The sequence below is a fragment of the Medicago sativa genome, chromosome 1 (assembly GCF_051527215.1).
Source record: "Medicago sativa cultivar Bolivia chromosome 1, Bolivia_mono, whole genome shotgun sequence".
Taxonomy (NCBI): Eukaryota; Viridiplantae; Streptophyta; class Magnoliopsida; order Fabales; family Fabaceae; genus Medicago; species Medicago sativa.
In genome coordinates this window covers 14,659,983-14,804,161 of record NC_140749.1, presented here as the reverse complement: position 1 = coordinate 14,804,161, position 144,179 = coordinate 14,659,983, and the positions used below count along the sequence as shown (strand labels likewise).

Here is a 144,179-nt window from a genome sequence, read left to right as displayed (position 1 = left end):
CTTTTGAATTAGTAAAGGACAATGTCTGTTACTTTTGAATTAGTAAAGACGTGCAAGAAGTAGATTTGTCAATTACTTTTGAATTAGTAAAGGACAATGTCTGTTACTTTTGAATTAGTAAAGACGTGCAAGAAATAGATTTGTCAATTACTTTTGAATTAGTAAAGGACAATGTCTGTTACTTTTGAATTAGTAAAGACGTGCAAGAAATAGATTTGTCAATTACTTTTGAATTAGTAAAGGACAATGTCTGTTACTTTTGAATTAGTAAAGACGTGCAAGAAATAGATTTGTCAATTACTTTTGAATTAGTAAAGGACAATGTCTGTTACTTTTGAATTAGTAAAGACGTGCAAGAAATAGATTTGTCAATTACTTTTGAATTAGTAAAGGACAATGTCTGTTACTTTTGAATTAGTAAAGACGTGCCAGAAATAGATTTGTCAATTACTTTTGAATTAGTAAAGGCCAATGTCTGTTACTTTTGAATTAGTAAAGACGTGCAAGAAGTAGATTTGTCAATTACTTTTGAATTAGTAAAGGACAATGTCTGTTACTTTTGAATTAGTAAAGACGTGCCAGAAATAGATTTGTCAATTACTTTTGAATTAGTAAAGGCCAATGTCTGTTACTTTTGAATTAGTAAAGACGTGCAAGAAGTAGATTTGTCAATTACTTTTGAATTATTAAAGGACAATGTCTGTTACTTTTGAATTAGTAAAGACGTGCAAGAAATAGATTTGTCAATTACTTTTGAATTAGTAAAGGACAATGTCTGTTACTTTTGAATTAGTAAAGACGTGCAAGAAGTAGATTTGTCAATTACTTTTGAATTAGTAAAGGACAATGTCTGTTACTTTTGAATTAGTAAAGACGTGCAAGAAGTAGATTTGTCAATTACTTTTGAATTAGTAAAGGACAATGATTGTTACTTTTGAATTTGTAAAGACGTGCAAGAAATAGATTTGTCAATTACTTTTGAATTAGTAAAGGACAATGTCTGTTACTTTTGAATTAGTAAAGACGTGCAAGAAATAGATTTGTCAATTACTTTTGAATTAGTAAAGGACAATGTCTGTTACTTTTGAATTAGTAAAGACGTGCAAGAAATAGATTTGTCAATTACTTTTGAATTAGTAAAGGACAATGTCTGTTACTTTTGAATTAGTAAAGACGTGCCAGAAATAGATTTGTCAATTACTTTTGAATTAGTAAAGGCCAATGTCTGTTACTTTTGAATTAGTAAAGACGTGCAAGAAGTAGATTTGTCAATTACTTTTGAATTAGTAAAGGACAATGTCTGTTACTTTTGAATTAGTAAAGACGTGCAAGAAATAGATTTGTCAATTACTTTTGAATTAGTAAAGGACAATGTCTGTCACCGTGAATTAGGTGAAGACCCACAATGCAGGAGAGAAACTATCTATTACTTTTGAAGTAGTAAAGACGTGTCTATTACCTTTGAAATGGCAAAGACGAACATAATGAGAAATGAAACCGTCTATTACTTTTGAATTAGTAAAGACGTGTGTGTTTAACAAAAGACACTTGAGATAAGGTTTGAACAATTACTGGGGAGATTTGGATAGACATTGGTAAAGATGAATATTTGGTGGGACCTGCCACTTGAAACAAATTTGATTGGTGACGCTCTTTGAATCAGTCCTATTGGGGATGACACTATTGAAATTGAATTGTGATTCCAAACTGTTCATTAGTTGGAACTGGCCGTTTGAAGCATGATGAAAGTAAACCTGATCGGTCCGTTGGTGGACTTGGTGACTTGAAACGAGATAAAAAGGTAAACCCAAGCGTCCGTTGGTGAACTTTGTGACTTGAAACAAAAAGTAAACTCAAGCGTTCGTTGGTGAACTGACAGCTTGACGTGATTGATATGTGAAGTGTTAATCTTTGTTCATTACCATGAGGTGATTTATCTGTGTGTACCGTTCGAGCCTTCCAGCGTCTAAATAAACGGTTATATTCCCCTTTTTAACGGTCATGAATAGTGAAAAGTAACCCCTTTTTCTTTCCCCCTAACGGCTACATTCCTCCCTCCTTCTATAAATACTTCACATTCATCTCTTATTTTTTCACAACCTCCATCCTCATTCTTTCTTAAAATGACTATATTCCTTCTCATTGTCATCACTCTCCTTGCATTCGTTCTTCTACTCATCGACATCTTCCATTATGAAGAAATAGATGAAGAAATGGCGTTTCTAAGAGAGATTGAAGTCGCAATAGCGGTATTGCTTGGTTTACCGTTACTGATCCTGGCTTGGACTATGGAGATTTGTTCTCGTAGAAATCGCGGTTAGAATAATAATCTCTGCTATGAAATGTATTTTTTCCTTTTTTTTTTTCTTTTTTTTTTTTTTGTGTGGCTGCTGGAATTTGCGAGAATCCACCCAGCTTGGTAAGAGTTCGCCGGAATCCAACGGGCTCATAACGAGTGACATCTCTGGACCAGACACACTGGGGATGACACTTTTGATGACAAGAAGGTAAATGCAAGATGTTCATTTATAGAAACTTGCGGCTTGACACCATGATAAGTAAAGTCCGGACTGAGGAGACACGACCGAAATGAGATTCTAGGTGACTGATGTAGTTATGTATGAATGATGTTGTATACGTGTTATGTATGCATGAATAAATGAAATGTGAAAATATTAATGTATGAATATATGATTGTTATGAATGTATGAATGTATGCATGTATGAACTGTATATGACAGGTGACTCGGTGAAACGAGACAAGACAAGTAAGATGGGAGGTGGACTGACGACGCAGTACAAACACTCGGCAAACTTCCTTGAAGATGATACTATTGTGAGCAAATAGAGCCGTTGACGGTGTAAAATCTGGCACAAAGTAGCAACTGATGCCTTTTGGGGATAAAGCCCATTGCTGACGAGAAGTCTGGAAGAAGTTGTCATTTGTAGACCAGCGCAGAGTGTTCCTTCATTGGCATGCTTCAGCAGTCATGCTTTTTGCTTTGAAAATCCCTAACTTTTGCCTGGATCGCCCTTTCAGGTTTTCAATCCACCGGGATGCTCATTTTTGCCTAAGTCGCCTTTTCAGGTTTTCGACTCAGCGAGCTCTCTCTTTTTTGATTCTTTTTTTCTCTTTTTTTTTTTTTTTTTTTTGACAGAGGCATCATCCAACATTTGGTCAGACTTGCAGAGTTTAAATGTCCTTGAGATGGATGTTGATGTATGTTTCCTCTACTCATAAGTTCAAAGAAACCGTACAAGTTGCTTATGCATTCCAAAAGACATGAAAAAGTTTAAAATTTTTTTGCTTTAAGTATTCATATCAAAAAATAGAAGAAAACTTTTGCACACCAAATAAACGAGAATTTCAAATAAATAGGCATAGGCTCAAATTAATGTAATGGAGTGGTAGCATGCCAAAGGCGTGGCTCCACAGATTTTTAAAAAATTTGGAAAATGGTAATTATAAAGGGAAAGGCACGTTGAACACAATAACCGTTATACTCCCTGACAACTTTGAATTCCACTGTTCCGAGTCATTGATTTGTAGATGCTTCATAGCGGAGATCCTTTTGACAGTTGAAAATGCCCCAAATGAACCATGTCTGATTTGATGCAGTTACCTTGCCATAAATTGGAGGACTTTTTACGACTGAAATGCCCCAAGCTTCGAATTGGATGTTCTTTGATAGCAGGCATGCCCCAAGCGGATTGTTATTGATTGGATGTAGTTACTTTGTCATTTGATCCTTAATTTTTGCATAGATCGCCTTTTTAGGTTTTCAATCTATCAGGATAATCATTTTTGTTTATGTCTCTAATTTTTGCCTGGACTGCCCTTTCAGGTTTTCAATCCACCGAGACGCTCATTTTTGCCTGAGTCGCTTTATCATGTTTGTGACTCATCGAGCTTTCATTTTTTGACAAAGTATTTCTTGACTGCATCTGGACATACAAGTTTGCTACCATGGATTGTAATTTGGCATCCATTTGCCCCCGGAATTGGGTAAAACACTTTTGAGCACAAAGTCACTTTTTGACATTCGCGGGGACGAACTTTATTTGTCGCATACTTATCCTTTTGACATAACTGTCCAAGACATACAGTGGCAATACTTTTATATCACTGGAACTTCTGTTGACGGGACTTTTACTTCCACGAGAAGCACTGCCTTTACGTTGTATATTGAGGGATAGAGGGGGATTGCCCCTGTTGAAGTGTGTACTGAAGTACAATGCCCATGTGAGGCAAATTGTGTCAGTCTTTGTACATGAATGTCCTCTTCTGGACAAATCTTTCTTGATAATTGCGGCTTCGACGACCAAAATGCCCCAGTATGCGAGAAATCTCATTGGAAATTTTTTCATCATCCTCCTCTTCAGTCTTGGATATAAGGAACTCAAAGTCGAGAGAGAGTACAGGGTTTAAGTGTTCAACGGGTTTAATAATGCATGATTTGATTATTGATATAAACATTATGATTATGCAGATATGTGGAGATGATTAAAGGAAAATATTTTTTGGTTTTTTGTATTACCATTTTTTCCAGAAAAGCACAAAAATAAAACAAAGTCGGGATCGAAGCGACTTTTTACTAATGATGAAAATACATAAAGCAGAAAGCCCTAAACAAGTTCACTTCCGTTTCGGGTGGGACGGGAGGATTTTTTTTTGTTTTGAAAAAACATAAAGCAACAAACAAACATATTATTTGAACAAATGAGTAGTAGAAATAAACATCAACAAAAACCCAATTGCAGCTAATGCATCAACATCAGGTTCCAAGATCCGATAGCGGATTAACTTGCACATTCCAATTCAAACTCTTCAAAAGGTATGAGATCGTCTTCAATCAACTTTCGGACTTCTTCCTTCAAAGGATAGCACTGCTCAGTGTCGTGACCTAGTCCCCCTTGATGAAAGGCACAACAGAGGTCAGGTCTCCATCGAGCTGGCAATTTCTTTGGTTTTAGAGGAAGTGGCCTTGTCCGAACAAGGTTCCTCTCAAGCAAATACGGAAGCAACTTGGCGTACTTCATAGGGATCAGGTCATATTGCGGAGCTTTCTGAGCCTGTTGCCGAGGCTGTTGTTGATGTCGTTGAAACTGGGGCTGATGACCCAGATTTTGAACAGCATCCATGGTGGGCCTAACAGCGGCAATAGAGTGAGGAGCCAGATGATGTGGTTGAAGTAGTACTTTTATATCTGGGTCCTCAAAGGACCATGATTCATCTTTGATTAACTTCTGCACTTCATCCCTCAAAGCATAGCACTGTTCCGTGTCATGACCCGGCGCCCCCTGATGGAAAATACATGTGTGGTCAACGCGATACCATGATGGTAAGGGGTTTGGCACACGAGGCGGTAACCTGGTTTGAACAAGTCTCTTCTTAAGCAAGATAGGAAGCAAAATCGCATACTTGATAGGAATTGGGTTGAATTGCGATACTCCCTGAGCCTGATTCTGAGAAGTAACCGACTGAGGGGCCGGACTCGGAGGAGTGCGCTGATGCAAAGCCTGTTGTCGAGGCTGTTGTATGCACATTGGTTGATAGGGTGGCTGAAGCCTTTGTTTGACAAACGGTGATTGCTTTGTAGCCATCAATGAAGATACTAGGCTAGTTAATTTCTCCACCTCAACCCGAAGTGTCGTTACCTTTCCACGAAGTTCATGGACTTCTTGCTCCAGCTGATCAAGTTGATGTGTTTGCATATGCGAGCCGAATTTGGAGGAAGACATCGGACCACTTTTGACCTTTTGGACAAGAAAATTTGGTGAGACTCGAGTTTTGAATTTATGAAATGCAAGATGATGCATGATATGTTTATGCAAAAACAGATATGCTATTTTTTTTGTTTTGTTTATCGAAGGACTTATAACAGCAATTTCCGTAAACATCATGATTCAAAAATTTCATTGAAATAAACACAAGGTAATTTCCTTTTAACAAAACCGAGCCAAGGATAGACTCCAAAGTACATGATGGAAAGCTTGAAAGAAAAGAGAACAAATGGGAAATTCTTGAACCCCTGAAGCATATTACTCCTCAAAGTCTGGGTGTGCCCCTGCGAAGAGATCCATGCGTCTCTTTTTTCTCCCAGGACAAATCTTGTCCAGCAAATCCTGGTCTTCTTGGATAAAGGCTTTCAATCTAGCATTTTCATCTTTTTCCTTGTGATTAGCCCGAATCTGCTGATCTAATAGATTCTTCACAGTATCTAATTCTCGATCCCTCTCGCGGTATTTCCCTTCCCACATGGACTTCTCACGTCTTTCGATGTCCAACTGCTTCTGATACCCATCCAAGGACTCGAGAGGTAAAGGTAAAGGTATAGCTGAAATGGTTGAGGTCACCAATCTCTGTCGAGGGTAAGGTATCTTCAGTTTATTGGCTCGATCAATGACCCACTGGACATAATCTTCATGAGTAATAAACGACCTCCTTCCTAACTGATTTCTATCTTTTCTGACAATGGAATACCAGGCTTTCTCAAACTGCGTTCTTTGATTTACTTCATCCTTTTTGTAGAGGAAGAAGTCATTGTCGAGGATGAGGTACACGGGGTTCATCTCCATATAATACCCAAACTGTCGTCTAGCAAGAACTGGGCTATAACTAATTCCACCGCGCGTACCAAGAAGAGGTACGTTGTTGAAGTCCCCGCAACTGTTGATGATGAATTCTGGGTCACATGCTGGGTTAAACCAAACTATGTCTTTTGGGGTCCAGGTCATGAGTTTTTGGGACCAAGAGATTCGTTCTGGTCGAAGTTTAGGACGGGGTAAGTGTGAGGTAATCCAACAGTGGAGTAAAGGTGTGCAGCAAATGATGGTCCCTTTTCCCTTACGAGTGCGTTCATGAATAGAAATATAGGTGTCAGCGAGCAAAACAGGAACCGGGTTTCGGGTTAAGAAGATCCGAATGGCATTCATGTCAACAAAATTGTCAACATTTGGGAAGAGGATTATACCATAGATAAGCAGGGCAATGATAGACTCAAAAGCATTGGTTTTGGATTTCTCAAAGCAAATGGCGGCTTTTTGGTGAAGGAAATTGTAGGATAGGCACTGGAGGCCATCTTTAAGGGTGAATTCGTCTTTTATATCGGCTACCTCAAGGTGAAGGGCTTTTGCGATGGTACGGATATTAGGAGTGAGTCCAAAGGACTGGAAGGGTACTTTGTTGAGCACGGGTAAACCAACAAAATGAGAGTACTCCTCTAAGGTAGGGACAAGCTGAAAATCTGGGAATGTGAAGCAATGATAGATCGGATCGTAGAACTGAACCAAAGTATTGAGGAGCACCACATCCACTTTTGTCCTGAGGACATCGAGTAAATTACCATACTGCTTCTGAAAATAATCTGGGTCCTTCACCATCTTTGTCAAGCTCTTTAAACTTTCTGTATCCGGACTTTTGAATTTATACCCATGAGTTCTCCTTCCAACACTTTCCATGTCCTATGATGTTTATAAAAAACTTATATAAGTTCTTCGATATTTTAATGGATGGAAAAAAAATATTTATGGATGAATGCATGTATGTATGTTTATGCAACACAAACGGTGAAAACATGGTGAGGTTTAGTTCCACAATGTTGGAGTTTATAGTAACAACGCCATTTGGTAAGGACTATGGTTTAATTTGCAATCGTCACAAAGGTTCTACCAAGTTCCCAAAGTCCAACCCCCTCCGAATTTTATTGGATACCGAGAAAACACCCGGTCCAACAACGTTCGTAGGAAAGTCTCGTTCGAGTGTAGTATCGCGTGTCGACTAATTCCGAGAAAACACCCGGTTAGCCACCGCACTACGTCCTAAAAAGCCAAGATGGGTTAAGGGTTACTAAAGGTCCTTAGCGTGCAAACGGAAACTTAAGAGCAATAAAGTCTAAACGTGAAAACACACGCCGACAAATATCACTTCAAGCTCCTCCGCTAAGTGTGATCATCTCACATGTGCCAAGACACGAGTATACTCTCGGTATGCCACTATGAGTTCACCACGCCTATCTTATATTTCCCTCAAGTCCGGGTGTAGGACTTATTTTCTCACCACTCATGTTTAAGAAATGATAAAGAAGAAAAGAGAACAAATATACACGTAATATAAAAATTTTTAGCAAGTTTATCGCACAAATTTTTAATAAGGCCAAGTTAGGCTTACCCCTCTTACTTTTAATCCCCAGTGAAGTCGCCATTTCTGTCGCGTCATTTTTCGGACTGGTCGAAAGACCTTTTTGATTGGCGTTCGTTCCGCTAAATTGTTTTCACGACTGAACATTTAATTCTTTTCAAAAAGAAAGTGGAAAAAGGTTCAAATACCACGTTTTTAGGGATTAAGGGTTCGGGGGTTGGTTATATTTAGGGAAGGTGTTAAGCACCCTAAATATTCGTAGTACTCTACGAGAACCTCTTGATTTTATTTAACTTTTGTGCTATAAACTTGCTTGCTTAAAAAATGGAATTAGCAATGATAAAATAAAATTAGAGACCTAAATTATCTATGTTTTTATTGATTTGGAAGGACACATGTCCTTTGCCTACGTACCCGTGAGGGATCAAAACCTCGTAGTTCGGGGTAGAAATTGACGTTTGATTTGTTTTGTGTTTTTTTTATAGTTTTTGAAAAAGGTTTTAAAATGAAAAGCCAAATGGCAAATGAGAATTTGTTTGTGTTTTTTTTAATTGAAAGAAAAATAGACTCGAAATAGAATTAGAATTGATTGATGATTTGATTAAGAAAGTAATAAAATGAACGATCACTTGATTTAAGATCAAGGTTTGTTTATGAAAATATTTTTGTGATTTTGACATGTTTGCATGTTTTTGTTGTTTTTGAAGATTAATTGAAAATTAGACTTAACGGAGCAATAAAAATAAAAGCGGGTGGATTTGTAGTGACGTTGGATCACTACATAGTCCCTAACCTAATCTTTTTGCATTTTTTTTAATATGTAAAGCTGTAAAGAAATAAAAGACCCACACACGCACGCTATTTTTCGTTTATGTTTACATTGGCCCTAATTACATGTTAAATTTTGCAATAAAATAAATAACAATAATTTAAATGCATGCGATAAAAAATAAAAATAAATAAGATGAGATGAGATACGAACAAGAAATAAAATAGAAATGCATGAGAACGAAAATAAAAATGCTAGAGAAATTAAAATGCGTGAAAGAAAATAGATTTAGGACCAGAGCACTCTGGATTAATTTAATTAACAAGGACCAGATTGTTCTGGAGAATGAAATAATATTAATAGTTAAATTAGGACCAGAGCATTCTGGATTGATTTATATTTAATGACAAAATTTAAATATGCATATGAATGTAATGCGAAAATAAAATAAAAATGAATGCGAAAATAAAATGGACCAGAGCACTCTGGATTGATTTGTATTTAATGACAAAATTTAAATATGCATATGATGTAATGCGAAAATAAAATAAAAATGAATGCGAAAATAAAATGGACCAGAGCACTCTGGATTGATTTGTATTTAATGACAAAATTTAAATATGCATATGATAACAGTAAACGTAAGAATGTGATGCAAAAAATAATAAAAATGCAAAGGAAATTAAAAATGCATGAAAGAAGTTAAACGAATTTAAAAATGCATGAGAAAGAAAATAAAAGAGCTTAAACGTTATTAAAAATGCATGAGAGAAAAATAAAAGAGGTTAAACGAATAAAAAAAATGCATGAGAAGAAAATAAAAGAGGTTAAACGGAGTTGAAATGCACGAATATAATAAAATGCAATGCAGGGAGGGGGTGCAAGCAGTAAAGTGAGAGGTGCAGGAATTAAGCAGAAATGAAATGGGCCTAGAGGTAAGTGAACTGGGTCAGTGCAGACGGGTTATGGGTCAACCCGGTTCAGGGGAGTATAAATGGGTTTAGACCCATTTCCCTTTCATTTTACCAAAATTTCTTCTCTCTTCAAGCAATTCTCTAACCGGTCTCTCTCTTCTCTCTCCTATTCCAATCTTCTTCTTCTCCAAAACTCCGGTGGAGTGGGTGGTTGCCGGCGGTGGCCGGTGCGGCGGTTAGCCGCCTCCGACGGCGGCGCCGCCGCGGTTAACCCTTTTTTATTTTTTATTTTTTTGCTCTTTCCAACTCTTTTTTTCTCCTCTTTCCAATTCTTCCCTCAAAATCTCCAAACACAACTTACAAAGCCCTAGATCTAGAAAACAAAACGAATCACACTACCTTTGTTCTTTTGAAACGAAAACGGCTGTGGTTCAGTACGTGTGTGTGTCGGTTCGTGGTGGTTTTGGATTTGTAGGTTATGTGATGGCTGTTTTTGAGGCTTGTGTCGTTTGTTAATTTCGACCTTGTGTAAGGTTCATGGTGCCTTGTTCGATTCTGGACGTGATGAATTCGTGTTTGAGAATTGTTACGGCTGATTTGAGTTGGTGTTTGTGTGATGTTGTGATTTGGTTTGGTTGAAGTGAGTTTGCTGGAAAATTGTTGTTGTGATTGCAGGTTCGAAAAAAAAAGAATGAAAGAACTGTTTTTTCTGTGTATTTTGTTGCTGGAAAAATTCCTCCTTTTCTTGGGTGCTAATCGGTTCTACTTATAGAGAGGGTTTGAGACATCCAGTATGTTGAAGGAGCGACAGAAGTCTGCCTTGGCTTGGTACAAGGGGACAGGACAGGCTGTCTTGTGGTGGATTTGGATATTTTATCGGACAAAAATTGAAAATAAACAATAATAATAATAGTAATAATAAAAATAGAAGGACTAAAATAATAAAAATAAAAATAACAATTTAAAATGAATTAACAGGAATTTAAATAAAAGATTAAATAAAAAATAAAAATTGAGAGAAGAGGGCCCGACTCGGAACCAAATATGAGGTATTTTAAAATACCTCTCTGCCGAATTTTTCGCTGAAAAGTCTAAGACTTGATCAGGGTTCGAGGACACGTGTCTGTAATATCTTGGGTCAAAAATTGGGGTATGACAAGCACCACATGAAGATGGATTTTTATAAGGCCCCCACAAGTCACAGTGAACTAACTCAAATGCACTAGCTGCTTTATGATTACTTAAAGGAAAGCTATCTCTAGTTTGCTTAGCTCTTTGGCAAACATCACATGCCTTATTTCCATAGTCATTATTCCTACTACTAATATTTGAAACTAACTCAGTAATCTTCAAAGAAGGATGCCCCATTCGCCTATGCCAAATATCAAGTGACAGTCCACAATCAACTTTGAAAGCTTTCTCATGTTGTATCCTTCTGAAGTAGTAGAGCCCATCTATTCGTTCACCCCATCCAATCAGCATCCTCGAAGTGCGGTCCTGCATCACACACATACAGTTAGTAAATTGCACTACACAGTTTGTCTCATCTATTAATTGGGTTACAGATATCAAGCTACAATTCAGTTTAGGCGCATATAACACATTGCTTAATTTCAGTCCTCCATCAAGAGTTGTTGTTCCTTCCTTTGTTGCAACAGTTTTCTGCCCGTCTGGCAATCCTACAGGACATCCATGTACATCCTTCAATTCTTGAAGCAATCTTAAATTTCCTGTCATGTGATTTGAAGCCCCTATATCAATAATCCAAGCTTCTTTACCTGTCATTCTTTCACTGGAATTTCCCTTATGACTGTCCAGCATATTCACAAGAGTTTGCCACTGTTCTGTGCTCAATCCGGCCAACCCTCCCTTGTCAACTTCTGTCGCTGCCTCTGCTGTTCTTCCAATAATTGCTTGGGCAGCATTTGCTCGTACACCCATGCCTCTGCCTCATCCAGAATTTGCAATATGTCCCTGTTGTTGCCCTTTCATTTGAGCAACTGCTTTTGTTTCATGGCGTGGCCTATCCCCCCACCAATCTGGATATCCGACAATTTGAAAACAACCCATGCTATCATGCCCTGTCCGATTGCAGTTTGAACAGACTATGCCTTTGTCTTTTGCGTCTCCGCGTCCTCTTGCCCTTCCACCGGTCTGCACAGCAAGACCAACAATCTCTGTTCTTTCTTCCTTGGTCCTAGATATAGCCTTCACGCGCTCTTATTGTACCAAAGTGACATATACTCGATTCAACGATGGTAGCGGATCAGTTGCATGAAGGCTAGAGCGAGTCGTTCCATATAACACATCATCTAATCCCATCAAGAACTGATGCACTTTCTCTTCTTCCCTTTGTTTCTCTAACTTTGCCTTGATGTTGCATTTGCACCCTTCACATGTGCACGTTGGTATCTATTGGTAATTTCCCAGTTCATCCCACAACACCTTGAGTTTTCCATAGTAGTTCACCATGGACATTCCTCCTTGTTTACATTCAGCAAGTTCTGATTTCAGTTGTTGAATCCTTGGCCCGTTCGCAACTGAGAATCGCTCTTTAATGTCGTCCCAAAGTTCCTTTGTGCTCTCCAAATAGGAAATAGTAGAACGCAGAGAAGCTTCAATGGTGTTTAAGATCCAAGACACCACCATCGATTGGACAGTCCACCAATCCTCCATTTCTGGTGAGTTTTCATCTAGCTTCTTTATGGTTCCTTCGACGAACCCCCATTTATGTTGTACACGTAAAGAGGTCCTCATAGCTTTTGCCCATTCATCATAATTTTCACCCCGAAGTTGGACTTGGGTGATTATGCTTCCTGGGTTGTCATTCGAATTCAGATCATACGGAGATGGCGTCTTTTTTACCACCTCCTGTTTTTCCACAGATTCTTTCTCACCAGAACCTAGCTCTGATGCCATAATAAATTATGGAATGATTCTCTTTATTTCACATAGAAGAATGGCTAATATATACACAGTCCCACTTCACTGTCATATCAGAGTCTTTAAACAATTGCCTAATTTATCTCCTTAAACTATGCCTACATTAAGATGGTCAAAGGTACAACTAATCATCTAATCAATATACAATATGATAGCTAGCAATATACATAATGAAACATATTCTGTTTCCTATTAGAAATGATACATGAGTGTTCCTATATATAGAGTTTAGTTATGTAACTAACTCTTAGCCAAAACTTCTCAAACACTCTAACTAACTATATTCTAATACTAATGGTACATAAAAACAAGTGTACTTCTCTAGATATGTTAGATTCTACCAAATTACAATATGTGCAGTGTCAAGAAATATTCTCTACTAACCACTAGAACTAATGAAGTCACTCGACATCGAATATTGGTTTGAGTATGTTGTTTCATCTCTCGAAATTACTTCACTTGGATACATGGTTGGCTCAGGAGGCATTTCAAGGTTTTCAATATCTCCTTCAAGCATCTCCACTACTTTACTCATTGATGGACGATTATTTGGCTTCAATTGTATACACCAAAGAGTGACAATGATAATCTTCTTTACTATTTTCATTTCCTGCTCTGTGACATCTTCTATTTCTATTTCTCTCTCTTTTTCAAGTTGATCATAAATCCAAAAGGGAAAATAAATCTGGCTTGAATCCTCTGCATTGGAATTAAGGTTTTTCCTCTTGCTTGCCATCTCCATCAAAAGCATAACAAAACTATAAACATCAGCTTTATACGACACTCAGCCAATATTTTTGTAGAACAACTCTGGAGCCATATAATTGTACCTCTTGCTGCGGTCATTGTGACGATGCTCTTCTCTACCGGATGTAGCTTTGCCAATCCAAAGTCAGATATTTTAGGGATAAAGTTCTCATCAAGAAGGATATTGTGTGGCTTGATATCAAAATGTAAAATCTTCATTTCACATCCGTGGTGGAGATAAGCAATCCCACGAGCTATTCCAATTGAAATATCATAAATTTGATTGTAGCTTAAGTTTATACTCCCTTCTCCAGGGAAAATAAATTTATCAAGTGAACCATTTGGCATGAACTCGTAAATAAGAGCATGTTTTGATCCTTCAATGCAAAGTCCAAGTAATTGTACTACATTCAAATGATGTATTCGTCCAATAGTTGTAACTTCATTTATAAAATCTTGCCCGTTACCTTTTGACTTACCCAACATCTTGATTGCCACACAAGGGCCGCTGCGAAGGTTACTCTTGAACACAGTGCCAAAACCTCCTTCACCCAATTTGTCTTTGAAACCTTTAGCCATTTTCTTAATTTCTTTGTATGAATATCCAATAGGCATGGAATTGTTTTGTTGTTGTAGATATAGTTCAATACATTCATACATTGACCAATGCCTTTTTCGCCATTTGTATATCAGTAGTGCAATGAAAAATGTTATCCCAAATAGAAGTCTAGTAGCTAATAATGATGGTAGTATGTAATGTCCTATTGCCAAGCCTACATCATAGAATGAATAAACGTCTTTCCTTGAGTTAATTTGTCCTTTTGATACTTCAAAGAAACCTGTAATGTTATACCAACAAGATAAATATAGATACTTCAGCAAATTTGGCCATATTTTATCAAGGGTTAAGGCTGTTCTTGAATATTATACAAACAAAAAAAGTCGTATTTCTAAAGAAAATGTATCTTTTTTATGAAATAAAAAGGAACAAGAATGGTGCAGTCCATTTTCTGAACCAAATATTTTTATTTGATATGAGGTAAGTCAAAATATTTGGTTCAGAAATAAAAAAATCTGAAACAAACGGGCCCAAAATTTTTATTTTTTTATTTTTGGAGCAAAATTTTATCTTTATTGTTTATATTAGACCTTTTAGCCTCTTTGTACGGCAAGTTTTGACACGTCAAGTTTAAAAGCATGGCTCTCAATAATCAACTGATCAATAAACAACAAAAATTTAACCTAAAATAGCTTTCACACTCAATGTGTGTGTTATTCGAAAATTGATTGTAATTTGTCATCAATGCGGTAGCCTTTGGTTGAGTCTTGTCTTTATTGGTGTTTATGGTGTGTGGTGTATGAATTTTCTTTTGGTTGTTTTGTCTATTTACGACACCCTTTCCTATGTAGTTTTTGTCTTATCGGTCTGTGTTCGTCTTGCGTAGAGATTTAGTTATTAATAAATTTTTCCGTTCAAAAAAAATTAATATTAATTATAAATTTGTATGGACAATTCTCCTCGTTAGTTGCACAGGTGTGAATACTAATACTAATATTAAACATTCACATATCAAATGTCAATAACAATGTCAAATATACTCAGCATAATAAGAAATATTTTGGAATGATTAAATCATGCTTGTTAATTTTTTTTTCACAGTATAATGGTTAAAGAAGTAAAGAACTCACCTATTTTGATTGCGATGATAGTATCAGCAACAACAAATTTTACTTGAGTCAATAAATTGATGATATTACCAAAAACAATTTATAGAGAGATGCAATTTATGATGAAAGTTTTAATGTTTTTAGCCATAGATCACTAGATACAAATTATAGCATATCATCAATAACAAAGAAAGAACAAGAGATTGTGTACCTTTGAATTATGTTGATGAAGGATAACCGTAGACAACGCCGACAACTATGAGAGGGGTAACTACCCTCATTCCGTCTAGCTCTAGGTTTTCACCAATATTCAGAATAATTAACCGTCTAATGGGATGACGTTTAAATAGCTAAACGGCTGAGGGCAGGGACCTCTCATTGGGCTTATCTAAATGGTCCAACCCATCACGGTCCATTTAGTAACAAAAGCCCAATCACTAAAATTCATCATATAATTAGTGCTTAACACAATAGACCATAATTTATATTATGACATCAACTTATAATAATTGATTATTGTCAATCCATAATTGATTAATTAAATAATTAATCCAACAATCTCCTACTTGGATGACAATACTCAATTACTGAAAAAATAAAAATTCACTTGTCATAAAGAATTTAAAAATTTAAAATTACATGTATGGTCAAAGCACTAATCATTCAAAAGAGAAGTAAGCTTTGATGTTGCAGAAATTGAATCCGATAGGGAAAACAAATCATACAGATCAAAAACTCACTTTTCGAACAAATGATGAATCTATAGTGACACGTTTGAATTAAAAAGAATATGTCACTAAAGAATAGCCCAAGCATTTTAAAAAATGTTATAACAAACTCCCACTAACCCAAAATAACATAGACTTAATCAAATCATTATGAGTTACAATACTCATATATAAGTATGTGGTTAGTGGTTCTGCCAATGAGTTTTCAATTCCATAAAAGTCATATATCCACATAGGTATAAGAGTAGTAATTACTTATAGGGATAGCCTATTAAGAGAATGTAATTACATTTAGTCAAAAAATCAATAAATGTTCTACGACATTCAATTAATCCAAGTTTTATAAAAAATGTGACTATGAAAATCCATAAAAGCAAAATAGGAAATTCAATAATCCCAAAAATGGATTAACATAGACACTTAGTTTAAAGAAAAAGATGTGGATTAATGTGGCCACTAGAATGTCAATAACAAAAGAACATTTATGATTATCTCAAATTATAAGTACCACAAGAACACAATATCATACTCGATAGGAGTATTGATATTATACATTGTACTTACTATTTATGACTTCAAAAATGTGGAATGTTGGTAAAACAGAAGCACAATGTATATTTGCATGCCAAGAAGTTATTGTGCATATTCCAACAAAATTGACTTAAACATCCAATTATGATGCTCATTGAGATCGATAGAATTTTAACATATATCTCAATATAATAGAATGAGACTAAAGTTTAAAGTCTCTTAAGCTATGCCATATTTTATAGTGTGCACAAGAGTATATGGCGATAACGACAATAATTGTGTACACATTTCTCTTGATCTCACATATATATATAAACAAGAGTGAGATTTCTCATTTGAGCTCGTAATATATAATATTGTGTACACACTCCCACTGATCCCACATATATATAAACAAGAGTAAGTGAGATTCTCATTAGTGATCACTGATACAAAATATTATAATAATGTAATATTCAACAGTGGGATACTCAATTACTAGTGCAAGATTATCAACATAAGTGGTTATATAATTTTAACCAATAGAGTTTCATGAACTCAACCACATATTTTGCACATAAGCATAGCAGAATTATTAACACAAGTGGTAACTCAAGGATAATATGAAACCCCCATAAATACATATTTTATCAATGACAGATATTATCAAGAATTGGGTTTCGTAGTTAACCACATATTCTGCATTTAGAATTAAGGAGAACGTAAATTTTCATTTAAGAATTTTGTAACACAAGATCTCCTTTTCACAATTAAAATTCCACAGAATTTTATAAACATAGTAACCGTTATATGACAGAGTATGATGATTATATAAAAAATTTATCATCATACGAGTGTGATGAGTCTCTAAAAATAGGATATAAGACTCTGTTCACAATTTTAATAACTCACTCAAAACTCAAATGCTACAATTTATACTTCAACAAATTTGAGAAACAATTAGGTTACAAGCAGCGGAAATACACAAGACTTTTATTTTATTATTATTGAGGATATAAGAGAAAATAGTCATAAGCTTCCATAAGTATTAAAGAATAGCAATAGCATAACTAATATCCTCAATATAAGTCTCTACAAAAAATTTCATATCTAAAATATGAAAAAACAAATAAATATATTTGTTTATGAGATATAGTTAGTTGACATGTAGAATTTTTCTCACTTGTTGAAGAATGATATTTTCTCCACTTGGTGGAGAATGATAGTTAAACTATCTTACCCACAAGGATGATTATGTTAAGTAATGTCATACCGATAGGGTATGTCCATCACGTTACACAATACATAGCAATGATTCTCCCACTTGATAGAGAATAGACAATGATAGTTGAATTAAAAAGTCTGAAAGATATTTTAAATAAAATATTCAACTATTTCTCTATCACAAAATGATATGTTAAGTAACGTCACACCGATAGGGTATGTCCGTCACTCACATAACAAAGGGATAGTAGCAATCCAAAATATTTATATATAAAAAAAAATCACATTTAGGTAGAAATTTAATTCAAAATGTAATAATATTGGATTGCAAAAATTTATACAATTTTCTACATGTCTTTAATAGGGTAACTTACTTATTGTAATCTCATTCAAGAACCTTAAGGATAATAATAAGTAAGAACTATATCATCACAATGTACAATTCTTATGTCTCAAAATTTAAACATTGATAGAGTATTATAATTGACATAAGTATAAACATTTTAGGTACATTGAATAATAACAATTATATTAATAACAACACACCGATAGGGTATGACTGTTACCAATATAATGCTAATCTATTTAACAAAAATTCGCATAATTGTACCCACGATGGGTGAGATTACAATTATACAAATAAATAATGTTTATGCTTAAGAGATGCATAAACAATTATACTTAAATTTACTCAACTTCGGTCATATTCAAATGATAGAAAAATGTGCTTAACAATATTTTAAATTAGCACATCATAAATATGACTTTAGAATTTCTTTTATATGAAGTAGTATAATAACAAAAGTTATTATTTGGAATAGAAGTGTGTCAAATAGTTTTCTAATTTATCCAGAATAGAACTCTTAGAATAAAATTTTCAATACTCCCACTATAAATTAGAAAGAACATAAATAAAAAATGGAGCATTATAGTAAGAAAATAGTATATAACAACAAAGTTATGTTTAGAATATTCTGAAAAAGGATTTCACTTCTATATAGGATATCATAATTGCTCAACACAAGAGAAGAAAGACTAAATTTCTTCATATATGCAATAATAAGCAATAAGTCACAAGAGGATAAAATAATTAAATCACAACATACCTCGGAGAGTGTGACATTCATCCTTATATTTAGAGCCAATGACTGTTGATGACTTAACGAGAATATCTTATAATATAGTCATCTCAAAATATTCATCAATGGAGAATAAGCAATTGTAAAAAAACATATGTGAGACTCTAATTATAAATCAATATGATTTATATAAGAATTCAGATGTAAGGATGATAAATATTTTCAAAATTGCCTCAATTCTTAATAAGTTGTTCTGATAATAGTTAACAGATAAACAACAAAGAGGCTTACAAATTTCAATTCATCATTAGAATTTTAGCATAAAAAAAAATGCAACCACGCCTCATTCATAGTTCAACATAATTGTGATCCAAATATTTAATTGCGACAAGACACATAATTAGATAGTTAATGGTGTTTGTCACAAAATTTAGAGTAATAAATTAAGGGTCTAGATTAGAGTGTATAGCAGAAAACATAATGTATATTAAAGATAAATATGTCAATTTTAGATTCAATTAATATAAATGACATATATAATATACAACTTACTATACTCCTTTTGAAAACAAAATATTATTAAGACGCTTTAAATCAATTTGTGACAAGAATCAGGCACAAGTGTCTAAGTTCAAATATGTCGCCAAAAGAATGATCAATTAGTGAACTTTGGATTTTTATGCTAAGACAATATGAATTAAAGAATATATTAAATTCAATATATTTGGCATTAGAATTAATAAAATTGAACCTTCTAAAAATTCACAATAGTTTAAGCTCAAATATTGAGAATACATGATTCGAAATAAATTATTCTCAATTTAATTGCTATCTAATCCTTACAAGATTTGACAAAATTTTGAGATTCATGCATCAAAAATACAATATCAACAATTCTCAAAATATATTAGTTTATACAAGATATTTGAGACAAGAATATAAGACTGAGTCTAAAGATTCTTCACAATACTAACACTTTAAAAGAATAATTTACATAAGTGTTATATTTTAGACTTAAATCTAAAGAATGCATGATTTAAAAGAACATATGATTCTCATATTAATATACATCAAATATTTAGACATCTCATAAACTAATTTAAATCCCAATTTTTTTATGAGTACAAAATAAATCAAATCTTCTTACGAATATTTTAGGCTCGGAATTGATCGAATAAGATTTTCCCTCTTTCAATTTCACGAATTATTAATCCAATCGAGAGAAATTAGATTATTGGGGTTTTGCGGAATCTGGACAAATAAGGCTGAGTTCTTATATACGGTTCATGGGATGTAGGTTTCGGCAAAAGATTGTATCAACAATCAACTTTTGTTCAACATATATAATAAAACCCTAGATCAAACTTGAAATAGACCCTTTGATTCACTATTAAATTGGTCTAATAAGAATAGAGTTCGTCGATTTAAGAGTACCATATTCACTAAACATATTCATTGTATTGAAACAAACATATGGCATCAAGAGATAATGTTGAAAGTCATACAGTACACGTTCACGTATTTTGCCACTTTCATGAATCATACAAATTAACAATTATTCCTACGATTAACAGAGTGATAGCCATAAATGTATCTATTTGGCTCTGATACCAATTGATGAAAGTTTTAATGTTTTTAGCCATAGATCACTAGATACAAATTATAGCATATCATCAATAACAAAGAAAGAACAAGAGATTGTGTACCTTTGAATTATGTTGATGAAGGATAACCGTAGACAACGCCGACAACTATGAGAGGGGTAACTACCCTCATTCCGTCTAGCTCTAGGTTTTCACCAATATTCAGAATAATTAACCGTCTAATGGGATGACGTTTAAATAGCTAAACGGCTGAGGGCAGGGACCTCTCATTGGGCTTATCTAAATGGTCCAACCCATCACGGTCCATTTAGTAACAAAAGCCCAATCACTAAAATTCATCATATAATTAGTGCTTAACACAATAGACCATAATTTATATTATGACATCAACTTATAATAATTGATTATTGTCAATCCATAATTGATTAATTAAATAATTAATCCAACAATTTATTGTGAAATGGGCTTCACAATTCTTTATGAATTTCACGATTTTTCATCAAATAGTATAAAAATAAGTCTCATAATTCAAAGAGCTCTTGTTACAGAGATACTGTTTCAAATCAATTAAGAAAGTTGCAGTAAAAAAAAAGTCAATTAACAAAGTTTTTACATTGAAATCCAGATTTAAACTCACATTTGTGATATAATAGAAGAAAAATATTTAGCAAATAAAGGAGAGAAATTAAAGTGATAAATTCTTACTTTTTATATATAAAGTTAGGTGGTACCATATCCCTGCATCACCAAAAAATTATTATTCATGAGAAACAAAGTTGTAATCTGGATGAAAATTAGTTGTAATTGGTAACGATGTTTGCATTACCACAACCAGAGGTCCCATATCCAGCAAAAGCAATGCAAGAGGGTAGAGAACATTGAAGCACTACGTGGCCGGAAGCGTTAAAGTAGCATGCTCTTAGTGTTTGATCTCCACAAAGATTATTACAAGCAAGACGCAACCATGAAACCTCAAATCCGTAGACTAACGCTTTATGAATTACATCATATGAAAGTACTTGATTTCTTTGCAAACCCGACCAAGAAGTGAGAGTAACCAACTTCACATGGCAACCAACTTGCATGTCCTCAGCATATAAATCACCAGCCATAGCATAAATATACCCTTCCGAGTGCCAATCGACACAGGGAGAAGTATTCACATATTCGTGATTGTTAGTCACTGAATGGGTACAGTTCAAGTAAACTATATAATTAAAAAGAAGCTCATATGGATCTGGGTTGAGCTTTCTCAATCGTATTTGATCGGTAATTGCCTGGTATGGGTCATTGCAATTATCATCGTAAAAATTATAGGTCTCACAGAAATTAGATTGAGACAAGAAATTGATAGGAGGGGAAGAGCAATTATGTTTTTGAACACCAGGGTCTACCAATCGGATTGTGAAATTGTTGTAGTTGATGGACTGGACATGATATTTCGCAGAGTATAGATATAAAATTGTTACATTATTTTCACAAACTAGTTCGTACCTGTTGTCTCCACAGTGTTTTGGGTCATTTTTCAATCGAAATGGGTAACTTATATTTGATATTTTTCCACAAGATGAAGGTGGACAAACATGCTCTTCCTTATTTGTTGTAGTGCTGCTTCAACCTTGGTGGAATAAAAGAGAAAACGGCAATAAGAGCACCAGCATCACTCTCACCCACCACATAGCAGCGAAGGTGTTTTTGATTGAAAGCCTGCAAAGGTCAAAAATTTGGATCTGATATTGTGAAAAGAAAAACGTTTGATGGTCAGGATATGATAGAGGCAGGATATGATATAAAGCTGGATAGAGATGGGATATGATAAAGACATGATAAACATTAATCCTATCATGTGTTTGATGCGCACATGATAACAAACATGATATCATTATAATTAAATGAAAAAATTGCTCTCATAATTAATTAAATATTATAAAAATGGAATGTTATTAATTATAGTAGAAAATACATGCTATCATTATTTTAAAAATGACAATATTTTAAAAATGGCAGAATATCAGGATAATAAATAAGGAATGATCTTCTAATCCCATCAGGATAATTTCTAACCCAGCCTATACTCAGGATAAAAATTACAAAGGAAAGTCAGGATAGGATAGGAAAATGGTTTATTTTATCCTATCCCTTTGGTGCATCAAACATTAGATTTAAGCAGGATATGATTAATGTATCATATCCTGTCTCCCTATCCTGACCATCAAACGCACGTATTATAAAATTTAGAAATAAAGTCGGTTTACAAAATTGACCCTAAATCACCCATCGTCGATAGATAAAAAAAAATGTGACCGTTAAAATTTGGGAAGGAGAGAAGAGAGATATGTGTGTTTGATGGTCAAGATAGGGAGACAGGATATGATACATTAATCATATCCTGCTTAAATTTCATGTTTGATGCACCAAAGGGATAAGATAAAATAAACCATTTTCCTATCCTATCCTGACTTTCCTTTGTAATTTCTATCCTAAGTATAGGCTGGGTTAGAAATTATCCTGATGGGATTAGAAGATCATTTCTTATTTATTATCCTGATATTCTGCCTTTTTTAAAATATTGTCATTTTTAAAATAATGATAGCATGTATTTTCTATTATAATTAATAACATGCCATTTTTATAATATTTAATTAATTATGAGAGCAATTTTTTCATTTAATTATAATGATATCATGTTTGTTATCATGTGCGCATCAAACAAATGATAGGATTAATGTTGATCATGTCCTTATCATATCCTATCTCTATCCAACTTTATATCATATCCTGCCTCTATCCTATCCTGACCGTCAAACGGAGTCAATAGTTAAGTGGTCATTTAACAAAAAGATCTTATATTTTTTTAAAATTGTAGTAGTTAAATATTTAGATAAATGCGTTTTGAATAAGGGGTTTTTGGTAAGGTTGGAACTGCTTATCAAATAAACTATAGGACATATTTTAATAATTTATACATACTTTTTTGCTTGATTTGTGGTTGGATGGGGTCGGTTTGTGTGAAAGATGTAGCAGGCCAAAACGCATAATAGAAAATGAAATTCATAATACAAAATGGGCAAAAAATGCATAGCCGCCAAATGCCAAAATGTCTCATGCACTCGACGGACAGACTAAAGCATTCTGCACTTCTGTGCGAAAAAATAGGGTTAACCCTTAGGCTTTGCGTGCGAGGTTGGAGGGGAAGGGAGCAGGGACGGATCCAGACATTTATTATACGTGGAGCTAAAATTTTGAAGAAACAATAATGCAAATTATATTAAAAATAAGAAGAGTTCTTTCTACCATATACAAATTTGCACATGTTAAGAAATTTAAAATGGTAAGTTTGTCTTATAACTTGTGTATTTTATATTAAATATATAACTTTTTAATAAACAATTGGTGTTTTTCAATGGAAGTTATTTCCTTTGTGCATGCGGTGCATCCATATCAGGCACATCAATATCATGCTTATTGCAAATTTTAATAACTTTAGATATAAATTCTTCTCATCCCTCATTCCTCATTTCTTATAATTATTTTTTGGTATCATTAACAAGTGACAAAGCATTCAAAAGATCTTATTTTTAACATGTATTTTATTTATTAAAAAAAAGGAAAATTTCATGTGGAGCTTTAGCTCCACATTGCTCTCAAATGGATCCGCCCCTGGAAGGGAGGGGGAGGATTTGGAAAGAAAAAAAAAACGAATAAGTGGAAGAAATATAGGACATTGGGAGGAGGGGCTTTGGGGGGACTTATTTTTCTTCAAAATATAAAATCCTCTTCATTCGAGAGAACTAAAAAATCATATTGGATGAGGGTTTTGGGAGGTTTGAGAGGGTTTATATGAATTCTTCAAATTTAATATATGTTGTTATAATATTTTTAAAATTAAAAATATATTAATCATAAACATTAATTTATCACTCTTTAAAAATTACTTTTTTAAAAAATGTGAAAGATTTCTCAATTTTCCCCAACATTTCTCTCTGACCAAAGTCCTTCATCTCCCTCCCCTCCAAACTCCCAAACAAAGCCTTAGGAAACACTTAAGATACCTCGAGGAAACATTGAGCACATTTTCGAGGTTTGGAAATTGAAGATTTCAACCTTAGAAACAAGAAGTAAAGATTCAATTCATCCTTGTCATGTGTATTTTTATATTTTCCATTGTTGTTCTTTGCAAAACCCATGAAGACCTAATTTTTTTTTATAGATTAGGATTGTAAGTGCATGTTCTCTCCACTAGTTAGTCTAGCTTGGTTTTGATTAGATGCCAAAATTAAGATCAAGTAGAATTGAATGTAGAAGAGTATCCCGCATGTTTCTATCATCTCACCCTAAGCTATCCTTCAAATAATTATGCTTTACGTTTTCTGCACTTAGTAAACAACACTATGGTAATTATGAATCTATTCACTTCTTTGAAAAAACCTATTTTTTTTCCTTCAGGTGTTGGTAAATTAATTAACTGAATCGATTAAGTTTTTCAAAAATGCTTTTAAAAACATCTGTGCCAAGAGTAAATCGATTCATATTCATTTTATTATAATTTTTTTCAAGAAGCGAAACTAGCCTACTGAAATATGTATAAAAGAAAATCGAACTTGAGACCTGGTGAATCGATTCATTGCTTTCAAAATCACTTTTATGTATATTTATGCATCATGTGAATCAATTCATAATGTTTAATAAGAATTGATTCACTTTGTTAAAACGGTATTTTTAATAAGCTGACTGATTCTATTATTTTCAAAGTATATATAAATCTTAACACACCCACTTTTTAAATAATTATACTTTATCACTTTCTTTTCTCAAAATACAATACTAGGGCTCTAGGAAAATACAATCTAATGTTGACTCTGTTGTCAAATACAATCTGATGTACTTTTTTTTTTGTGGTGGCCGGGGTTTGAACCCCGGACCCTGCATATTTTATGCATTGTCCATAACAACTGAGCTAAGCTCACGAGGACACAATCTGATGTACTTGATGCACCATCAAACTTGACGTAGACAGAAGCGAAGACTAGCAATCGCAAAACCTAGATTAAAAAGAAACAAGTTTGTAAGCGACAAACTTGTGAAGATAGGGTTCCAAAATCCACCATAATTTGAGAAAACTCTCTGAAATTTTATTGAATGAATAAATTGTCTCTCTCGCTACAACTTAAGTGTTTAAATACGAAGGAAACCCTAATGGACCGAAAATCCAAAACAAAATAAAACAAAAATTATTAAAATTAGTTTGAAATAATAATATTAAGGATTCTCTCTTACATTAGTCTCCTCCACCTCTGAAGAACTCAACCCCGAGTTCTCATTTTGATTAAGAGCTTTATGTGCGTGATATTCATAGATGTCTTCTACATTGAAAATTTTAACTCTCTGCCATTTTGATAAAGAGCTTCATCTGCGTTGTCCATCTGACATTTATCCCTCATGGGAGGAAAACCGTTTGGTAATTCACATGTGATAAACTTTTTGAAATCTCCTAGGATTTCTAGAACTTCTTCTCGAATTGACACTTCCACTTTAACAACATTAATCAGTCATTTTCTCGCCACTGGACAAAGGGACGTTTCTTTAACAGCTTCGTCAAGTTCCTTTTCATTCTGTGTCATTACCAAGAAACTAGATTTCTTTTATCTTGGGCTCCTAAAAGGGTAAAACTGGAATCATAGAAATATTGTGTGTACCCCATGTAAACCTTATCACATTATCATGTCCCAGATAAGTAATATCATTATCAAACTGCCACGGTTTACCAAGTTAATTATGACAAACATCCATATCAAGAACATCACAAAATACTTCTTCTCTATAATGTTAATGGAGATAGAAACTCTGCATGATATAGTGTTACTCGAACCTGAAATCCCTTGATCACCTAACCTAGTGTGTATGGCTTCTCACAAAGTTACGTGGATAACTTAAAAGAATCTACTCATTTATAAGACATTAGATTCTCCGCTCTGCCACTATCAACGTTCACGTTACACACTTTGTTCTTAACTGAAAAATGTGTTTTGAACAAGTTCTTGTGCTGCCCTTCATCATTGGATGATGGTAAGTGGTAACATCCTCTACAACGCAAAAGTTACCCTCTCATCAGATTCCTCCTCAATAAACTCAACTCCTGCATACTCAGCATCCTCGATAGTAGGTTTCTCTCTTTCTTCCTCTCCTTCCTTTTCTATCCCAACCACAACGACTCTCCTTGATGGACTAACATTTGATCTTTGATCTTTTCCATTAGATCGATAACAAGTAGAGCTAATGAAGTCACTCGACATGGAATATTGGTTTGATATGTTGTTTAATCTCTCAAAATTACTTCACCTGGATACATGGTAGGCTCAGAAGGCATTTCAAGCTTTTCAATATCTCCTTCAAGCATCTCCACTACTTTAGTCATCGATGGACAATCATTTGGCTTCAATTGTATACACCAAAGAGCGACAATGGTCATCTTCTTTACGATTTTCATATCCTCCTCTGTGACATCTTCTTTTTCAAGTTGATCATAAATCCAAAAGGGAAAATAAATCTGGTCTGAATCCTCTGCATTGGAATTAAGGTTTTTCCTCTTGCTTGCCATCTCCATCAAAAGCATACCAAAACTATAAACATCAGCCTTATACGACAACTCCGCCAATATTATTGTAGAACAACTCTGGAGCCATATATCCAATTGTACCTCTTGCTGTGGTCATTGTGACGATGCTATTCTCTACCGGATGTAGCTTTGCCAATCCAAAGTCAAATATTTTAGGGATAAAATTCTCATCAAGTAGGATATTGTGGGGCTTGATATCAAAATGTAACATCTTCATTCAACATCCATGGTGGAGATAAGCAATCCCACGAGCTATTCCAATTGAAATATCATAAATTTAATTGTAGCTTAAGTTTATACTCCCTTCTCCAGAGAAAATAAATTTATGAAGAGAACCATATCGCATGAACACATGGATAAGAGCATGTTTTGATCCATCAATACAAAATCCAAGTAATTAATTGCACCACATTCAAATGATGTGTCCTTCCAATGGTTGCTACTTCATTTATAAAATCTTGCCCATTACCTTTTGCTTTTCCCAACATCTTGATTGCCACACAAGGGCCGCTACGTAGGTTCCCTTTAAACACAGTGCCCATGACTCCTTCTCCCAAATTTTCTTTGAAACCTTTTGCCATTTTCTTAATTTCTTTGTACGAGTATCTAATTTGGCATCAAGTTGTTTTCTTGTTGTAAATATATTTCAATACATTTTAAAGTTGCAATGATTTCTAAGCCATTGCTTGTAAGTTCAAGTAAAACAATTCAATATTTCAATACATTTTTTTTTTGCTTTCGCACCGGTTTTCGACGCACCAAAGGTGGACGACTAATCCGACTCGTGCGTAGAGGCATGCGCACTGGCCAAGCGTTGTTACCCCAGGAATCGAACCCGGTATTCCCCGGGTACGACCTTGGAAGGAGCTCCTTGCCACTGGAGCCCAAACAACTTGGTTAATATTACGTTGGTTTAAATAGAACTAGACTCGAATACATTACCAGGACTTATTGAATTACATACATGACTTAAAAAACATGGTTGAGAGGAGAGACCTCAATAACATGACTTAAAAACAGTACCAGGACTTATTGAATTACATACATGTAATGGGTATTATGAAATCAAAATTACAAAATTTACGGGTCAATCGTACACAATATAAAATCTGATTACAAATCATTTCAAAATCAATCAAACAAAAATAGAAGTACACATATTTCAACATGTCATGTCACAATCATCTTCCATCATCCATGGCAATCAAAGGATGAGCTTTTAAGCTATCATACCCAGTATATCCAAGGTTATAGCTATCACCAATTTCATTATAAATGCTACAAGATGCCTCATGAAGTAAGCGTTGACTCTCCTCAAAATTCAGGTCTGTATCATTCCAAGGATGCTTCTCCATTAACCTTATACCATCCAACTCCATTGCCACTTCCTTCATACTAGGTCTTTCCTCACCTTGAAGTCTCAAACACTTTGCTGCAAGAATAGCAACCTCCTTAATCTCTTTCTTGTTTTCATCGTTCAAGATACCAGCTTGAATAGCTTCAAAAATTCGATCTTGTTTTAAACAAGACAGAAAGTTCATAGCAAGACTTGTTTTCTCTTCAGGCCTATTGAAAGAAATAGGTTTGTCCCCTGTTAAGAGCTCTGCAAGAACTACACCAAAACTATAAACATCACTTTTCTCAGTTAATTTATGTGTTTGCATATACTCCGGATCTAAATATCCAAGAGTTCCTTGTACCACTGTTGCTATCTCGGTTTGATCAAGTGGAACCAGTCTTGAAGCTCCAAAATCGGAAACTTTTGCAGTGTAATTGTCATCCAAGAGAATATTGGTGCTCTTAACATCTCTATGGATAATTGGAATTGATGCAGATGAATGTAGATACGATAAAGCTCCAGCTGTCTCTGCTGCTATCCTTAAACGTGTTTCCCATGTTGGATTATTTATTTTATTCTTAGTATTTTGTATGAAATCGAAAAGTGTACCGTGGCTAACGAATTCATAGACCAAGGAAGGAACTTCTGTTTCTAAACAACACCCTAAAAGTTTGACAACATTCCTATGATTTATTTGGGACAGAACAACTACCTCATTAATGAATTGCTCGATCTGATTTGCGTCTATTATTTTGGATTTTTTGACAGCGATGATTTTTTTATCGGGTAAAACTCCTTTGAAAACTGTACCGAAACCTCCTCTTCCAATGATTAAGCTTTCGTCGTAGTTGTTGGTAGCTTTTTTAAGTTCCTTTTCTGTGAATATCTGGGCTGATTGAGATGTGTCTTCTCTTGTAGAGAGTTGTTGTAGCAAAATGAAACCACCATTTTGTTGGAAAAATTTTTGCTTTAGTTTCATGAGTTTTCTTTTTTGGTATATCAAGCATAGAGATGAAATCGCCACAAATAGAATAATAATTCCAGCACTTGATCCTGCATTTCAAATGTATCAAAGTCAATTCTGAAACACTTCTGCAAATTAAATATCAAAAGCTAACTGGTTTAACACATTTATCTCGCAACCCTTAAATTCTTCAGAGAAAATAAATTCTGATAATTAGAAGTTCGACTTTAAGTTAAGAAAATTTGACCAAAAATTATACTGGTGTCGGTCATGAAACTCTACATTAATTCAACTTAATTTAAAACAAGTGATATATATATATATATATATATATATATATATATATATATATATATATATATATATTTTGAATTGAAAGCAAATTTGGGATATCCTTAGAGGCTTACCTATGACAACCTTGGTAACTACATCTTGTGTATGACACCCTCCTTCCCTTGTTCCATTTCCGGATTTCCCCTTCGGACAAAAACATTTGTAATATCCATCAATGTTGTGACAATGATCTTTATTTATGCATGTGTTATTCCCTGTCTTACATTCGTCAATGTCTGCAAGTGTACATAACAGAAAAAATCAATGTATTATCCAAAATAGATATAGTAAGAAATTAGGTGGGACACTACATTATCCCATGAGATTAACTCAATTAGTTGGGACAATAAATGAGTTCGAACCCAGACAACCTCTTATTCAGCTTTAAGAAAAGGTAAATTTTTAACCACTATAGACAATTTGACCCAAAAAAAAAAAGTAAAAAATGAAGAGATTATTTGCTGTTTACGAAGATATAAAAAGAGATATATTGAAATGTCAAGTAACCGTGTACCATCAGACAAAAAAAAAAGTAACCGTGTACCACAAGGTTGACGAGTTATCTTACAATCAAGTGACCTCACGAGAAACAGGCTGAAGAATTAATTTAAAAAATGAAATCACTTAATTTTAACAAATTAAAGAAAAGTCATCTACACTGTTAACCAACTAGAGTATGATGTGTCGTAATTATGGATTCTAACTGTATATTAGTGTAACTGAATTTTCTTTAATCTGATGTGTCAAAATTATGGATTCTAAAAATAAAACTCTATAAAATATGTGTGGTTCGTTTCCATATTTAAAACTCTTAAATATATTCTAGTCTTCACAAGAGAGAAAATTTATTTTTTTATTTTATAGTCACAGTAATATTTTCTGAAATTATAGTATTATAATATGCAAATCATGATGTTTGATTTTTTCTTATGAAATAGAGACCATGTAAACTAGTTCTAAGATGTAACCAAAAAAAACTAGTTCTAAGATAAACTTCCCAATGTTTAACGAATTAGCAATCATCGTCTGAAGCTCGACACACAATTGTGAGGTCCAGTTCAAACATGGGTAAAGATATATATAACAATATCGGTTGAGTTGAACTTCTTGGACAAAAATATATATGTATAATTTCTGGGACCATAAAAGTCTGTTTTAAACTATATAGATTAATTTTCAGATAATGATTTTTGTCAAAAAAATAATTATATGTAGATGATGAATTAAATTACCTTTGCAGCCATCTGGATGATACGGATTTCCTTCAAAACCATCCTTACATTTGCATCGGTAACCAAAATCAATGTCCTTATCATCACAATCACTATTCTTATTGCAAGCATAATCATCTTCACCCTTTGAAGCATTACAATTTTTACTTCCAACACTCCAATCAAGAATCATTGGAAGCATCTTAAAAGGAAAATTGTCCAAATGAGAAACATTAAATTTATAATATCCATTTTTAACAACAAAAGAATAGCTACATCCCAAAGATTCCGTGGAATTAAGAAAATCATATGATTGTATACTTATATTCCTCATCATGGGAGGAATATCAACTTGACAACAACCAATACCAGAACATGTTCCATTTTCAATTCTGTTTCGCTTACCGTAACATCTTGTTAAGCAACCGGTGGAGTATATTTCGTTGTCAAAAATGTCGTTGAGATAACTGTAACTATCACAACCAACTGTTAAAAACTTGTTTTCTTTGCGTGATATGCTGAACCCAGCAGTGTCTAAATATGAGTCATTATAATTTTTGCTACCACAATAGCGGGAGACAAAAAACGACACTTCAATTTGTCCTTCGACGATGCTTATGTTGGAAACTTCTAAATTACCCAAAACTAATTTTTTGTTGTTTTCACATGTGAGATTAAATTTGGGCTCTAGAAAACAGGTTCCTTGATTTGGTATTGATGAATTGGATATTCCAAATGGAAATGGAATTTTGACATCTCCACATGTGTTTTTACAACCGGGTAGGGATGAAGAAAAGGATTCATTGGATGCAAATACTGTTACAATGGTTATTATTACTATTAAAATTTGGCATAGTTGTGTGAGCTTTGTGTTTTGTTTCATTGTGTTTGTTTCAATTGACTAGTTCCTTGCATTGTTTTGTAGTTTTGTTGCTTATTTATATGTGATATTTAAAATATATTATATTGTTTCTTTGTGACTTTGGTTGTTAATGAAGTTTCCTTAACATGGAAAAATATTTTAAATGACCCATGTGGTCAAAAAAAGATCAACCCACCATACTTACAGTCAAAAGAAGAGCACTCCACTTTGTGACTGTGCCGTGTGTAATGATTAACCATTGCATATTTTAAGTGAATATGTGTGTGAAGTCATATGACACCCTTTCAAAAAGTATTGTTTGTAGAGGCCAAACATATATTGTGAGGTTTAATACACTTTAGGTTCCCTTTTTAAAAAGAAAAATAAGTTTTGATCCTCCATTTTAAAGTCATTGTTTCTAATTATGTGGTCTTTTCATGTAGTAACACTTATTGGAACGCAGTTAATGGCCAAGGGGCGGATGGGAATTTAAATTTGGCCATCTAATTTGTCTCGTATCATCCTACTTTATGTGATTTATACGCAAGGCATAACAAAATTAAGCGAACTTGTCCGCTTTGTCATCGCTATACTAACATATTATCGATCGAAAAAGTGTTTATATATGAAGGAAATATTTTTTTGGTTTTCTTACAGGTTCTGTTTGAGGAAATAATATTTGAGACCTATCAGACATTATATATTGTTGTTCTTGCAAAAAGCATTTCAGGGTCACCTTCTCGACGATGTGTCAGGTACAAGGTCATAGAGTTAAGTGTGTGTGTGTGTGTAGGATCAAGGATCCTCACTTTTGCTTGTTGGGGACTCAATCATGGTCTTCCTTCTTGGAGGACCATTCCACGGTCTCTCATGTTTATTTGATCCAAATGGATCATTTTCTAAGTTAGTAGACACATGTTCTCTCTTTTTTTGGCTTTCATTACTCGGCGACGATGTGGTCCTATTTGGTAATTGGTCCTTTATTACGGCTATAGGCCAATGGATATCATGTCATAAGCCGATCAAGTATGTTATGAATATGGAAGTACATAAGCCTCCAAGCACAATGTTTTTTGGATATTATCCGGGTTACCAAATCAGTGTGATCTTTCTCGACGGTAATTCTGTTTTTATTTAGGCCCCTCAAAACTGTATATTGTGGAGAAATGTGTTGTCGAAAGCCTTTCTAACATGGATAAAATTATGTCGAGTAAGAAATTAATGACATCTGCTGAAGTGGAGGCTATCCAAAACGTCTTTACTTTATGTGTTTGGTGTAAGGGTGAATTGTCCATTGTCATCAACACCCTTGCATATCACCGATTTTCCTCTACAAAATTTCACCTTTACGCATTTGGATCCTCCTAGTGTTGTCTTACTCATTTGTGTTGTTCCTTAATACATAAACTGATAGAATATTCTTGTCATTAATCAATAGTATTATTGTAATTATTTATAATTAATTCTATTTATGTATAGGTTTGACTAAACCTATTATTATTGTATATATATGTACCTTACAAAACATTAATGAGACAAGAAAGCAATTTTACAATATCACGTTACTATTCATCCTCTTTCATGGTATCACGAGCTCGTCCATTTCCAGCGTGACCACTTGCCGCCGCCTGTTCTTCCATAACACAAGCCGCACAAGCCACAATCAGGCTCACTGCCGCGCTGCCCACTGCCGCGCCGCCCACCGCTTGCCGGATTCCGGTCAACCCCTTTTCTGTTCTGTTTGCACAAATCCGGCCCTTCCTTTGTTTTGTGCGATTCCAGTTTCTCTGTTGTGATTCAATTTAGAGTTTCTGTCACTGCACTCTTGTGGCTGCATCGGATTTTGTTTCATTTACAATTTCAGATTCTGTTTCAATTGTGTGCAGTCGCTGCACTTCGCCTCACCACTGTTAACATGTCTTCCGCTTCTGCCATGTCATCCGCCGCCGCTTCAACGCTCTCTGCTACTGCTCCGGCAAAATCAGATTTTCATCCGGCCCTTGCCGTCACCAACATCAAAACTAGCATTCATTTTGTGCTCGAATTGGAGAAGGATCACTACACCATGTGGGTTGAATTGTTTGAGGTTCATGCTCGTGCCCACAAGGTTATCGACCACATCATTCCTCAACCCGGGAAAGAGAAACCTGCTTGCACTGATGCTACTTTTGAAATGTGGACAATTCTTGATTCAACTGTTCTTCAATGGATCTATTCCACCATCTCTTTTGATCTTCTTACCACCATAATGGAAAAAGGATCCACCGCCATGGCTGCCTGGAAACGTTTGCCTGATATCTTTGAGGACAATCAAAACTCCCGTGTTGTTTCCCTTAAACAAGATTTTTCATCCACTCGCATGGAGGATTTCCCTAATGTTTCTGCATATTTTAAGCAACTTTCTAATCAGTTGAAGAACGTTGGAGCACCAGTCAGCAGTCACCGATTGGTCCTTCAACTCGTGTCCAGAATGTCTGAGCCGTACCGTGGGGTTGCCACTTTGATTCGCCAGAGTAACCCTTTGCCATCATTTTTTTCAGGCTTGCTCCGTGCTCACCTTAGAAGAATCCGGCTTGGCAAAAATGCACAACACTAGTTCTCCCACTGCATTGCACAATGCCGTTCCACGAGACTCAGATGATTCCCCCCAGCAGTGCTCCAATCGTTCTCAGAACAACCGCTCTAGTTCCGGCCGCAACCGCAACAATCAGACTCGCACCGGAGGACGTGGACAGTGCGGTGGTTCCCAGTCTAATGGTCCTTCCTGGACGCCTCAGCCATGGCAGCAGCCTCAGTACCCCCTGGTCTCCTTCGGGTTGGACCCCACCTCCTTGGAGTGTGCCTCCATGCCCTTATCCTACATCTCAGTGGAATCGCCCCATCGGTCCTTCGAGGCAACCAAGCATCCTAGGCCAGCGTCCTCAGGCTCACACTACCACGGCTTCACCAACTCCCACTGATATTGCAGCAGCTATGCACACCATGTCCCTCACTCCTCCAAACAACACATGGTACATGGACACTGGAGCTTCGTCCCATACAGCGGCATCCCAAGGTAATCTCTCGTCTTATTGTAATTTGAGTCATTTAAATCAGAAACTGGTTGTTGGCAATGGACAAGGTATTCCAATTAAAGGGTCTGGTCACCCAACCATACCTACATCTCACAAACACAAAACCTTAGACCTTAACCATGTCTTACACACACCACATATTATTAAAAATTTGATTTCTGTGCGACAACTCACTACTGACAATAATGTTTCTGTTTCTTTTGATCCATTTGGTTTCTCGGTATTTGATTTTCAGACGGGGATTCCTCTCATGAGATGTAATAGCCTTGGTGATCTATACCCAATCACCTCTCCCTCTCATTTTGCTGGTCTTGCTTCTAGTCTCTGGCACAGACGTCTTGGCCATCCTAGTTCTTCCACTTTGCAGTCTCTTCATAGAAATAAGTTCATTAGTAGTGAACATTTGAATTCTAAAACTATTTGTAATTCATGTGCGTTTGGCAAACAGATTAAGTTGCCCTTTGATTCTTCCAAAAATGTTACTTTATTGCCCTTTGATATTTTACACAGTGATTTATGGACATCATCGATTTTAAGCACCTCTGGTCATCAGTATTATGTTTTATTTTTGGATGATTATTCTAATTTTTTGTGGACGTTCCCTATAAGTCACAAATCTCAAGTTTTTGAAATGTTCACTACACTTTCTAATCAAATTCGCACACAATTTTCCCAAACTGTCAAATGTTTTCAATGTGATAATAGGCGTGAATACAACAATACACTGTTTCATAAATATTGTGCTGATAATGGTCTTATTTTCCGTTTCTCTTGTCCTCACATTTCATCTCAAAATGGCAAAGCAAAACGTAAAATCACTACAAAAAAATGCGTGTTTTCCGGCGGCTAAAAAATGTATGTTCCGGCGGTTTTAGCCGCCACTATGTACAATTGTGGCATTTTAAAAAATGCCGAAATTTTGTCTGCCACAATGTTTAAAGCGGCAGTTTTTACGTAGCCGCCATGTTGTCCGCCGTTTTATACTTGGTTTAAAGTGGCGGTTATTTAATTGTATATAACGGCAATTTCAAACGCCATTATTTACATTATTGTGACAAAGCCAATAGGTGTTTCTGGCATTTTTGACTGCCGCAACTTGCAGAAAGTACCGGCGGTTTTAACCGCCAGAAATTACTCCCGAGACCTTTGCACGTAGCGGCATGTCCAACTGCCAGAATTTACTTCTGATATTTAATCATTTAGCTGCCACAATTGACAAAAAATGCCACAATGCTCAGAAAATTGAAATTATTTTATTTATAATATTATTATTTCATAGGAATATATAATTGTACATTTCTATATTTTGAACAAAATTAAAGGACAGACAAATTTTGAACATTGTCATTGATATAGTTATAATTCAACTCAAGTGGAGTTTGATACAAATTCCCATTCTCAAAATAAACAAGTCTCAAAATAAACAAGTCTCCAAACATAAAGTTACACAAACCATTGCTACCATCTTTAGCTATTCTCAAAATAACAAGTTTCAAAACATGAAAATGACTACACTACTGCTGTCACTAAAATTAGGACTCTCATGCGCATTGCTTTCATCTGATGATCTAGATATGTCATAGGTGTTTGAGATTCACTTCCTAAGTTTGATGCCTGCAAAAAAATATTATAATTGTTAACTCATATTAAGCAAGATATTATTGCCAATTCAACCACCTAAGCAAAGTAAAAGTTATTATCAAAGTAAAAGCTTGAAAGACAGTATTATCCAAAATCAATTTTTCATAATTGATGAATATAAAGATTGATGATGAAAAACTTAAAGAAATGCATTTAATTGATAAAAAAAGAATTAGCAGTATTTATTTCATTAGCCCAATAGCATTCAGATCCATTTTGTAAAATATCATCAAATAATATCAATGCTTCCAAAGCTTAATGTAGCGCCGGTACTACTCCAGAAAGACACATGCACAAAATCATAAATGCATTGAGTAGTTGTTATACCTGTTGTGTATCACTGGGAAATAAGGCAGCAACTAACTCTGGAGGCAGTGAACCACCTTCCTTCGCTTTAATGTAGCCAACAAGTGCTGTCATTTGAGCCTCCATAGTTGCAACCACATTTTGAACACGGACACTTAATTGTAAGTACATCAACAGGTTGATGTTCAAATGCAAAATTCAAAAAGTGAATTATCCCAATTTCATATTCAGGTGTGCCTAGTGGTTTGCAAATCCATGATTTATCAATTGACATGACTACAAAAAAAAAAATTAAATCATTGCATCTTAAGATTTATAACTACCAAATTTTAATAATCATTGATGATGAATTAAGATATAGCATGATAGTGTAAAGGTACAAGGAACGCATCTCATACCTCCTGCACAGTTTTGTGATTTCAGACGGCAATTTTGGTGCAGCGGCAATTAATGTGCTGACAGTTATAGCAGTTCTATGAGACAAACAGAAAATAAAGTGTTACAAGTATAGTACAGAACTAAGTGAAGTATATTAGAATCACAAGGAAACTAAAATCAACCTGACCAGGGAAATCAGAACAGTGGAAAGAAAGGCAAAACAATAACCAGAACATTATGATGCGAATTTTATTTTCCTAACTTCTGTCAGTAAAATTTCCAAACTCATGTTGACCATCATGAGTTGTTAACCTAAAGATCCTTTCCAAAAAACCTCTAGGAATAGTACTGTTATGAGCACCATGAAAAAATAGAGGGCAATGGACAAATATGACAATGTGGTGGATCACATGTCCCCCACCGTTGGGCAGAATATGATTGAAATTATAGACCTGACTTACAAACATCATGCATCTCCCATATCAAGAATTAAATTGTATGCATGATCCTCTATACTCTCATCACAATTTAAAAAGGCAATCACCTTCAAGATTAGATCATAAAGCGATTGAAAAAACTAACTCTCACAAAAGGTTGAAAAAAAACAGCAAGAAACTAAGAGCTTGTGGAAACCTTAGGAGAGAAAAAAAAGTTAAACACGTTGAGGTTGATATATTCAAATTAATACAATCTTTGTGTTATAGAAACCACTTACAACAGAAGCATGCTTCATTATTTTTTGAAAACTTAGTGATTGAAAATAAATCCAGAATAATGGTTTACACATTCCAAATTACATCATTACCAGGATGCTACAATATTTTCAAAGCAAAGTGTGTGATCGTCAAAAATATGAAATAAAACACCATTTCGTGTAAAACACTTCCATTTTATATTGAACGATAGTAATAAAAAAAATGAGGTAAAAAACATCAGTAAATGCCAACCTTGTAACCAAAAATACATAACCAGAACAGGGATATCATATCCATTAAGACCAACAATTGTGAAACCAATACAATGCAGAAAAGAAAGGCAAATCAATTCACAAAGTGTGTTTTTTTTTTTTTGAAATGGCAAATATTATTCTCGACAAGTCCGTGCAAGAAGCACTAAAAGACTCGCGGTAAAAGGGAAAAATACAATAAGATGCCGCGATTAAACGGGACACCAAAACAAAGAATAAAACCCCAAGAAAAACCACGGAAACATGTTGTGAGGCCGACGTATACAAGCCATAAAATGCCAGCATACTCCTGCGTCACACCCGAACCGGCCACCAAGAACCACACCAGCTAACCAACAAAGTGTTGTAACAACAGAAGCTGTCAGTTCAGCACAGAAACTAGCTCAGCAAAAACTCCCTAAGAGGCAGAACCGAAGGCAGCAGGGAAAAAAAAGGGACTCAGCTGAAGGCCTCACAAATAGCCAGCACAGACCGCTATACCACCAAGAAAACAGCAGCTAACAGCGGCCCAAACTACCAAAAAACTACCACCGCGTCACTTCCCTACGAAGGCACAATTGGGGGTTCCAGCACCATTCACAAAGTGTGTGTTGCTTGCTAGGTAATATATATACAATAATATCCCAATCCATGAAATCCAATTCCATGAAACACAACTACAGGTTCTAGAATCATGTCATCTTTGTTTAATAATACTGAGAGCTTTGAAACTTCAAATAATTAATTTATTAAACTAATTGCTATCTATGTTTTGTGTACTAGCAATTTCGCAGCAAACCTTCTCACATAACAATAGTTCAAGGTAAATCCATCATTTTTTTAAGAAATAAATCCATCATATTATTAAAACTTGTATTAAAAAAATTTATAGGTGCTAAATGGTACGGAATTCTGTTTTACGAAATTTGACGAACTTCCTATACGCACAGCATATCTTCTCATTTATTTTACTAAAAAATGGGAGATTAACCTAAACAAATATTAACACTAGATTAAAAATAATAATAAAAATACAGCACCCTTTTGTAGAAATAATAATAATAATAGTGATCATGTCCCTTAAATAAATTATAATATAGTGATCATGTCTCATACCATGGACAATAAAGGCCACTGGATTTACAATAAAAGGTCTTAAGAGATCAAACAACTCAAACAACTCATATCCATACCATTCAACATTATTAAAAAAAAAAAAAACTCATTCAACATTATTAAAAAAATAATTCATTATTCCTGATTTGGTTTTTAAGAAACAACTCAAACAAAACAAGAAATTTAAATAACTCATATCCTCATCAAATAACAGTGATGGGTCGCAGCTCTAGATCTTCCTGATTTGACAGCAAACCTCCTCAAATAACAGCAGTTTCACAAACCTCAGTTTTTCTACCAGTAAAACAAAAACAAAAAAAATCAAAAACGAAAACGAAAACAAATTCACAACAGCAGTAAATCTTCAATCATATAATCAAAACTGAAATCAAATCAAGAATAATACAAAGATGAGGGTTTGGGTATTTCAGATTAAGCAAACTTCATACTCACCAAGTTGAGAGAAGAGTTCGACAGGTACCACAGATGGAATCGATTTGCTGGAATTGATGGGTTTGGGTGTTTGAGGGTTTTGAAATCGGTTGAAGATTAGGAATCTACAGGTTTGAGGGAATCGAACGGGTTTGGGTGTTTGAGGGTTTTGGAATCAATTGAAAAAGATGGTTTGAAGATTCAGGAAGGAATCGAAGATTGATGGAAGGAATTGAAGGGATTGAAGGTTTGAAGATTAGGATGAGGTGAAAAGCATGGTGTTTTCAATTTTGGTAGTGATGGAAAAGGTTAGGTTTGGAATCGGTGAGAAAGTTTTTATGTTTTGTTATAAAATATTTTATTTTATGTTAAGAAGAAAAATATGGAGGGATTTTGTAAAAAATTGGGGAAAAAAAAAAAGGGAAGTTAGTGCGCCAATGATGTGGAGCTGAAAAATTAAAAAGGCTAATAGCGGCAGTCTAAAATGCCTCAATATACAATGTAAACTGTGCCATTATATTTTGTTACTGGCAGTTAAAGCCGCCGTAATGTACTGTATAAAGCGGCGGCTAGAAAAACTGCCGCAATACACCGGATATAGTGGCAGTTTACAGGGACCCCCGGTACAAAACCGCCAGAATTAACGCGTTTTTTTGTAGTGAATACGCACCATTAACAACATGATTCGCACTCTTCTCGCTCATTCGTTCGTTCCTCCCTCATTTTGTCATCATGCCCTTCAAATGGATACTTATCTTCTTAATATCCTTCCTCGAAAGAATTTGTCAAATCATTCTCCTACTCAACTTTTGTATCATCGTGATCCCACCTACACACATCTTCGTGTCTTTGGTTGTCTTTGTTATCCCTTGCTTCCATCCACTATCATTAACAAACTGCAACCACGTTCGACCCCATGTGTCTTCTTAGGGTATCCCACTAATCAAAGAGGTTACAAATGTTTTGATTTGTCGCACAGAAAGATCATCGTTTCCCGACACGTCATATTTGATGAGACACAGTTTCCCTTTGCCCACATGCCTTCCCTACCTCTTATCTCCTATGACTGTTTTACTGATGACCTACACCCATCTATTATCCATCAATGGAGCAATCCCACCTTGAAACCTCTTCCCAATGACCTTCCCAGTCCGCCACCTCCTATACCTGACCCTCCTTCTACCTCACCGACCGGACCGCATACACCTGATACCTCCCCATCGCTTACACCATTAGCCCAACCTGCACCTCCCACTTGAACAATGGCCACCCGTAGCATGCGGGGTATCTACAAACCTAGAAAGCTTTTTAACCTTTCTGTTACCATTGATGATCCGACCATCTCCCCTCTTCCCAAAAATCCCAAACTAGCCCTATCTGACCCTAATTGGAAATCCGCAATGCAGTCTGAATTTAATGCTCTTATTAGAAATAATACGTGGGATTTGGTTCCATGACCTTGTGATGTTAATATTATTCGCTGTATGTGGATTTTCATCATAAAAAGAAATCTAATGGTTGTTTTGAGCGTTACAAAGCTCGTCTTGTAGGTGATGGCTGGTCTTAAATTGCAGGTGTGGATTGTGATGAGACATTCAGTCCTGTTGTAAAACCGGCGACCATTCGCACCGTTGTCACCATTGCTCTATCCAAATCATGGCCCATTCATTAGCTAGATGTCTAGAATGCATTTCTACATGGTGACCTTCATGAGACAGTTTACATGTATCAGCCACTTGGTTTCCGTGATCCTGATCGCCCAGATTATGTGTATCGCTTGCGAAAATCACTCTATGGTGTAAAATAAGCGCCTCGTGCCTGGTACCAACGGTTTGCTGACTTTGTCTCCACCATTGGATTTCAGCATAGCACTTCAGATCACTCCATTTTCATCTTTCAACGTGGCTCTGATTTGCCTTACATCTTGTTATATGTTGATGACATCATCCTTTTCACCTCCTCCCATGATCTTCGAAAATCTATCATGGCACTCATTGCCTCTAAGTTTGCTATGAAGGATTTGGGTCCATTGAGTTAATTTTTGGGCATTGCCGTGACCAGACACGCCGGTGGACTATTCCTTAGTCAGAGTACCTATGCTGGTGAGATTCTTGCCCGAGCAGGCATGGCCTCGTGGCAACCTTCCACTACTCCAGTTGACACCAAACAGAAGCTCAGTACCTCCGCCGGCACTCCATACGACGATCCCACCTTGTATCGGAGTCTTGCAGGATCCTTGCAGTATCTTACTTTCACCCATCCCGACATCTCTTATGCTGTCCAACAGGTCTGTCTTCACATGCAGGCCCCTTGCACAGACCACATGCTTGCTCTCAAACGCATCTTGCGTTATGTTCAGGGCACCCTACATTATGGTTTGCATCTCTATCCATCTCCTATTGAAAAACTCATCTCATATACTGATGCTGATTGGGGTGGATGTCCTGACACCCGTCGTTCTACCTCCGACTATTGTGTGTTTCTTGGTGACAACCTCATTTCCTGGTCTTCCAAGAGACAACCCACACTTTCTCGGTCTAGTGCAGAAGCTGAGTACAGGGGTGTTGCTAATGTGGTATCTGAATCTTGTTGGATTCGCAACCTTCTCTTGGAGCTTCATTTCCCACTCTCTCAGGCTACCTTGGTGTATTGTGATAATGTTAGTGCCATCTATCTTTCTGGATTAGGTAATCCAGTACAACATCAACGCACTAAACATATTGAGATGGACATTCACTTTGTTCGAGAAAAGGTCGCTCGTGGCCAGGCACGTGTCCTTCATGTTCCTTCTCGTCACCAGATTGATGACGTCTTCACCAAAGGTCTACCTCGTGTTCTTTTCGATGATTTCCGGACCAGTCTAAACGTCCGTGAACCTCCCGCTTCGACTGCGGGGGTGTGATAGAATATTCTTGTCATTAATCAATAATATTATTGTAATTATTTATAATTAATTCTATTTATGTATAGGTTTGACTAAACCTATTATTATTGTATATATATGTACCTTACAAAACATGAATGAGACAAGAAAGCAATTTTACAATATCACGTTACTATTCATCCTCTTTCATAAACATTTTAAATAGTATTCTAGGGTATTGTTGTTCTCCCCCTTGTTTAATTTTCTTTTATCATTTTTGAAAAAATCGTTATAATTCGAGAACTAGAATACGATAAGGATGGAGGTTTAAAGCATTCTACTTTAAATTGCTCCTACTGTTTGAAAAAGTTACTTCCACTTCAAAAGACCAGATAGGAGTGTTAATTGTTCGGGTCATTTTAAGGAAGTATTAAGGTTTTCTAGAGATTCTAGTAACTCTAACTCTTCTAGTGCAAAAATAACTGTGTGGTAAAGTTATTCCTTTTTTGCAGGGTGTTTGCTGGATCCTTCTAGGTCACTACGGTTACTTCTGAGGTCATAATATCTGTGTGTATGGGTGGGTGGGTGTGGGGTTGGTACTACAGTTCTTGTACCAATACCAGCTCAAGAGATCACTTGATACATCTTGTAAAAATTAAAGTATAGCACGACCACAAAGTTGTTTGGTTTGGACGAATTGTCATGGTTCCATGATCCTTGCTTTAATTTATAACAAATGAATGCAAAACAGCACCTAACATAAGCTAAATGCACGATATGACTAATTATCATCAGGTTAAGTCGCCTTTGAGGTTGGACAACTCGTTTGAAGTCTTCTTTAAGCTCGATCTTGCGAATGCAAAAGGCGGAACTTATGTCTTTCAGATCAGATATATGCTCCACGCCATTGCACTCTTGTTCTCTTTCATTATTTTCAAAATCTGGTTCATACCTTTTGCCACAAGATGAAGGTGGATTAGCCTGCAGGAACCTTGATGGAGTAGAAGCAAAAATGGCAACAGTCAATATCACTATATATAAGTCTTACCCACCACTTAAAGGCGAATATCTTTTGTAAAAATCAGTCTTAGGAAATAGGAATTATTCGTAACATAAAGCACACCTCTTTCAGTAAATCATTCTACATAATCCCATTTTTTTTTTGTGAGCATCTACATAATAGCATTGTATTAATGGCTAATAAACTTAATAAAATATTTGCTATTAATTAACACACATAAACAAAATACCATATAGTATTAATGAAGTATTTTTATTTAAGGGATCAATGAACCTTCAAATATATGCTTGGCCTGTACACATTATATTTTGAAACAGGGTCAGTTCACATACCTACTCAATCAAAAAAGATAGAATAAAATATACTAAGCTTGATCAGTGTACACAGCACACGCGCAAAGCTGGAGTGCCACTCTTTTTGACTGTATGCTCACACACATATTCAGTTTATGATTATTATTATTTCATACAATATATTCTTGATTTGTAAGCGTGGTTGGGTAATCTTTTTTTGACGTCGTCGATTATATATTCTTGATCAATATATAGTCTTGATCACTGTTCACACATGCATCCCTTTATCAACCCTGTGTTTTTCTGTCTTTATCCATCTGTAAAGATTAGATTGTATATCTTTTACTTTTGAAAATAATTTAAACTATAAGGTCATTTTATATATTTTTTATATTCACACGGACCACAAGCTCAACATATATTTCTTATAACTTTCCTTTGTTGAACATTCTAAGCGTCACTTTGTTTTGGATCTTTTTAAAATTTATTTTGATTTAAAAAATTGATGATTATTCTCTAGAGATTTTTTGGAAAAACATAAACCATAAATTCAGTAAATCATTTCTAACTACTGATGTAGAAAATCTATATAGAAAATTAAAGATTACTGTTACATAAAATCAAGTGTACTGATGTTCTAGTTAATATTCAAACAAATATATTTTCTGCAGTGTCAAGAAATAGTCTCTACTAGAGGATTAGTTGTGATTTCTCCATAACCACTAGAACTTATGAAGCTCGACATTGATTGGTCTGAGTTTGTTGTTTCATCTCTTGAAATTACTTCATCTGGATACATGGTTGGCTCTGGAGGCATTTCAAGATTGTCAATATCACCTTCAAGCATCTCCACTACTTTACTCATTGTAGGACGATCATTTGGCTTCAATTGTATACACCAAAGTGCGACCATGATCATTTTCTTTACTATTTTCATATCCTCTTCTGTGACATTTTCTATTTCTATTTCTCCTTCTTTTCCAAGTTGATCATAGATCCAAAAGGGAAAATAAAGTTGGCTTGAATGCTCTGCCTTGGTGTTCAGGTTTTTCCTCTTACTTGCCATCTCCATCAAAAGCATCCCAAAACTATAAACATCAGCCTTATACGACACTCCCCCTATATTTTTGTAGAATAACTCAGGAGCCATATATCCAATCGTACCTCTTGCAGCAGTCATTGAAATGATGCTATTCTCTATCGGATGTAGTTTTGCCAATCCAAAGTCAGATATTTTAGGGATAAAGTTCTCATCAAGCAAGATATTGTGGGGCTTGATATCAAAATGTAAAATCTTCATTTCACATCCATGATGTAGATAAGCAATCCCACGAGCTATTCCAATTGCTATATCGTAAATTTTGTTGTAGCTTAAACTTATGCTCCCTTCTTTGGAGAAAATAAATTTATCAAGAGATCCATTAGGCATGAATTCATAAACAAGAGCACGTTTTGATCCCTCAATACAAAATCCAAGTAATTGTACCACATTTAAATGATGTATTCTTCCAATAGTTGTGACTTCATTGACAAAGTCTTGCCCATTACCTTTTGCGTTACCCAACATCTTGATTGCCACACAAGGCCCACTACGTAGGTTTCCCTTAAAAACAATGCCAAATCCTCCTTTACCCAATTCATCTTTGAAACCTCTAGCCATTTTCTTAATTTGTTTATATGAATATCCAATGGGCATGAGGTTATTTTGTTGTAGATATATTTCAATACATTCATACACTGACCAATGTCTTTTTCGCCATCTGTATATCAGTAGTGAGATAAAAAATAATATCCCAAATAGAAATCTTGCCAACAGAATTGATGGTACAACATAATGTCCAATGGCCCATACCACTTCATAGTAGATAGAATTTGGTTCTTCTCCTATGTCAACATTTCCTCCTATAATTTCGTACCAACAAGACAAAATATATAAATATCATCAACATTTGGGCACGTTCTACAATGACTTAAAAGTTTGTTTCTCTTTTTGAAGCAATTAAGGTTGCTATTGTTAAGACAAAACAGTATTCACATACGTAAATAGAAATGTTGCATATATTAACATTATAAGAAGATATTCTGAAAAAGATCAAATTAAACTATTTGAATGTTTAGTATTTATTAAGAAGTTAAATAAACTCACCATTCCTGTAAACTTGTTTCTCTTTTTGCTTAAGCCCATTCCAGAAAACTTTGATGATATCTGCAAACAAAAATTGACTTATATGAATAAGTTGGTGACAATAGAATGACTTAATCAATAAAATCAGTTGTAATTTAAATAGAAATGTTATTAAGTAATGTCTCTAAAACCTTTTTAGTATATTGGATACTAATATTTTAGTGTGAATTTTTTAGTGTGTAAATATTTACACGGTTCTTCAAAATATAATTAAAAAAATAAGCATTGATTTTAATGATCACTTACCCTGGTTTCAATTGCTCAATCTAGATACTTAGAAAAAGCAACAATTCATAATTGTATTCTTACTAAGAAAAGCAACATTCATAATTTTTTTATTTTTATTATTTTGGTAAGACATTCATAATTTTAACTAACTAAATAATTGAACATAATGGACGACAAATATATTGTATAGAAGAAGATAGCTAAATTAAGGTGATCAAATTCTTACCTTTAGCTGATAAAACAATCAGAGACCATTTCCCTGCATCACATAGAAAAATAAACATCATTTGAGCATACACATAAATGAAAAAAAGAAGTGAGGAGGAAAGAGTTAGATAATATGTATTTTTAAATAATTAAATAAAGTTATTTTGTATGATTGTCACTAACTAGTATTTATTTGTAGTTGTAACCATACAACTATTTTTCAATATAATTATTTTTGTCATAAAGCTTATGATTATATACGATCAAAAAATAATTTATACACGGGGCTAGTCATCGTTATAGAAGTTAATTTTGAAAAGGTTGAGTTATGTCTAACTATACATATCAAATGAAGGTTGAGTAGTCAAAATTCACAGAAGAAGACTAAAAATTTGTAATGAGATAAAAAAAAAGTTCAAATGGTGGATCTTTACCACAATTATCACTCTCCGAAAATCCCATAAGAGTGGAGCAATAGTGCACATTGCATCCAAGTTTCTCTGTGGTTGCGTCGAAATAACAGAGATGTGACTTTTCACAATGATACTGACAGGGAAGATTCAACCATGAAATCTCAAATCCATAAACTAACGCCTTGTGTATTTCATCATATGATATTACTTGATTTCCTTGCAAACCCAACATAAAAGTATCAATTTGATTTCTTTTGAAACCTGACCAAGAAGTGGAAGTAACAAATTTCACATGACAACCATCTTGTAAATCTTCAGCAGTTAAATGACCAGCTATAGCATAAATATAATAGCCTTTGGATTTGGAGTTCCATTTGTTACAGGAAGAAGTATTCACTAACTTAGGATTGTCACTTACTGGATGGCTACAGTTAAGGTATACAATATGCTCAAAAAGCTGGTCTCCAGCAGTGTAAAATCGGTCACTGGAACCAGCATGATATGGATCTGTACAAATTTCGTTGCTGTTATAGGTATTTTCGTTGTTGTGGTAGGTATCACAGAAATTAGATCGAGACAACGAATAGCGAGGAAGTGAAGAGCAGTTTGATTCCATGACTCCAGGATCAGCAACTCGGATTGTGAAATTGTTGTAGTTGATTGATTGCACATGATATTTTCCCGAATACAAATATAAAGTTGCCACATTATTTTCACAAGATAGTTCATACCTGCTATCTCCGCAGTGTTTTGGGTCATCGTTTAATCTAAATGGGTAACTTATGTTTGATATTTTGCTGCAAGATGAAGGTGGACAAACATGGTTTTGTTCATTTGTTGTAGTGCTGCTGCTACCATGTTGGAGTAGAAGCATAAACGGCAACAATAGTACCAATATCACTCTCATCAACAACATAGTAACGAAGCTGGTTTTGATTGAAAGAGGGTAAATGTCAAAAACTTAGGACTTTGATGTTCAGATTTGGAATGTCGTATAAGCAACAAAGATTGTTTTATTTTACATGTGGTATTAAGAAAATGTTTTTTTTTCTTCTGACAAACAAACATTGCACGAAGCTCACACGAAGCAGAGTGGTGTGTATTATTTGTTAAATACGTCTTCTTATTTGTTAAATACGTCTTCATAATTTTTTATTTTTATTAACAACTAAAGTTAGGGTCGGTGAATAAATTTAATAAAGCCTGTGCTACACTACTTGTGTTGAGCGAGACTACGTTTTATGTGTGATGCAACTGATGGAGTTTGATGAAAATAGATAGATTGAATTATAGGATAGTTCTATAGTAATATATTGTTTTAGCCCATCTCACTTGAATTCGAACAAATAATCACACAAATAAAATTTAGAGGTGCGAAGCAAAGGAAGCCTTAATCAATGAGCAATGTAGTCTCAAGCAGCAAGAGCAACAAACAGACATAGATCTAAGTGATCAGATGCAACACGGCATGCATATTCAAAGCAACACCACATCAATAAATAACCTATTTTGAGGGAGAGAAACTCTCTGATCCACTATGATAAGAATGATACAAAAAAGTTACAAGAATTTAGGTTAAGAACTAACAAAGAACAAACCCGAATTTCTACTATTTTTCAAGTCACCGACACTCACAATAAATCCTAATAGAAAATATTAAAGAAAACTTTTTAATTCTTCCTCCAATGAGATCTCACTACCCAATGTGTTCATAAATGTTTCACAACCCAAGGAATAAACTCTTCCCAAAGACATTCAACCCTAAAGTTTTCTCCTTTGGTTTCTCAAATTTCTCTCTCTTGAAACTCTAACAAAAAAATGAAGAAAGAAGTCTTAAATAGTGCACAGGTTTTCCCTTCCATTGTGCCACAATTTGTGAGTTCATAAATAGTTAAAAAATTTATAAATTTCTGTATTTATTTTCCTATGTTCCGTATTAGGCCAAGATCCAAATTTATGAAGAATTAGTGTACAAAAATTCAGATGAATCATTTGTCAAAATCGCGACTTAAGTCCTAAAATCCATGATTTTGCGACTTTACTTAGCTTAAATGACTCAAATCTACAGCAGAATCTGAAAAACATGCAAAATCTTATCAAAATCGCACAAAATCTCACAAAATCGTGAAATTCGTTCAAATTATTAGCTGTGTCCGCGTGTCAGTGTCCGTGTCGTGTCCGGTGTCCGTGTCCGTATCCGTGCTTCATAGGATTTTGCTAATCTCTTTCAACCTGAAGTAAAATCCCGATTTTGACAACCTTGAGATGAATACTCGTGATCAAACCAATTCCCTTTGTTGAAAATCATACACTAATCTGCAAATCCAAATCGTATGGAGATCTAATCACCTGCATAATCATCTGAAACCTAACGATCACGAGTCCTTGGTGAAAAGACATTCTTTATTCTCAAAAATTTGAACTTGGGGTTCTGATTTCCATGTGGTAGGTGGGATATAAGAACGTAGTGTGATTGGAAAACACAAGTCAATATTTAGTGGAAACTCGTGAACAGTATACTTACATAAATAATGCCAAGTGGAAAAAGACTATTCTTAACAATAAAATTATAAGCACACGTTTTTCGAAAGGGTATAATACTTGAATAAATTATATGCTTGATCTGTACACACACAAACAACAATCGAAAAGTGGAGTTATCTATTTTTGACTGCAAGGGCTATTGTGACTTTTAAAAAAATATATATGTATACACACCAACACACTCAGTTTAGGATAATTTAATAAAAAGATTAATTAGAATAGACTGTCAGAGTATATATACTTTACAACGTCAACCAGTTAAAATTAATATTTTTGACACATCATCACATATGAATTAAAATGAAAAAAAACCCAAATCAAATATCTAATAACCGCTTTTGTTCACACATTCCTTTGTTTTCGGTATTGATTGATAGCTTCTCCCTCATGATTTTGTTCTTCGCCATCAAATTATATTTTTGGTGAAATTTCTTCAATTAGTGAAAAATTTCTGCATCATTGTTATTCAATATGCAAGTTAATTAAGAAATTATTAATCTTGCTTACACTTTCATGTGTGCACGTGGATAACGTTATGGTGGGATGAAGTTATTCAAACACAGAACAAAATTATGGGAGGATGAAGTTGTCCAAACTGCAAATAACAAAATCAAAGACGACAATAGTTATTTTTTTAGGGAGGATGACAATAGTTATTAACTTATTGTCAATCAATTCCAAAAACAAAGGAAGGTCTGACAAAATGGTTATTAAAGATTTGATTTAAATTTTTCTATTTTAATTAACTTGTACTGATGTGTCAAAAATATTGATTTTAATTGGTTGACGTTGTAAAATAGATATACTCTGACAGTCTATTCTAATTAATCTCTTTTAATAAAATATATGCTTTGATCTGTAAAGAATATTCAGCATGTTGGTGTTCTTTTATTGACTTAATTGATTATTCTTAAATTTATAAAATAAAATATATTCTTGATCATTGTACACACATGCAGCCCATTAGCAACTCTGAATCTTTCTGTCTTTATCAATCAGTATATTATTAGTATTTGCATTATTGATATGGTCCAATTTGGACCATATGGTAAATTTTCATATTATTAGTATTCTAATTTTCATATACACCGATCACAAGCACAATATATTTTAAAAAAGGTACACAAAGTTTGTTCTTCCTAATCACACTTTTCATTCCTAAACAACTTAAACTTTGCATAATTTGGATGGCAGAAGCACATACTACTTTGATCATGCAACTTTTTATGATCTTCTTGCTTATCAAAAGTGGCAATGCTCATGACCAGTGCAGAGAAATATCTTGTGGACCTAACCAACCTCCTATTAAATTTCCCTTCCAACTCGTCGAGGAATCATCACAATATCAATTTGCTTATCCTAAAGAGTTCTCCCTATATTGTACTGAAAATAAGAAAACCATGATAGTGCTCTCTACCACTTCAGGTCCAATCAAATTTCTTGTCAATTACATTGACTACGAATCACACTTGATGTCAATATCAGACCCAGACAATTGCATTCCAGAAAAGTTTTTGATACTCAACAATTCATCATTTCTACCTTACCGGTTTGATTCAGAACCGGATACCAAAATTTTCTTCTTCAACTGCTCTTCAGTTTGGAAACGACACCTGAGAAACCAATATCAGACATCCCAAGAGTCGCAAGATATGATAACTTGTCCAATTTATGTTGCTGATTCGGACGAAGATATTGTCGATTTGGACCTTGTATCTTGTACCAGGATGTTCTACATCAACGCATCTATGATGGGATCAGACCTGAAGTCTAATTTTCTCAGTTTGAGTTGGCCGAAACAAAATTGTGCAGAGTGCAAAGATAAAGGCATGAAATGCAAATGGAAGAGCAACAACACCAAGCATGGCATTGAATGTACTGATTGCAACCTCAAACCAAAAGTAATCCTATCTCCAAAACCTCTTATTTTTTCAGCTATAGGTGAGTCTACTTTATGCTTCAACTTCAAAGTACTATTTGTCTTTTCTTAATTATTCTATTTATTTATGTTGGGGAGGAAAATGTAATGTCGTACTGCAGGTTCAATTATACTGGGATTGTTCACCGTTACATTTATTAAGATTTATCTACATTTCAGAGAAAAAGAAGAAGATCAAGTCAGAATTGATAAGTTCTTAGAGGACTATAGAGCACAAAAGCCTGCCAGATTTTCATACTCGGATATAAAAAGAATTACAAGTGGGTTTAAGGAAAAGTTAGGAGAAGGAGCTCATGGAACGGTGTTTAAAGGAAAACTCTCTAGTCAGATTCTAGTGGCGGTGAAGATTCTCAACAATACACAGGGAGATGGGAAAGAGTTCATCACTGAAGTGGAAATTATGGGCAAAATTCATCATATCAATGTCGTTCGTTTGCTTGGCTTCTGCGCAGAAGGAATTCACCGCGCTCTTGTATACAATTTGTTTCCAAAAGGTTCGCTACAAAGCTTCATATTTTCACCGGATAACACGGATCATTTCTTGGGGTGGGAGAAGCTACAACAAATTAGTATTGGTATAGCAAAAGGAATTGAGTATCTTCATGAGGGTTGTAGCCATCCAATTCTTCACTTTGATATCAACCCCCACAATGTTTTGCTAGATGACTCCTTTACTCCAAAAATTTCTGACTTTGGGCTCGCCAAATTATGTGCCAAGAATCTTAGTGTAGTGTCCATGACAGCTGCTAGGGGAACCTTGGGATATATGGCGCCTGAAGTTGTGTCTCGAAATTTTGGAAATGTTTCTCTGAAGTCTGATATATACAGTTATGGAATGTTGTTGCTAGAAATGGTTGGTGGAAGAAAGAATGTAGATTCTTCATCCGCGGAAAATCTCCATATTTTATATCCAGAATGGATTCATAATTTATTGGAAGGAGACATACATATAAATATTGAAGATGAAGCTGGCAATGTTAAAATTGCAAAGAAACTCGCAGTTGTTGGACTTTGGTGCATTCAGTGGCAGCCGATGAATCGTCCTTCCATTAAAACTGTCATACAAATGTTGGAAACAGAAGATGAGAGCCAATTAACATTTCCGCCTAATCCATTTCATTCCATTAATTCCAGTACCCCTAGGGAAGGATCTTTGCCTAGACGTCCTCTCAAAATGGAAGTGATTCAAGAATAAGATCAGTTTAGATTCATTTGATTTAATCCCTTATTGGGTCAAAAATTAACCATTTCGTTTGTAAAAAAGTAGAATGTATTTTGAATTGTTTGTAGTATGCTGAAATATTGTTTTTAAAATATTTTTAAGCATTTTAAGAAAGATTTATGTTGCATACTTTCTCACTACATGTTTATTCTAGTACTCTCTTTTATGAATTTATCTTTCTTTTCTTGTTTCGTCATAAAATAAACTAAATTCACTATCTACTAATTGTTTTGATAATGTTGATTATAATAATAATGATACGGGTTATGAACATACACTTACTGCTTTGCAAGCAGATTCGTGGCACTATATATGTAAAATATAATACAAGAAAATAATAAAAAATATGGTGAGGGATTGGGAACACGTAAGCCCCTGTTAGACTATTTTGTTTAGGAATTATTTGTAACATATAGCTCACAAACTCCAACTCACCTAAACTTTATTCATCCAAAAAAAAGAACAAAAGGATTAAAAATCTTTGCAGTTGAATTGTTTTACAGAGCCGAAAAGGATGAATAAAATACCAATTTTTTTCTTCACTAGTAGTACTCTCATTCATTAAGCCCCGCTATACTTCTGCATTTGCACGAGTATTTTTTTCGCAACATTTGAAGTGAGAACAAAGTAATTTTCCCATACATTATTGTTACAAACCAATTAAAAAAAATATTTTTATTGGGTGAGAGAGAGAGAGAGAGAGAAGCAACTTACTCTTTCTCTCTATCACAAATCTCTTGTACCAATTAAAATTGTATGAGTCACATCAAATTCATATGAAATCCATATAATTTAGTGGAATACATTTTTTATTGAAGAGATTCATTAGAATTTTAATTTATATAGAAGAGAATATAGTAAAAAGATTATTTATTGCAGGAAAGGGGTTGAGACGGGGCAATCCCCTATCACCATTTTTGTTGCTAACTCTTGCGGAAGGTCTGGGGTCATTGATGAGCATATTAGTTGAAATTGGGAAATTCAAAGAATATAGATTCGGGAGTTAAAGTGTTTGTATTGCTCATCTCGAATTTGCGGTTTGGGAGTCAGAGTTGGAAGAACATTTTGGCTATTAAAGTTTGCTTGCATTTGTTTGAAGTGGTGTCAGGTCTAAAAGTAAACTTTCAAAAAGAGTCTGTTAAAATACTTAAAAAAAAAAAAAAAAAGTCTGTTAAAAGAAATCAATGTATCAAATGAGTGGCTAATAGAAGCTACATATGTCGTTAATTGTTGAATTCGAGATATTTTTGTTTATATATTTTGGGCTTCTGGTTGAAGCTAATCTTGTGTGAAAGGATGTGAGAGTCAATGGTGGATAAGGTGAGAAGAAAACTCACTAGGTGGAAAAGTGTAGGAATATGTCTAAATTACTAAAATAGTCTTTTGTCCACCAAACATCGCGTATAAAACAAACAAAAAATGTTCAATATCATAAAAGTTTGTTATGTGTTGTTCTGCTTTATGTTGTGTTTTGTCTTGCGTTGTTCTCTCAAGTGCTTATTTTTTAAGCAGATGAAATGCACCATAAGAGGAATTATAGAAAAGGCTTGGAAATTAATGAATTGGAGTAAAAATATGGTTTATGATATAACATTATAGCTAAGTTGATTCATTTAGTCGACTCTATTTAATGGGAAAATACTTGATTATTGTTGTTGTATTTATTGGATTACTTAACGTTAATAAAAATAGAAAATTAAAGATATATTTTTAAAACAATTTTGTGGACAACTTTTGGGATAATATTCTCTCTCATAATGTTATTATGTATTTACTCTCTCTATATTGTTTTTGTTTTCATGTCAATTCTACATTTCTTTATATATCTTTCATAATCACATAAGTTGTTTTTTTTTTTTTTTTTAAATGAGGTCAGTTCACACAAACATATTCAATAAACAAAGATACAATAATATATAATTTGCTTGATCTGTTCACACAGCACAACGCAAAGTAGAGTGTTCTGTTTTTGACTGTATGGGCTATTGTAAATAAATTATATGCTCACACACATTCAGTTTAAGAATATTTAATACCATAGATGCTCTATCATCTGTCTGTTATCAAAGTTAAAAATATATGTAAGCATGGTGCGGTGATCTTTTTTGACCTCATAGATTATTGTAACTTTATAAAATATATTCTTGATTCTTGATCCCTAATACCGATACGTTATTGTAATAATCTTGATCATTTTACACACAAGCAGCCCATTAGCAATTCTGAATAGATGGATTAAATTATGTCTGTATTTGCTTTTGAAATTTTTTTTGGACCGTAGTACCATGTGATCAATTTTCATCTTTTTTTTTTACCTAAACCACGGGTCACAGGCTCTCAATATATCCTGAAAGATTCAGAAATTAAAGTACCCTTATAACAACACAAATATCGTGCGTACATCCCTTAAGATGTTTACACCTTGAAATAAAGAGAGAGAAAGAGAAAGAGAAAAAGAAAATGATGCGATAAGTCGAATAATTTGGTGACATGATAGAAGGAGAGAGATGGTGAGAAAATGGAATCTAGATTTACTGCAGCAAAGTGTATACATTGTAACAGATTTCGTCCGTTGATTTGAGATCAAATTGTTCAGATTTTAACTAGGTTTTACACAATAAAACGATCTGGACCATTTATTTTGATTACTTGGCTCTTAGCTGTAAACAATCTCATTCTGAGATAATGAAGTGTTGAATGAGTGTACAAAAATAAGAGATGTGTATTTATGTTGTTGTAGCAATACTTTTTAACTTGGTTACAAGAGCTGAGTTAAAACGTCGCTACAACAGTCTCAAAAATTGATTTAAAAATCTTCATATATATGTCATTTAATTTTAAATCGATCATGGAATGATAATGTTGTTATTAACTATACACTTACTACTACTGAACAGTGAAGATTACTGTGATGCTCATAGGTTGCAAAATATGGTGCCTTTTTTTAGTAGCCAATATTATTAATAGGTACCTGTTGTAGTATGACTCAAAATTTGATGGATGGAGAATATTGTTGCTAAAAATATAAAAGATTTGTTTCAAATATATTTTGTGCTGAAAATATATTTATGGAAAATAAATATATTTGTGTACCGTATGAAGGACGATTTGATGCAAATATATTTTGAAAGGGAATATTATATTTTTGATGCAAATATTCTTTCACTGAAGGAGAAAAAAAATAAAACGTATATTCAGTGTGATATTCGTTCCAAATTTATGAGTTATACTTTTACTATAAATATAGACCTTGTATCATAGTAAACCTGGAGATAGAGGGGGCTGAAACAAGGGTTTAGAAAGGCAACAACAAAACTAGGGTTTGTATAGAGTTTGTCTCTTTGGAACAAACACTAGGTTTTGAGGGTTGATTCACCTTGGGAAACACTATTAGGATTGAGTCTCTTGGTTACGGGAAGAGGCTGGGTTTTGGGTAGAATTAGGCGGGAGACTTATTCTTCTAACCCATTGAAATCTCTTTGTAACGTTACTCATCATATAGTGGAACGGAGGGCTGCTCTCTCCCCCAGACTAGGTCAATTTGGACCGAATTGGGTCAACAAATTCTCTGTGTTCTCTTTTTCCTTTTTCTCTCTCGCTGTTGTTTTCTACTTTTGGCTTGTGATTATAACTGTTCCATACACTTTGATTTTGGTTGCTTAATTATTCCTTGCTCCACACATCAAGTTTGTTATTTGTGTGATTTTTCATCGAATTCGCAACAGTACAAAAACTCTCAAGACGAGCGTTGGTCCGAAAACACATACAGGGCGGAACAAAAGGAAAACACAACAGCACAAAACAACCCTAGCTGCACCAAGAAACACAGCCACTGTTGGCAAACCAGCAAAACAGCGCCCCATACACAGGTTAAAAGGCACCGAACTGTCAAATACAAAGAAAAACTAAGTACCAAAACAGCGAAAAACTAAGTACCAAAACAGCCACAACAGCGATACTTTTACAGCACCCCCGAAAATCAACACCGGATAGCTATCTAAGTAAGCAATCCCAAGGGTTCCAACAACACTCATAAAACAAACACGACGCTATTTTCCACTTAATCATACTCCAATACCATATGCCAACACCTTGATACTCTTGACCAACTCCTCTAACTTAAACACACCATTATTGAAAATAATGTCATTCCTTTTCTTCCAAATTGTCCACATGGAAGCAAACCAAATCAAACAAAAACCATACTTAACAAAATTACATTCAGTTTTACAAAATATGGTGCCTAAGTATGCTATCTATCTATCCAATCACACAATATGGTCTTCCTATCATTAATTCCCAATCACACAATAATCACATTTAGTCACACATGATTGGAATGTCAAAATATCTCACAGTTGGCGTAGAGACAATTATTGTATGGATTGATTAGCCAATTACATCTTTCGTTTGCTATGATGAGGATGCTAGAAACACTCACTCTAACACTACTCTCTTATTTAATGAAATTCATTTAAACTCAACTATTTTGAAAACCGATATCATATGAAGTGGTTGAACCTACATGAGTTTAACTAATTGATAAGAGAGTTTGCAAGAAAATGTTAGTGTGTTTGAAAATATAACTCATAGAAACACAATTGGGTTAAAAATTGTGCTGCTTGTGATCCTTGAGGTGTTTGTGAACTATGCCCCGGTGCCTAAGAGTTTTGTCCAGTTTCAGTCTTTGTTCTTTTTTGGTTATGAAATCTAGAATATTTACATAAACATACAGTATTTAAATTAGCTGCACCATACACAAATTAAACTGTATTTCACTGATTTTATCTTATTTCCACCATTGGGGGATCTCATGATTAGCAACAGTCTTTCCTCTGCATGTTCTTTTATTGTGACCAAACTTTGCCACGATTTTTACAGTTTCTAGGTAATATATTATGATTTTTTTTGGCTCATCATTACTCTTATTCCTCTATTTTTTTAGGTTTTCTAGGTGCTCTCATAACAGGAGAATTGATTGGCTGACAATGAATTATAGGTCACAATCACAACACAATTGTTTGGTCCATTTGATGGATTAATTATGTGAGCCGAAGTATCCATAAAAGCTGTTTTCTTGAAATGAAATCCAAAGTCAACAAAAAGAACCAGATAATCATGTTGTTTCCATTTTTTAAGCTTGTCTCAAAATTATAAAGGAACATAACCAGATAGTATGAGCAATAATCAATAAAGTTATACCTATAATATTTTAAAACAAAATCGTGTTGTGATTGCAACACGATTATGTTACATGCGGACATTTGGATTGCAACATGGAATGAAAGTTAAGCAAGACCGACTCAATCAATATTATGGTCTAAAGTGAATTCTAAAAAAGTGGCCTTCTGAAAATATTTTTGCTTTACGATCTACTTTAAAGGAAAAGGAAACCATAATTTTATCAAATTTACGAGTGTATATATTTTATTAAACTGTAATAGCGCATTCAGTCAAAAATAGAGCGCTTCACCTGTGCAGTGTGTTCAGACCAACCCATATATTTTACTGAATGATTTTAAAGTGAATATGTGTGTGTTCACATTCCTTTAAAAAGACGTGTTCAATCTATTTTTTCTTATATCATGTTAAAGGGAATGTGTGCGTACACATCTAGGGAAAAAAAATGAGGGCTTACAAATCAAGAATATATTTCATTAAGGATTTGTTTGAGAGTTTGGTATGGAAGGGAGAGAAGGGTTTTAGAATAAAGGAAGAAACAAATAAAAGAAACATAAGACATTGGGAGAAGAGAGTTTTGGGCTTAAGTTATTATAATACTCTTAAGCTTAAAAATATATTAATCATAATCATTAGATTATCATTCTCAAAAAAAATGTTCTTTAAAATATAAAATATTTCTCTATTTTTTTTATATATTTTCCACCTTTCAAAACCCACCTTCCACACTGTTGTGAATCCGGACAAAATCACACCAATGAATAACAAAGATGTGTGGAGCAAAGGAAGTGGTAATCAATAGATAAAGTGTCTCCAAGCAACAACAACAAAAACAGATCTAAAACTAAGTGTAGAGCAACACCACAAGCATAATCAAAGCAATAAAGATAAGCAATGAAAGAAAGGAACAAACACACCAAGATGGTAACCCAGTTCGGTCCAATATGACCTACTCTGGGGGAGAGAGCAGCCCTCCAATCCACTAAGATGAAAGTGATACAAATGGGTTACAAGAAATTAGCTTAAAAGCTCACAAAAGAACAAGACCTAATTTCTACCCATTTTCATGTCACCCACACTCACAATGAATCCTAAGAGAAAACACAAAAGGAAGCTTTTGATCCTTCCAATGGTGAAATCTCACTACCCAAGGTGTTTACAATGTTTCCCAACCCAAGAGATCCTCACTACAAAGACACTCAACCCTAAAGTTACCTCCTTTGTAATCCAAGTTTCTCTCTCTTCAAGCTCTCCTTCAAAATCTGCAAAGAAACACTTATATAGCAGTCTTCAGCTGTCAAAATCGTGTCACGTTTGTCCAAATCGTGACACGTTTGATACGTACGACCCAAGGTACGACCAACCTTATCCTGAAAACGTGCCCAGCAAGCCGAAAATCGTGTCACGTTTTCCCAAAATCGTGCCACGATTATACACCAGCAAAACATGCTTTCGGCATAGCCAAAATCGTGACACGTTGATGAAATCGTGTCACGATTTCTCTGTTTCTCAAAACCACAAATTTGAAGCCAAAACAACATTCTCCACCTTGACTTCTAATTTGGTGATGATGTCAGTTTAACCATCAACCACCATGCTGCTCTCTCCAAAAGGGAATTACTCTTCAACAAACTTGATCAAGTCCAAGCAATGCTTGAACCTTGATCTAGGCAATGACTTGGTAAACACATCCGCCGGATTCTCTTCCGATGCCACTTTTTCCACCACAATCTCTTTTGCTTCAATCATGTCTCTAACAAAGTGCAAGCGAATGTCAATGTGCTTTGTCCTCTCATGATACACTTGATGATTCGCCAAGTGAATGGCGCTTTGGCTATCACAATGTATTTTCACACATTCTTGAGTAATTCCTAACTCACCAATCATCCCTTTCAACCATATGGCCTCTTTCACCCCTTCAACAAGGGCAATGTACTCCGCTTGAGTGGTAGATAATGCCACCACGGATTGTTGATTTGCCTTTCAACTAATAGCCGTGCCATAAAGAGTAAACACAAAACCCGATAGAGATTTTCTTGTGTCCACATTGCCCGCATAGTCCGCATCAACATACCCCTCCAAAGCATCTTCATCTTGAGCTGCTCTTGTGTATTTCAAACCGCACTTCAAAGACCCGTTTAAATACCTCAACACCCACTTCAAAGCTTGCCAATGCACAATACCCGGATTTGCCATAAACCGACTCACAATGCTAACCGCATAAGCTAAGTCCGGCCTACTACAAACCATTCCATACATGATGCTTCCAACCCCACTTGCATAGGGAGTACTTTCCATCGCTTGCTTCTCATCCTCGGATTGAGGACATTGTTTTATGGACAACTTTGTGTGGTGACCCAAGGGAGTGCTCACGGTTTTAGAGTTTGTCATTCTAAAACGCTCCACCACCTTCTTCAAATAACTAAGTTGAGATAAGAAAAGTTCACCTTTGTCACGATTCCTCAAGATATCAATTCCAAGAACTCTCTTTGCCGGACCAAGATCTTTCATCTCAAATTCACCATTTAACTTTTCTTTGAGCTTCACAATCTCATCCTTGCTAGAGCTTGCCATCAAGATATCATCCACATATAGAAGAAGGTAGAGAATGACTTTCTCACCCCTCTTCAACATGTACACACAAGAATCATACCCGCTTCTTACAAAGCCGGTCTTCAAAAGAAATTCATCAAACCGACGATACCATTGCCTTGGGCTTTGCTTCAACCCATACAAAGATTTCTTCAAAAGACATACCTTAGACTTATCCTCCACAAAACCTTCCGGTTGCTCCATGTAGATTGTCTCTTCAAGGTCACCATGTAAGAAAGCGGTCTTTACATCCATTTGTTCCAACTCAAGATTGAATTGATTCACAATAGCCATAAGTATCCTTATGGAACAATGTTTCACCACCGGTGAGAAGATCTCATTGTAGTCGATCCCCTCCACTTGAGTAAAACCCTTGGCCACAAGTCTTGCTTTGTACCTAGGACCTTCAACTCCCGGAATACCTTCCTTTTTCTTGAAGATCCACTTGCATCCAACTACCCTTTGGTGTTTAGGTAGCTTCACAAGTTTCCAAGTTTGGTTCTTTTCCAATGAATCCATCTCTTCATTCACCGCCTTCAACCAATACTTGCTTTCTTTGCTCTCAAATGCCTCCTTGAAGTTTCTAGGCTCCGAGTCTTGCACATCTTCAGCCACATTTAGAGCAAAACACACCAAGTCCGCATAACCATATCTTCTAGGTGCCGTAATGGTCCTCCTCTCTCTATCTCTAGCCAAAAGATAATCGGGATCCACTACCGGTTGAGTTCCACTTGTATCCGATGTTGAAGCTTCATCTTCCACATCATCTTTCTCTTCATTTGGAAGCTCCACCTCAAACTGAGTTTCCTCCACCATTGTTTCCGGTTCTAAAGTCTCTAGGTCTTTACACTTCATCCCCATACGGGTCTCATCAAAGGTAACATCCCTACTAATCAAGACTTTTGATCCTCCACTAGAGTCCAATTTCCACAACTTGTAACCCTTCACACCTTCCGGATAACCAATGAAGACACATTTCAAAGCTCTAGGCTCAAGCTTGTCTTGCTTGATATGCGCATATGCCAAAGCTCCGAAAACCTTCAAAGAGGAGTAATCTGCCGGTTTCCCACTCCATACCTCCATAGGTGTCTTGAAGTCTATTCCCGTTGATGGACATCTATTGATCAAATAAGCAGCAGTTGTCACTGCTTCACCCCAGAAACTCTTAGGTAACCCAGCTCCTAGAAGCATGCACCTCACCCGCTCCAAAAGGGTCCTATTCATCCGTTCAGCAAGACCATTTTGTTGCGGTGTTCTCGGTACGGTTCTATGCCTCTTGATTCCTTTTAACCTGCAAAACTCATTAAATTGCTCTGAAACAAACTCCAGGCCATTGTCAGTTCTCAAACCTTTTAGTTTAGTTCCCATTTGATTTTCTATGAGAGTGTGCCATTCCTTAAACTTCTCAAATGTGTCACTTTTGTTTTTCAAAACAAAGACCCACACTCTCCTAGAATAATCATCAATGATGGAAAGAAAATAGGAACCCCCTCCATGAGTAAGAGTCTTGGAAGGACCCCAAAGGTCCGAATGCACATACTCAAAAGGTCTACTAGAATGATGCATACCACTACCAAACTTCACTCTATGTTGCTTGCCTAGTATGCAATGCTCACAAAATTCTAGCTTGTCCAATTTATCTTTTCCTAGCAAACCTTGTTTAGCTAGTTCAACTAAACCTCTTTCACTAACATGCCCCAATCTCAAATGCCACAATTCAGAATTATTATGAGGTACAACACTAGCTACCGATGCATTACCAATTACTATGGAACCATCTAAAATGTATAAGCCATTCATTTTAGACCCTTTAACCGTAATCAATGCACCATGCGAAATTTTACAAACCCCATGCTCAATTCTAGTGCTATAACCTAGACTATCAAACATGCTAAGGGAAATTAAATTTCGCTTAAGTTCGGGAACAAACCTCACATCCTTTAAAAGGAATTCACGGCCATCAAACATCTTTAGACGAACGGTGCCCATGCCTTGGACTTTGCACGCTTTGTTATTTCCGAGTCGAACAACTCCTCCTTCTTTTAGAGCCAAAGTCTCAAAATATTCCTTCCTAGGACACATGTGATAAGAGCATCCCGAGTCCAAAACCCAACTCTTCTCCGGTTCCCAACTTGTGACCACTAGTGCACCCGCACTCTCATAACCATCTTCATCGGACGCCACCGCAACTTGAACGGAAGAACTACCATTGCCCCCTTTATCCGGGCAATCCTTCTTGTAGTGACCTTGCTTATGACAAAGAAAGCATTTATACTTTGATTTGTCAAAGCCCTTGGACTTAGACTTGGACCTCGACTTCCCCTTGCCTTTTCCTCTTTGCTCACTTCTCCCTCTTGTAACATTCAAGCCTTCACCACCATCATCAACCTTCAAGTCCTTGAACTTGGTCAATTCCTTGGTTCTCAAAGCCGATTGGACCTCCTCCAAAGTAGTGGTGCCCTCCTTACCATAAAGGATGGTATCCTTGAAATGCTCAAAAGACTTTGGTAATGAACAAAGTAACAACAAAGCCTTATCCTCATCTTCCATATTAACTTCAATGTTGGCCAAATCATCAAGAATTTTGTTAAATTCCGCCAATTGCTCCGAGATTGTTTTAGACTCCACCATCCTAAATGAATAGAGTTGTTGTTTCAAGAGTTGCCTATGAGCCAACGATTTCGTCATGTACAATGACTCCAACTTAGCCCACATCGACGCCGCGGTAGCCTCCCTCGCGACATCCCTTAAAACCTTATCTCCGAGACATAAAACAATGGCACTCTTTGCCTTGTCTATCATCTCACGCTTCTCCGCTTGTGTCAAATGTGCCGGCATCGCCGCTTCACCCTTCAATGCTTCTACACACTTTTGTTGTGTCAAAACCGCTTGCATCTTAACCTTCCACAACCCGAAATCATTACTTCCGGTGAACTTCTCGATGTCCCACTTTGAACCCATGATACCAACTTTACCAATTCACGCTTATGCCCCACGGTGGGCGCCAATTGTTGTGAATTCGGACAAAATCACACCAATGAATAACAAAGATGTGTGGAGCAAAGGAAGTGGTAATCAATAGATAAAGTGTCTCCAAGCAACAACAACAAAAACAGATCTAAAACTAAGTGTAGAGCAACACCACAAGCATAATCAAAGCAATAAAGATAAGCAATGAAAGAAAGGAACAAACACACCAAGATGGTAACCCAGTTCGGTCCAATATGACCTACTCTGGGGGAGAGAGCAGCCCTCCAATCCACTAAGATGAAAGTGATACAAATGGGTTACAAGAAATTAGCTTAAAAGCTCACAAAAGAACAAGACCTAATTTCTACCCATTTTCATGTCACCCACACTCACAATGAATCCTAAGAGAAAACACAAAAGGAAGCTTTTGATCCTTCCAATGGTGAAATCTCACTACCCAAGGTGTTTACAATGTTTCCCAACCCAAGAGATCCTCACTACAAAGACACTCAACCCTAAAGTTACCTCCTTTGTAATCCAAGTTTCTCTCTCTTCAAGCTCTCCTTCAAAATCTGCAAAGAAACACTTATATAGCAGTCTTCAGCTGTCAAAATCGTGTCACGTTTGTCCAAATCGTGACACGTTTGATACGTACGACCCAAGGTACGACCAACCTTATCCTGAAAACGTGCCCAGCAAGCCGAAAATCGTGTCACGTTTTCCCAAAATCGTGCCACGATTATACACCAGCAAAACATGCTTTCGGCATAGCCAAAATCGTGACACGTTGATGAAATCGTGTCACGATTTCTCTGTTTCTCAAAACCACAAATTTGAAGCCAAAACAACACACACCCAAACAATGCCATTTGATATAACTCATAAAATAAAATTATTTAGACAACATTCCTCCGTCAGTAATCTTTGACGCTTTAAAGTTTAGATACGCGTTATTTTTGAAACAAAAGGTATTTTGTATGTCCCATTGTAAATACTAATCCTTTTGAGGTAACTGGATCCATTTAAGGGATTGATATTTTCCGATAAATGCTTTTTCATATGCACCGGCTACGGATTGAACACAAACAGTTAAGGAACTCTGACATTTATCTTTTTTTTTGCCGCACTTAGTTGGTGTTCCATAATGGGTCGAAGCCCATCCATCAAAAGATTGGGTTGCCCCAAGTCATCGGACTGAGTCACCCTAAGTTACTAGCTCAACGGTCAAGACAACTGCCAACAAGACAATATTGGTATATAACACCATATGTCAGTCCAACCTATATATGGTTGAAGCCCAAATCAAATCACAAGGTAAAAGGTCGAATAAGATCCAAACCACTCTCTTCTTGGCCTATATAAGGCTAACTCTAAGACCTCGTAAGGTATCTATTTTCTAACCCTTGCTTGCTACCCACTCATATACTGACTTGGGCGTCTTAGTACATGCAAGTACACAACACCTCTATTCTATCAGGGCTTTCGGTCAACCAGCATGAAGATATCTAGTTCATCAAGAACAACGGTGACTTCACTGGCGGACGAACACATTCGTTCTCTATTCTCTATCCAATGCACAACGGACCTTCGAAGGATGTATCAACATTTTTTCGATTCCATTGGTTTATATTTATTATTATAATATTTATTTTTTACAAAAAATAGCAAAGGTCCACCATTGGATTATTTTTTAGAGATCCATATTAGACATATCCGATTTTCAATGTTATTTTTTCAAGTATATTTTTTTCTTTCAAAAAGTTTTTTTTTTAGTTTTAATATCATAAAAAAAAAGGGAAATGTTAACTTGTGCCCTTGGGGCACAAGTTTAAAAACTAAACATATAAACTTTTTCTTGAAAATTGTGCATTCAATCTATTAAAAATTTAAAAATTTGTCTTTTCAATACAAAAGTTACCTTTTAATTCCACTTTTAGTTTCTTAACTTGTGCCCTTAGGGCACAAGTTAACATGACCCTAAAAAAAATTATAAGTTGGTGTGAATTTCGTGTCGTCTTCGTTTGTAACGGAAAATAAGAAATCCTCTTTTTAATCCAATATATTGTATACTCCTATAGTCCTATATAGTATGGATTTGAGATTTCATGGTTGCATCATATCTGTCAAAAACTTTGACATCACATTAGCAGGGTTTGCCAAATCGTTTGTTTCTTATAAAAGTCCAAGTTTTTTACCTATGTGGTCGGTGAGAGTGATATTAGTGGTATTGTTGTTGCCGTTTACCCTTCTACTCCAACAAGGTAACAGCAGTAATCTTTCTATTGAGCAAGAAAATTCTTGTCCCCCTTCCACTTGTGGCAAAATATCAAACATTAGTTACCCGTTTCGATTAAAAAATGACCCAATTAACTGCGGGGACACCAGGTATGAACTAGCTTGTGAAAATAATGTAACAATGTTACATTTATACTCTGCAAAATTTCATGTGCAGTCCATCAACTACAACAATTTCACAATCCGACTAGTTGATCCTCGAATACAAAAAAAAAATAAAAAATTGCTCTTCACTTCCTCTCTATTTAATTTCTCGATCTGATTTCTGTGAAACCTATGCCAATAAAGATGCTAAGGATTACAATGAGAGTTGTAATTACCCATACCATGCCGTTTCCTATGAAGAACGATATTTCGATGCAGGCATGGTTTCCCATGAACTTCTTTTTGACCACGTAGTATACTTGAATTGTAGCCATCAAGTGACTAACAATCATAAATATGTTGATACTTCTTCCTCTCTCAATTCAAATTCCAAAGGCTATGTCTACGCTATCGTCGGTGGTTTAATTTCCGAAGATTTTCAAGTTGGTTGTCATGTGATGTCCGTGGCTGCAACTTCTTGGCCAGGTCTGCAAACAAATCAACTTTCTTATGATGTGATTCATAAGGCGTTAGTGTATGGATTTGAGATTTCATGGTTGCATTTTATCTGTCAAAATCGTTGCCTAGATAAAGAGTTGTGTTACTTTAACGCTTCAACGGAGATAGTTCAATGCCTTGAACAGAGCGTCTGCATCACTTTTACAGGATATCTTAGAAGTAGTAATTGTGGTAAAGTAAATTTAAAGATCATTACAACTAATTTTCATCTCTTACAAATTTCTTCTTACTCATTAATATTTGTTTGGTGTTACAGGGATATGGTCTAACTTAAATTTATTATACGTTAGAGGTAAGAAATTTATCACCATAATTTAGCAATGTGATTTAGTCCCTCTCTCCCTATTTATAAAATCCTGATATAATTTATGCTTATTAAAAAAATGGAAGTATCCTTCAAAAAAAAAAATGGAAGTATAATAGTTTGTATGTATTAAACTACCTCTTTATTTTTTAGACGATCTGACTTTTTATGTTCCAAGAAAAAATTCAAAAAAAAAAAAAAAGATGATGATTTTTTCTTATAACACCCCAATTATTTTTTGTTAACATTGATTTTATGATTAAATCAGTTCTCTATTATCACCAATTTATTCACTAAGTCAATATTTTTATTGCAGATACTATCAGAACTATCTGGATACAGTTCACGTCTGCTGTGAAAAGTATTTAGATTTTTTCTAGTTTTAAGTGTGTAACTAGAAGAAATCAAATATTAAGCATCCATGCTATAAAAATATTTCCAAAATATTTGTTATTGACATATGATATGTGATACTTTAGTCTTATATCCAGTAAGCAACATTGCTCAAAAAACATATATGGCAATTTTTTTGGGTAATATATTTAATAATTAATAAAGTATGCCAAAATTTTGCTGCTATCTATCTATATTTATCTTGTTGACATAACATTACAGGCCTGGTTGAAATAGTAAAAGGACCAAACTCAAGTTATGAAGGTCGTACCAGGTATAAAGTAGGACTGATAATAGGACACTATGTTCTGCCAATATTATGGGCTGTTAGACTTTTGTTTGGAATAACATTATTCATTTCACTGTTGATATACAAATGGAGAAAAAGACATCGGTCAATGTATGAATGCGTTGAAATATATCTACAACAAAACAACCTCATGCCCATTGGATATTCATACAAAGAAATTAAGAAAATGGCTAGAGATTTGAAGGAGAAATTGGGTGAAGGAGGTTTTGGCACTGTGTTTAAGGGGAACCTTCGCAGTGGCCCTTGTGTGGCAATAAAAATGTTGGGCAAGTCAAAAGGTAATGGGCAAGACTTTATTAGTGAAGTCACGACCATTGGAAGAATACATCATTTGAATGTGGTTCAATTACTTGGATTTTGTATTTCGGGGTCAAAACACGCTCTGGTTTATGAATTCATGGCCAATGGATCTCTTGATAAGTTTCTTTTCTCTAAGGAACGGAGTATAGATTTAAGCTACAACCAGATCCATGGTATTTCAATTGGAGTAGCTCGTGGGATTGCTTATCTCCACCATGGATGTGAAATGAAAATTTTACATTTTGATATCAAGCCCCATAATATCTTGCTTGACTAGAACTTTATTCCAAAGATATCTGACATTGGACTTGCAAAACTATATCCATTAAAAAATAGTGTTGTCACAATGACTGCAGCAAGAGGTACAATTGGATATATGGCTCCAGAATTGTTCTACAAAAATATCGGGGGAGTGTCCTATAAGGCCGATGTATATAGCTTTGGGATGCTTTTGATGGAAATGGCAAGTAAGAGGAAAAACCTGAATACCCATGCAGAGCATTCAAGCCAGCTGTTTTTCCCTTTTTGGATTCATGGTCAACTTGTAAAGGAGGGAGAGATAGAAATAGAAGATATCACAGAGGAGGATATGAAAATTGTGAAGAAGATGATCATAGTGTAAGAGTTAACTTAAAATTAGGTTCAGAATTCAGAAGCAACGTGCCACGATGGAGAGCAACGTGCCACGATTGGTGGTTTCAGATCCTGAGGCAAGCACTGGAAAAATCGTGCCACGATGGTAACGTGGCACGATGGTACGCTGAAGGAAATAAAGAAAACGTATTTTCAGTGCAGATTTGTTCCATATTTTAAGGGTTACTTTTACTATAAATATAAACCTTGTATCAGATGAAACACAGAGTAGAAAACAGGGTTTAGAAGCCGACAGTAAAAACTAGGGTTTATAGAGAATTCTCTTGGCAACAACACTAGGGTTGGGTTTGTTTTCGATTCACCTTGAACAAAACACTATTAGGATTGAGTCTCTTGGTCACGGGAAGAGGCTGGGACTTTGGGTAGAATTAGGTTTGAAGAATGATTCTTGTAACCCTCTGACATCTCTTTGTAAAGAAACTCATATCATTATAGTGGAACGGAGAGCTGCTCTCTCCCCCAGAGTAGGTCATCATTAGACCGAACTGGGTAAACAGATTCTTGTGTTCTCTCTCTCTCTCTCCTCTCTTGCTGTTTTATTTTTGTTTGATTTATTTTTGTCATCCACTTCAATTGATTACATGGTATTAATTTGCTCCACACATCAAGTTTTTATTGGTGTGGTTTTCACAACGAATCCGCAACAATTGGCGCCCACCGTGGGGCGAAGGTCAAATGAATAACCAGGTATCATGGGTTCGAAGTGGGATATTGAAAAGTTTACCGGTAGTAACGACTTCGGGTTGTGGAAGGTATAGATGAGGGCAATTCTAATTCAACAAAAGTGTGTTGAAGCATTGAGGGGAGAAGCACAGATGCATGCGCATCTGACACCTGTAGAGAAGACGGAGATGAATGATAAAGCAGTCAGTGCTATCATTCTGTGTCTTGGTGATAAGGTGTTGAGAGAGGTAGCAAGGGAGACTATTGTTGTGTCTATGTGGAATAAACTTGATTCATTGTACATGACCAAGTCCTTGGCACATAGACAATGTCTGAAACAACAACTCTACTTTTATCGAATGGTGGAGTCAAAACCTGTAATGGAGCAACTAACGGAATTCAATAAGATTATTGATGATTTGGCGAACATAGATGTAAACCTGGATGATGAGGATAAAGCCTTACACCTACTGTGTGCTTTACCTAAGTCCTTTGAGAATTTCAAGGATACTATGCTTTTTGGCAAAGAGGGCACTATCACTTTGGAGGAAGTTCAAGCAGCTTTGAGAACCAAAGAGTTGACCAAGTTCAAGGAGTTGAAGGTTGATGATAGTGGAGAAGGCTTGAATGTCTCAAGAGGGAGAAGTGAAAACAGAGGAAAGGGGAAAGGCAAGAATTCCAGGTCAAAGTCTAGGTCAAAGGGTGGTGATAATAAAACAAAGTACAAATGTTTTATTTGTCACAACTATGGTCACTTCAAGAAGGATTGTCCGGAGAGAAAGGGCAATGGAAATGGTAATCCATCCGTTCAGATTGCAAGTGAAGAGGAAGGTTATGAGAGTGCTGGAGCACTAACTGTGACAAGTTGGGAACCTGAAAAGGGCTGGGTCTTGGACTCTGGATGCTCTTATCACATCTGTCTGAGAAAGGAGTACTTTGAAACTTTGGAGCTGAAAGAAGGTGGAGTTGTTCGCCTTGGTAATAATAAGGCTTGCAAAATTTAAGGTATGGGTACTATCCGTCTCAAAATGTTTGATGACCGTGATTTCCTTTTGAAAGATGTGAGGTATATTCCTGAACTTAAGAGAAATTTAAAATCTATAAGCATGTTTGATGGTCTAGGATATTGTACTAGAATTGAACGTGGTATGATGAGAATTTCTCATGGTGCATTAGTTATAGCTAAAGGGTCTAAAATACATGGTTTATATATTTTAGATGGTTCCACTGTTATAGGTCATGCATCGGTTGCTAGTGTAGACACTCTAGACATAACTAAACTATGGCATTTGAGGTTAGGTCATGTCAGTGAGAAGGGTTTAATTGAACTAGCTAAACAAGGTTTGCTAGGGAATGAAAAATTGAACAAACTAGATTTCTGTGATAATTGCACTTTAGGCAAACAACACAAGGTGAAGTTTGGGGTGGGTGTGCATAAATCTAGTAGGCCTTTTGAGTATGTTCATTCGGATCTTTGGGGTCCAGCATCAGTTAAAACTCATGGGGGAGGTTCATATTTCATGTCTATTATTGATGATTATTCTAGAAGGGTATGGGTTTACATTCTGAAGAATAAAAGTGACACCTTTGAAAAATTTAAAGAATGGCATACACTTGTAGAAAATCAGATTGGAACTAAACTGAAAGTGTTGAGAACTGACAATGGCCTGGAGTTTGTTTCAGAGCAGTTTAATGAGTTTTGCAGGAAAAGAGGTATAAAGAGGCATAGAACCGTGGCATACACACCTCAACAGAATGGTCTTGCTGAAAGAATGAACATGACCTTGTTGGAACGTGTGAGATGTATGTTGTTGGGAGCTGGATTGTCCAAGAGTTTCTGGGGAGAAGCTGTTAGTACTGCAGCATATTTGATTAACAGATGTCCATCAACAGGGATAGATCTCAAAACACCTATGGAGGTTTGGAGTGGGAGACCGGCAGACTACTCTAATTTGAAAGTGTTCGGAGCTTTAGCATTTGCTCATGTCAAACAGGACAAACTTGATGCTAGAGCTGTGAAGTGTATTTTCATGGGTTATCCTGAAGGTGTGAAAGGTTACAAACTGTGGAAGATGGAACCTAGAGGATCAAAATTTATTATAAGCAGGGATGTTACTTTTGATGAGACCCGCATGGGGATGAAGTGCAAAGACCTAGATACAAGCTCAGAAACGGGGGTAGAGAAAATTCAGTTTGAGGTGGAGCCTACCACTGATGAAAGGGAAGAGAAGGATGAGACTCCAGTACCTGATGAGAGTGAAGGCCAAGAAACAATTGATCCTGACTATCAGCTAGCAAGAGATAGGCAAAGGAGAAAAATTACTGCACCTGTTAGATACGGTTATGCTGACCTCATATCTTATGCTTTGAATGCAGCTGAAGAATTGCAAGACTCGGAACCAAAGAACTTCAGGGAAGCATTAGAAAGCAATGAAAACAAGGACTGGATGAAGGCAATGAATGAGGAAATACTTTCATTGGAAAAGAACCAGACTTGGAAACTTGTTTCATTACCTAAGAATCAAAGGGTAGTGGGAAGCAAGTGGGTGTTTAAGAAGAAAGAAGGTATACCAGGGGTCGAGGCACCAAGGTATAAGGCAAGACTTGTAGCAAAGGGTTTTACTCAGGTGGAAGGGATTTATTACAATGAAATCTTTTCACCGGTGGTAAAACATTGTTCTATAAGGATACTTATGGCGATTGTTAACATGTATGATCTTGAGTTAGAACAAATGGATGTGAAGACCGCATTTCTACATGGAGAGTTGGAAGAAACTATCTATATGCAACAACCAGAAGGTTTCGTGGAAGATAATACAAAAGTGTGTTTGTTGAAGAAATCATTGTATGGGTTGAAGCAAAGTCCAAGGCAGTGGTATCGTCGGTTTGATGAGTTCCTAGTAAAGGCTGGTTTTGTGAGAAGCAACTATGATAGTTGTGTTTACATGATGAGAAGAAATGAGAAAGTCATTCTCTACCTTCTCCTTTATGTAGATGATATTCTTATGGCAAGTTCTGACATGCAAGAGATTCAGAAGCTCAAGAAAAGATTGAATGATGAATTTGAGATGAAGGATCTTGGTAATGCAAAGAGGATGCTTGGTATGGATATCATAAGGGACCGAAACAAAGGTGAGTTGTTCTTATCTCAGCAAGGTTACTTGAGGAAAGTGGTGGAGCGGTTCAGAATGAAAGATTCTAAAGTCGTTGGCACTCCTCTTGGTCATCACACAAAGTTGTCAATAAAGCAGTGTCCTCAATCCGATGAAGAGAAAAGCAAGATGGAGGGTACTCCCTATGCAAGTGGGGTTGGAAGCATCATGTATGGTATGGTTTGTAGTAGACCGGACTTATCCTATGCAATAAGTGTGATAAGTCGGTTTATGGCAAATCCGGGTCAAGTACACTGGCAAGCTTTGAAGTGGGTTTTGAGATATTTGAATGGGACTTTGAAAGGTGGTCTGAAGTATACAAGGTCACAACCAGGAAGGGATGCTTTGGAAGGATATGTGGATGCGGACTATGCAGGTAATGTAGACACTAGAAAATCTCTATCAGGTTTTGTGTTTACTTTGTTCGGTACAACAGTAACTTGGAAGGTAAATCAACAATCAGTTGTAGCTCTTTCAACAACTCAAGCAGAGTACATAGCCCTTGTTGAAGGGGTCAAGGAAGCCATGTGGTTGAAAGGTATGATTGGAGAAATGGGGATTAGTTAAGGGTGTGTGAAGATACATTGTGATAGCCAAAGTGCCATTCATTTGGCAAATCATCAGGTCTATCATGAAAGAACAAAACACATTGACATTCGTTTGCACTTTGTTAGAGACATGATTGAGACAAAGGAGATCATGGTGGAGAAAGCGGCATCGGAAGAAAATCCAACAGACATGTTCACCAAATCATTACCAAGATCAAGATTCAAGCATTGCTTGGACTTGATAAACTTCATTGAAGAATAGATGAAGGTTGGAGAGAGCAGCAAGGTGATTGATGGTTAAATTGGCATCATCACTGATTTGAAGTCAAGGTGGAGAATTGTAAAAGTTAACTTAAAATCAGGTTCAGAATTCAGAAGCAACGTGCCACGATGGAGAGCAACGTGCCACGATTGGTGGTTTCAGATCCTGAGGCAAGCACTGGAAAAATCGTGCCACGATGGTAACGTGGCACGATGGTACGCTGAAGGAAATAAAGAAAATGTATTTTCAGTGCAGATTTGTTCCATATTTTATGGGTTACTTTTACTACAAATATAAACCTTGTATCAGATGAAACACAAAGTAGAAAACAGGGTTTAGAAGCCGACAGTAAAAACTAGGGTTTATAGAGAATTCTCTTGGCAACAACACTAGGGTTGGGTTTGTTTTCGATTCACCTTGAACAAAACACTATTAGGATTGAGTCTCTTGGTCACGGGAAGAGGCTGGGACTTTGGGTAGAATTAGGTTTGAAGACTGATTCTTGTAACCCTCTGACATCTCTTTGTAAAGAAACTCATATCATTATAGTGGAACGGAGAGCTGCTCTCTCCCCCAGAGTAGGTCATCATTAGACCGAACTGGGTAAACAGATTCTTGTGTTCTCTCTCTCTCTCTCCTCTCTTGCTGTTTTATTTTTGTTTGATTTATTTTTGTCATCCACTTCAATTGATTGCTTGGTATTAATTTGTTCCACACATCAAGTTTTTATTGGTGTGGTTTTCACAACGAATCCGCAACACATAGTCGCTCTTTGGTGTATACAATTGAAGCCGATTGATCGTCCCTCAATGAGTAAAGTAGTGGAGATGCTTGAAGGAGAAATTGAAAGTCTTGAAATACCTCCAGAGCCAACTATGTATCCAGATGAAACAGTTTTCTCAAATGAAACAACCAACTCAGAGCAAACAATATTGAGTGACTTCATTAGTTCTAGTGATTATGGGGAAAACATAAAGGAAAACATAAATAATCCTCAACTAGAGAATATTTCTTGACAAATCAGAACAAGTGTTCACAATCTGGTGTATTCTTCTAACAAAAATTTTACTTTTTCATATTGTTTTTCTATTTCGAATGTTAAAAATGAGTTACTGAATTCAAGACTATTTTTTATGCCTCTAAAATCTAATAACCTTAACTCATTCTACTTGTATGTATCTAATGGTAATGGTAATATATTAGTCTCAGTTTTGTGTATCTAATATATTCTAAAATACATGAAAAATAACATTTAAACAAAAACAAAAAAACAAAAATTAGTAGTTTTATTAAAATACTGTTATGGACTTTAAATAAGCCTAATTTTTAAATTCAATTTAGGCCTTTGATGAGTGTGGCCTACTCTGCCATTGCCATTTGAATTTAAGCAACTTTAGGGTGATGTGAATTGTGATTTCTAACATGTATGTGCCAGTTTAACAATTCATTATTTGTCCTGTATTGTTCTTCTGCTATTTCTTGCAAACCAAGGATGTTTAAATCTATCCAATTGAATTTAGACACATCGCTCAAGGAAAATTGGTGGTCTTATTATGATAAACTCATATGGTATCTAATGTAATGCCATGTAGTTTCTTGAATATGTTCAATAAAGAGTGTTTCTTTTGTTTTCAAGCAACCAAAGCACGAGTCATACACTACTACAAGAAGTACATTAAAAACAAAAGCCCTCATTCAAATCTTAAAGAATTTTTTTTTCTTTCAAAAGAACTTAAAAAACGCAAATTATCTTAAAAATAAACAAAAAACAACGGAGTTAATGATGCAAGAAAACAAACAGGGAAACAATAAAATTAAGAAAGCCATCTTTAAAAAAAAATTGAAATTAATAAAGCCTACTATTTTACAAACCCTAGCATAGTAGAAGTCATTGTGAGCAATGGGTTTGGATGGGAAACCACCTCTCACCGTCGGTGTCAAGCATCAGTGCATAGCCACCATACGATTCTCTTTCTATCGCCTTAAGTAGTTCGCACATAGCCAACTACTCTATCCTGAATCTCGACCTTCAAGAAATTTCAGGCTTCAATTGAGTGAAGTGTCTATGCAAATACCGTGAGGGCTGATACTTGACCATTTGAGACTTAAAGCCTTGACCCTACCTTTGCTTTGGTGAGCTCTTGTACTCCAACTCACCTAAACTTTTTATTAACCAAAAAAATCATAAAAAAATTAAAATCATTGCAGTCGAATTGTGTCACACAACCGAAAAGGATGAATAATTGTGGATATTCTCAATTTCTCAACATGTGTGCCGTGGTAAGATGATGTAGCATAGAAGATTTGGAAAGATTAAAATGTTTCAAATGGTTACTTGCATTGTGTGTTTCATATTTTAGTTGTTGTCCATACCCTTAAATTTAACGGATCTAACTAAAACATTAATGTTACAAACCAAGTCAAACCTTATTTACTTTTAGAGAAATGATATTTGTACATACATTTTGTGACAACTTCTTGACAACTTTATCTCTCATAATCACATTATGTTTTTATTCTTTCTCTTCCTTTTTCTCTCTCCATTGTTTTTGACCAATCAAAAGTGAGAAAAAAGAAGTTGTACCAAAAGTTGTCTAAAATGTTTGTTCAAATATCACTACTCTTACTTTTATGGGGTGAGAGAAAAAACTCTCTCTCTCTCTCTCTCTCTCTCTCTCTCTCTCTCTCTCTCTCTCTCTCTCTCTCTCTCTCTCTCTCTCTCTCTCTCTCTCTCTCTCTCTCTCTCTCCCCCAACTGATCACTTCTTTCAATTAAATATTGTATGAGTCGCATCAATTTCATGTGAAATCCATATAAGTTAGTGGAATATATTTTTAAATGATGAGATTAACTTGAGTTTTAACTTATATTTAAGAGAATTAATGTTTAAAAAAGAGTATTTATTGCAGGAAGGAGGTTGAAACACCGCGATCCCCTATCATCATTTTGTTTTGTATTGTTGCGGAAGCTCTGGGGTCAATGTACCTAGATCAACAACAAGGATAAAGAGGCAAGAGAGAGAGAGAGAAACAATGTACTGGATCAACAACAAGGATAAAGAGGCAAGAAAGAGAAATAATATCAATGAAAAAGCCATAAAGCAGCAGCACGATCGTGTGCCTCATCACCGTAGAAACATGCACGACTGTGCACCCCTCTGAACACTTCGGATTGTCAAAAGTTGGAAAGGCACGCACGGCCATGCGTCATTTGAAGCACAGTCGTGCGCCCTATGGAAAATAGCATATCAAAAAAACATTATAAGCTCGTAGAAAATTGCTATTAGCACATCTGTGACAAATTTCTATGTTTCCCATGCCATGTCTCGAACCAGAGACAACAAAGTTGAAGGATTCACTTCCGACATGTGTGAAAAGATTGTTGTAAAACATGTCTATTTTGCTAGCAAGATACATAATGAGAACGAAGTAAATCATATTTTTTAATAAATAACACAAAGATCATTTTACACCGCTTTTGTGAGAAACCAAATGAGCGCGTTTTACACAGATTGTCTTTGGTTCAGATTTTAGATAGTTATGTTTTTGTTAACGTAATTGAATTTCTGAATATAGCGTGACTCAGTGGCGTATCCAGGACCTTAGGTCAGGGGGTGCGAATTATTTTAAAAATATATTAATATTTTTTTAAGGAAAAAAACATTATTAATATTATTAATCCTATATAATATATTAGAATTAGAATAATAAAATTTAATATAAAGTCAAGTTAGAGCATCTAAAATGATAGATGATTTGCATATTTGGCACTAAGTTAAACAAACACCCTCATTATGAAGTTTGTTAAAAAAAAAAAAAACACACTTGAATGCCTATAGAGAATAGTAGCAATAGAAGCACCATCTTTCTTTACATTTCTGGACACCACTTAATAAATTATATGAAAATAAATGATTTTTGTTAAAATGAAATGATATAGAATTAATTGTGTTAGTTATTTTGCATTTTCTTTGGGTGGAATAAATTATAAAATAAACATGTATAAGATTCTTTTAAGCTCTAAAATAGGGAGCTCTGTTGTACTACTTCCCTCCTTAAATATAGAACTCTTTTGTGAAAAAGAAAAAACATGAGAATTAAGAAAGTTACTTGTTCTATTAATTTTGTTAATAATTGTTATTCTTTTACACATTTATCATTTAGAGAGAAGTGGTTAATATTTTCATAAGTATTTATTATATATTCTAGAAATTTATGTAATATAAATAAAGGTATATTGATAAAGTAAAAATTAATGCACTTTAAAATTTGAAAAATGTCTTATAAAAAAAACATAAAAGGGTCTTATATCGCGAGACAATGTTTTTAGTAAATTATACTAATATATACCAATAGTAATGTACAAAATTTATATTAAATATCTTGTATATTTCACTTGTTCGGATATATTTTACTTAGTACCGTTTATTATCACGTCTACCTCTCTAGCTTAGTGGCAAAGGATCAATGCTAGAGCTTTTATATAGGAGGTTCGAACTGATGGTCATTTTTCAAGAATGTTTTGTTTTTAATTTCATTTGTATAATAAACAATTCCAAATACATACACTGAGTGTATTTTGACTAGACCAATGTGCAGTGCACTGACCTATTGAATATAGCTTATTATCATGACATGAGAGTTGCAGATAGAAAAGTGCAATTGGTGCAAGCTAAAAAGTTGAGGGTGTGCAAAATGAGTTAAACTAGGATTATTGGTGTAAATATAAAAAGTTGAGGGTGTGCAGCTGCCTACGCTGGTGCAAGGGTAGATCCGCCCCTGACCGTAACAGCACAATATTCTAGTCTTCTTCTTTGTATGCAAACACACTTTTTCAAATAAACAACTTTCTGCAAACGTACGTTACGAACCAAAACAGCTTTCTGAAAACGCACTTCCTCAAGTCACGCCAGAGGCGGATCTACATGCAAGTGAGGGTGTGCACCTGCACACCCTGAACTTTCAAGATTTACCCGGATAACCTTCTAGTTATTGCACTTTGCACACCCTGAAATTTTCATTTTGCACCCATTCGCTACTTCTCTCATAAAGAAATAAAAATATGAAGAAAAGAAAGTAAAGTTTGATTGGCACTGGCAGTTCACACGTTGGAAGAAGAAGTGAAAGGGGCGGAAAAGAAGACATGAAAGAAACAGAGAAGATGAAGGGTGGCGGTTATTTTCTTTAAATAATTAGGGTTGTATTTTATTATGGGTTTGGGCCAACCAGCTTCTTGCTTGTTTATGTTACTTTGGGCTAAGAGATGTTTATTTTTTTTACTAATATATAACTCTCTTTTTTCTAACGGTATATAACTTATAAACATTCTTTTGGATAATTAAATTAAAAAGTTGGAAGATAGTTATTATTTGATCGACTAGCACTATAGAGCATAAGCCATCCATATATGCATTGGCCAGGTTTTTTTATGTATACTCATTGTGTGTTATAGTATATTATAGGGTTAATTATGTTTCTAGTCCCTATAAAATAGCGACCTTGTAAGTTTAGTCCCTACTTAATTTTAATAGCATTTTTAGTCCCTATAAAAAAAATTTACTTATAATTTTAGTCCCTGCTAAAACAAAGTTTGATTTGTACCAAAAAAAAAAAACAAAGTTTGATTAATTATCCTTAAACTCTTAAATTTTTGAACGATTTTTTTGAGACAAGATTAGAACACTATGAAAGGTTCGTTTACTAAAATTTAGAATTTTCTGACATGAAATGAATTAAATATGAATTTTTTAAAACGACAAAAGTTAAAGATAAAAAGTAATAAAATCTGGATGTAGAAATCAAATTTTGCAATAATTTTTTGCGGACGAACTTTTAGTAATGTTCTAAACATGTCTGCAAAAAATTGTTCAAAAATTTAAGAGTTTAAGCATAAATTAAACAAATTTGAATTGAGTAGGGACTAATACTCAGTGCAGAAAAACAAAATTAGGGACTAAAAATGCTATTAAAATTAAGTAGGGACTAAACTTACAAGGTCGCTATTTTATAGGGACTAGAAACATAATTAACCCAATATTATATACTGATGCATTTTTTTTTTAGTGGATGGTGGGATTGATTCTTCGGATTAGTCCGTCTTTAGGTCAGATACCATGTTTTCAAAAAAAAACATTTAATTATAATTCAAATTTATTTATTTTTAAACAAAATAGAATTCAAATTGAAATTAAAAATATAGTAAGTAAAATAAAAGAAAAGTAGCTTTGACAATGCAAAACTAATTGAATTTGCAAAGTTTTATTCACAAATTTTTTTGCACCCCCTGAACCAGGGTCCTGGATACGCCACTGCCACGATCAGTGTGGTTAGGGATGCCAATATTACTCTTGGATTTAGAATTGGGTGGATAAAGATTCATGGCCATCACATCAAAACCTGACTTCATGTTGAATGCTTTTTCTATGTAGCTTTCATCAAACCCTAAGTTTTTTGACACTGCTCTTGCTTGCTCAGCAACAATCCTCATTTCTTTGTAATATTCTTCTATAGTTTTGCTGATGCACAAAACGACGAAAAGTACAGTGAAATTATTAATGGAACATCTTATTAATAAAGGAAGTTTCAAAGCTTAGTACCCCATAGCTACTTTGCTCGGACATTTTCTTATATAAATCTATCTACCTTTAAAAACTCTTTTTCTTTTTTTAAATTTAAATTTAAATCTACAACTTAATTAAAGAAATTCCAAAACTAATTAAAAAACATTTTTAACATTTTTCGATTTATGATTGTTTTATAATACTAGCTTTCAAACAAGCATTCCGTACCCGTTTGTCAACTCTTTTTATTGCATTAACGCATGTAAAATATCAACAATACATTTTATAAAATTTTAGATTTTAATTGAAATTATATGTATAGATGTTTGTGATTTCGCAACAAGATATTTTGGAAGAAGCTTTACCAAGATGTGCAATAACTTTGAGATATTCTCTATTTTCCCCATTATTGGCATTTAGACCCCATCGGATTTTATCTGAGGGGCCCTTTTTACTGTAGATTCTTCTCTCGTCAATCGTTGTTGGATCAAAGTAATCAGAGATTCCATTCAAAACAGTTTTGAGTTATGTGATGGATGACCAGCTGCATGAACATATGAAGTCAAATAAATATATATTAAAAATTTATTATATGATAAATGTGTGAGTTCTAATCACTAAACTATTTGATAAATAAAAACCATTATTATATGAGGGCTGCCCAACAGACACATGGCCTAAAGCCCTAAACCCAATATATGTTGTAACTTGTAATGTTTAAATTTTCATAAGGTTGCACTATATATTATAGACAAGTAATTAAAGAAAAATTATATTTCAAGATAAAAAGATAAGTTTTTAACAGCAGACAACCTAAATAAATAAACAATTGACCTAAGTGTTTGATAAATCAATATCGAAGATTAAGTTCACTCTTTTGTCTTCAATTTTGTTGATAATTCAACTTTTTCTAAAAAGTAGACCAGCACAATCACTATCTTGTATATCCATTTTCTTGTTTATATAAAAATTTGAGGTTCAAGAAATTAATCTAAATAGTTAAATACTATCGTATAGACGTTTTTGCACTCTAATTTCCGATTCAAAATTGAATTTGATCGATAGAGAAACTTACATAGAAGAACCCATATTCCTCACATGCTTGGCCAAGCAATTCAAGGGCAATAGATCTTTGATCAGTGTCATCAGATGATAATAGAGAATAATCAATTATGGGTATTTCTTCATTTGAAGCTAGATAATTATCACTATGGTGGTGTTCTTCCAATGCCTCATGAGATGAAACATTTAAATAAACCGGGGCAGCTTTAAATTCCGGTGGGAAAGAGTGTGATTTGGATACAAATGATGTTATTTGAGCCATTACAAATATAAAGAGAGCAAACAAGAATTCTACCAAAAAGAAAAGAGAGAGAACAATAAAATGTATGAATAATCTATGTGAAGTATCAATTACATATTTATAGGCACGGGTGTGAATTAATACCTTTATAGTTCATTATTGAAAGACCATTAGAACCAACATGGCAAATGACACATGCTATTTGATATTACTTTTCAGGTATAATTATTAATAAATTTTCTCATATGTCATAACGTGTAATGTATATTAATTAATATGAATATATAAACTTTTCAAAAAAAAGGACAAACTAATGTTAGGTGAGTGGAAACTAAATAAAACTTGTATACAATTGGTGAGCCAGTTTTTTCTGTTAGTTCGTTAAGAGATGGTTTAAAAAAATTAAAAGAGAGAAGAAGTTAATCAGCAGCACATAAAAATTCAAAAGATCAGGATAACTTGACTCAAAAAAAAATAGTTTACGATAAAAAAATAAATAGTGGCAATTAATCCATGCTGCTAAAGTGCTCCAAGGTGCTCTGTTTTCTTCTTCCCTTTTTTTTACCTGATCTAAAGTGTAGCAAAATAAATTAAACCATTCATTCTCTCAAAAAAAAAAATTAACCATTCATTTTTTTGAATGAAGAATTAAACCATTCACAAATCCTTCTTTGCTAATATATTATAAATCTACCAATAATCCTACCTTATCATATAGTATGCTTCTGTCTCTTCTACCAATATATAATTACTTATGTCTCGTCTGGTATTATGTTGTCCAAACATATGTACATTATTTATGGAAATTATTAGATGTATTATTGTGATAAAATAAAGTTTATTAAATGATTTCATTTAATAAAATAGCTAGTAAAATATATATTTGGATGGAGTTTGGGAGTCGGAGTTGAGGTGGCGTAGACCCTTTTTTGTTTGGGAGCAAGACTTGGAGATTGAATTCATGGAATGCTTAGAGGGATTAGCCTTTTCTTAGGATGGGGTCTACTAGTACTCGGTTCGCTCAGCCTATGTGGCCCTCTCTCTCTTGCCTCTATATAAGAAGAGAAGATGTTGTGGAAAACTTACTTTTGCCCATCAATGGTTGGCTGCCACATCTCACTATTAAGGGTAAATTTTGTCTTAAATTTACTTTTTCCAACTAAATGATGTCACTTAACTACTATGATGTCATATAAGTACAAAAAGCAATCAGTTTAGTTTATTTACTCTTTAAAGAACCATTTATATTACATGCTAACTAAACAGAAGAGAGGTCGGTTCAAAGGGAAATGAAAAAAGTCTCTTTTACAACAATAGTCTGAAAATCAGACACTACATCAATCCAATACCTTACTCTTATTACATTTCCCAATGTCAATTCAAATTCAAATTTTCTTTTCCCCCTCTTCACTTATTTCAAATCCTATATTTCTATAAGATACTCTATTTCCACATAAAATGTATTCACTCACTTTTTCTCCCACTTTTCATTATTTAGCTTTTGTCTTTTCTCAACATCTTATCTTCAATATCTCTACTTCATATATTTTACCAGAGTGTTGAATGATCTTCCTGTGTCTCCAGCAAACTATAAAACAAGAAGAAAAGCACATGGAAGTGAAAAGAAAAGTAAAGTAAGTAAATGATGAGAAAACATGGGTAAGTGAATGATCCTTTTATATCTTTTTCTTCCATTTCTATTGGATTTTAGAATTCTTGCTGTTTTGAAAAACATATATAACTAATTTGTCTACACAAGAGTTCAAGATTTTTTTTTTTTTTACACAAAATACATGTTTGGACACATTTCTACTTTCATTCATAGAAATACTTTCTTGTGTTACAAAATCAAATGCTCATGAATCTATTCTTCAAATGTACAAATATATATTCTTCAATGTACTGTTATAGATCTTACTACACTCTATCATGTTTTTTGTTGTTGTTAATCTCATTATTTGTCATTGTCATCTTCAACTTCATTTTTTTTAATTGTGGAAATGTTTTTTTGTAGGAAAGTTGAACAATGTTCTCATCTCTCCATCAAACATCAAAGAAACATATGGCGAAATATATGATGAAAAACAACCAGAAAATGTATTTTTCACTTCTATAAGTTTGTAACAAGTACTGTTGTTAGAAAATAAACCTATATATGAAAGGAAGAAAAGAGTTTAGTTATGGTTGTGGTACATATAAAGGTAATCCTCAATAGATGGAAAACTAATTTTAAAAAGTGATGAATTTTAAAGGTAACTACCGAAAGGTGGAGAAGAAAAAACAAAAACCAACAAAGGAAAGGTTTAAGTTTTTTTCCGTGCATAGAGATGAAAAATTATATTTACTTTGTTTGGTTAAAAAATAACCATTAATTATAATTAAATAACAATAGATAAAAAATTCATTTTTTTTTTTTTGAGAAAAAGTTGATGTGTGATGAAAAAAAAAATTATCATAATAAATAATATTATAAAAAGAGCTATGATAATAAAATCCTGATAAGTGTCATTAAATTTTTTGTTTAAGGTGTGGTAGAAAAAAATTGTTGCAAACCATAGATGAACTAGGAGATAAATCCATGTCATGTGACTTGAGGTTAATGAAACTGTTTTTCTTTTCCTTTCTTCAAAACACAACATAAATGGTAAATTTTTATGCAGAGCTATTTCTAGAGATCCAACAAAAGTTACTGTAAAAAAAGCACTATTTTTTGTTATTATATATTAAAAACAAATGTCTGGTTCACATGTTTTTCTACCGAAATTGCAGATATGGAAATAAAAATATTATGCATTCATTGTTTTTACAATTACTTTATGTCATGTAAAAGAACAAATGATACATGATATTTTTTATTATTGTAAAAACAAAATTAAACATGATTTTTTAGATCTAGAAAATCACAAATGTTTTTTCAAATCATGTCATACAACTTCTGTTAGGGAAAATAAATTAAGAGAAATGCAAAAAGTAAAAAACAAATCCATATAGCTTAAGGAGTTTTTTGCTTAATTTATCAACAAAGTTAATTCATCAAAATATGTAACACAAACCAATAGCCAGATGAAAGAAAATGCGTCAAAAATGTCTGAAATTATAGATGAAACTAAAATATTGGGAGAAATGTAAACATTTCAAAATTCAGATACAAATAAAATCAAAACCAAGTATGTACAAATTCAGATACATGTGTAACATATTTAGCAAACAAAATTCACAAATCCAAACCAGATCTGTACTTATCTTTTAATGTCTGTCTCTTACTCTCTTATGTTGTTGCATGCATAAACTTGAGAAGAGATAGTGAAGAAATAGCACCCTGCTGTAAAAGATGTAGAGGTATTGTGCAATTATTCTGGTACGGTGGTGACAATTTCAGTACGGTGGTCACGAAAAATAAGGTCAAAGTTCACAAAGAAACATTGAAGGTGGAAGAAAAACATAGATCTATTTTTTTTTACTTATTTTCAAGATTCCTCCTTTTGTAATTATGATTTGATATAAAGATAGAGGTTGAAGGGAGTATAAAAAATATGTATTTCTTTTGGAAAAAAGGAGGCTGGACGGAGGGGTTGGTGGCCGGAAATAGTGTGTTTAAAAATGAGAAATTGTCAAGACATTTCCTTTTAAAAATCTAATTTGATAGGAAGATAGAGGAGAATGAGATGATGAATAATATATAATTTTTGTTAAGAAAAGATCGTCGGAAGGATGTAGATCTGGTCAGAAAATGGTCGGAGTTGGTGGTTTATGGTGGAGAGGAAACAGAGATGAAGAAAAAATGGTGGTTTTCAAGCAAGAGAAAGTAAAAGGAAATAGTTACAGAGAGAGTAAACATTGATAGGTTTTGTTAAAAGTAAACAATTTATTAAATAGTATTTATTAATAATAAAAATAAATAGAAAAAAAGTTAACATGTCTTTGATGTCTGGCAAACACTTGGGTGACATTATGTTACCGTGACATTAAATCTGGGTCACACAACACATATTGCCACATAACATCTAGGCCACACAACACATACAACACATCTGGGCCACACAACACAACACCTTTGTGTGGCCCAGATTTAATGTCACGGTGACATTATGTCACCCAAGTATTTTCCTTGATGTCTTGATGTGTGATTCTAAAATCACGTGTGAGGATTTGAGAAAGTGAGGTGTCATGATGAAAATTAGTAAATTTTATTAATTGAGTTAATTAATACTCATTTAGTTCATTTTTAAATGTCCTTTTGAAATAGTAACTCTAAATTAAAGAACTTTGGCAAACATACGCCAAAATTATATAATTTTTCCGAAAATACTCCAAAATATGTTAATATAATTTTTATTTGGAGAATATTATATAACTTGATATTATTATTGTTTAAATTCATATAAAAAAATCCCAAAAATATTAAAACGTTTTTTCGCTTCTAATATTAACAAACTAACATTACAGGTTCCAAATCATTTTTTTCCTAAAAAACACTATGTAATGTACTATAAACGTTTCTAAGATAATATATGTTTCCTAAATTGTACTATGTTCTCCCGTGTATCCAGTTCTACAATTAAATTGAACCCTCATCAATAAAAATGCACGGGATAAATGAATGTTGTCTAAAATTTCGTAAATATATAAAATGCATGGGAGAAGTGGACTGAACCCTCATCAATAAAAATGCACGGGATAAATGAATGTTGTCTAAAATTTCGTAAATATATAAAATGCATGGGAGAAGTGGACATTAGTAAAATTTCAGAATTAACTCAAATGTACAAGATAAGTTGACACTGACTAAATTAACTTTGATACACGAGACAAATTGTCATTTATTAAAAACAATTCTTGATAAGACTTTTATACTATTTAGAATATCACATCACTTTAACTTTATAATTATATCGAACCCTCATCAACTAAAATGTATGGGATAAATGAACATCGTCTATAATATCGTGAACAAATAAAATGCATGAGAGAAGCGAGCATTGACTAAAATATCAGAAGTAACTCAAATGCACGAGATAAGTTATCACCGACTAAATTAACTTTGATATCTGGGGCAAGTTGTCATTTATAAAAAATTGTTCATGGTAAAACATTTATACTATCTACAATTTCACCTCTCTTCAATTCTACAATGATATTGAACTATCATCAACTAAAATCCACGATATAAGTGAGATTGTCTAAAATATTGTAAATAAAAAAATGCACGGGACAAGCGAGCATTGACAAAAATTTCAAAAGTAACTCAAATGCACGGGATATGTTATCAATGACTAAATTAACTTTGATACCTGGGACAAGTTCTCATTTATAAAAAATTGTTCCTGATAAAACGTTTATACTATCTAGAATTTCACTTCGCTTCAATTCTACAATGATATTGAAGTGTCATCAACTAAAATGCACGAGATAAGTGAGATTGTCTAAAATATCGTAAATAAAAAAGATGCTCGGGAGAAGCGGGCATTGACAAAAATTCAAAAGTAACTCAAATGCAGGGAATTGTCACTCCCTAAATTAACTTTGATACACAGGAGAAGTTGTTATTTACAAAAAATTGTTCTTACGAAAACATTTATACTATTTAGAATATCACCATGGTTCAATTCTAAAATATATTGAACCCTCATCAACTAAAATGCACGGGATAAATGGATGTTGTCTAAAATATTGTAAATAAATAAAATGCATGGGAGAAGCGATCATTGAATAAAATTTCAGAAGTAACTCAAAAGCACGGGATAAATTGTCATTGACTAAACAAACTATGATGCACAAAAGAAGTTGTTGGGGGGAAACACCTGGAACAAACCAAGCTGGTTAAGTATTATAGACTTCTACATTTTCCACTTTTCGTTTATAACTTTTGTTATACCTATGATAATTATTTATAATATATTAACTTCGTCTAATATATGATTTTTCTTATGCAGAAATTACCACGTGAATTTGCAAATTTCCTGAAGCACAACATATGCGACAACCTAATTCTATGTGGAGACAATGGAGAAAACCAAACTTTAAACATCATTGTCAATAATGATCGCAAATTCACTACACAAATTGGACCTAAGTGGAATAAATTCGCCCGAGCTAATGAATTCCGACCAAGATGCACTGTCATATTTAAATTTTCGATCAATAATTGTTATGTTTGTGATGTATTTCATGTAAAATAGGACTATATATGTGGGTTATTTTATATTAGTCTATTTATGACTTTGTATTCCTAAGATTTTACCAATGCATTAACATTACTATCAATTCTATTTTCTACATTATAATTGAAATTAAGTGTTTTCTACTTATTCCTAGAAGTATAAATTATATAATCAATGCGATTTAGTTTATTATAGCATCAAACATCTTTTGATACAATAGCATCAAACATTTAATACACAAATAATTGGACAACACATATAAATAATTCACATAAATAAATAATTAATTTACAACAAAACTCTTATACAAATTAATGATTTTTTACAAATATCAAACGTTTACTGTACCCGTGCGTCAGCACGGGTTTATTACTAGTATGATAGAATTTGTTTTTTGCTTTTGAAAGATCTGAATATTTCACATTAATGCATGGGTTTACTACGGTTGGACATCACTATAATAATCTCTTTAAAGTTCACATTTCTTAGAATGAGATGAACACAATAGCCTTTTTGTGTCAGATTTGTGGGGGGTGTGTGGAATAGGTGGATCATTTGTTTGTGACCTCTGGGGTTGTTTCTAGGATTTGATATTATGTGTGTAAGTGGTTAGGTTAGGAATGGGTCCTTCCAAAGTAATTTGATGGGGTTGTTTCAGGGATTGGTCTCGTTAGGGAGTAGGAGTAAGGATATGCTAGGTCTTACTTTAGTCTGGTGATAGACTTTTAGCATGTGTACTAAAATTATCAAAGTAATAAATCAAAGTTCGTATCCACGAGGATTGGGTTAATTTCAAGTTAGCAAGAAGGTTATGATCTCGGATGTGTAAAATTGGGGGGTTGCCCTAGGCAGTTGGTTTAAGTGCAAAAAAGTAAGAAACTTGTAAAATTGTTTTGAAATAATAGGAGAAATGGGATCAGGTGTCGAATCCTCAGAACACGACTGTTTGGTAAATTGCACCAAAATTATATGAATATTTTTACGATGATTTACAAAAGTAACACTGATCAATACCTTGAGTCAGAGTCCTCTTTTCAGATTACAACCCTTAATTCCTTTGGTGGTCTAATATTCTTTGAAGGTTTTCAACACATTAACCTATTATCACAATTAAACGATTATCCATTCCTAGACTAATCATGTTTAATTGAACAATCCAATTAGCTCTAAGTTGAAAGATATGGTCAGTACTCATTCATACTTGTGAATTCAATTTACATATGATCAGTATATAAAAAGCATTAAGGACAATTTAATTGAATAAAACTATATTAATATTCATATGAAATAGTGTTTCACAACTTACATGGTTCAAACATATCCACATCAGAATCATCTCCAGACCTAATCTCTAATGATTTAGCTATTCATAATTAAGATTACCAATAACATAATCAAATTAAGCATACTAACAGTTGAAGAACTAACTATGAGTTTTGAGGAATAGCCACCTCTTCAGACTTGCGCACTCAAATTTGTGCTTCAGATTTTCCAAAATTCAAGATCTGTGACAAAAATCGTTTCGCAACTACCAAATCGTGACACGATGTAGTAAATTCAATTTCTTGTTATTTTTCTGCTTTTTGCACCTTTAGGCCGTCTAAAATTGTTACCAACTCAATATAAACATCAAAATGAGTCTAAAAAAAATACGTAATATATAGCATGTCATCATCTGGCACGCAAATGTGTGGTCTATCTTAAAAGCCCGAAATAACCTTATTTTTGTAAATAAGGCTTTTGAGGTTGATCACATGATTGACAAGGTCCAATTTCAATCTTGGAAGTGGTTCTTTGGTCAACACCATTTTCCCCATTGTTTCCTTTACGAGTGGAAGCTAGAGACAATTCTTTATTGGCACCAGGAATGTTCGGTGTTAGGGCAGAGAAGGATATGTGCTTTGGGAGTTTAGGTGGGGCCCAGGTTCTGGTTGTTGCCCTGGTTGGTGTAGGCCTTCTGGCTCTGCTGCTTCCAGGAACCATGTAGTTAGTTTTTTTTTTTTTTTTTTTTTTTGTGATCACCTTTTGTTGTGTTTGAGCTTTTGGGGTCTGCTTTTGTTTCTTTGAGCTTTATGGTGTTCCTTATTTTGGTTTTTATGACTGGAAGCTTGGTGGTGTACTGGTTCTTGGAGACCCCCCATTTACATCTTGCATTAGGGTTACTACAAATCCAGGATCAGTGTGGTTAGGGATGCCAGTATTTTTTTGAAGAATTTTGAATTGGGTGGATAAAGATTCATGGCCATCACATCAAACTTCATGTTGAATGCTTAGTTTTCATCAAACCCTAAGTTTATTGACACTGCTCTTGCTAACTCAACTACAATCATTCTCATTTCTTCGTAATATTCTTCTATAGTTTTTCTGATGCACAAAATAACTAAATGTACAGTAAAATTAATTAATGGAACATGTATATCAGTATATTAAGGAAATTTCAAACCTAACTACCAGGCCACTAACTAGTTATTTTGCTCGAACATAAATGAATCTAACTTTAACAACTCATTTCTTTTCAAATTTAAATTTAAATATACACCTTCATTGAAGAAATTCTCAAAGTAATTATAAATTGTAGTTAAACATTTTTCTATTACTAATTTGTCGTTAATAACATTTTTTATCAAATTCAAATTTAAAACTTACAACATTAATATTGAAACGGAAATTAACAAGAATTTAGATAACAATGAAAAAAACAAAAAGATGGACACATCAATGTCCGTCTTTCCGCTAGCCACTAAATTTTACTTCCTCCGTTTCACAATACATGTCTCTTTTGGAGAATAATTTTGTTTCATTTACTTGTCACTTTCAAGTTTCAATGCAACATTAATTATTAGTTTATCAATAATACTCTTACCTATTTATTGGAGAGAGATAAATAATAGAATAAAATAATAAATTAATAAGGGTATTATAGAAAACACACAATGAATTACATCAAAAATAACAAAATTTATTTGATTTCTTGATATGTGTAATTTCTTCAAAATCGACAAGTATTGTGAAACGGACGGAGTATATAACAGTGGATGTTGGATGGCCTCATGTTAGTATTGAATGGCTCTATTCTCTCCCATGAGGAGAATTTATGGTTGTGGAAGCATGACACAAATAGGGTTTACTCGGTTTAATTAGTTCGGAGTACATGGTTCTCTCATACGTTTATAGGAATCCAAGACTGAGGACTATAACCAACCTTCCATGACTCTTGCATATGCAAGAGTATTTTGCTAGCAAGATACAAAGTTAGAACATATAGTAAATCATTAATTATTTATTAATAAGTGACAAATGGTTATTTTACAAACGTCTACAAAGGGGATTGAACTCTATCTCTTAAGATTACAAGACTAATACCTTATCACTAAGCTATAGGTAATATACTCTCTCACTCTCTCTTCAACGAGATCTCTTGTTCCAATAAAAATTCTTATCACATGAAATCCATATGATATCCACATAATTTAGTGGAATATATTTTTATGATGAGATCCATTCGAATTCTAATCAATATATGAGTGTATAAAAATAAGAGTATTTATTTATTACAACTTCTAATTATTATAACATTACACTAGCTTAATCTGCTCAAGCGATGATTCCACATCAATCTCATTGCCCCCATTTGCTTTCAAGGATTCTTTATAGGTCATTCCAGTGTAATTTTGTGGATTTTCATCATCAACAAATTCTGTACTTGGGACAATGAATTTGTCTAACGAAGGTCCATGAAGAGTAACAACAGAGATCCTTTGCACCTTGTTCTTGTTAACAATAACTCGATGGACATGGCTCTTATATTTTCCATTGGTTAAGATCTAAAATAAAACAAATCATTAGTGACGAAGGGTTATTATTATTCAAAAGACTAAAATTATTGGATTGACTCTTTGATTTGTCATACATGTGTGTGCAATATCAATAATTGATTTCTTTATTATTGGATGATATTATTCATTTTACATTCTAAAGTTTCCAAATTTTCCAACATATATAGCTAGGAGAATGAAATTATTTCCAATAAAGGTACCTCAAGATGATCACCAAGCTGAATGAGTATAGCATGATGAGGAATAAAAACATTAATCCACTTTCCTTTATGTGATAGGATTTGGAGACCCCCATTTACATCTTGCATTAGGGTTACCACAAAACCAGGATCAGTGTGGTTAGGGATACCAATATCACCTTTGGCTTTAGAATTTGGTGGATAAAGATTCATGGCCATTACATCAAACCCTGACTTCATGTTGAATGCATTTTCTATGTAGTCTTCATGAAACCCCAAGTTTTTTGACATTGCTCTTGCTAAACCAACTACAATCTTTCTCATTTCTTTGTTATATTCCTCTATAATATTCCTGATGCACATCAATAATTTCATTGTTAAATTACACAAATTGTTAAAATTATATTTTTAAATACTTAATTATACTTTTGGAAGAGTCGATCAAAGATGAAAAATAAATACTAATTAGGACTAAAATTGATATACTTAATTAGGATTATTTGTCATGCATGAAAAAAATATACAATTGATATACTTAATTAGGAGGTAAAGCTGTAAGATTTACCCTTTCTTTTAAATTATTGTGTATATACCTTAGACTTGTTGGATTGGAAGGAACATGATCCTTAGGATGTGCAATAACTTTGAGATATTCCCTATTTTCCCCATCATTAGCAGTTAGGCCCCATTTGATTTTATCTGATGAACCATTTTTACTGTAGATCATTCTCTCCTCAATTGTTGTTGGATCAAAGTAATCAGAAACTTCGTTCAAAATACTTTTGAGTACAACATCTGGCATGTGATGGTTTACTAGCTGCATGTATATATATGACATAAACATAAACATATATTTAAACAAGAAGGGCTTTTCCAGAATCTTTTAGTGGATAAAAAACAATTATCTAAAATTTGTTATATGCAGGGCTGGCTCAACAACATAACATGAGGCCTGAACTCAACATGTGTTTTATTTTTTTTAAGGGAAACCCAACATTTATTTTAATTTTATAGACAACTAATTAAATAAAAATTATATTTCAAGTTCAAAAGACATTTTTTTTAAGCAGACAACGTAGATAAATAAATATTGACCCAACATGCACAATCACTTCTCATATATTCATTTTTCTGTTTATTAAAAGAAATTTAGGTTGTAGAAAATTATCATTAATAACCTAAATTTTTTACTAATACCAAAATATTACACTATAACTTTTTTTTTTTTAGGAAGTTACAGTGTAACTTTTTTTTTTTAAAGAAGTTACATGTATTAAATCATTTAAATAGGTCTTTATCAGAAAAATATCACTTAAATAGTTAGTTAAATACTATTAGAAAAATATCATTTCAATACTATCGCTTAAAGTTGTGTTCAATCGTTGGAAAAACTTACATAGAAGAAGCCATATTCCTCACATGCTTGGCCAAGCAATTCAAGGGCAATAGATCTTTGATCAGTGTCATCTGATAATAATAGAGAATAATCAATTGTGGGTATTTCTTCATTAGAAGCTAGATAATTATCACTATGATGGTGTTCTCCCAATGCCTCATGAGATGATGCATTAAAATAAACTGGGGTAGCTCTAAATTCCGGTTGGAAAGAGTGTAATTTGGATACCAATGATGATATTTGAGCCATTACCAATATAAAGAGAGCAAAAACAAATTCTACCAAAAAGAAAAGAGAGAGAACAATAAAATTATTTGTTATCAGTAAAACTAATTAATATGATGTTGAATATGAATAATATATGTGCAGGATCATTTACATATTTATAGGCGTGGTTGTGGAATACCAGAGTTTATAGCTCATTATATAAACACAATTATAACCAACATGACAAATATATTTTTGGTAAATACACAACATGGAATTTGATATTACATTTTCAAAAAAGGACAAACTAATGTTGGGTGAGTACGTAGAATCTAAATAAAACTTCTATAAAATTGACGAGCCAGATTTTTCTGTTAGTTAGTTAAGGGAGAAAGTTAGTTGGCTCATTTAAATTAACTAGTTGACATTAAAAAATATATAATGGCAATAAATCCATACACCAGGACACAAGGGGAAGGAGTAGAGGTTAGTTATTATTCTACGGTCCTCTGTTTGTTTGTAGGAAATTAGATCATTCATATATCCGATTTAGCTAATATATTATAGGCTAAATTACACCAGAGGTCCTTTAAATTATTTAATTGTAGCTTTGTCAAGACGTAAAATTCTCTCTGAATCAATTTTGAATTCAGAAACTTTTCCTATTTTGATATCCTCAATAACCTTTTCAAATGAGGATCTTTATCTTGAGTCGCCTTAATGTTGTCCACCAAAGAAGAACGAGCTTGAAGAGTTGCTAAAAGTGACACTGTATTAGTGGTTTCGAACTTAACTCCCCTTGCAACAAAATTATGAAATTCCCTCACTATTGGTCTCCAGATTTCAGCTATATGCGCAAGGCATCCGCAACAAAATTATGAAATTCCCTCACTTCCTAAAGATTTTCTACTCAAGGCATCCGCAACCATGTTTGCCTTTTCATGATGATACAAAATTGTACAATCATAATCTTTCAAAAGCTTCATCCACTGCCTCTGCCTCAAATTCAAATCTTTCTGTTCAAAAATATACTTAAGGCTCTTATGATCAGTGTAAATTTCACATATCTCACCATATAAGTAATGCCTCCAAATTTTAAGAGCAAAGATCACTGTTGCCATTTCAAGGTCATGTGTAGGATAATTTTGTTCAGATTTGGTGGCTACGTAGTTTATTGTGATGCTTTTAATAAATTGATCTTTTAAGTTTTTTTCTGTACCGCTTAGGTCCTTTAAGTTAATTAATTGTAATAAGTTAGTCCATTAAGTTTGGTTGGTAAGGGGGAACACACTTTTTGTACTCTACATGTTCTCCGACGGAGATTAGCAAGGCCGGGCCTTAAGGGCTGTAACAAGGCCTCAAAATTTTGTGGCCTAATTTTTCCAAAATAAGAAAATTGACTTCTGGTAACAGACGAAAACTCTCACTAAATGTAAATTGTTAGTAGATAAAAGTTCATTATTATTTATTCAAGTTGTATTCTTAGTTTTGAATATACCTACCATTTTATCCATAGGTAAAGTAGCAGTGGATCCAGGAATTTCAAAAAGTGGGAGCACTATATTTTATTCATTTGAAACATTTAATGTATATTTGAAAATAAGGTTGTGTTATTGTGTCAAGTTTGATATAGGTGTTGACCAAGAGAGAAATATTGTATTATAAGTGTTGGTCACTTGATCAAAATGTCAACTATTACTATATGTATTACATAAAAATAAAATAATAAATACTTTGTTCAGGCACAAGTTCACACAAATATATACATGCATCTATCCCTAGGTAAAAGATAAACAAGAAAATGATGATTCTTTTTAAATAAAATATAAAATATAACTCCTTTAAAAAATATTGTGTTTTGCCTAATGTTATTTACAATTTAAATAAAGGATGTCTCTTTAAAAAAAATACATTTTTTTTATTACGGTTCCATCCTTAATATTTAAACAGGACCTTCAATTTGATTAGGTCAGCCCTAGAGATAAATCAACAATAAACAATGATGGAAACATCCTACATATATAAGATAATAATCCAAAAAGTATATCCATCCCTCTTGTTTCATATTAGTTTTGTCCATATAAATATTCTAACTATTAGTTTTTGTTTTCACAAATTTTCCTTCGATTTTTGGTCCTTCCAAAATTCTACATCACCATTTTTTGTTTATGCTTTTAAATCAACTCATGTGTATTTTTCAAAATTTTGTATAAGTTTTTGCATTAATGTTTCGAATTAAATATGATTTTTTTTATGAAAACGAGAATTCAATATGAATTTTAAGTGTCAAAAATATTAAAATTTCAAATTTAACTAAAAATTAAAATTTTGAATGATACACATGAGTTTACTAAAAATGACGAACCAAAAGTGGTAATTTAAAACGTTTGGAGGGCCAAAAACAGGAAAATAAATTAGGATGACTAAAACGAAAAGTTGCGATATTTATAAACTAGGAGGACTAAAACCAAAAGTTGTAATGCAAAATTTTATGATAAATAAATTTTATTAACTAAAATGAATTTATCAATGAAATAGTTAGTAGAATAAATATTGCATTAAGATATAAAAGTAAAAGTATAAGTGAAAAAATATATAATTAATATTCTAAAATACTCACTCCGTTTCAAAATACATGTTACAGTCAACCACTGCACACATGCCAATACACAACTTTGACCATTAATATTTTTAATTATATATAATAAAAAGTTATAGGAATTAAATATTTTGAAAATATTCATTGAGACAAATCAAACAACATCGTACTTGCTAACATTTGTATTTTTATATTAGTTAAAAAATATGGTCAAACTAAGTTATGTGAATTGTTGTGAATTCGTCAAAAATCACACCAATAAAAAACTTGATGTGTAGAGCAAATTAACCAAGCAACCAATATTAATGTGGATGACAGTTATAAACACAATCAAAATTAGAAAATAATGAGAGAGGAGAAGAAAAGAACACAAGAAAATTTTTTTATCCAGTTCGGTCCAATACTAACCTACTCTGGGGGAGAGAGCAGCTCTTCGTTCTACTATAATGATGAGTAACTTTACAAAAGATTCCAAACGGTTACAAAAATCAGTCTTCAAACTTAATTCTACCCAAAGTCCTGAATCTCTTCCCGTGACCAAGAGACTCAATCCTAATAGTGTTTCTCCAAGGTGAATAAATGGTGATTCAATCCCAACCCTAGTGTTTTTTGCAAAGGGAAAACTCTACAAACCCTATTTTTGTTGTTGTCTTCTAAACCTTTGTTTTTCTACTCTCTACTTATCTACATAAAGAATATTTACTTATAAGGAAATAAAACCCTCAAAATTTGGAATAAAGCTCACGCTAAAAATATGTTTTTATTTTTCTCCTTCAGCGCAAAATTGGGGGCCGATTTTTTATGAGAGAAAAGTCTTAAAACAACATCCAAAATCAGAGCCCGATTTCTCCAACTCGGTGGCCGATTTTGGCAGATTCTTCACCATCAATTTTGAGTCAAAAACAACAATTCTCCACCTTGACTTTAAATTAGTGATGATGTCAATTACCAACAATCACTTTGCTCCTCTCTCCACATTACTTTTCCTTGCTTCCAACTACACCTAGTAGCTCCACAAGCTTCCACCCTTTTGCCTCTTCACTCGGAATGCCTTCCGCCCTCTTGAAGATCCATGCATCCAACTACACTAGGAATTTTAGGTAGTTCCACAAGCTACACCATACCTCTTCATCTCTCGAAGTGATCAAATCCGTCCTCCTGAAGATCCACTTACCTCCAATTACCATTGATCTTTTTCGGTAATCCCATAAGTCATGCCATACATTCTTCAAACTCTGAAATGTGCGTCTTTCGACCTTTTGAAGAATTCTCTTGCTCACAACTAGAGCATAGCACCCAAGGTCTCCATAGTCGTACCATTATTTCCGATGTCATCAACTCCATTTCAAGCTGAGTTAAAAACAACATGAATAATGCACATTGTAAGATTGCGACATATATTTTGAAATAGATGGAGTAAATAATATGAGATAAACAAATATTGTCAATGTGACCATTAATATGAATGTAATGAGTATATTTTATTCAACAATAATGTATATTCCCATTCCCACTCATGAATAATATGCATGTTGGCTTCTTCTTTTTTTTCCTTCTTTGAGGCATCCAGTAGTGCATGTTGGCTTATAAATTAATATATACTTGCAATTAGCATATTCTCACATCACATGCAATAATAATTTATTGATTCTTAGTCAAAATAATAATAATTCATTGATTCTAGACTGGGATCGCTCCTTTGCTAATTAAAAATGGAGACTAGGAGTTCCTGGGATTCAATGTCTTCCTTTCTTAAATAATTAATCCAGTCTTAGTAAAAAGAATATCCTGCGATAGTAAGCATGTACATTTCTGCAACGTCACTCCTCCAAAAAGATCCCATGACATTCACCAAAGGCTAATTGAGTAGCTTTGGATCCATTTAAAAATCTCCTTGCACCGGTTTCCCTGGAATCACTAGGTTGAAATTTGCTCTACAACTTTGATCTGGGTTTGAGTCCCGCAGACCATGCTATATCTATACCTATTAATAAAGGCAAAATTATATCTATATCTATATCTATACCTATTTTTTGGTGTAGCCTTTTTGGTAAATCCCAAAATGCCCTTGATGGAAGTTATTAAAAAAAAAAAATCAGCATTATCCACTAATAATCACACACGGCAGTTATTAAAGGAAAAAATCTACCTTACCCACTAATCACACACCAAAAAAATAACTTCCCTTCAGTTTAATATTGATATTTACAACTTACAAAAACTGTAAAAGAGCACCAAAAATTTGTTGTGTAGAGTATTTGTTTCTCATCTTTTCTACTGGCCTTTGTTTTACGGTAGATTGTAGAGGAAAGTAAGGGAAAAAGTCTAATAATAATATGACATAAAAGATGGGAAGGTTGAAGGCTTCAATTTTTATCATTGCAAAATGGTAATCTGCATTACTCTTTTCTCCAAAATCGGTGCATCCCTTTTCAATTTGTCAAACTATGGTAACAATTCTAATTTAATCTCTTCATCAATATTATATTTTAAAAGGTTGTTTTGAATTGTTACTGTAATTTTCTTTTTGTTTATTTCCATAGGGTGCAAGGATCATATTAGAAGTTCATAACCAAAAGGAAAGAAGGCATCAAGAGAGAAACTCACAACCATAATAGACATGGTCAGAAGTACATCATATGATATTTGCAATTCTGTTCTATGAGTGCATGGCTGGGTTTGTGTGTGTGTTTGTAACGGAAGAGAGGAAGTGTTGTAATTTTTAATATTTTCTTTAATTAATTCACTTCACAAGTACTGAACAAGAAAAATGGGAAAATTGGAAGAATTTCAAATGTTTTTGTAGATCTTAAGCCTTCTGCCAACCGTTTGTTGAAAAGATCGGTTAACCCCCGACACTTTTAGAACAAGATGTTGCAACCACGCCTATAGTTGTTGTGGTATCATCGAGGGTACAAAAAGCTTATGTGAGTTTCCTGATCTTTGATTGATGATATCAAACAAATATTCACTCATGTTTCATGCACGTGAGCATGTATTGGTTTCTGTAAATTGTGTTAGCTTTGAGAAAGATTTAATGTCCTCATCAAACACACCCCTGTAAACTTCACTCATGTTTCATCCATATTAATCTTCCATAGATTGATGAGTATGTATCACAAAACTAAGTATATGTATTACGTAACTCCCTCCATGTTAAAGAAGTGCATGTATCGTCTTACCTATCTTACATTTTTATAAAGTTCGATCTTTCTATTTGAAATAAAGATCACATACATCATTAATTGAATGTATCTAAAAAGTGGATTTTTGCTTATATTAGTGACCGGAGGGTGTATATTGGACTAATCCTCATATCATATCAACACACTCCAAAAAATCCCTAAAAAAAAAAAAACACACTCCAAAAAAAACACACAGTTTGTTACATTCTATTTTATTAGTTAAAATTCATGTCGAACCTAGTACCATCAATTTCAATTATTTGATAATGCGATGCCTAGTAAGAACCAGGGGCGGACCTATAAGGCAAGTGCCACACCGCCCTAAACTGATTTTGTTTTTAGCTCACACAAGCCTAGTCCAATCTAAAATAGTAGGGTGTTTAAAATCGAACCAATCTAAAAAAACGGTAAACTGAATCAATCAAAATTGTAAAAAAACCGCATTTTGTTTGGATGTATTTAAATCACTTTTTTACTCAACCGTATAGTTTGGTTCAGTGTGCGGTTTTTATTTTATCAACTGAACCAAACCAAATCAAACTGCAGCATAAGAAAAAACACTAATTAAATATATGTCATCTACGTCAATACTCTTAGAAACTCAATAAAAACTTTTATAAATGACATATATTTTCTTTTGTTAAGCTTCTTATTTGATTTTTATTTCAAAAATGTATTTAAATGTAATTTGAATTTTTAAAAAATGATGAAATCTTAGTCTTTTACATTCCTTACATAATAGAATTACTTTTTGTCCACTTTTTTAATTTGGTCTATGTTGTTTAGTGAAAATCAAATTTTAATGTTGGATGAAATTAAAAACATTGTCGGAAACATTGCTAGTAGTATGTTGTGCTTTAGCTTTTTAACTTGATTTTAATGGTGGAAACAAAAAAATTGTATTGTCTAGTAAAAAACCGCACCAACCGATCTAATCCAACTCAAACCACATTGGTTTGGTTTCGTTGGTTCAAATTTTATTTTAGAAGTCAACTAAACCAAATCAAACCGCATGTTTTTTTATCTTGCGGTTCAGATGACTTTTAGCCAAAAAACCGAACCAAACTGCACCGCGAACACCCCAAAACACAATTACATCGGAAACACTTTCCCGTCACTTCTCACTTCACCAAGCCCTTTTCATTGTTCTTTCTCTCAGCAAGCGCATAACACAAACAGAAACAAGCGTTTTTCATTCTTATTAAATTTACTTTGATTTAATTATTCGATAAGAAATTGTGCCTCATCGATATTGTGACTCCAGATCCGCCCATGGTAAGAACATCAATATTTTTATATCTCTATAATTGAACTGCCCCATTGCATAACCCCGTCTGTAATCTGCACAAATTACTACATTCCACTTCTAGGTACTTGGTGTCTGCTTGCTACCAGAGACTCAACATCCATGCCACTCCCTTGAGTATTCAAATGCTTCTGGCAAAATGTCATGTTATAATAAGCATTTATGTTATAAGCTTAAAAAGTTTAAATTTAATGAAGCACGGATACGGACACTAGACACGACATGGACACTGACACGATAACATCTGCTAATAATTTGAGAAAATCACATAATTAAGTGCAATTATATGAGTCGGTGTCAAAACACGACAAGTGTCCGGCACAGGGACACGCCTAATCTGAGGAATGTTGTGCTTCACGTTTGACTGATAGCAAGCATAGATTGGAGGAAGGTTCTTCAAATGCTATAAGAGTTTGGTATAAAGTTAAACAATTTAGCTGATATCTTATGTTGGCTTATAAATTTAACTTTATTCAATTTAACTTTATTCAAATGCTAGCACTTTGGGTAACGATGGGCTATCACTTGAAGAACCCACAACTGATATTTCTAACGTTTCCTTTCATGACCTTTTGCCAGAAGCACTTGAATACAATTGCAATTTTCTTATGAAAAAATAAGCAATAAGTGTTTGACTATTATATTTCTTAGTAAAATATCATTCTTGAATTGCTGGATGCCTCAATCACAGATTTAGTTGCTTCTTATTTCCCTAAAATATTGATGATCTTAGTTCTTACCTTGCTTTTATGTCAACCTTAAGAATGTAACCAAGGAAGTCACCGCCATTGTGGTAAAATGGCTAGAAAAATCACTACTGTTAAGCTGAAACCAAACACATTTACGACCGCAACTAAACGCCGTTCATTACACAATTGACAGAAAATCCTGTTATTTTTTTATTGAGATGGATGAAAATCACATTTTTAGTACATATTTGAGCATAAATTATATAATGTTATATAATTTAAGCTCTTTTTCTAGTTTAGAATTTCAAATCTATCTCTAATTTAAGTTATTATACGTTATGCAAGAGTTGTGCAATGTCGTTATTAATTCACACCGCGACAACCGCAATCAGTAACGCAACATCCGTAACTATCAAAATCGCGAAATACTACACGCGACCGCGACCATGACCACGTCGGTTTTTTAAAACCTGGGTCATGTCTAGTTTCATAGAATGAGAGAAATTGGTTCCTTTTTTCAAGGGAAGGAAACATTCTCCCCTTGATAAATGAAACTAAAACACACCAACGCACTATGTTATAGGCCTCAAGTAATAAAATGAGAAAAAATTTACCTAGGTTAGTTGCCAAACTAACTACTACTTTTTTTCCACAAGGTCACACGTACGATGGAAATATTTTTTTCGTTATTTAAACGTTGAAGAGGCCTAAAACTCTTTTCTTTCTTTCAAGAAACAAGTGTTTTTGATCCGTGGAGGTGAGATCGGGGTTTGAGCCACTAGGCCTTCCGTTTGTTTCCGTCTCTGAGTGGGTGGTAAAGTTAATATTTAAGTAACAATAGTACTATATACAGCGAAGCCGGTTATCCCGAATGTATAGCGAAACAACGATCCACCAATGAAAAAGCAAGCTTCACCGAAATCATGGGGGAGTCAATATATGAAAAATGGAAGTCAACAAAAACGGCTTGGTGGAAAACACACGTCGCGATGGTTTGAGCCACTAGGCCTTCCGTTTGTTTCCGTCTCTGAGTGGGTGGTAAAGTTAATATTTAAGTAACAATAGTACTATATACAGCGAAGCCGGTTATCCCGAATGTATAGCGAAACAACGATCCACCAATGAAAAAGCAAGCTTCACCGAAATCATGGGGGAGTCAATATATGAAAAATGGAAGTCAACAAAAACGGCTTGGTGGAAAACACACGTCGCGATGGGTTGTGAAATTGAAATTCGCGATGAATAGCATTATTGTTTAAGTAAACATTTAAAATAGAAATACGTATAATCTACTTGACCAAAGTTCTCTTGGTACTTTTTTCATTCATGAGATAAACAAAGACGAGATTTTAGAAATTTAAATAACTAGAAGAAACATTGATTCCTTGCTTATTTCTTCAAGTAATTACTTCATACATGTCTGTTTAAATAACATGCAAATAAACTAATGGGATAAAATTCTCACCGAGACTAATTTCCGATTCAAACATAAACAAATGCAAAACTATATCAAAATATATAGAATGTAAGTACTTTGAATTTTCAATACTGTAATTATACAAATCATTACAAGCGAAGTTTATTTCTACTTTGCTACTTCCTATAGAATAACGAATGGATATCAATGTACAAGAAATATGGATGATAAACATAACATGCAAGTCAGAACAAAGTAATTTATTCATACATTATTATTGAAAATTAACCAAGTAATGCATTAATATTTATTTTCACTGATCCTCTATGGGGGTATGTGAAGAGAGTGTTAATTAATTATATCATTAATTACACTAGCTTAATTTGTTCAAGTGATGATTGCACCCCGATCTCATTGCCCCCATTTGCTTTCAAGGATTCTTTATAGGTCATTCCAATGTAATTTTGTGGATTTGCATCATCAACAAATTCTGTACCTGGGACAATGAATTTGTCTAAAGAAGGTCCATGAAGAGTAACAACAGAGATCCTTTGCACCTTGTTCTTGTTAACAATAACTCGATGGACATGGCTCTTATATTTTCCATTGGTTAAGATCTACACAATCAAAAATAATTTAATATTTTAGTTGGATTAACAAGAAAAGAAGGATTTAATATTAGTCAAAAACTCAAAGTTATATCAGATTTGAATGTTCTAAAGTTAGTATTTACTGCTCCTACAACAGTGATTAATTTTATCATTTCACGCATTAAAAAATTGCATAAGTAAATCAAAGAAGGAGGAGTACTTTTACCAAACGTTATAAACTATTGATATATTTGTCTTATGGTTATAACTCAATTTATAAAGATAATGCATTATATATACACGGGTCAAAGTTCGAATCCTAAATTCCACACTTATTCACTTTAAATGTGAAATTCTAGTCATTATGTTACTTGACCAAAAAATAAATAAAAAACAAAATATTGATATATTTACCATTTTCATAAATGAAAATTGAAGATAATGATTTGAAAATGATGCTAGCTGTATTAATTGATTGAGAAGGAGCTTATATCTCATATATAGTTTGTTAAATAACTCTTAATATCATGTTTATTAATATTTATTTTTCTTGTTCCAATATTTTATTTAAAAAAAAATTACTCATTTTATTATCTAATGTGAAATTTGTTCATTTTAGAGTTGTGTGATCCAATATATTTTTTGGTGCAATGAGATCAAAAAAAAAAAATTAGACAAATTAAGGAAATTAAAAAAAAATTTACCTCAAGATGGTCACCAAGCTGGATGAGAATAGCATGATGGGGAATATAAACATTAATCCATTTTCCTTTGTGAGATAGGATTTGAAGACCCCCATTTACATCTTGCACTAGGGTGACAACAAAGCCAGGATCAGTGTGGTTAGGGAGACCAATATCACCCTTGGCTTTAGAATTTGGTGGATAAAGATTCATGGCCATTACATCAAACCCTGACTTCATGTTGAATGCTTTCTCTATGTAGTTTTCATCAAACCCTAAGTTTTCTGACATTGCTCTTGCTAATCCAGCTACAATCTTTCTCATTTCCTTGTTATAATCTTCTATAATTTTGCTGATGCACAAAATGACCAAAAGTACAGGTTAGGTATTATATATACCTATTTATAAATTTATAGCAAAGTAAGCAATATATATGTCAGAAAAAATTATAGTTAATATTATATATACACCTGAGACTGGTTAGGTTTGAAGAAGCTTGATCTTGAGGATGTGCAACAACTTTGAGATATTCCCTATTTTCCCCATCATTAGCAGTTAGGCCCCATAGGATTTTATCTGATGGAACCTTTTTACTGTAGATCATTCTCTCCTCAATTGTTGTTGGATCAAAGTAATTTGAAACTTGTTTCAAAATATTGTTGAGTACATCATCTGACATGGTATGGTTTACCAGCTGCATGCGCATACAAAAATCATCACATATATTTAAAATTTGTTATATTATTTTATTCAAAGTAAAATAATTTTTACAGGTACAAATAGAAGAAAAAAAGTTAATCTAATTTTCAATGGATTGATTTCTGATACATAATCTAATTATTTGGAAGAAGAAAATTGGAATTCAGAAGAAGAAACAATGAGGAAAAAAAAAATCTTATAGAAGAAATTGAATTAGAGATGATGAATATGACTAAAAATCATTTGGAAAAAAAATTAACTAAAACACATGAAATTGCTCTCGAAGTTTAGTCCATAAGTGTTTGATGATAAAAAATTATCTTTTAAAAAAACATTGAAGATCAAATTCAACTTTTCGTCTCTAATTTTGTAGATAATTCAATTTTTTCTTGCAGGCAAGCACAATCACTAACTTGTTAATAAAGTTTATATAAAAAAATATAAGGTTGTAAAGATTTATCACATATACATGCTCAATTTTTTTTTTTCTAATACCAAAAATTATGACGTAACTTCACCTAAAAAAAATATAACGTAGCTTAATTTAAAGCCTAGTAAATCAGATAAATAGTTAAATAAAGAATTTGAAGGTTCGTCTTAATCTGCACTTGTTTTAAGGGTTCATATATACACACCCCGTAAATAGATAGCTCATGAGCTCAATCAAGAAATACTTACATAGAAGAACCCATATTCCTCACATGCTTGGCCAAGCAATTCAAGGGCAATATATCTTTGATTAGTGTCATCAGATAATAATAGAGAATAATCAATTGTTGGTATTTCTTCATCAGAAGCTCGATAAGTAACACCATGATGGTGATTTTCTAATGCCTCATGAGATGGAGCATATGATGGTATTATTTTCGCCATTAATCGAGCAATAAAACTTTATCCTGTATTTGTAAACTTTTTAGAAGAGCTTTATCTGTAAACTTATTGTGTGCAATATCATAACCTATATATAGGCGTACGTAGGTGTGAAAACCCAATGTTTGTAGTCCATTATTAAAAGAGAACAAATACCCAACATGCAAATATTTTTTTGGTAAGTTATACACAACGTACCATTTGATTTAGTCAATAAAAATGGCATTTGATATTACATTTTGAACATAATGAATTTTCTATGATGTCATGATAATGCGTAATTCATATGTAATAAATGTTCAACCGGCAATACTACCGCATCATGAAAAATCAAGATTCATAATTCGACTACACACACTTGCTATATATGGCAAGTCTCAAATATGATTACTTTCAATCGAGGAAATTTGTTGAAGGAAAAAAGGTTGGCAAATTAATACTATTAATTTTTTTATAAGAAGGAATACAAACTAATGTTAGGAGAGTGGAATCCAAAAACATCTTGTATATATGAAATTAGTGAGCCAGTTTGTTAGGAACAGTGTGTGACTTCCAATTTCGAGGACCGGTACCTCGTAAGTCATCAATTTTAAACCAAATTAATTATGAAACCGTTTTTAGCCAATTGAACCATAAAACCAGACTTTAGATATGAGACCTTTTAAAAACAATCCCATGAAAATTGTGAGTCTATTTATATTAACTAATTCAGACTCCCCAATCACATGATAATATTTTTATTTTTTTTTACAAAAACAAAACGATATTTATTCTTTGTCAAAAAAAAAAACGATATTCATGCAATCAAAATGATAGAGTACATCAGATCCAAACATCGTTAAAAATGTAAATGATGAATCTGCGAACAAACTCATAGCACCCAAGTTAATAGCATACAACGGAAAAATGCCTACATAAATAATATGATAAAATCTAAGTCACAGAAATAGCCATGCTTTCGGATCTGCAACGTTGACGCCCAAATCATTGATTGAATTTGTAATTGATTGATGTCGATTTTTCAATAAGAACTAAACGAACACTGCGACAAGACACAAAATCAAACGCCGCACAAGGCGACTAACAACACAACGTCGCAATTAGATGAAGATAATGTTGCTTATTGCCTTAGTTTATGTTTTGATGATGTCTAAGATTGTTTGACGATATTCTTTTATGTTGATTAGCTTTAGCTTAGAAACTTGTTAAAGCACCCTAGCAAATCATGTCTCATAGTGTCATGTGATTCTTTGATGTCCTGTGTGTTGTCCTGTGATTCTTTGATGTCTTGTGTGTTGTCATATATGGAAAATCCATTCGTAAATTGCTTGATTCTATTCATGATTCAAGCATTCATTTCAAGTATTCCTTTTGTCCATTTTCCTTATGTCTCTCCTTTTGAATTGAGTCAACTTTCCCCGAATAGTATCGAAGTGAATCTATTCGTAGTTTTCCTGAATAGTATCGCAGTGAATCTATTCACAGTTTTCCTGAATAGATTCACAGTGAATCGATTCACAGTTTTCTTCAATCGATTCACAATTGAATCGATTCACAAAAAGTCTGAATCGATTCAAATGTTGTTAGCATCGATTTTTCACTTCTTTCTTGCCTGAATCGACTCAAATTTTAGTGAATCGTATCATGAAACTCACTGACTTTGATTGAATCGATTCATAAGAGTTTGAATCGTATCAATCTTCATCTGGGGAGATTTGAATCGATTCAAACTCTGTCTGATGCGTATCAATCTTCATCTGGGGATCTTTTAATCTATTCAAATTTTGTCTGAATCTATTAAATCTGGCTAACTGTCTGAATCGATTCACACATTAAATGAATCGATTCAATATGTTGTTTTTGGCCGAAATCTTGCTCTTGCCACCCTTTTCTATATATACTCACTACCTCATAACATCCAAAGCATTGAATCATTTGCATCTATTCTCTTTAGGTCTCAAAAACTCATTGCTCATACATTCTTCAAGATTATTCAATTACACTTGCTTTGTGTTTTTGAAGTGATAGCATATTATTCTTGTTCATAGGTTTGGTTTGGTTTGAATTTGTGCATTGTTGTGTACCTTGTTCAAGGATTGTTAATAATTGATTTGTGCACAAAGATTTGTATCGTGAATCTCTCAATTCTAAGATAAAATCTTATTCCACATATATTTGGTATTTGTTGATTCATTGTTTGTGATTGTTCAAGCAAATTTCAAATAGTCAATTTGTTAAAATCGTTTTTCACAAATCTCCGAAAAGTTTTTCAAACGCGCTATTCACCCCCCCCCCCCCCCCCAGCTTGGTAACCATCTAGTCATATAGACCAACATTAGACGACGAAATCACAAAAACACAACAAGAAAAACTTGATATATGTGAAAATCACTTATTTAGATTGAAAGAAAATAGGAAAAAAGATGTAGAGGGGTGATTTTAGTTCAAAAAATGACCTAAAACCACCCCTCCTCGATGAATGAAGTAGAAAGAAAGTTTAGAAAGAAGTTGGAGTTTCTCTCACTAAAAAACTAAGGTCAGCTTTGTTTTCCAATCACATGGTAGTTAGCTTGTATTATACAACAACATCCTTCCTTCAAGAGCTACCATGGTTTTTAGAGGAATTCAGATTTCATGCAGTCAGAGGATCTCGCATTCACCCATTTTAATATTGCAAATTGTTTGATCTAAGTCGGATGATAAAAAAAAATGTTGATTTTATTTTAATATTTTAAATTAGAATACTAAGTTTTATTTTAACCGTTTGTTCTTTATCGTACGACCTTCAATGTCTAACATATGTGAAAGCGGAGAATTTTAGCTACGAATTGATGAAACTGAACTGCTTGCAACTTGAGATTGTATCGTTCCTACATTAAGTGCATGTTTTATCAAAAACACATTTAGACTCCGAAGCTACAAATCCTAACTTCAAATTAGAAACAATTTTGAAGGCAAAATCAACTATACTTGAGAGTAACTAAACATGTCCAAATCAATTTTATACTTTTAGAATTAATTTTTTTTTTTTTTTGACAAAGTTTTAGAATTAATGTTGGTTGCTCCAAATGTGGAACCAAACTTAGACCAGATAATTTCTTGATAAAATATCCAAATAAAATTGAATGCTACAGAACATAAAATAAAACTAGTTCCCCCTAAAACGAAGTAAAATTAAACTAGTTTGATGCACAGTAATATGAACATTTATATGACACTTTAATTAAGAAACAACGAGGAAAAATACATACCAGGTGCAATACGTGAACTCGTGAATTAAGAATGCAAATAAATATTTGGAAATAATACAGTCCGTCATATTTTATATTCGTAGGAATCTTCCATGCAATTGTAGAGTTGAATTTTAGGTATTTGATGACCATGAGATGCAAATTTAGGTATACCACTACTCTACGTATTTAAAGCTTTTATAATTACATTATGGATGAGATTTGGGATTGACCAGAATGTGACATGATATTGCTTCATATAGTTTTAGATAATCTTATGTATGGAGGGAAATCGGAAGCATGGTTCTACAAATCAATAGGTTGAAGATTGGTATACTGTGGTTGTGACAAAACTCAATTTAGTTCACTTTTAAAAGATAAATATGTTAGGGGAGTCTGCATTTAAAATCTTAAGACGTTAGATATATGAATAACTTTCTTTTTAAACGGATGAATCAGTTTTCTCATATATTTTCATAGTCTATGTGAAACTACCGCTTACACTTAGATTCCAATAATTTTTAGATTATTTTCAAGCAATTACATAAATAACTAACTTTTTGACAAAATAAATAAATAATTAACTTGATTAGCATATTATGATATATATACCATATTATCATAAATGAAATGATATAAGCATGTTATTTTCGTAAAAAGCAAATTAATTCAAAACATTATATCATTTATTTAAATATATTTGAATGATGGGCCTAGGATATGAAGTGTGAAAAAGAAAAACAAGGGTTTGAGTTATGTTCCCAAACTCATGTGATAGAAATGGAAAAGGTCCATATGGATGGTGGCGCAAGAAAGCAAGTGAAACGGGACGGAAATTCTATGTGAGACGGAGGAGATTACATTTAAAGGGGAGTCATCCTTTATTCTTGTCGTTTGATTTGATAAATATGGTTACTATTGACTTCATTTTCACCAAGGCAATGAGAATAGAGATATTCTTTACCATGGTTTTATAGATTAATTTTATTTTTGAATTATGTTTGTCCAGACTGAATAAATTATCATATTAGTCAAATGATTGAACTCAAGCAATTAATGAGTTTTCTTTAGGATTAATAGTTCAAGAGATTCAAGTTCAATTTTTGGTAAAACAATTGTTGATCAAACTTTTTCAATCTCTTGATCAAACTTCAAATTGCTATAACCCTTTCTTAAGCAAATCAGAGGGTTAACACCATTTAACTTATTGATTTATCTACATGCAATGTTTAAAAAAAAAAATAACACAATTTGGCCAAGACACTAGATCACTTATCGTCAAATCATTGAGTCACTAGTTGAATCAAATGACTATTGGCTTGGTCTATACATTAGAAAATAGTTGAATCAAATGACTATTGGCTTTGTCTATACATTAGAAAATGTAAAAATAAATTAAAAAATCTCCATCATATATGAATTTTATACATGAAAGTACATATTTTATTAAATATATTTTTTATTTTATAAGTATATATAACATTTTAGTTTTCTTAAAAGTTGAACATTAATTTTAATTGCATTCTCCCTCCGATCCAAAATGTAAACAGAAAAAACTCGCTTTCTTTGTCCCAAAATGTAAGCAAAAAATACAAACTTTTATACTATTTAATCTTGTTTTCCAAGAAAAACTTTTGTTTATTTTCATGAAATTAAATTCAAATTACATTCAATTTTCTCTCTCTTCCATTTTCTCCATAACCAATAGCCAATGAAAATTGTTTTTACATCTTCCTATAAAACTTATTCCAAAGAAAACACAAAAAACTATACTCCAAATTCTTATATTTTAGTTTTCTTAATAAGTGATTTTATTTTATTTTTTTGCTTACAATTTCGGACGGAGGAAGTATAGTATAACATACATCTAAAAGAGTCCTAAATTATATGACATTTTGAACATTTCACATGTATTAAGAAATGTGATTAATTTTGTGTAGGAAAGAGAGATATTATGAGTTGTTTTGCAAAACTTATCCATAATAAATTATATGGGAAAGATAAATAAAAGAATTGATAGAAGAAAGAGTAATAAATAAGGAAAAGTAACATTAATGTTATATTGATATTGTAAAATGACATATCTGTGATGGTGTTGGTTCGGCGGTGGGTAGCTGGTTCCCCGACAATTTACGTCTTAAGGTTGGGAACAGTGCTACTACTTTATTTTGGTTGGACAGGTGGTTGATTTATCAGAAAATAAATTGCCGATTGTAGAGGAAATGTTTGCTATGGGGTGGGATGAGGTAGGGGAGGCTTGGAAATGGAGAAGGAGATTATGGGCGAGGAAGGAAGAGATGGTAGAGGAGTGTAGGATTTTATTGTTGACTGTTGTGCTGCAGGTTGATATTCATGATGTGTGGGTGTGTGTCCCTGATCTAGTTGGTGGGTATTCTGTCAGTGGGGCATATCACATTCTCACTGATAATACTCCCCCCCATAATTATGTTTCCGCGGATCTCTTATGGAGGAAGGATGTCCCATTGAAGGTTTCAGTGTTTGCTTGGCGGCTTTTGCGGAACAGATTACCAACTAAGGTGAATTTATTTCGAAGAGGGATAGTTCCTCAGGAGTCTCAGTTGTATGTTAGTGGTTGAGGCTTGCAGGAATCAAAGAATCGTTTATTTTTGGCATGTAGTATTTTTGGTCAGATTTGGCAACTTGTTAGATATTGTTTAGGTGTCCATTCAGCGGATCCATCTACCCTTGTAGAACATTTTCTTCAATTTGGCACCTCTTCAGGTTGTGCAAAACCAAGGTGTTCTTTCATATTTATGATCAGGTTTGCTAGTTCTTGGGTGATTTGGAAGGAAAGAAATGATAGGTTTTTTTGTGAAATATAAAGCTTTTGGAGAATATAAAGCTTCTTTCCTTTTGGCGGTTTAAAGCCAACTTTGTTGTTTTTCCTCATCAGTTTCATAATTGATGACAAAACCTTTTTTTATGTTTGGGTATTGGCTAATGTTTGTTTGATACTGTTGAACACTTGATGTATATTTTAGCTCTCTTTTCCGGCACATCTTGTGCTCGGAAGATTGTCTGATGTTAGTTGTATATATCATTTTAATCTTTTCAAAAAATAAAAATTTGGGACAATTTTTTTTTTTAAAATGTGACATATAATTTAGGAAAGAGGGAGACTATATAGTAATAAATATCTATGATTAAAATTTGGCTTCTCAATTGACCAATTAAAAAAATTTTGGTTTCTGAAGTACAAGCTAAAGATAAATATAAATTGTAGGTTGGTAAATTACTAGAAGTTGATTTATAGATATTGACGTTGGCAATAAGTTATTTTGACGATGTCATAGTGATTGGCTTGCATTCTTTGCATACTCTTAGTTAGAGGATTGAATCTAGCAGCTTATTTTAAAAAAAATAAAAAATAGTAACACATGTGAATTGTGAACGAGTCAATAAATCAGCTGAAGAGGTTCAACGAATTGTGTGGTTGAACCGTGAATGGATGACACAATGTCAATGTACAATTTTCAAAAACACTGTTTACGTGTTTCGGATCAGTGATGACCAGCTTTTGCATGTTCTACTCAATCTATCAATTTATTTTGTCAGCAAAATAAAGGTGGTAGATCTATTAGATAATTGAAACTATTATGCCTTTTGTTGACCAAATGAGAATAGTAATATGAATACTTCATGCTCTTGGATCTCTATGTTTAATTTAATTACACCTCATATATTTTTATATTTTTGGTTACACCTAAATTTTCATAAAATATTATTTTAAGTTAATACCAAAATTGTCTTTTTCATATAAAATTTCTCAAAACTCTCTTTTTCATTGTCGCACTATAAACGGCACTCTAAACTTTCACCACCTCTCATCCATAAATAATCATGGATGTGCAACCCATCTCAATAAAAGATTAAAGAATTAGATCATAACATATCCTACCCATACTCTAATGCATGTAGGTAACTCGATTTCTTCTATTTTCCAATTTTTCAATGATTTTGGGTTTCTATTTTGTCTTTGTTCCATGTCATTTGACTTCTATAGAGAAGTAGTTCTTCTATGGTGTGTTAACTAGGTTTAAGTGTTAATCCCAAGTTAATGTAATTTAAATTTACGTACTGTTAAAATTTAAGATAAGGTTAACGCAAATTAAGTTTAGGTATGTACACTTAAACTTAATTTAAGCATGTACAAATTGTTAACCTCTTGCTTACGTAAATTAAGTTTATGTATGTACACATAAACTTAGTTTAGGTATATACAATTGTTAACTAAAGTTTAATGTAGTTTAAATTTAAAAATAGCTACATCACTTAAAAATAAGGTTAACGCAAACTGCATTTAAATATGTACATGTAAACTCAGTTTAAATATGTACATGTAAACTCAGTTTACTTATGTACAAATTACTACCGTTACCATTTATTTTTATGTACGTGCCTTTTTACTCAAACCGAACATATATCCTATAATAAAGAAAGCACAGGAAAATTAGGTGTTACCAACCTTGAATACAAAATATATCAAGAATCAATATCGAAGATTATCTTTTAAATTAGGAAAAAGTTGCGAAGAAAATGAAGAGAAAGTTGTACAATTGAGTTTTGGAAGATGAAATCTAAGACAAAAGAACCCATAATAAGTAGACATTGGACATGCAGAACAACATCAACCACACGACAAAAATTGCACTTTAGGCAGTTTGGATTGCACATAAACATCTCAAACTTTCAAAAATACCCCCATTTGGAGTTATGAACCATTTAAATCGGTTAAACGACTAATCGTTCTAAAATGTTCTACCTCCTGTTTAGAGGCCTAACTAAACGCTTCATTGCTACAAACTTGAGGTAAGACTTTTTAGATCGATTAATCGTGTAATCGATTTAAAAAGTGATTTGGACCGTACCTAACGGTTCGTAACTCCAGGTGAAGGAATATTTGGAAGTGGTTGTGAAAAATCCAATCGGGGTAAGTAGCAATTTTCCAACTTGTCATGCTTGCATTTCAGCTAGTGTACAACACTACAAGGGATCCAATTCTGAGTCCGTTTGATGGAATTTTTTGTTTTGACATCCATTGTTTCTTAGAAACACATGGAAATGACCAAAAACACCCCAGCGGTTCAATAAGAGATCTCAATATTATGCCTTGAAGAGGACTCAAACCTCCACGCTATTTAGCACGAGATTCTGAGTCTCGCGTGTCTACCATTTCACCACCAAGGCATCTTTAAAGTGAATTATATTCTAGGAATATGATATCTATCTAGTCTTATATATGGTCATTTTCATATGTTTTAAAGAAACAATGGATGTCAAAACAACAACATTCCCGTTTGATATTGAAGGTTTTCTTGCCACTATGTGTTTAGTTGGGCTCTAACCATTTAAGAAAAAAAATAGAAAATTGATCTTCTAACTTCAAAAATTGCTCTTTATCACCCCGAAAATACCAAAATACCCCCAACGACAGATAACTGTCGTTGAGTGCAAACAACAGTTTACTACCGTTTTGAGTATTTTGATATTTCGGGGGTGTTAAAGAGAAATTTTTGAAGTTGGAAGGGTAATTAAAAAAAAAAAAGTTTCGAGTTGTGAATTTGAATCGTGCAATATATTCAACCGAGTAGAAACATGGAAAGTTCCTTTCTCACAACAAGGTATGAGTTTTGAAGATATGTTTTCGGGAGATTTCTGACTTCGAAAGTGTGTGTATTTTTCTGTTATGTGAGTTGCAAGATTGAAAGCCCCAAAGTTAAAAAATGTCAAGAAAATAAAATTGAATTCCTACATGAAAGGGTTAGCTGATAGATAGAGAGAAATTTGGGTTATTTTCACTTACTCTTCCCATTTCTTACAGAGGCTAGAAACATTTCAGGTTTCTCATTTGATTCTTGAAATGTGCAATACTGGCCAAACTATAAAATAGTAAAATATGATTCTTGAAATGCAGGATCACTCATTTGGTTTCTTCTAATTATTTTGGACCTTGCTTTTATGTCAACCCTAAGAATGTAATCAAGGAAGTCACCCCATTGCGGTAAAATGGCAGCAAAATCATTACTCTTCCAAAATAGCCATGGAATGAGATAAATGGTTCCTTTCATCAAGGGAAGGAATTGATTCTCCAGAAAAATGAACAAAATAGACTATGCAATATGCTATGTGATTTTATTCTTTCATGTGATTAGTATATTACATTTACAGTGCTTGTAGTTCACTATACCAAGCAAACAACGATCAAAGTTACACCCTTTCAAAAAAAAAACGATCAAAGTTACACATTTACAACGAACACAGAACATGTCTTAGCCAAAACAATGAACTTTAAATGATTCAACATCTGTCACATAATATAAACAAAGCTACATGCTTTAAAACAGCAACTATTTTCAAAACTACTCTATCCTTAACTAAGCCGACTGCGTCAACGACGATCCAAACTAGGCCTATTCGTCGCAAGTCCAATACGCCATGCAGAATCTCCCGAAAGCTCCACATACAAACATTTGATCAATCGGGGATTTGCGTATCACCGCGACATCCACACATTCAGGAAACACCCTCAATTGACTTTTCCGCCAATCATCTCAACAATATCACTATATGATAAGATTTCATCACACTGCCTTAAGTTTCAAAGTGCCTGCAAGTATATCACCCCATTAGGGACCTCGCGACACCATCCTCCACACACTCCCTATTTTAAGGCCAGCTCAAGAGCTACACCCCCAATAACAGTTCTATAAAGTCATATCCTAACTAAAATAATCCAAACACATAAAAGAGATTTTGAAGCTTGAACAAAATTATAGTATATACCCAAATATGCACGAAATAAAGGAATATTTTCACTTTGTTTAACCTTCCTCTAGAATCGCAACTTATAAAACCAGTAATCCATTTCTAGAGATTATATAAGCAACAAATTGAACCATAAATAGTAAAATACATAATATGTGATCTATCACTTAAATTAATAAATAAAACCAGGGACAAAAAAAAAATTCACACAATATCCACATAATTTTATTATTATGCTATGGTAATCTTAAAGTTAAAAGAAAAAAATATTAAAATCAGAACAACGACTATTACGATCCCAATCTCCATACCTTTTAGTAAAATGGTTAACAAAATCACCAGTCTTCCACAATAACCTTAAGAATGAGAGAAATGGATCCTTTTTTTCATGAGAAGGAATTAATTCTCCTTCTGATGAATGAAGAGAAAACACACTAAAACACTATCTTCTTGATTTCATTCTTTCATGTGATTAGTATATTTTACATTTACAGTGCTTGTGAAATTCACAAGTTGTGATTCATTCTGGAACCATTTCCTCTATTCCATCTTGTTCCATGTGAAAAAATGAATTGCTCAAGTTTGACTCATTTATTCAAACAAGCCTAATTAAAAGCATGAGTTTTCCCTTGTTATGAAAGAGTGAGACTTCGGTATAACTTATTTAATAGTTTCATTCATAATTTTAGTTTAAAAATGTTCCAACCACCCGCAAGTAATTTTGCAGCGGTTTAGACGAACCCATGGAATAATCAATAGTAGCAAAAAAATGGAAATTTTGTTGTGATTGTGACAGTTGAGAACATGCTCTGTCTTCTTTATTTGTAATTTTGATGTGGTTGGAACTGGCGCCTTATAAGCAAATTGAAACGCAATTGATAACTCTCAACCATCGCAAGTACGTTTAAATTGCAATAACAGAATAGCAGGATGCATGTTCTTGTGTTTTATTAGATTCAAAATTCCGAACACGTAGGAAAAAAGAGGAAACACATCTACTATTCTACTATAATAAAATAGTAACTGTAGTGGAACAGAAATGATAGACAGAAGTGCTTGGTTCAATGGACATGAGTTTAATGTGCATGAGTTTTTGGTACAAGAACAGTGCAGCAACAATGAAAGATTCAGATAAACAGTTTAATAGAAGTATTTTGTTACTCTCATAACTGCTATCACTATATTAATTCAATTTCTTTGCTAGCTATACTCTCATTGTTAGCTTCTACATATACTCTGCAGCTTTTCCATAGCTATTGATCAGAAAAGAGGAATCTCAAAATTTAATGTGGATGAAATGGAAACAAAACAGAAACAAACTTAAAGAAATGAAACTAAACAAACCATATCAAGTAACAATAATACTTTTATATTCTATTCTATTCTAGTTCTTGAATCACATCTAGTTCTGAATTGAAATATTCTGTAGCTGTATTTGCGGTTCTGTTAGTTGAAGATGAATCATTGAAAGGATTGGTGGGAACATTTAACTTGTCTAACTCTCCTTGTAGCATCTGCACCACGGTTTTCATGGCTGGTCGATGCACTGAGTGCCACTGAATGCACCAAAGTCCGACAATTGCAAGTTTCTTTGCAGTTCTAAAATCTCCATCAATAGGGATATGTACATCTCCCCCTTCAAACAAACCGTGGATCCAATCTGGATACAAAACTTGGAAATTTTCTTCATCTGTGACTATTTTAGTATTCTTTCTTCCTCTGACCATCTCCAGCAGCAACATGCCATAGCTGTATATATCAGATTTATAAGAGACATTCCCAAAGTTTCGAGAAAAAACTTCAGGTGCCATGTATCCTAATGTTCCTCTAGCCGCAGTCATCGATACAATACTTTGATTTTTGGAGCACAGCTTGGCTAAACCAAAGTCTGATATTTTTGGAGTAAAATTGTCATCTAACAAGATATTGTGCGGATTAATATCAAAGTGAAGAATTCTATGATCACAGCCCTGGTGAAGATACTCAATTCCATTGGCAATGCCTAGAGCAATTTGTTGCAATAAGTCCCAACCAAGGAAAACATCCGTGTTGTCAGGTGAAGAAATGAAATTTTGCAACGAACCATTAGGGAAAAAGTCATAAACCAAAGCACGATAAAATCCATCAGCGCAAAAGCCAAGCAACCGGACAACATTAACATGATGGATTTTTCCCATAGTTCCGACTTCATTTATGAACTCTTTCCCATCTCCCTCTGTATTACTAAGCATCTTCACAGCAACCATAATTTGACTCGATAATTTACCTTTGTAGACAGCTCCATGAGATCCTTCGCCTAGCTTTTCCTTGAATTGATCAGTAATTCTGTTGATATCGGCATAAGAAAATCTAGTTGGCTTTGACGCTTCATAATCCTTCAGAAAGTTTTCAAGTCTAGTTTGATCTTCTCCTTTCGTCCTACGATAGAGGTATACTCGAAAGAAAACACCAAACAAAACAACCAGAATAGTTGAACCAACAATTGCCCCTGCAGATTAAAAATTAAATTAAAGAAAAAATTGAAATAATAAATGGAAAGAAATAGAATTGAAGTTACATATATAATCTATTCTATTCACCTGTTGTTGCAGCAATAATGGATGTGTGCTTTGATTTAATGTGTGGTTGTAAACATTGTCTATTAAAAGTTTGTTCTGACCAGTTCAATTTGAGATAGTTATTGCTAATATAATAACTTGAATCTATTGGCAAAACTTTATCAAACATTCTGGTGCAACGTAATAAGTCCAATTCGATGACACTTTCGGATGAATCAGCAACATAAATTGGACAAGATAACATGTCTTGGGCGCCAGGTTTTGTTTGTTCCCAGCTTCTGAGATGTTGTCCAACTGAAGAGCAATTAAAGAAAGTAATGTTGTTGACGCTGCTAGGAAGATTAAATAATGAAGCAAGACTAAAAGGATAAAATAGTGAAAAATTGTGTGTTACAAAGATACTAGAAAAACAGTTTTGTGGGTGAGACAAGTATAGTTGTTGAGATTGACAATCTATGTCTGTAACAAGGAGTTTAACTGGAACTGGATCTGCTGGAAACTCAATGATTTGATTCTTGTTACGCGAACAAGATAGACGAAAAGGGCATTCAACGGACGAGTTATCATTGTTCTGACCATTTACAAGGTTCGTTAGCAGCAGCAGTATCAGTGCAAATATTATTAATGACATGTTGAAGGGAATCACAATTATATTCAAACTTGTATAATTTCATATATTAGCCAGCTCTCTGAAATGAAAAGAATATGCATTTAATGTTGAAAATAATGCTGCAAGAAAATATATAGTAAAACGTTCAAAGTCCAAGCATCATGTACATTGCAACGTCATCTAAGGAAAAAAAATAAGGAGACTAAAGATATTATATTGAACCATTGTTTACTTTTATTGTATATGTATATATAAAAAGTTGAAAAAAATGCAAGACTATTCAAATTTTCCAACAACTAAACAACGACAATTTTGTCAGTCCTTAATATTTTTGGAGGAGTGTTAACGGCACTTGCTTAGTATATGCATTTAATTAGAATAAACAATATTAGCTGAATCTCAATCACAATAAGATCTCTCTTTCTTACCCGCCACTTGCAATACCCCGTCACATATTTAAATTTAAGGTTAAATATGTTTTTGGTCCATACATTTTACGTGATTTTGAAGAATAGTCCCTACAATTTAATAAATGTTTTTAAAATCCCTACATTTTTGCTCCGTTGATACAATTGGTCCTTGCCGTCTATTTTTGATGACTAGGCTAACGGAATGTTGATGTGGCATATTGTGGGCCCCGTATTTTTTGAGTGGCACAGGTGTCATTAGTATAAATATTATAATTAACTTAATTAAAATTTATGTTATTATTAATAAAAAACCATTTTTCCTTCAAAAAAAATCCTTTTTATCGTGTTGCATCCTCCCAAGCCTAATTTCAGAAATTCATTCAACCAAAAATAATCAATTCCCATCACCATCTTCATCATTATAGCTTGAAACCTTCCCCTCAAATATCAACAAAACATAGCAGCAACAAGAGAACTAGCAGTACATCAACAACACAAACCATATCTAAAAACATAATCCAATTTAACTGTAAAAGAAATCAACCACAAGTTTTAAGCACGGAATCCCAATGTGACGCAAATGATTTCTAAGATTAAATGATAAATAAATTAGTCAAATTATTCAACGTTATTAAACCAATTTTTCTTTTAAAAAAAAAAACCATTTGTTTGAGTGTGCTCAAACTTTTTACATTTGGGTTGTCCCTTCGGTAAGTATTTCTCCCAATGAAGTTCCATAATTTGAATTATAACTAATTTGAAAATTTCTTCAAAAAAACTAATTTGAAAATTGGACAAAATTAAACATGTTAGTCCATAATTAAAATAATCCAACATTAATTATCATAACTAGCATCAAGACGGGCACGAATACTCCATGTCCGTCTATCCTCTCGCTAATGCGTATAAATTACGAACAATAGTTTTTATGAAATTTTAATTAAAATTAATTTTATTTTGATTTTGATTTAGATCAAAATTAAGGTATAAATATTAGATATTTTGCACTTTCATATTTTAAAAAATTATACTTATTTTCATGAATGATACCAACAATATAACAAATATAATATCTTTTTGAATGACACCAACAAATTGCATTCTGATCAAATTTGCTTAAGGGTATAATTGGAAGGAGAAAAAGTCAGCCCAAATTTATATATAGTATAGATTTCCGGTCAACAAAGTAGAATTTTATATGCTTGTAACAATGAAAGTCAAGAACGATGGCTAAAAGAGTTCAACACTGTTAAAGACAATCTTGTCCTTAGATACATCATACATGTCCCATTTCATATGATATCCCCCAACTCTAAATTGAAAGCCAATTTCCAGCATCAATCAATCATGTGCAGAGGAAACTCATTCTTATGTTTCCTCCAAATTATGGTTGTTGTTATGCTACTGCATCATCATCAAACATGTAATGCAACAAATAGTAATATCAATAAAACTTGTCCCCCTTCTTCATGTGGCAAAATCAGTAACATAAAGTATCCCTTCCGACTTAAGAATGATCCCGCAACCTGCGGTGATCCAAGGTACGAGTTATCCTGCGAAAAAAACGTCACAACGTTAAAGCTGTTTTTTGGTAAATACCATGTAAAATCAATCAACTACAATAACTACACAATTCGGTTAGTTGATCCTGGAATAAAAGAAGGTGATTGCTCTTCAATTCCCTGGAATTTCCTAACCTCATCAAATTTCACAAGTTCTTACAATTATAATTACCACGAGGATCCATATCAAGCTTTCCAGGACAGAATAGATGGTGGAACATTACAACTATTCAAGCACGTAGTTTACATGAACTGCAGCAATCCTATACGGGATGATCAAGCGTATGCGGATGCAGATTCTTGCATCAATTCAAATTCCCAAGGTGGCCATTTTTATACCATTGCTGGAGATTTGAAGGTTGGAAACTTAAAACATGATGTCTGTCATGTGGAGGCTGTTACTGCGATATCTTTGTTCGGTTATGATAATACTGATAGTGAATATGAACGGGACATTTTCTATCAGAAGTTTTCGTACAATGAAATTCATAGAATGTTGGTGGATGGATTTGAGGTTGCTTGGATGAGTGGTCCTTGTGAAGATCTTTGCGGAGAACCATCTTGCTCTTTTAGACAAACCACTGGGAGACTTAAATGCGACGATCATGGTGATTACTGTATAACCACAATGGGATTTCATGTTGGTTGTGGTAAGAACAACTTCACATTTTCTTTTTTTACTTTTTTTATTAACATTGTTATCTGTGTTAAATGCACTTTCAATTTTCTATTTTAACTCAATCATCATTTCTGTCTCTAATTTCTTAGATCCAAAAAATTTTTAGCCTACTTTTACAAGTTTCAATACATTTGTAAGATAAAAAGCGGCACAAACAGTTGTTTATTTTTTATATTGAGCACTAAGTTCGCTAACTTACTTTATTTTAACTTTAGGCCCTCCATCAAAGCTGCGAATGTTTGTCGAAGGTAAGTAGAAATTCGTCCTTTTAACTTCTTTAGTTCTTTATCTTTCTTTTAAATTTAGGACCTCCATCAATGCTGTGAATGTTTATTTGTTACAACTTACTTTATCATCAATAATACTGAATTGTCTGATAGTCTATAATAAATTTTGTGCTTATTCAGATACTTAATTAGCACTCATAGAATTATTTGCCAAGTCCCAGGTCCTTATGTAACTATAATAAATAGTTAGCAAGTCAGGCTCTATTTTTGGGTTTTCTTATTTATATGTATGTAATCTACACACTAAAACAAACAGTCATGGACAATTGTTCTCTTTCTAAGTTATATAGTAAGTATTGTTTCTAAACCAATCTACTTCTTACAGTCTTTCCTTCTTGTTGAGTTAGAGTTCCCTCTTCTTCCTTTTATGCTTATAGATTCCTCACAAATTGCAAAATATATATGGCGTCATTCCACTAAAGCGCAATAAAATCGTCTTAATGGATAATATTTCCTTCCTGGTCATTCTAATTGCTTAAAGGATGCTTTTCCTGTCCTATTTTCATATTCATCTAGTAGAATTTAGGACCATCGCTCTTATTTGGTGTTTGTACAAACTAGTGGCTAAGGTTTTGACAGGAAGGTTGACTGTAATTATCAATCATCTAATCTCCTCTGATTAGTATGCATTTACCAAAGGTAGGAAATTAACTTGTGGGGTGCTAGTGGTGAATGAAATTATAGAGCTAGCTAAAAATTCTATTAATGAATGTTTTATTTTTTAAGGTGGGCTTCAAATAAGTTTATGACCGGAAACTTTTTAATTATGTGTTCGGGAGGCTTGGCTTGAAGAAAAATGGAGATCTTAGATCCAAGTAAACATTTACTCCAAAGGGAACTTAAACAAGCTGACACAAAATGGTTTTGATCAAATTGATGCAAAATAATATCTCAAAACATTTACCTTTCTTTGATGAAGATGTCTATCAAGGTTTCAGAACTTATTTCTCAACTTAAAACACAGTTTCTCTTGGGTAATTTGAAAGTTACTAAGAAGATATCTTTGATTTGGTGGTGTGAGTTTATAAATTTATGCTTGAAGGAGGTTTTGGGGTGAGAAACATGAGTTTCTTTAACCTGAATCTATTGGGAAAATGGAGATAGAGGCCTCATACCAGAGTCCCTACCTTGTGGCAGGAGGTTATTGTTACTAAGCATGGTTCCTTGGTTAACCTCTCATATCTCTTGGTAGCCGCCCTTAGGGATCGAATTATATCAAACCAGTGTGATTGAATTGTCAGAAATTAGGGTCATTAGGAATGAGACATGTGGCTTTGGGATCTCAACTGGAATAAGTCTATTCTTGTTTTGTAGTAGTGGTTTGTGTCTTGACTGTCTTCCATGGCGACCCTTCTCTGGGGGAGTGTTGTTCTCCCTTATTAATTACTGCTAGTCTTGGGGGCATGACTACATTGGCCAGTGTGCATCGAGTTCAGAAAATGTTTCACTCTATCAATCTCTACTTGATTAGAGTGACTTCCAGATGAGGAGATTCGAAATTTGGCAAAGGTTTGGAAGAGTTAGGACTATCCAAGGTTGTTTCCTGCTCCTGGGAATTGTTTTTGGATAGGGTTGTGACCCCTTAAACCTTTTTCATTGCAGGATTATCCAACAAGTTAGTAGACCTACATCTGTCTTTTGCGGTTCTACTAACGATTCATCATTACATTTATTTCGTATTTGCAATTTATTCCTGAGATTTTAGTATAGGATTTCTAGGTGGCTATGGTGGGATTTGGCTATACCACCGAAATTGTTCTGCTTAATCTCAGTTTTCTACTTGATTTGGAAGTCGCAAAACTTTGCAGTTTTCTCTAATAAGACTATGTTTGTATCTTTTTGTTTTTATTAGGCTTCACTTGTTTCCTTTTTTTCTCTTCTATTGGTTGTAATATTTTCTACGCTTGCATTGTTGTGTAGTTTTATTGGCTTCCGGAGTTGGTTCCTTTTCTTTCCTGTTGTATTAGTTAGACAACATACAATACTCTTTTTCTATGAATTTAATTTGTCATTAGAAAAAGATTTAACACCTATAATAAGTAATGTTACTATCTAGTTACATTTGTGTGTAAGTTTGTATTCTTCTAGCAATCTATTTCATTTGGTAATTGACTCACTTAAAATTTCTCGCAGGTATTATGTATGGCATTGCCAGAGGTAATTTTTTACTCTAATAGATATTCCTACATTTTCAAATTCACAATGTTATTTGAACATTACTTATATATTTGTATTGTTAAATATTTATAGTATTATTGCATTCGTATATGAAATATTGCAGGATTCTTGCAAGCATTTGGTGCGACAATATACAATGGTTCAAGGGGGATTTCTCAATCTAAACTTGGTATTGACATAGGAACAATCATTGGAAAATATGTTTTGGCCCCGTACATTTTAGTGAGACTTTTGTTTGGTCTTGTAGTTTTCTTTGCAAAATTGATTCATAAATATCGAATAAGGCATACATCAATGTATGAAAACATCGAAGATTTTCTTCAAGGGAACTCCCTCATGCCAATCAGGTATTCATACAAAGAGATAAAGAAAATGACTAGAGGTTTTAAGGACAAATTGGGTGAAGGAGGTTATGGTAAGGTTTATAAGGGAAAGCTACGCAGTGGGCCATTGGTAGCCATAAAGATGTTGGGTAAACACAAGGGTAAGGGAAATGGGCAAGATTTCATTAGTGAAGTAGCAACAATAGGAAGAATACATCACACCAATGTGGTGCGACTTATTGGATTTTGTGTGGAGGGATCAAAAAGAGCTCTTGTTTATGATTTCATGCCCAATGGCTCTCTAGATAAATATATTTCATCTAGAGAAGATCATATTTCCTTAACTTATAAACAAATGTACGAGATATCTCTTGCAGTTGCACGTGGAATTGCTTATTTGCATCAGGGTTGTGACATGCAAATTTTACATTTTGATATCAAGCCCCATAACATACTTCTAGACAAGGACTTCATTGCCAAGGTTTCAGATTTTGGTCTTTCAAAACTTTATCCTATTGACAATAGCATTGTAACTATGACTGCTGCTAGAGGAACAATTGGTTACATGGCGCCAGAATTGTTCTACAAAAATATTGGTAAAGTTTCCTATAAAGCCGATGTGTATAGCTTTGGAATGCTCTTAATGGAAATAGCAAATAGGAGAAGAAATTTGAACTCAAATGCAGATGATTCAAGCCAAATTTTCTTTCCCTATTGGATTTACAATGAATTGGTTGAAGAAAGGGAGATAGAAATATTGGGAGAAGTTACGGATGAGGAAAAGAAAAATGTGAAGAAAATGTTCATAGTTGCTTTATGGTGTATACAGTTGAAGCCCAATGACCGTCCTTCGATGGACAAAGTAATAGAAATGCTTGAAGTAGATATTAAAGACATTAAAATTCCTCCAAAACCTTCTCCATATCCAACTGAAATTATTCAAGATAATGGAGTTAGCTCTAATGAATCATTATCGGATGATGATGTCACCTGCTCAATTAGTTTTCTTGAGGAAACTATGGAACATCCTTTACTATAGTAGCAAACTACTTATGATAATGATTACTAGCTATTGGTCTTTTATTTTCATTCAGCGTTTAAATTTCACATTTTTAGTGAAATATTTTGATCCTTCTAAACTATATATCTTATTTGTTTTTTTTATTTAGGAAATATATCTTATTTGTTGTCACTTGACTCATTTCTAATTGTGGGCATAAATCTTTTCATCCTTTATAATTTGTAGCTACAAACCATTTATTGGAAAAGAAGAAAGCAACCATCGTATATTTTCTGACTGAGATTTTTTTTGGGTGTGTGGTATGGTTTATTTAATTGGTTGTGCATTCATAGTGTTCTTTCTAATATCACTTCTTTGCGCGCTTCCCTCTTTAGCGATCTTATCTCGGGTTGTAAGGAGTCAATAATAACCGACATTAGGTTATTTGGTTGGTTTGCGCTTGAGTTCTGTGAAAAGAACATAATAACCGACTGTTTAGTCATAACGAACATTCTTTACCCCAGATTTTAGATCAAGTGAAGACTCTTGTTTGGTGGTGATTTAAATCTAAGAAGAAAAACACTAACTATGACTTGAATCTTTGGTGGCTCTATCCGTTTAGTTGTATTGGCCTGATGCTTTTCTTTGGCAGCTTTCTTTTTTCATTTTATTTTGACTCTTCATGAGAGCTATTATGTTTATGTGCACATCTTGTACTCTGAATAGGTTTTGCTTTGTTTTTAGTATAATATTTTAGCTTCTAAAAAAAAAAAGTTTGCTGCAGTACCAATTATAGGTACACCATTTGGATCAACTCCAATGAGGTAAATTGTTTCGGAATTTGCTATATAGCTTGATTTAAACAACCTATTATTAATTACAGAGGAGTGACTTTCTCTTTGACTGTTGTAATTCCTTTAATACGATTTGTCAATGTAAAGGATAATCCTGCAATTAACGAAAAATGTATAAATTAGAAAATAGAAACGATTTTTTTATAGAGAGACAACTAAGAAGTGACAAACAATAAACAATCTTACCCCATTTGCAGAAGAGAAGAAACAAACAATAAAATGGGAGCAAAACGGCCTTAATTTAGAAAGAAAAAAAATTAGAAAATGTTCAAATTTTATGGTGGAAAAACCAATCCAAAGTAAAAGTATTTTTCTTGGTTTGTATTTAGAAAAGCAGTAGCAAATAATAAATATAATTGAATCAAGACTGGTACTAATATATGTATTGGTTTAGCAGGTTAAAGCTTAAGATCATCACAAGAGGCAGATTTTAGCCCATGTAGATAGGCAATTTCAACAAGAAGCAGCTATATTTTTCTATTAACAAAATGGAACCAATATTTAATAGAATGATAAATAACATTGGATCAACATCATACTCTCCCATACAAAGACAGACTCATCACAATCTTACCCCTTTTTTATACAATAATGGTTGTAATTGGCACACGTAATTCTCTCTCTCTCTCTCTCTCTCTCTCATGTTTACCACATGTGGTCCTTCTATCCATGACACCAAGACCTACATAAATATCCAACTTGCAAAAATAAAATTGTCATATTATTGTCACCGTTATTAATAATAATTTCTCCTTCAGTTTTTAGAGTAAAAAAATACATGGAGACTAACAAAGGTGATACTTAAAATTCAATCAAAAGAACTAATGGGTACAAATATTTTTTATTTAAAAAAAATAAAAAATTAAACTATATTGATACAAAGATATTTTACTTCCAAGACATTCAACTCTACACTACTTCAATTTTAACAGTATGTATACTGAGTTGGCCATTATATCTTTACTCTAATTTGTGACATTGTGTTTTCTTACAACATTCAAGTTGCCATTATATCTCAGATTGAGGCTCCTATTATTGATAATTTTGTTTCAACTGAAATGGTTTATCAAACTGATCCTATTGCTTTGGATAACACTTTTGGCATTTTGAATGAGTTAGAACCAGCTTCTGATGGTGAGGCTTTGGTGGGGAATTTTGAGGTTCCGGGGGAAGCTTTCTCTAAGGATGTGGAGAACATAAATGTCTCATCTGATTTGCAGAATGTTGTCTTTGAAGCTACTATTGCCTCTCCTTTAGAGGTTGTTGAGATAGTGTCTAACTCTCGTGACAAGGCACCTACTTCTGTTGAAGAAAGGCCCTCAGAGGTTGTGGATCCGGTTACTCTATTACATTGGGCTAATACTCTAGTTCTCACCCCTTTGGCTTTGCCTAGCAGTTCCACCTCTCTTCCATCTATGTTGCAGCCTGTAACTATCCGCTATGATAGTTTAACAAGTGACAAGCTCCCTTCAAACCAAAACTTGGTTCCTGCCTCCAAACCCTCTCTCCATTCTGCTGCAGCCATTAAAAGTGTGCAGATTCTCTCCAAATATTGGGGGGATGAAGTTAAGGAAGAGGACAATGATGAAGTCATCACATCAATCTTTGAGCAGCACTATCCAAGTCTATCAGAGAGCACTAAGGCAGAGAGAAAGCAGAAGAAGCAGGTGAACAAAGTGAAGCCCACTAGCTGCTTCAACTCAGCCGCAATGAGGACCCGTGCCCAAAAGGGTACCTCCAAAGCTGCCTTGTCATATACCGAATAGTTGGTTCAATCGCCATAGAATATATGAGAAGTGTTATTTGCAACATCTTGTTCAGGCAACAAGATCTGTTCTATGATATTGTTGATTCTATCTTTTTAGGTGATCAAAGCATCTTTGTGACCCTGGGTGTTTAGATAAGTTTCTGCCATTTCCCTGTTGTTCTGATGGCCGTTGCTTTGTTAGTTTAACTCATTGAGGATTTGCACAAGCCTTCCTTATTATAGATCCTGTGATGTAATATTTTGCCCCTTCTTTTTGTTTTGATGTAAGTTTTTTTGTTGTTAAGGGTTCTGGCCCTCTCCAGGTCTTTTATAGAATTTCTTTGCTTGATCAAAAAAAAAAAAAAGTTGCCATATTACTTCTATAACGTAGTCTAATTCTTGAATGACATCTAGTTCTACATTCAAACATCCTGGAACAGTATTTACAGTTCTATTACTTGATGATGAAGCATTGAAAGGATTTGTGGGAACTTTTAATTTGTCTCCATCTCCTTGTAGCATCTGAACAACAGATTTCATGGAAGGCCGATGCACGGAGTGCCACTGAATGCACCAAAGTCCGACAATTGCTAGTTTTTTTGCAATTCTAAAATCTCCCTCTTCATCAATTGGGATATATACGTCTCCACCTTCAAGTAAACCATGGATCCAATCTGGATACAAAACTTGAAAATTTTCTTCACGAATAGTTGTTTTAGTATTCTTTCTTCTTCCAACCATCTCCAGCAACAACATACCGTAGCCGTATATATCCGACTTATAAGATACGTTCCCAAAGTTTCGAGAAAAAACTTCAGGTGCCATGTATCCTAATGTTCCCCTAGCTGCAGTCATCGATACAGTGCTTTGATTTTTGGAGCACAGCTTCGCCAAACCGAAGTCCGATATTTTTGGAATGAAATTTTCATCTAACAAGACATTGTGGGGATTGATATCAAAGTGAAGAATTCTATGATCACAGCCTTGGTGAAGATACTCAATCCCATGGGCAATGCCTAGAGCAATTTGTTGCAATAAGTCCCAACCAAGGAAAACATCCTTGTTGTCGGGTGAAGAAATAAAACTTTGCAACGAACCATTCGCGAAAAAGTCATAAACCAATGCACGATAAAATCCATCGGCACAAAAGCCAAGCAACCGGACAACGTTAACATGATGAATTTTTCCCATAGTTCCCACTTCATTTATGAACTCTCTCCCATCTCCCTCAGTATTACTAATCATCTTCACGGAAACAAGAATTTGACTTGATAATTTACCTTTATAGACAGCTCCATGAGCTCCTTCACCTAGCTTTTCTTTGAATTGATCTGTAATTCTCTTGATATCTGCATAAGAAAATCTTGTTGGCTTTGACGCTTCGTAATCCTTCAAAAAGTTTTCAAGTCTCGTTTGATCTTCCCCTTTCGTCCTAAAATGGACATAAACTCAAATGAAAACACCAATCAAAATAACCAGCATAGTTGAACCAACAATTGCTCCTGCAAATTCAACACTTAATGAAAGGAAAAAACAGAAATAATAATTTATGGAATAGAAATAGTACTGAAGGTATATATAATATATTCTATTCACCTGTTGTTACTAAAATAATGGATGTGAGGTTCTTCTTTGATTTGTTGTGTAGCTGATCATATTCTAAACATTGACTTGGAAAGGTTGTTTCTGACCAACTCAAGCTAACAGTGTTATACATTATATCAAAACGTGCTGACACTGGCAAAACTTTATCAAACATTCTTGTGCAGCTTAATAAGTCCAATTCGACGACACTATCGGTAGAATCAGTAGCATAAATCGGACAAGACAACATGTCTTGTACACCGTCGTTTTGTTGGTCCCAGCTTTTCAGATGGTGTTCTCGAACTGAAGAGCAATTAAAGAAGGTAATGTTGTTGTAGGAAACATCTGATCGAAAAGGATGAAATAATGAAAAATTGTTTGTTAAAAAGAGACGAGAAAGACAGTTTTGTGGGTCAGATAGGACTAAGTTTTTCAATTTGCAATCTATGTCATTGATAAGGAATGTTTTTGATAACACGTTTTGAGGGAAACTCAAGGTATTGATTCTTGTAACGTGAACAAGATAAACGAAAGGGGCATTCAACGGACGAGTTATTATTGTTCTGACCATTTACAAGGTTTATTGATAACAGCAGTAGCAATGCTAATATTGTGAGTGACATGTTGAAGGGAATCACAATTATATTCAATCTTGTATAATTTCGTATATAGCATTGCCAGCTCTCTGCAAAGAAAAGTATCTGCATTTAAAGTTGAAAAAAATGCTGCAAGAAAATATAGATTAAGAAATGTTCTAGGTATCGTCTAAGGCTTTGTTTGCGAGTTTGGAGGGGAAGGGAGGGGAAGGGAGGGGAAGGTTTGGGAAAAAAGGAATGAGCAAGTGGATGAAATAGAGGAAAATGGGAGGGGAGGGTTTTGGGGGGTTAACTTTTCTTCATAATACTAAACCCTCCTCATTTGGGGGAACTAAAAAATTGTATTGGATGAGGGTTTTGGAGGGTTTACATGAATTCTTCAAATTTAATCTATGTTGTTATATTATTTTTAAAATTAAGAATATAGTAATCATATGCATTAATTTATCATTATCTAAAAACCTACTATTTTAATTTTTTTTGAAAGATTTCTCCATTTTTCGTCATATTTTCCACCCCTAGAAGCCTTCCCTTCCCCTCCCCTCCAAACTCGCAAACAAAGCCTAAAGGAAAAAACATAAGGAGACCGAAGAAAATTCAAAATAGAACCACTCAACCCCTTTATTGTATACTACCGGAAAAAATGAACACTCACGGACCAACCTTCTACGAATTTTATTTCACTAACATTTTTTTTGCAAAAATAAACAATTTTTTTATTCAAATTGATAGATTGCATCGATATAATATAAATTCAAAGTCGCTAAAAATAAAAATGATGAATATGCAAACAAACTAACATCATTCATGCTAATAGCATAAAACGGCAAAGTACATTTGCTTACAAATATGACTATACTCAGGTTTTCGGAATATTCATGTATTCGGATCTCCAACTTTGACGACGTCAAAGTCCACTACAAGAAAACATGTTATTACCCACCAACAATTACCCACGGCTAAACCGTCTATATGGTTAAAAGCTCAATGTGAAATTTTTGAAATTGCTACCCACGGCTTAGCCATCAATAATTATAGACGGCTTTTTATCGTCAATAATTACCCACGGTCTAACCCTCTATACAATACATTTATTTATTTATTTATTTATATTAATTCTTATATACTATATATAAAGAAAACTAATTCTTTCAGCACTTTTGGGTTTGATTTTTCCTTCCAAAAATACCTTCAATTTTCAATACAAATAACACATGTAACAAATAGATAGAATAATTTTAAATATTAAAATAAAAATGTAACAAACACAAATGACGTCATTGATTGAATCTGTATTTATTCAAAGTTAATCTTTTAATTTGAATCAAATAAACACCGCACTAAGGGGAGAAATTAAAAATACATTGCACCAAGACGGAAAATTAAAACAAACAAATTTATGAAAAGTTGGCAAAATCACAAAAACAAACGAAACAAAACTGAAAAATATGTGAAAATCACTTATTTAACTAAAAAAAGAAGGAAAACAATTGGGAGTGGTGATTTTGGGACCACCCATCTTTGGTAAATAAGAAGAAGAAAGACCAAGGTTTTAAATAAGTCAATCACGTCACTTATTTGAACACGGAAGGACTAGTATAGATATAAAAAGTTGAAAAGTTTTTTGGATTGACCAAAGCATAATAGTTGAATCTCAATTAATCATGACAGCAAGACCACTCTCTTCCACAAACTGTAATACCTAAGTCATGTTTGAATAATATCCAATAAAAATAGAGTGTGAGAAATATAATGTATCAATGAAAGTCAAGAACGATGGCTAAAAGACTTTTGACATCTGAGAAAAACATTTTTAGTCTTAGATACATAAATGTTCCATTTCATACACATTTTCCCTTTCAGATTATAATCCCGTAGCTCTAAAGTTAAAGCCAATTTCCAGCATCAATCATGTGCAGAGAAAAATCATTCTTATACTTACTCCAAATTATAGCAGTAGTGCTACTACTGCATCATCATCAAACATGTGATGCAAGTACTAATAGTAATAACCAAAACTTATGTCGACCTTCTTCATGTGGCAAAATCACAAACATACAACATCCTTTTCGACTTAAGGATGATCCAACTACCTGTGGTGATCCGAGGTACGAGTTATCCTGCGAAAACAACATCACAACCTTAACTTTGTTGTCGGGTAAATACTATGTGAAGTCAATCAACTACAATAACTACACAATTCGGTTAGTTGATCCCGGAATTGAAGAGGGTGATTGTTCAAGCATTCCTCGGTATTACTTATACACTTTTAATTTCAGCAGCTCTTACAATTATAGCTACCACGCTGCTGATCCATATCAAACCTACCAGAGCAGAATAATTGATAGTACTATATATGATACTTATGGTAATACTTATGATGCATTCCCAATGTTCCAGCACGTAATTTACATGAATTGTAGCAATCCTGTACTGCAAGATCCAGTGTACGCGGATGCACATTCTTGCATGAACAAGTCGAATTCTCAACGTGGCCATGTTTATGCCATTGCTGGGGATTTGAAGGTTAGAAACTATAAAGATGATGACTGTCATGTGGAGCTTGTTACGCCAATATCTTTTTTCCGTTTAAATTACAGCTCTCGGGATTGGGATGTTCCGAACCAAATGTTTGATTACAGTGACATTCATTGGATGTTGGTGGGTGGATTTGAAGTTTCTTGGTTGAGTAGTGCTTGTGAAGAATATTGTGGAAAACCATCTTGCTATTTGAAAGAAACCACTTGGAGTCTTGAATGCAACTCATATCCATGTATAACAACATTGGGATTTCATGTCAATTCTGGTAAGAACAGGTTTACATTTTTATCGACTTCTTGATCCCTATTTTATCATATAAGATAAAAATTGGCACAAGTTACTTGTTTATTTTATATACAAGAGTAGTCTTAGCAACACTCTCTTTTGAATAATATATTTAATACTTACTCTTTTATTGGTTTAAATCATTGTGAGTCTACATTTTGAAAATAGAACCAACGCAAAGTGGTGGGACAAACATTGATTTCATCCAATAAAAGAGTGAGTGTTCAAAAGTGAGTGTTGCTAGAATTTTTTTATATATAAATGTTTGATGGACAACTCAAATGAGTGCATACATTTTGAGAGAAAAGTACAAATAGAGTGATGTGATTGATTAGTGATGAAAAGCAAAAAGAAAAGAGTGAGATAAAACGAAACATTGAAGGAGTGTATATGTCAATAAATTTCACCTTTAAATTAAATGAGATATGATATGACTTGTTGATCTATTGGTAAAAACACTTATGCATAATGCAAGACCATTTTACCAATATATATATATATATATATATATATATATATATATATATATCAGACACCCCACTTTTGAGAGTAATGTTGGCTAACTTCTTTATTTTAATTTTAGGACCTCCATCGAAGCTGCGAATGTTTTTCGAAGGTAAGGAAAAATTTGTCCTCTAACTTCTTTAATTCCACACACTTTGTTTCAAATAAAAGTTTTAGCACACAAAATTATACACACTACTCTCTTACACTACTCCCTTATGTCACTACTTTTTTATGTTAACCACTTGGTTTTAAAGGTAAGAGAATTATGGAACTTTAGAGTTTGATCAAAAATTATTTCATGCATGATTCAAATTTGTGTTCCCTTTAACGATTCAATTTTAGCTTAAATTCATTGTACACTTGAGTCGAATCAGTTGGTTTCCCTCCGACTATTGTTATAACCAATAAAACTAATAATATACAAATTCTTTCTCCTTCACTTTGAGAGGCCATGTTATTCAGTCTCATGGAACTAAACTCTTAGATGCAGCCGCCTCCATCCATCGGCACATCCGCCCCGCTTAGCCGCATTGTTCATCTTGAAAGGGAGCCACCACCAAACATGAATTTTAAGTTGATCAATAATGAAATCAACATTAATCTCCTTGTTGGCAAAATAAAAAAAAAAAATCGAGCTATCCAACGAAGATGCTATAGTTTTTCTCCCTTTAACTATATGAAATTGCTCGCTTTCACTTCGCTTTTAGTTCGCCCAGCAAATGTACTTGTGTCCAAATTTTTTGCTAGCTTGTAATCTTGTCAAGAACCTACAAAAAGTAATAAGAAAAATATCATAGTAGCATTCTAGCCTATAATTATAATAGTATGTATATTGACATTAAATTGAAGGATGTTTGATTAGATAACTTATAAAACAAGTTAAAAGTGCTATTGAAAATAACCTAAATTTGGCACTTATCAGCCTCTAACACCTTTTTTTAATAGAGCTAAATTAAATTGGCTTAATTACAGTTTTGGCCCCCTAAGTATCCAAATGTTGTGATTTTGGCCCCCTAATAAAAATAACTATTTTCGAGCCCCCTATGTTTAGCCCATTTTGTAGTTTTGGCCCCAGGCCAATTTTGACCCAGTCAACACACATGTGGATGCCATGCGTGTAATTTTTTGTTTTTTTTATTTTTAAATTACTTTTGTTTTCTTAAATTTAAAAATAAATAAAAAATTTATTTATTTTAATTAAAAATAAATAAAAATATTTATTTTGAAAAAACTTGCAGATGAGTTTGATATAAGAGAAAGAATGGTCATTTTTTGCGGAGCGGATAAGATGCAATTGAAATATAAAATTTTACATGAAATTTCAAGACAAAAATTATTTAAATATAAGACTTAGAAAGATATATGAGCAAGCCAAACCAAGGAAATATCCACTATGAGGGGTGGTGGTGGTAGTTGTGAATACTAACTGGAAATATTGGTCGAGAGAGAAGGATCAGTTGGTTTCAATTTTTTAAATCATTTCCAAATTATTTTAAAAGAAAAAAATGATGTGTCGTGTTTTTATTGGTTGTAGCTATAAGCAAGAGATATAATGGTTTGACATGTTAGAAAATTGGTTTTGGGGAAAATCCGCAACACTTAAAACAATGATGAAAACAATAAAGGATGCACGTTGATCACCAAAGCGTGTGTTTTCACACTAATCATTAGGTTTGATTCGCCCCCACCAATAAGTATATAATGGATGCAAATTGTATGAACAGCGAATCCTCTTCAGGATACTTCCGATTTCTTAATGTGATTTGCACAAGCACACGGAGTGTATCTTTTGATAGTAGTTTACAGAAAAGTGTTTCCTCCACTTCACTCATGCATTAGAATAGATGAATGATTTAGAGTAAGAAAATGGGAGAGAATAAGGCCATGTAACTGGCCAAATTTGTGTAGTTTCTGAATTCTGATGGTTACAAACCATGTATTTTTAACACATGACATACCACTTCAAATATGAAAAAGCAACCTTTCACCAAGAGTTGCATTCATTTGAAATCATAATTTTTTATTTAAGAAATATATTGGTTCACTTACAGTTATGTCATAACAATGAAACAATGCATTTCAATCTAATCTATGAAGAGTTACGATCATTAGAACCAAAAAAAACATGAGAAAAACGATTGAAGAGAGGTTTTTGGCAGCCCAAAATTGCATTTGACACCCACCACTACGAGTGTCTAACACCTGAAACAAAGCTGTCAGGAGTGCCTAGCACCCAGTCACAGAGAGCTTTGTGTTCTGACTGTTTTCCTTGTGATTAGCATCATATAGTTGGTCTTGGGTCTTCCAATAAATTGAAAATGATTTCATTATTTTGAAAAGCACTCACATGACATTCAATGGTGTGGTCATTTGAAAGTAGTGAAACAATTTTATTTTAAGACAACCTCTATTGAGCAACTTGTAAACCAAGTAAGATTCAACTCTTGGAAATGGTTTTTTATAAGTCATCGGAATATTCAGGGTAGTGAAACCATTCTTATGTTTGTGCTGATAGGCTTTCTATGGTTTAGAAGTTATGTCCCGTTATAAGACTGTGTGGCTTGGATAAGTTTCTTTCTTTTTATTTTTATTAGGCTTCACTTGTTTACCTTTTGTCTCATGTGTTGGTTGGATTGTTTTGCCAAATTGGTGTAGTAATATTGTCTTTCGTAACTGTGCTTTTCTTTTGGATTATGTCTTCTTTAGTATTGAGCTTGATTTTGAGTTTGAGTATCCATTGTATTATGTTTCTATAAAAAAATTCCATTCAAAAAACACCTAAATAAGTAATGAATACTACCTACTTACTCTTTGTGAGTTAATTGACTTCGTTAAAAATTTCTCGCAGGTATTATGTACGGAATTGCCAGAGGTAATTTTTTATAATCACAATTTTTTTTGGTTAAGTCATTTTCACATAGTTATTTGAATATTATATCATTCTATTGTTTAATAATGTTAATTTATTGCATTCATATATTATATATAATATTTTTCAGGACTAACACATGCAATAGGTGTGCGAATACACAATGAAGCTCAGGGTGTTACTGAATCTAAATTTGGTATTGAAATAGGAAGAATAATTGGAAGATATATTTTGGCATCATACATTATGATTAGATTTATGTTGGGTCTCATGGCTCTCTTTGGAAAACTCATACATACATATCGATCAAGGCATACATCAATGTATGAAAACATCGAAGATTTTCTTCAAGGGAATTCCCTCATGCCAATTAGGTATTCACACAAAGAGATAAAGCAGATGACAAGAGGCTTTAAGGAAAAGTTGGGTGAAGGAGGGTTTGGTAAGGTTTATAAAGGAAAGCTTCGTAGTGGGCCTTTGGTAGCCATAAAGATGTTGGGAAATCATAAGGGTAATGAAAATGGACAAGATTTCATTAGTGAAGTAAGTTGCTACTATAGGAAAAATACATCACACCAATGTGGTGCGACTTGTTGGATTTTGTGTTGAGGAATCAAAACGTGCTCTTGTTTATGATTTCATGCCCAATGGCTCTCTTGATAGATATATTTCCTCTAGTGAAGACCATATTTCCTTAACTTATAAGCAAATGTACGAGATATCTCTTGGAGTTGCACGTGGAATTGCTTATTTGCATCAAGGTTGTGACATGCAAATTTTACATTTTGACATCAAGCCACATAACATACTTCTTGACGAGGACTTCATCGCCAAAGTTTCAGACTTTGGTCTTGCAAAACTTTATCCTATTGAAAATAGTATTGTAACTTTGACTGCTGCAAGAGGAACAATTGGTTACATGGCACCAGAATTGTTCTACAAAAATATTGGTAAAGTTTCCTATAAGGCCGATGTGTATAGCTTTGGAATGCTCTTAATGGAAATAGCAAACAGGAGAAGAAATTTGAACTCAAATGCAGATGATTCAAGCCAAATTTTCTTTCCCTACTGGATTTACAATGAATTGATTGAAGAAAAGGAGATATATATATCCGGAGAAGCTACCGATGAGGAAAAGAGAAGTGTGAAGAAGATGTTCATAATTGCTCTATGGTGTATACAATTGAATCCTAGTGATCGTCCTTCAATGCACAGAGTAATAGAAATGCTTGAAGGAGATATTGAAGACATTGAAATTCCACCAAAGCCTTCTCCATATCCAACTGAAATTATTCAAGATAATGGAGTTAGCTCTAATGAATCTTTATCGGATGATGATGACACCGGGTCAATTAGTTTTATTGAGGAAACCGTAGAAGATCCTTTACTATAAAATACTTGTGATTTGGTTTTTGCATATATGTGTTATTTCTTAATATGTTGTCACTTCCAATAATGAACACAAACCATTTTTTTCCAAGTGATACAAAACAATAAACAGAAATGTAGTTGCAGTAGCAATCATATGTACACTATTTACACCATTTTTTTCCTTTAAGTTATCCATGCAACCCATGAAGCTAACAATGTTTCCTTTAGCGATAGAATTATCAGTCTCAAGGCAATTTTTTCTTGTAGTAATGAATAAAAATGGATGCAAACATAAATTTATTTATACGACCAATCATAGTTAAGAGTTGTGCTAATTCGCACGACCAATAATTCGTTGAAAACACATAAACCACAAGTTGGGCCAATAAAAAGCTGTATGCAATACAAACTCTAGTCATAGCGGAAAACACGGATTGTGAGTGTAAAAACCAACGGCTGGGATTAAGTCGTGTGGTGTCGTCGCATGTTAAAAAGCATTTCTCTTCAAACAAATACTTTGAGTAATGTTATTCATAGCAAGAGATATTTTCCCAAAGTGATCCCGGAATGTTTTAGCTAATTAAAAGTGATGCTTAACTGAAAACACGGGTGAATTGGTGTAGTTTGAGATTTGGTATGTTGAGTAAACTGACTTTGGTGTTGCTGGCCGGGAAAATAAGGTGTTAATGGATATGTGTTTTATGTAAGATAGTGTTCGGTAGGATCTTTTGCCGCAAGTTTTTCTTTGAATTTGTTGAGACTACTTAGTAATCGCATGATCAAAGAATTGAAGATAAACTTTGTAGGAGAAGTAGGCTTGAGAGGTTTATTTTTTAAACGGCGCGCAAAGAACAATGCAAACTGAAGGGGGAACAAAACCAAAACAGTCTAAAGACAAAGATTCCACAAATTTTAAAGATTTTTTACCAACTGAAGAGTAATCAAAGAAAATAATGTTGTAGTTGTGGGAAAAATCAAGTTAAAAAGGATAAAATAATGAAAGATTGTTTCCTAAAAAGACAGTTTTGTGTGTCAGATAGGACTAAGTGTCCGAATTCGCAATCTATGTATCAGAAAAGGAATTTTTTTGAGCAAGATAGACTAAGTGTGAGGGAAACTCAAGGTATTGTTTCTTGTTACGTGAACAAGATAGACGGAAGGGACATACGAATGGACGGGCTATTATTATTATACTGACCATGTACAAAGCTTATAAGCAGCAGCAGTAGCAGTAGTAGTGCATAGATTGGCATCATCCTCAAAGGGAGAAATTAATATTGTGAATCAAAGTCGAACTCAGCTAATTTACTATTTGTGTTTATGCCTTTCAAAAAATCGACAATAAATTAAGAAAAATAAACATGAAGCAAAGCAAAACTCGTGGGTTCTGACGAACACTAATGTGTGGGTCCCTTTTCTATTATGTATCACCAGTGAAGCCCCGATACTTCAAAATGGATGACGTATCGTATCCCCTGCGTATCCTGCACCGATACTTGTCCGATACTTCCCGATACTTATCAGAAGAGTATCCAAAGATTAAATTTTATTTTTTTTAAAAATAATTATCCGATACTTCCCGATACTTATCAGGAAAGTATCCGATAATTATCCAGCACCAATACCTGCCCCAATACTACCCAATTAATGTTAACTAAAATAACTTAACTCTTGAGTATAATACTTCTTTTTTGGATTGATATAGTATAGCACTATCAATGTTCCTTTTGGATATAGCATAGCACTTATGGTGCTCTTTTTGGGATATATTATGTATATAATTGACTAATCATCACTCTCTTAATCGTCAATATTATTTATATTTATGTTGATGTGCTACGAGCCTATGATTGGTTTCTTTTGTTTGTTAATATATTTGTATATTAAAAAAATGGTTATAATTATATTGTGCATTTAATTATATAATTTTTTTTATTAATGTATCACAGCCGTATCGTATCTTGATTTTTAAAATTTTCTCGTATCGACGTATCGGTGCAGTATCGTATCCGTATCGTATCTCGTATCCGGGCTTCACAGTGTATCACGTAAGTTGATGATGAACACGTGCGTTCAGATAGTCTATGAGGGTATTTTGGAATAAAAAAAATATTTTATAAGGACAAAATCCAAGCAAAAAAATTTACTAGGAGAAAACTGGAAATGACCTATGATATATGGGGTAAAAAACTATTAATCTTTGATGGTTTTATCTGATCTAAAACTAGGGTGTAACTCTCCTAATTTAATTTTGAGGACTGTTGATGACATGCTGTCATTACGTAATTTTTAGGACTTATTTTGACTTTTTGATAGAGTTCTAAGCAACATTAAGTGTCCAGGAGTAGTTAAAAGCAACAAATTTGGAAGATCTGGAACCAGCCAATCGTACTGCGATTTTCCAATCGCAATGCGATTTCTTGAAGGCAGAGAGCATGTTTTTGAAGGAGCTGGATCGCAATACGATCCAGCCAATCGTGATACGATTTCAAGAAGGGCTTTGAAGTAAATTAGGGTTTAAAGATGCAATCGTGGTACGATTTCTCTAATCGCGGTACGATTTTGGGCGATCAGAACTTGCCTATTTAAGCTGAAGTCAGTCTCAAACAAAGGGGATTACGATTTTGGAGAGCTAAAATGCGATTTTCACACCCAGAAGGCTGCAGCGGAGAGGATTTCATCATCTCTAACCCAGTTTATGTATGTTTTAATTCTTTCATTGATTATGCTATTTGTAAACTCAATTATGAGTAGCTAAATCTCTTAGAGATTAGGTCAGAGATGAATCTATGTAACCCTAATTGATCATATGTTGCTGTGAAACTCTATTAGTTATTAATGAATTTCTAGTCTTTATTCAATTCAATTGTTCTTAATGCTTTTTATATCCTGATCAAATATAAACATGATTTTGTGAGAACGAATGACTACTGACCATAGCTTTCGACTTAGACCTAATTGAATTGTTCTAATAAACATGGTTAGTCTAGGAATGGATAATCGTTTGTTAGTGATATTAGGTTAACGTTCATAAAACCTTCAAAGATTATTAGACCACCTAAGGAATTAGGGGTTGTAGTTTAAGAAGAGGGTCCTAACTCAAGGGATTGATTAGGGCTAATTTGTTAATCATCGTGAAACTAGAAAATCATTAGTAACAATAGGTGCAGTAACCAATTAGGGGTAACATAGAGGATTCGACGACCTGATCTCATCTCTCTCCATATTTTCTTAATCAAATCTAATTCTCTTATTTGATTTCATAAAATCAAACCAAATCTACTGCCTAGTGGCAAACCAAAATTAACTTTTATACATCCTATTTTTATAACGCGATTGAATTATTGAAGTTAAAAACAGTCCTCGTGGGATCGATAATTTTACTACTTCGATAGTATTTGGTGCACTTGCCAAACGTCTATCAAGTTTTTGGCGCGGTTGCCGAGGACTGTTGATTTATTTCAACAAGGCAATTACGTTATAATTTAGGATTTCTGCAATTTAATTTTCTGTTTTTAATTTTTATTTTTCTGTTTTAGTATTCATTGATTACTTTGCATTGTGCAGTGCTACTAAGGTATTTTTGCTGTTTATGCGAGGTAAAGTGAGCGCCGACGATCTCGAATTCAATCCAGAAATTGAAAGAAATGCTAGAGCACTCCGGAAGGCTGTCCGATTGCAAAGGTTAGCTCATTCCGTTCCACCGGGTGTTCGAGAACAAATACCGGAGCCACTCTCAACTGAATCTAAAACGATATCTTCTCCTAAATCTGCAACTATGGAAGGAGTTGTACCACCGAGACCGAAGCTAGGAGACTACGGGTTAGCACCTCATCGCGGTCAACTGACCCACACTTTTCAACCAGCTAACCCAGTTGCTTTTGACATCAAGACAACTGTTCTCAACGGTTTGAGGGACAAACAATTCGATGGGATTGAAGCTATGAGTCCACATGAACACTTGAGCCGCTTTGCTGAAACTTGCGAGTTTTGTGTGCAACCAGCCACCGTGACTGAAGCACAAAAGAAATTAAGGCTATTTCCTTTCACCTTGACGGGAAGAGCAAAAGATTGGTTGCTAACAATACCAAACGGGACTGTCCAAACATGGGAAGAGTTAGAGCTGAAGTTCTTGGAGAAATATTTCCCTATGTCTAAATATTGGGAAAAGAAGATGGAGATTTCTAACTTCAAGCAAGGGGAGAATGAGTCGTTGTATGATGCTTGGGAGCGATTCAATTTGCTTCTTAAGAGATGCCCTAATCATGAGTTCACCGAAAAACAATACCTCCAAATCTTCACGGAGGGGGTAACACCAAACACTAGGATGTTTTTAGATGCTTCTGCGGGAGGTAGTCTCAAGAGCAAAACTGATCATGAAGTCCAAGCTTTAATAGAAAACATGGCTGGAAATGAGTATCGTGCTGAAGCTAAGAAGAAGGAAAGAGGAGTGTTTGGGGTGAGTGAACAAACTGCTATCCTTGCTAACCAAGCAGCTATGAACAAACAAATCGAGGCTCTAAAGTTTCAATGGTTCACTTTGGCTCATAAGCAACAACAAGTGCCTGCAATCAAGTGTGACTTATGTGGTGAAGAACATCCCAATGGTGAATGTGTACCAGAAGGGTCTAGTGAAGAAGCTAACTACATGGGAGGATATCAAAGGCAAAATTAATACTACACTCCAGGAATCAACAAGCATCCTAATCTAAGCTACTCAAATAACAACGTTTTGAACTCTCAGATGCTTGCTCCTCCACAACAACAACAAAGAAAGCCATCAACTCTTGAGGAAACTATGATGAACTTATGAAGATGACTCAAGGCAACTTTGAGGAGATGAAGAAAAGTCAAGAGGCTGAAAGAAAGAACAATGAAGCTTCCAGGAAGATGCTTGAAACTCAACTGGGGCAATTGGCTAAGCAATTGGCTGAACAAAACAAAGGCGGATTCTCAGGTAACACTAAAGACAACCCTAAGAATGAGTCTTGTAATGCTATTGAATTGAGGAGCAAAAAGGTTTTGACACCTTTAGTTCCAAAAGCTCCAAAGAAGGTTGATGATGTAGTAGTTGAGGAGGAGGAAGATGGTGAAGTTGAAAAGAATAATGAGGGTGTAGTTGAAAAAGAAACTGATCATGAAGTAGTTGAAAATGAAAGGAAGAAAAAAATAGAGGGAGAAAAAAGTGAGAAGTTAATTGATGAGGATTCAATCTTGAGGAAGTCGAAGAGTCAAATCTTGAAAGATGGAGATAAACCACAAGTTATTCCATCATATGTGAAGCTTCCATACCCTCACCTATCCAAGAAGAAGGAAAAGGATGAAGGTCAATTCAAAAAGTTCATGCAACTTTTCTCACAACTTCAGGTGAATATTCCTTTCAGTGAAGCTCTTGATCAAATGCCATTATATGCTAAATTCATGAAGGACTTGTTGACCAAAAGAAGGAAGCCTAAGGATGATGAGAACATAACACTTTCAAAGAATTGTAGTGCTATTCTTCAAAAGAAGCTGCCACCTAAGTTGAAGGATCCTGGTGCTTTTACTATCCCTTGTTCCATTGGACCGGTAGACATTAGTAGAGCTTTATGTGATTTGGGAGCAAGTATCAACTTGATGCCTCTTTCAATGATGAAGAAGCTTAAGTGTGGGGAGCCAAAACCTACAAGAATGACCATTACTTTAGCTGATCGGTCAATCTCTTATCCTTTCGGTGTGCTTGAAGATGTACTAGTCAAGGTTAATGACTTGGTGTTTCCGGTAGATTTTGTGATCTTGGATATGGCTGAAGATGAAGAAATGCCACTCATTCTAGGAAGACCTTTCCTTGCAACTGGTTGTGCCTTGATTGATATTGAGAAAGGAGAGCTAATGTTGAGATTCCACAAGGAGCAAGTAGTGTTTAATATATTTGAGGCCATGAAGCACAAAGATGAAAACCCCAAGTGTTACCGGATTGACATTGTTGAAGAAATAGTTGAAGATGACTCTTGTGAACATCAACCAACACAACCTCTTGAACGTGCAATTGTGAATTCTATAGCAAGTTGTGATGATGATGAAGATCTTGAAGTGAGTGATTGTGTCAAGCAGCTAGAAGCAAGCAAGCAAGAGTTGGGACCGGTAAAAATAGAAGAATTAATGGGTAAGTACTCTATGGATGCTCCTATTTTGAGTGGAGAAGGAGAGAAAAATCCAGAATTAAAAGAACTCCCTTCTCACTTGAAGTATGTTTTTCTCACCAAAGATGCCTCTAAACCAGTAATCATCAGCAATACCTTGACACCTTTGGAAGAAGAAAAATTAATGAGGGTGTTAAGAGACAATCAAGGAGCTTTGGGGTGGAACATTTCTGATTTGAAGGGTATTAGTCCAGCTTATTGTATGCACAAAATACACATGGAGGCTGAATACAAACCGGTAATTCAACCTCAAAGGAGACTTAACCCAACAATGAAGGAAGTGGTGAAGAAAGAGATGCTGAAGTTACTAGATGCAGGTATGATCTACCTTATCTCAGATAGCTCATGGGTAAGTCCAGTTCACGTGGTGCCCAAGAAAGGAGGAATGATGGTGGTGGCTAATGAAAAAAAATGAATTGATACCCACCCGCACCGTCACTGGTTGGAGAATGTGTATAGACTACCGGAGGTTGAATACCGCAACAAGAAAGGACCACTTTCCGTTACCATTCATGGATCAAATGATTGAGAGATTGGCTAGACAAGCCTTTTATTGCTTCTTGGATGGGTATTCAGGGTATAATCAAATTGCAGTGGCTCCGGAAGATCGGGAAAAGACTGCCTTCACTTGTCCATTTGGTGTGTTTGCTTATCGAAGGATGCCCTTTGGGCTGTGTAATGCGCCGGCGACCTTTCAAAGGTGTATGCTCTCCATCTTCTCTGATATGATAGAGAAGAACATTGAGGTATTTATGGACGACTTTTCTGTTTTTGGTAAGTCTTTTGATCAATGCTTGTTCCATTTAAATGTTGTACTTAAAAGATGCACCGAAACTAACCTTGTTTTGAATTGGGAAAAATGTCATTTTATGGTAACTGAAGGTATAGTTTTGGGGCATAAAATAAGTGCTAAAGTAATTGAGGTGGACCAAGCTAAGATAGAGGTTATAGAGAAACTTCCCCCACCTGTTAATGTTAAAGGAGTAAGGAGTTTCTTGGGGCATGCCGGTTTCTATCGGCGTTTCATAAAAGACTTTTCTAAAATTTCCAAACCCCTCTGTAACCTCTTGGTTAAAGAAAACGAGTTTAATTTTGATTCTGAATGTCTAAATGCTTTTTCTTTGATTAAAAACAAGTTGGTGACTGCACCAATAATCATTGCACCCAATTGAGATTTACCATTTGAACTTATGTGTGATGCAAGTGATTATGCTGTTGGTGCAGTCCTAGGCCAACGCAAGAACAAATTTTTCCATGCAATTTACTATGCAAGCAAGGTTTTAAATGAAAATCAAGTTAACTATTCCACAACTGAAAAGGAATTGCTTGCGGTAATATTTGCATTGGAAAAATTTCGTTCTTATTTAATAGGTTCCAAAATCATTGTTTTTACAAATCATGCAGCTCTTAAATATCTCTTAACTAAAGGGGGATTCAAAGCCTCGACTGTTGAGGTGGATCCTATTATTGCAAGAATTTGATCTTGAGATTCGTGGCAAGAAGGGAGTCGTGAGTGTGGTAGTTGATCATCTCTCAAGGCTGGAAAATGATGAGGTGACAAAGAAGGAGAAGGCCATCAAGGCCGAGTTCCCCGATGAACAGCTGTTTGCTATTGGAGAAAGGCCCTGGTTTGCTGACATGGCGAATTTTAAGGC

General features: G+C 34.0%; 10 protein-coding genes, 1 long non-coding RNA gene and 7 pseudogenes across 16 annotated transcripts; 6 read left to right on the top strand and 12 right to left on the bottom strand.

The window, feature by feature from the left end:
* Window positions 1-5,888: 5,888 nt before the first annotated feature.
* LOC146952975 (uncharacterized) lies at window positions 5,889-8,046 on the bottom strand. The gene has a single exon (XM_085707313.1). It carries the CDS (start codon window positions 7,459-7,461, stop codon window positions 6,043-6,045), a length of 1,419 nt encoding a protein of 472 aa, XP_085563439.1. The 5' UTR covers window positions 7,462-8,046; the 3' UTR covers window positions 5,889-6,042.
* A 3,292-nt stretch (window positions 8,047-11,338) lies between these two features.
* LOC146952974 (uncharacterized) lies at window positions 11,339-12,963 on the bottom strand (annotated as a pseudogene).
* Window positions 12,964-13,059: 96 nt separating this feature from the next.
* On the bottom strand, window positions 13,060-22,005 carry LOC146952973 (LEAF RUST 10 DISEASE-RESISTANCE LOCUS RECEPTOR-LIKE PROTEIN KINASE-like 2.1; annotated as a pseudogene).
* A 4,637-nt stretch (window positions 22,006-26,642) lies between these two features.
* On the bottom strand, window positions 26,643-27,922 carry LOC146952972 (rust resistance kinase Lr10 pseudogene; annotated as a pseudogene).
* Window positions 27,923-27,924: 2 nt separating this feature from the next.
* LOC146952971 (putative wall-associated receptor kinase-like 16) lies at window positions 27,925-31,700 on the bottom strand. Its single transcript, XM_085707288.1, has 3 exons — window positions 30,811-31,700; window positions 29,653-29,814; window positions 27,925-29,334 (listed from the first exon to the last, which is right to left on the bottom strand). Exons 1-3 carry the CDS (start codon window positions 31,670-31,672, stop codon window positions 28,124-28,126), a joined length of 2,235 nt encoding a protein of 744 aa, XP_085563414.1. The 5' UTR covers window positions 31,673-31,700; the 3' UTR covers window positions 27,925-28,123.
* Window positions 31,701-33,557: 1,857 nt separating this feature from the next.
* On the top strand, window positions 33,558-34,986 carry LOC146952970 (uncharacterized; annotated as a pseudogene).
* Window positions 34,987-36,057: 1,071 nt separating this feature from the next.
* LOC146952969 (uncharacterized) lies at window positions 36,058-37,146 on the bottom strand. Its single transcript, XR_015007973.1, has 3 exons — window positions 37,071-37,146; window positions 36,694-36,948; window positions 36,058-36,339 (listed from the first exon to the last, which is right to left on the bottom strand). It is a non-coding gene; the product is annotated as an uncharacterized LOC146952969 (long non-coding RNA).
* Window positions 37,147-44,282: 7,136 nt separating this feature from the next.
* Window positions 44,283-47,853, bottom strand: LOC146952968 (LEAF RUST 10 DISEASE-RESISTANCE LOCUS RECEPTOR-LIKE PROTEIN KINASE-like 2.1). The gene is made up of 4 exons (XM_085707291.1): window positions 46,776-47,853; window positions 46,361-46,393; window positions 45,868-45,927; window positions 44,283-45,623 (listed from the first exon to the last, which is right to left on the bottom strand). The coding sequence occupies exons 1-4, from the start codon at window positions 47,668-47,670 to the stop codon at window positions 44,395-44,397; spliced, it is 2,217 nt and encodes a 738-aa protein (XP_085563417.1). The 5' UTR covers window positions 47,671-47,853; the 3' UTR covers window positions 44,283-44,394.
* Window positions 47,854-50,355: 2,502 nt separating this feature from the next.
* LOC146952967 (rust resistance kinase Lr10-like) lies at window positions 50,356-52,599 on the top strand. The gene is made up of 2 exons (XM_085707294.1): window positions 50,356-51,239; window positions 51,339-52,599. Exons 1-2 carry the CDS (start codon window positions 50,486-50,488, stop codon window positions 52,430-52,432), a joined length of 1,848 nt encoding a protein of 615 aa, XP_085563420.1. The 5' UTR covers window positions 50,356-50,485; the 3' UTR covers window positions 52,433-52,599.
* Window positions 52,600-65,399: 12,800 nt separating this feature from the next.
* On the top strand, window positions 65,400-73,702 carry LOC146952966 (rust resistance kinase Lr10-like; annotated as a pseudogene).
* Window positions 73,703-78,947: 5,245 nt separating this feature from the next.
* LOC146952965 (2-oxoglutarate-dependent dioxygenase 19-like) lies at window positions 78,948-80,569 on the bottom strand (annotated as a pseudogene).
* A 9,400-nt stretch (window positions 80,570-89,969) lies between these two features.
* LOC146952964 (2-oxoglutarate-dependent dioxygenase 19-like) lies at window positions 89,970-92,517 on the bottom strand. Its single transcript, XM_085707319.1, has 4 exons — window positions 92,121-92,517; window positions 91,318-91,541; window positions 90,746-91,076; window positions 89,970-90,533 (listed from the first exon to the last, which is right to left on the bottom strand). The coding sequence occupies exons 1-4, from the start codon at window positions 92,367-92,369 to the stop codon at window positions 90,285-90,287; spliced, it is 1,053 nt and encodes a 350-aa protein (XP_085563445.1). The 5' UTR covers window positions 92,370-92,517; the 3' UTR covers window positions 89,970-90,284.
* A 9,070-nt stretch (window positions 92,518-101,587) lies between these two features.
* Window positions 101,588-104,427, bottom strand: LOC146952963 (2-oxoglutarate-dependent dioxygenase 19-like). The gene is made up of 4 exons (XM_085707323.1): window positions 104,174-104,427; window positions 103,267-103,490; window positions 102,818-103,148; window positions 101,588-102,140 (listed from the first exon to the last, which is right to left on the bottom strand). Exons 1-4 carry the CDS (start codon window positions 104,366-104,368, stop codon window positions 101,892-101,894), a joined length of 999 nt encoding a protein of 332 aa, XP_085563449.1. The 5' UTR covers window positions 104,369-104,427; the 3' UTR covers window positions 101,588-101,891.
* Window positions 104,428-109,826: 5,399 nt separating this feature from the next.
* On the top strand, window positions 109,827-110,192 carry LOC146952962 (uncharacterized). The gene has a single exon (XM_085740623.1). The coding sequence runs from the start codon at window positions 109,827-109,829 to the stop codon at window positions 110,190-110,192; it is 366 nt and encodes a 121-aa protein (XP_085596749.1).
* Window positions 110,193-115,434: 5,242 nt separating this feature from the next.
* On the bottom strand, window positions 115,435-117,682 carry LOC146952961 (rust resistance kinase Lr10-like). The gene is made up of 2 exons (XM_085707306.1): window positions 116,961-117,682; window positions 115,435-116,869 (listed from the first exon to the last, which is right to left on the bottom strand). The coding sequence occupies exons 1-2, from the start codon at window positions 117,568-117,570 to the stop codon at window positions 115,761-115,763; spliced, it is 1,719 nt and encodes a 572-aa protein (XP_085563432.1). The 5' UTR covers window positions 117,571-117,682; the 3' UTR covers window positions 115,435-115,760.
* Window positions 117,683-119,228: 1,546 nt separating this feature from the next.
* On the top strand, window positions 119,229-124,286 carry LOC146952960 (rust resistance kinase Lr10-like). Its single transcript, XM_085707282.1, has 4 exons — window positions 119,229-120,171; window positions 120,416-120,448; window positions 122,621-122,644; window positions 122,769-124,286. Exons 1-4 carry the CDS (start codon window positions 119,256-119,258, stop codon window positions 124,025-124,027), a joined length of 2,232 nt encoding a protein of 743 aa, XP_085563408.1. The 5' UTR covers window positions 119,229-119,255; the 3' UTR covers window positions 124,028-124,286.
* Window positions 124,287-126,866: 2,580 nt separating this feature from the next.
* On the bottom strand, window positions 126,867-128,888 carry LOC146952959 (rust resistance kinase Lr10 pseudogene; annotated as a pseudogene). The gene is made up of 2 exons (XR_015007969.1): window positions 128,186-128,888; window positions 126,867-128,091 (listed from the first exon to the last, which is right to left on the bottom strand). The product of XR_015007969.1 is annotated as a rust resistance kinase Lr10 pseudogene (transcript).
* A 1,703-nt stretch (window positions 128,889-130,591) lies between these two features.
* Window positions 130,592-136,492, top strand: LOC146952958 (rust resistance kinase Lr10-like). 5 transcript variants are annotated; one of them, XM_085707236.1, is made up of 4 exons: window positions 130,592-131,575; window positions 132,179-132,211; window positions 134,951-134,974; window positions 135,102-136,492. In XM_085707236.1, the coding sequence occupies exons 1-4, from the start codon at window positions 130,681-130,683 to the stop codon at window positions 135,578-135,580; spliced, it is 1,431 nt and encodes a 476-aa protein (XP_085563362.1). In that variant the 5' UTR covers window positions 130,592-130,680; the 3' UTR covers window positions 135,581-136,492. The 5 variants fall into 5 exon arrangements, with proteins under 5 accessions (XP_085563362.1, XP_085563373.1, XP_085563366.1 ...); XM_085707247.1 differs by having other exon boundaries at window positions 130,608-131,585; XM_085707231.1 differs by having other exon boundaries at window positions 130,612-131,575.
* The last annotated feature ends 7,687 nt before the right edge of the window (window positions 136,493-144,179 follow it).

Bases quoted from the DNA above. Each gene is read 5' to 3' on its own strand.
- LOC146952964 (XM_085707319.1), bottom strand. From the start codon at position 92,369: ATGGCTCAAATATCATCATTGGTATCCAAATTACACTCTTTCCAACCG. The intron at 91,542-92,120 runs GTAAGTTTTTCC...ATATACATGCAG, and splicing joins AGGAATATGGCTTCTTCTAT to CTAGTAAACCATCACATGCC. The intron at 91,077-91,317 runs GTATATACACAA...GATGTGCATCAG, and splicing joins TCCAATCCAACAAGTCTAAG to GAATATTATAGAGGAATATA.
- LOC146952971 (XM_085707288.1), bottom strand. From the start codon at position 31,672: ATGAAACAAAACACAAAGCTCACACAACTATGCCAAATTTTAATAGTA. The intron at 29,815-30,810 runs GTAATTTAATTC...GTACACTTGCAG, and splicing joins TCATCCAGATGGCTGCAAAG to ACATTGACGAATGTAAGACA. The intron at 29,335-29,652 runs GTAAGCCTCTAA...TTTGAAATGCAG, and splicing joins AGTTACCAAGGTTGTCATAG to GATCAAGTGCTGGAATTATT.
- LOC146952962 (XM_085740623.1), top strand. From the start codon at position 109,827: ATGGGGTGGGATGAGGTAGGGGAGGCTTGGAAATGGAGAAGGAGATTA.
- LOC146952961 (XM_085707306.1), bottom strand. From the start codon at position 117,570: ATGTCATTAATAATATTTGCACTGATACTGCTGCTGCTAACGAACCTT. The intron at 116,870-116,960 runs GTGAATAGAATA...TTTAATCTGCAG, and splicing joins CATTATTGCTGCAACAACAG to GGGCAATTGTTGGTTCAACT.
- LOC146952958 (XM_085707236.1), top strand. From the start codon at position 130,681: ATGTGCAGAGAAAAATCATTCTTATACTTACTCCAAATTATAGCAGTA. The intron at 131,576-132,178 runs GTAAGAACAGGT...TTTTAATTTTAG, and splicing joins GGGATTTCATGTCAATTCTG to GACCTCCATCGAAGCTGCGA. The intron at 132,212-134,950 runs GTAAGGAAAAAT...AATTTCTCGCAG, and splicing joins GCTGCGAATGTTTTTCGAAG to GTATTATGTACGGAATTGCC.
- LOC146952967 (XM_085707294.1), top strand. From the start codon at position 50,486: ATGGCAGAAGCACATACTACTTTGATCATGCAACTTTTTATGATCTTC. The intron at 51,240-51,338 runs GTGAGTCTACTT...GTCGTACTGCAG, and splicing joins TCTTATTTTTTCAGCTATAG to GTTCAATTATACTGGGATTG.
- LOC146952960 (XM_085707282.1), top strand. From the start codon at position 119,256: ATGATATCCCCCAACTCTAAATTGAAAGCCAATTTCCAGCATCAATCA. The intron at 120,449-122,620 runs GTAAGTAGAAAT...AATTTCTCGCAG, and splicing joins GCTGCGAATGTTTGTCGAAG to GTATTATGTATGGCATTGCC. The intron at 122,645-122,768 runs GTAATTTTTTAC...GAAATATTGCAG, and splicing joins TATGTATGGCATTGCCAGAG to GATTCTTGCAAGCATTTGGT.
- LOC146952968 (XM_085707291.1), bottom strand. From the start codon at position 47,670: ATGTTGTTGATGAGAGTGATATTGGTACTATTGTTGCCGTTTATGCTT. The intron at 45,928-46,360 runs GTAAGAATTTGA...TTTTGTTTGCAG, and splicing joins GATTGTTTTATCAGCTAAAG to ATATCATCAAAGTTTTCTGG. The intron at 45,624-45,867 runs GTGAGTTTATTT...ACGAAATTATAG, and splicing joins GAAACAAGTTTACAGGAATG to GAGGAAATGTTGACATAGGA.
- LOC146952975 (XM_085707313.1), bottom strand. From the start codon at position 7,461: ATGGAAAGTGTTGGAAGGAGAACTCATGGGTATAAATTCAAAAGTCCG.
- LOC146952963 (XM_085707323.1), bottom strand. From the start codon at position 104,368: ATGGCGAAAATAATACCATCATATGCTCCATCTCATGAGGCATTAGAA. The intron at 103,491-104,173 runs GTAAGTATTTCT...ATGCGCATGCAG, and splicing joins AGGAATATGGGTTCTTCTAT to CTGGTAAACCATACCATGTC. The intron at 103,149-103,266 runs GTGTATATATAA...TTTGTGCATCAG, and splicing joins TCAAACCTAACCAGTCTCAG to CAAAATTATAGAAGATTATA.